General features: G+C 40.8%; 4 protein-coding genes across 7 annotated transcripts in view; 2 read left to right on the top strand and 2 right to left on the bottom strand.

The window, feature by feature from the left end:
* Positions 1–59,308: 59,308 nt before the first annotated feature.
* Positions 59,309–89,229, top strand: cdk18 (cyclin dependent kinase 18; the record flags this gene model as incomplete). Its single annotated transcript, XM_084543793.1, has 15 exons — positions 59,309–59,426; positions 67,219–67,355; positions 73,110–73,241; positions 73,618–73,674; positions 75,538–75,652; positions 76,429–76,523; positions 76,640–76,702; positions 77,421–77,544; positions 78,004–78,124; positions 80,714–80,811; positions 82,139–82,244; positions 84,605–84,647; positions 84,741–84,831; positions 87,135–87,212; positions 88,293–89,229. 15 exons carry the CDS (start codon positions 59,309–59,311, stop codon positions 88,325–88,327), a joined length of 1,413 nt encoding a protein of 470 aa, XP_084399919.1. The 3' UTR covers positions 88,328–89,229.
* Positions 89,230–94,375: 5,146 nt separating this feature from the next.
* Positions 94,376–111,458, top strand: mfsd4aa (major facilitator superfamily domain containing 4Aa; the record flags this gene model as incomplete). Of its 3 annotated transcripts, none has more annotated exons than XR_014699041.1 (10): positions 94,376–94,608; positions 97,804–98,002; positions 98,378–98,632; positions 102,053–102,167; positions 102,257–102,337; positions 102,829–103,002; positions 104,498–104,645; positions 105,230–105,300; positions 106,015–106,135; positions 111,178–111,191. XR_014699041.1 is itself a non-coding variant. In XM_084543949.1 (10 exons), 10 exons carry the CDS (start codon positions 94,376–94,378, stop codon positions 111,249–111,251), a joined length of 1,506 nt encoding a protein of 501 aa, XP_084400075.1. In that variant the 3' UTR covers positions 111,252–111,458. The 3 variants fall into 3 exon arrangements, 2 of the variants coding, with proteins under 2 accessions (XP_084400075.1, XP_084400074.1); XM_084543949.1 differs by having other exon boundaries at positions 102,257–102,372; positions 111,178–111,458; XM_084543948.1 differs by lacking the exon at positions 106,015–106,135 and having other exon boundaries at positions 102,257–102,372; positions 111,178–111,458.
* Positions 111,459–111,591: 133 nt separating this feature from the next.
* Positions 111,592–132,674, bottom strand: elk4 (ETS transcription factor ELK4). Its single transcript, XM_084543950.1, has 6 exons — positions 131,778–132,674; positions 125,792–126,006; positions 123,147–123,923; positions 122,413–122,652; positions 115,367–115,489; positions 111,592–115,275 (listed from the first exon to the last, which is right to left on the bottom strand). The coding sequence occupies exons 2-6, from the start codon at positions 125,996–125,998 to the stop codon at positions 115,177–115,179; spliced, it is 1,446 nt and encodes a 481-aa protein (XP_084400076.1). The 5' UTR covers positions 125,999–126,006; positions 131,778–132,674; the 3' UTR covers positions 111,592–115,176.
* Positions 132,675–139,295: 6,621 nt separating this feature from the next.
* LOC311487035 (Krueppel-like factor 15) overlaps positions 139,296–144,179 on the bottom strand; it is an 8,769-nt gene continuing 3,885 nt past the window's right edge. For both annotated transcript variants that reach the window (XM_084543129.1, XM_084543128.1), the window contains 2 exons: positions 143,954–144,179; positions 139,296–142,980 (listed from right to left, as the gene is read on the bottom strand). The exon at positions 143,954–144,179 is cut by the window's right edge. In XM_084543129.1, coding sequence (XP_084399255.1) covers positions 142,812–142,980; positions 143,954–144,179 — 395 coding nt within the window. In that variant the 3' untranslated portion in view covers positions 139,296–142,811. The remainder of the gene's footprint in view (positions 142,981–143,953) is intronic.

The following is a 144,179-nucleotide window of genomic DNA, read 5'->3' as shown; positions in this document are numbered from 1 at the left end:
GAGAAGCCGCAATAGGTTAATGTTCTTTTCCCAGCTTGATCCAAGTGATCTGTGTATTGCAAATTTGAAAGTATTAGATCACCAACATTCTCTTAGTGTAGGGAGCACAGATGTCTGTTCTTGGTAGTTCATCCAAAAGTTATCAGTCGTATGTAAAAGTGGCAGTGACAGACATGGCCAACATTGAAAACATTGCTCCAGAGCCATGTTATCCATGCAGCTAAAAAGTCTTGTGTTACTGGTATTGCGCTATAACAATATCCTTATCCATAACATTTATCGGCATTAAAAAACGATAGTTTTCAAAAAACTCTTGCTATTTGGCGTCTTTTTGTGGCAATGTCAATGTCACTGTGAAATGTGCTGTGAAATGAGTAATAAATCTTTTAGAGTGTAGCCGTGTTTACAACTCCCTGTAACTCTTTAGACTGTGCCAAAATGCTGCCAGTGGTGATAAGGGCTGAACGAAACTACATTAGGGCAGGCCCCTGTGTAGCTCCGCCATCTGTCTGTCTCTATCGCTCTTACACACATTTCTTTCTCCTCCTCTTTGCTGAACTGAGGTGCTGCTGTCTCTTCCTTCTTTTTTTTCCCCTTCGCTGAAAGGCAGATGCCCAAAATCAATTGCATTCACTCAATTTATATCAGCTCAAGTAAACATGGCTGAATGAAATGGGGGGCCGCTCACTGCTCCCACCAGTCTGAATACCTGCAGTGTTCTACTCATCAATAATGCCACTGATAGAAATCAAGTACAGTCAAAATGGCACAGAAAATACTGCTGATAACAGAACTGCATTCTCCTAAACAGCACTAAGCCAGTTCAGATCAGACTGTCATATATACTATCACGTCACTAGCAGCAGCTGCTAGCCCATAGGTTAACCCCAATGCAGTGACAGTATTATTTCAACCCGCTGGCCAAGAGGAAAGCTCTTACTTCTTTGGAGTTATTTTTACCCATCTTATCAAACTAACTTTAGGGTAAATTTTAATGAGGCTTCTGGGAGATCCTTAAATGAATATGTCTCTAATACATCATAGTTACATTCCATGAATAAACTTTTGTAGTGACTGATTGGCAGTAGTTATTCACTTCCTCTTTGAGCATAAAGAAAGGAAAAAGAAAAATATCTGTATCAGTATCACACACAACACAAAATGATGTGACAACTAAATAAGCGGTTTGGAATTAATTCAGAGGACCATCTCCAGCTCAAAATGACGAGTGATGTTACAGAACTCCATTTTCCCTTTAAAATATTCAAAGTCATAATGTATTGGCAAACACAAACAGCTGACGCACGTGTTTGCTCAGGGACATTGGGCTGGAAAGGAAGCAGCAGCTTCTACTCGCGGGAGGCAGAAATTCAATCGAAGGATTTGGAGAAAATCCTGTCGGGCAAACTGTGTCTGCTCCAGTTGCAAATGCAGTGTTCTCCAGCATCTTGCTGTTTCCTCTGGGCTGTGTGTGTGCGGGTGTGCGTGTGCATGTGCGCTTGTGTGTGTGTGTCTGTCTGTTTGTCAGAAACTGTGATGTGAGGGGGCGGGTTATGAAATCAAAGTTTTAAGTTCCCAAGACCCCAGAACTGAAAGTAACAATGTGTTCCAAACTAGTTCACACTTTCCTTTTCTCTAATGATGTACAGTAGTAGGTGAAGTGATGACCACTAGGGTGCTACATTTCTTTCAAACAATGAAAAGTATCAAGTTCTTTTGATTTGATTCTGATTAATGTCTCGTCTCGTCTCGTCTTCTCCCGCTTATCCGGGTCCGGGTCGCGGGGGCAGCAGCTTCAGCAGGGAAACCCAGACAGCCCTCTCCCCAGCCACTTCAGCCAGCTCCTCCGGAGGAACCCCCAGGCGTTCCCAGGCCAGACGAGAGATATAATCCCTCCATCGTGTCCTAGGTCGGCCCCGAGGTCTCCTTCCGGTGGGACATGCCCGAAACACCTCTCCAGGGAGGCGTCCGGGAGGCATCCTTACCAGATGCCCTAGCCATCTCAACTGGCTCCTCTCGACGTGGAGGAGCAGCGGCTCTACTCTGAGCTCCTCCCGTATGTCCGAGCTCCTTACCCTATCTCTAAGGCTGAGCCCGGCCACCCTGCGAAGGAAACTCATTTCGGCCGCTTGTATTCGCGATCTTATTCTTTCGGTCATTACCCAAAGTTCATGACCATAGGTGAGGATTGGGACGTAGATCGACCGGTAAATTGAGAGCTTCGCCTTTCGGCTTAGCTCTCTCTTCACCACGACAGACCGGTTAAGCATCCGCATCACTGCAGATGCCGCCCCGATCCGCCTGTCAATCTCCCGCTCCCTCCTACCCTCACTCGTGAACAAGACCCCGAGATACTTGAACTCCTCCACTTGAGGCAGGACCTCCTCCCCGACCCGGAGTAGGCAGTCCACCCTTTTCCGACTGAGGACCATGGCCTCAGACTTGGAGGTGCTGATCTTCATCCCAGCCGCTTCACACTCGGCTGCGAACTGCCCCAGCAAGAGCTGAAGGTCGCTGTTCGATGAAGCTAAGAGGACCACGTCATCTGCAAACAGCAGAGACGAGATTCTCCGCCCACCGAACCCGATACCCTCCCCCACCCGGCTACGCCTAGAAATTCTGTCCATAAAAACTATGAACAGAACCGGTGACAAAGGGCAGCCCTGGCGGAGTCCAACCCTCACTGGGAACAGGTCCGACTTACTACCGGCTACACGGACCAAACTCACACTCCTTTGGTACAGGGACTGAATGGCCCTTAGTAAGGAGCCATCCACCCCATACTCCCGGAGCACCCCCCACAGGATGCTCCTGGGGACACGGTCGTAAGCCTTCTCCAGATCCACAAAACACATGTGGACTGGTTGGGCAAACTCCCATCTCCCCTCCAGCACCCTAGTGAGGGTGAAGAGCTGGTCCATGGTTCCACGTCCGGGACGAAAACCGCATTGTTCCTCCTCGATCTGAGGTTCAACAATCGACCGGACCCTCTTTTCCAGCACCCTGGCGTAGACTTTGCCGGGGAGGCTGAGGAGTGTGATCCCCCTATAGTTGGAACACATCCTCTGGTCCCCCTTTTTAAAAATGGGGACCACCACCCCGGCCTGCCACTCCAGGGGTACTGCCCCCGATGTCCACGCAATGTTGCAGAGACGTGTCAGCCAAGACAGCCCTACAACATCCAGAGCCTTGAGGTACCCGGGGCGGATCTCATCCTCTCCCGGAGCTCCACCGCCGCGGAGTTGTTTCACTACCTCGGCGACTTCTGCCCCAGAAATTGGACCACCCAACCCCAGGCCCTCCGGCTCTGTTTCCTCTATGGAATACGTGTTGGTGGGATTGAGGAGCTCCTCAAAGTATTCCTTCCACCGCCGGACAATATCCCCAGTTGATGTCAGCAGCTCACCACCCACACTGAAAACAGTGTGGGCGTGTTGCCGCCTACCACCCCTGAGGCGCCGGACGGTTTGCCAGAACCTCTTTGGAGCCGATCGATAGTCTTCTTCCATAGCCTCACCGAACTCCTCCCACGCCCGAGTTTTTGCCTCAGCGACTGCCCTTGCCGCGGATCGCCTGGCCATCCGGTACCGGTCTGCTGCTTCAGGAGACCCACAGACCAACCATGCCCTGTAGGCCTCCTTCTTCAGCCTGACGGCTCCCTTCACCTCCGGTGTCCACCAGCAGGTTCGGGGGTTACCGCCGCGACCAGCACCAGCGACCCTGCGACCGCAACTTGAAACAGCCGCCTCAACAATGGCGGAGCGGAACATGGCCCATTCGGACTCAATGTCCCCCACCACCCCCGGGACGCGGTTGAAGCTCTGCCGGAGGTGGGAGTTGAAGACCATCCTGACAGGTTCCTCCACCAGGCGTTCCCAGCAGACCCTCACTACTCGTTTGGGCCTACCAGGTCTGCGAGGCGTCTTCCCCTGCCATCTGATCCAACTCACCACCAGGTGGTGATCAGTTGACAGCTCTGCTCCTCTCTTTACCCGAGTGTCCAGAACATACGGTCGCAGGTCAGATGATACGACTATAAAGTCAATCATCGACCTACGACCTAGGCCGTCATGGTGCCAAGAGCACCGATGAACAACCTTATGTTCGAACATGGTGTTAGTTATGGACAAACTGCGACTCGCGCAGAAGTCCAATAACTGAACACCGCTCGGGTTCAGATCAGGCAGGCCGTTCCTCCCAATCACGCCCCTCCAGGTCACGCTGTCGTTGCCCACATGAGCGTTGAAGTCTCCCAGCAGGACAATGGAGTCCCCAGTCGGGGCACCATCCAGTGTCCGTCCCAGGGCCTCCAAAAAGGGTGGGTACTCTGAACTGCTGTTCGGCGCATATACGCAGACAACAGTCAGGACCCGTTCCCCCACCCGAAGGCGTAGGGAAGCAACCCTTTCGTCCATCTGGGAGAACCCCAACGTACAGGCAGATAGTCCAGGGGCAAGCAAAATGCCCACCCCGGCCTTCCGCCTCTCACCCGGAGCAACTCCAGCAAAGAAGAGAGTCCAACCCCTCTCAAGGACTTGGGTTCCAGATCCGACGCTATGTGTCGAGGTGAGGCCGACTATATCTAGTCGATAGCGCTCCACCTCTTCCACAAGCTCCGGCTCCTTCCCCGCCAGAGAGGTGACATTCCATGTCCCAAAAGCCAGCTTCCGTAACCGAGGATCAGACCGCCAAGGCCCCCGCCTTGGTCTGCTGCCCAATCCACAAAGCACCGGACCCTTCATGATCCTCCTGCGGGTGGTGGGCCTACAGGGAGGCGAGTCCATGTCACCAGTTCGGGCTGGGCCCGGCCGGACCCCATGGATAAAGGCCCGGCCACCAGGCGCTCGCCCACGAGCCCCAACCCCAGGCCTGGCTCCAGGGTGGGGCCCCGGTAGCCCTCCGGGCCGGGTACACTTTCTCTTGCTCTTATTCTTCATCAAGGGTCTTCTGAACCGTTCTTAGTCTGGCCCTTCGCCTAAGACCAATCTGCCTTGGGAGACCCTACCAGGGGCAAATTGCCCCGGACAGCATAGCTCCTAGGGTCATTAGGACACTCAAACTCCTCCACCACGATAAGGTGACGGTTCAAGGAGGAGTGATTAATGTGTCTGATAATTTACTGTTTACTCTCTAAGGTGCCAATACCAGAGGAACAATAGTTCCTTATTCTGTAATTGGAGAGCGTGCACAGCAAGATGGTGGTTTCTTACCTTTTCTGTCATGTATAGTGGCAGACACACTCAGCTGCACACTATTTTCCCTGTAAGTGTCCAAAAAAACAAAATGCTTCCAGATATATATATATTTTTTTGAGAGTGCTAGGGGGCAAGTTTTGCTCAACTCTTTTCCATTTTTTTGAAAATGTTAACACTTTTTGTCAATTTATGTTCCCACTTTTGAATCAACACATTTGATACATACAGAATACAGCTTCATAACATTGTGTTTTGGTTCATTTTGTTATCCATCATGGTTTCCTTGTATTTCCTGTTTTATTTATTTATTTATATAATTGATGATCACTTTGAATTTAAGTTAGTTTTACTTCCTTTCTTTGTCTTTTTTCCACCTCTGAGATTACCTTCACCTTTTGTCTTGGTGGGTGCTACATGTCTAAGTAACATCCACATGAATGCCAGGTCCTAAAGTTTCCCAGCAGAATATTGAATTGTCACAAGATGGTCAATGTTATTTACTTCTCCTGTCAGTGGTTTTAATGTTATGCCTGATTGGTGTATAAAGTCCTGTCTTTCCCTTTTTTTTTCTTGTCAGTGTGTCTTTTCAGCTTTCCTGGATTCACCTGTTGTGCTGGACCTCGTGGTTTTGACCCCATTGTTGTCTTTCTGTGGAGTTTTTGTTGGTACTTCTGTTGTGTTACCGTTTTGCTTGGACTGTTTGTATTACCCCACCCACCTTATTGTAGGCATCTTGCTGTTATCTATCTTTGGTGTAATACAGCATTCATGAGGACTGTTTATTCTGATATTATGAAGGATGCACTTCTGAAATACAGTAAGATGGTTTAGGAAGTGAAATCACTTTACTTCTCTAATCTAAACTCAGCCTGTCATCATCACCCACATGTTTTATTTAAAACAGTTGATATGCTGGTAAACCCTAGTGCTCTAAGTGCCCCAGTGGAAAAGGATGCAACTTGTGAAATGTGCGAAATTCTATTTATTATTTAGAACTGTGTGTGTGATCCCATTGTATAAAAAAACAACAAAAGGGACTGGATCTCAAAACCTCAAAATTACAGTTATAATTTCCAAGTTGCCTTGCAAGAAAAAACTGAATTAAGTGCTAGAAACTAATAACATAATTGAAGTCTGGTTTCAGGAAGCACCACAGCACAGAGACTACTTTGCTTAAGGTTACAATGATGTTTTAATGGCAGCTAACAGTGGCGTGAGCTCAGTCCTGGTACTCCTGGTCCTGGCCCACAAAGCTTTCTGTAGTAGCAACAGGAATATTGGAAGACTCTGAAAAGCATATAGAAACTTGGATAAATAGCCAAATTTGAGTAGATCATTTCTCCAAAAGACATGAATGCCATTGATCAAAGTCTGCTTCAGGTGATATGTGGCACAAAGCAATTCAGAATATATTTATCCTTTTGTATGAGACACAAACAAGACTGTAAATCATACCCATTGTTTAGCAGCTAATTGTGTGTTTGTGTATGAAGTCATATTTTGGGGTTTTAATACTTATAATAAAAGCTTTCTCAAAAGTTTTATGTCAGTTAGTTTCTCGGTCTGCATCCATGGCAATTTTTGGTGTAACTCCAAACGATATTAAGCTGCAGAGCTGGAGTGGACATGTGCAAAACCCCCAAAAATATGTGTTGATAACAAATAACATGACTTGGTGTGTGACTCGTATGTCATCTCTCATGAGACCAGGTTGGTTAAACAATAAAAGAAACAAGTTCTTTCATGGGCCCTTTAATATCCAAAGAATTTCAGGTATTTTTCGCCGCAGTTAACATGTCAGTAGTCAGCCTGATTACTGCACTATAACATCTGTAGTCCCCTCTCAAAGGGGTTTTTGGTTATTCTGTTCAACTACCTTCTATGGGTGAAATCAACTTTAAAGAAAGAAAAGGAGAAATGATAATCTTGTCTTATAATTACTGCCTTCTATCTTCTAATTATAAGTAGAAGATCTTGTTATTACAAGAAACTAATCTCATAATTACCCGATACATTAGACTAATGGGGCAGGAGTTCAAATGCTTCACAACTTGGCTGAGAATCATTTGGTTAAGGTTTCTTCATTATGGAAGTAATTCAGTGCTAGTTGTCTGTACATCTACTGGTAAACAGCAGAAAGAAAATCTTCACAGTTCGTTTGGTGTAGTTCATTTTCTTAATGGTACACAATTTAGAATGCTGTTAATTGTAAAAGTTGTGAGCACACCAAGTGATGTCGTGTTGTTTTCCTAAGTGCTTTTGTGAAAAGACGCATATGTTGATGTTCAAGCTCATATTCATTACATTAAATCTCGTATCGCCATTGGCCGTCGTCTCAGGTATAGCGATGATCAATAACCATTGTTTTTGACGCTTTCAAATGATTTGACTTGCTCATATGATTAACACAAAAAGATGAAGAAGACTTTCTTTGCTGTGTTCCAGACGTTGAGTCACAAACAAATTACTACAACCAAGCCCTAACATAACCTCTTTCAAAAACTTACATTGTGATTCACTCTACTGGCCTACACAATAATGGATTGTACGTTCTTTCTTTAATATTCTTTTAATGAACAGCTGTTCCTCAATCACGGCCCCATTATCAGCCTTTTTAGAGCTGATAATGGACATAGGAGATGGAAAGTACAACTCATGAACCCAGACTAGATCCAACTTGGATAGCCCATCTCCTCGATAAATGCATGTACAAACTTCGTCTACGCTAATGTTGGAAATGATAAAGAAAACTAGGGAATATAGCGTACTTAGTTCCTGGAAGGTTATCAGTATGATAGGAGGTTACCAGAGAAGAAAGAGGGCAGAGATGAGGACGGTTTGTTTCAGATAAAGTTGAAGATGTGAGCGATCTTAAAGAGACAGAATCCCCTTGTGAACGTGGTAAGAAAAACTCAGTGTTTGATGTTGTTCGTGGAATAATTTAAGAGGCATTTACATGCTCTCCAGCTGTTTAACTCTTCAGAAAAACACAAAGTGCTTAGTCTGGACGTGTCAGCCTGAATGAGGAAGGAGGGCTAAGAAAGAACAGGAACATAAACTCTTTAGCCATTCATCTGCTCAATTAGAAATCAAGCACATCCCAAAACCACATCAGAACCTTTACCTCTCTGTGAAATGTGTGAAGGCAAGAAGGTAAGAAAACCCTCCCTACATAATATTATCACATACATGGAAGAAATACAAGAATGAATTCAGTGAAATACAAGAATGAAGGCTGCTCAGATATAGCTTCCACTGGTCCATCATCTATGTGATGCTTTGCGTTGTTGCCCTGAGGCTCATGTGAGTAAAGACTTGTGTTTGAGTTCTGCCTCCATATGAGAGAAATATCAGGTCAGTTTGCAGCTAGGTATACTGAACAATTCAGCACCTTAAGCGCTATGTGTAATGGCCAGTGGCCAGTGTTCAGTGCCAGTGAATGAATTAATGTGTGGAGCTGGTATGTTGTGCAGCCACTGCATGAAACTGGAGGAAACCTACCCATACCTTAGCAGGAGTTCAGAAAATGCTTGCATGGCATGTTAAAAAGTCATTGTAGAGAATCAAAGGTACACTGATCAGGTATAACATCAAGACCACTGACAGGAGAAGTAAATAACATTGACCATCTTGTGACAATTCAATGTTCTGCTGGGAAACTTTTGGACCTGGCATTCATGTGGATGTTACTTAGACATGTAGCACCCACCTAGACCAGACCAGGCACCCCCACCCCATAGCAATGACACTCCTTGATGGCAGTAGCCATCCCCAGCAGGATGCAGCCTGACACAGACACACACACACAAAAACGGTTTAGGAACAACTAAAAAAAAACATGAAGAACAGCACAAGGTGTTGACCTGGCCTCCAAATTCACTAGATCCCAAACTGATCAAGTATCTGTGAGATGATCCACAGAGGCCCCTCCCCTCAACCCATAGGACCCAAAGGCACCCACTAACTGTTGCCATACACCACAGGACACCCTCAGAAGGCCCATGTCCATTATCTGATGAGTCTCAACTGTTTTGGAGGCACAAGGGAGACTTACACAATATTAGGAAGGTGGTCATAATGTTATGGAATTGTCCACTGCTGGCATTCTTCATATGATAATTTGAATGTAACTAAATTAAACTATTTTTGTTATGCTGATTTGTCATTGCTTTTCAGTTATTATATAGGAGACAAACAGCTGTGTGACTGCATATTTTCTGAACAAGACAATATTGTTCCTTTTTCTAAACTCCATATATCTACTTTATTTACTTCTCAAATGAAGATTTATGTATGCAGATTATTTGGAAAGCTTATAAAATATGATGATGTGTAGCACTCAAACTATTTGATTTACAGAAAATGAATTCTAGTTTTTTTGTTTTTTTGTTTTTTTAATAAGCCAAATTAGATCAAATAGAACAGAAAAGAAACAGCCCATTCATATATATCCCACAAAGAAATCCATTGAAATTAGATGTAACTGTCATCTGAAATGAAACTCCAAAGTAAAATGCAGCATTTTATTTTGCATGTAATATTTTTACAGCGTGGTATGAACACATTTACTTCAGCAAAGGTTTTTAATACTTTCACCACTGACTTTTTATGACATGTTCCAGGAAAGCTATGGCGTTACTGTAACTATGTGCTGCCAGTGCTGCTATATCCAAAAAAGGTTCAAAAAAGGCAACTGGACTTGTGGAGTTTTTTGAGAAGACGTTTCACCACTCATCCGAGGAGCTTCTTCAGTTCTGCTGCTGAGAATATTAAAGGATCGGTTTGCATTTTTGGGAGTCTGTCTTAAAACAATGCCCACATGTATAGTAACATAGCTGAAACAGAATTGGATGCTTAGATTTTTTTCCTTCGAACACTCCCTAATGTGTCTCATATGTAAATAATGGGGGGCAATCCCACAGTCGTCCATCTATGTAAAAATGATGTTCTGAGGTTTACAATAACAGAGACAGTGTGGGTGGGTGAGAGCTTTGCACTAAAAAATTGTTACTTAAGAAGATACACATTTGATTTTTCTAACTCGGGCTGCTGGGACCTCATATTAGCTTCGGATAAATCTTGGAATGCATTTTTGCCCAGGCTATGGATTTGTTCCCCCCTTAAACTTTAAAATTGGATCTGTCACTACCCACACTGAACAGGGAATGATTACAGCAAGCAAAAAATAATTCTGATTTGTTTATTTTTTTGTTTTAACGTAGACTTAAGAATGATGAAACTATCCACAATTTTTATCCAGCATATGGCCTCAAAGGTTATTTGGCCCACCAATGCTCTTTCTAACTATGTGCTTTTAGAGAATGTAGAAAGGCAGATTTCTTCAGGTACTGGTGAAACATCGAAACACAGTCCTTGAAGTTAAGTGTGAGTAATGGACCCATGAGCTGGAAGGCTTATGAGAGGGCCAAACACTACACAAGATGACATGTCATGTTGTGGTAAATGCGGGGTAAACCCTGCCCACAAGTAAGTAAATCAACTAAGCACACATGTAATTAGCCACCCTTAGACTTGGCCAGTGGTGTTGTGCTCCATTGTGGAAAAAGTTGACAATATTAGTCCTCTTTGTTGGCAGCAGAGGTGTAAAACTATTAAGGTGGAGTTTATTAACACACATTGCTAATTACAGTGCTAATTACCATTACACAGTGCAGATAGACTCAAAAAGTGTTGCCTTGTTTCATCAGTGCCATTCCTCACATTTCTGGGTGTGCATGTAGGAGCAGTCCAGTCAACCCACAGTCTTCTGCTGCTGCTGCTGCCATTGAGAAGCTTCTGTTATTCTGGCTCTTACTTGTGCTTACAGAACACTTACTGGCTTTGAAGGGAGAGACAGAATGCCAAGAAATCCTCAAAAAACCCCCCCCTTCTCACCACACAGACAGCGAGGTGCCAACAAGAGCGTTTCGTGATCTGTTTTCTTCTCACACTTGTGTGTTCAAAGTAAGCTGCTTCACAGGAGCTCCAGAAATGCCCGCATACATGCTGTCATTCCATTTGAGATCAGGGAGAGGAACGCTGCAGCTCACGCAGGCAGAGCGCACACTCAGGTGTATCCTGGCTGCCATCCAGTGGCTTAGGTATGACATCACATCTGTGTCGAAGCACGTTAGGGGAGAAAAGCTGTAAATACTCTTTCACATTCAATGACCAGCATTTAAACACCGAATTCATGACAGCTGGGATAGGCTCCAGCTGACCCCGCGACCCTCAGCAGGAACAAGTGGTTACAGAAGATGAATGAATGAATTAATGTTCTCATAAGGAAACTTGAACCAGCAAATGCTCTAAATGAGACAATGAACTCACTATGCTGACCATCAACATAGCAAGATGAATTTTTATTTCCATAAACTGATGGATTAATAAACAATTCACTGCAGGACTAACAGGATAAAGCATAACTGCAGTGAAGGACTGATTTGGGTTTTGCAACAGAGTTACAGACAGAGACAGGATAGCAGACCATCATATTCAGCTTAGCTGACCAGTGCCTGGCCCTATCCTTGAAGTGATTGGTTGAGCTTGCACTATATTTCTTGGTGTTTCCTTTTCTCATACAAATAAGAGCATATTATTCCCAACCAGTGTTGGTCAAGTTACTTGGAAAAAGTAATTACTTACTGATTACTGATTACTTATCCAAGAAAGTAATCCAGTTACTTTACTGATTACTTGTTTTCAAAAGTAATTAGTTACTTTAATAATTACTGTACTTAGTTACTTTTCAAAAACACACTAGCCAGCGACAAGCTTCTTCAGTTCAGCGCCACTAAGTCCTGTCGCTCTTAAAGGGATAGTTCACCCTAGAATGATATTTCGCTCATTATCTACTCACCCTCATGTTGACTAAGGGCTGGAAGAAGTTTCAGAGTCCTCCGTCCCTTCTCTGAGTTACAGGGGGTCTTGGTGTAGCAGTGCATTTCAATGCAACGGTTGTAAAGGGACACCAGGGGGGTATTCCAGAAAGCAGGTTTACCGCTAACTCTGGGTATGTAAACCCAGAGTTAGCGGTAAACCTGGGATTTCGGTTCCAGAACGCTCAAATATGATCAGGCTATGTAAGTAACCATGGTAACATAGGCTCTGAACTTAACTGGGTATGTAAACCCAGAGTTAGCGGTAAACCTGGGATTTCGGTTCCAGAACGCTCAAAAATGATCAGGCTATGTAAGTAACTATAGTAACATAGGCTCTGAACTTAACCTGGTAGGGGTAGGTTTTGTTCAGGTTATGTTCGGGTATTTAAGTGCACGTTCAGCCAGACCGCTTTTTCCACACTTGTCACACAATGACGTTTCCTTTTGAGGAAGATCCAATTGACATTGAAGCACAAATCATTCGGGCTATTCACCGTGAGAGGGTATAAGACCACGACTTAATATCCTTTCTTTTCCTGATGAGTTTTTGCCAGAGCACTACTGTTTTTCTTCGGAATCTTTAATATATTTAAACAGCATTCTCCATCCCCACATTTCGAACGTTACGCATCGTGGATTCGCTCATCGTAATTGTTGCGCGTGCGATAGCCTATTGCACAACATTGCAACGTTGCGCAATGAATTAGTTCCTGCTATTGAGGAGCAGATAGGAACACATTCAGCAACTTGACATCAGAGATGGTCAAAGAATGCGTGATGAAATCTGTCACAATCACTTCAACCAAAAAAAATAAAATAAATGCACGTAAGACTGTTTCACACATTTATTTGCCCATTGCGTGTTTCATGGCCTGAAAAGAGAAAACACTTCATTATAGAGCAAATGTTCTGATCCAGTGTTCTCATGCACTGACAGAAAACATGAAGAAACTATGCTCTAGTCTCTGCACAGCATTTCTTTACCTCGATTCCTCCTTGACTGCTGATAATGTCTATTCATCCTCCTATTATTTATATGAACGGTAATATTGGCTATAAATTGGTCATTTTCGAACATGCAAGGCTACACAAATTAGACAAAAGTGATTTAGGCGTAGGCCTATTAGGGTAAATACATTGCACTAGTTCATGTTGCTCCTCCTGGGAGGTTGAGGGCTCCGATGACGTGCCCCCAGAAATCCCCTCCATCATCGGACGCCCTCGATTGATACTGATCGCCAACTCCTCCACAGGGGTGAGGGGGGACACCACTGGCCCAGAACCGGTCTTCCTCTCCTCTGCTTTCTTCCTATTGGCTTTGAAATGAACGTAACTTGTTGCAATATGGCAATTCAAGAATATAATACTGGATAAGTGATGTCTAAGATGATGCACCCAGATATATCTTACCAACTTGGACAATGTTTTTATATTTTGTTTTGACCTGCGGCCACGTTCTCTTGAGGGCGGTCGGGTTACATCTAATATATAATACAATATATGACAAGGTAGTCTATAGTATAAGAAAGTCTCATACAAAGAAGTTAATATGTAGCCTAATATCTACTGAATTATTGTGCTTCTGACACATTAGTGTGCTATATCCTACTAAACTTACGCATTTACGCGGTCGGCAATTCTCTGCCAAGCAAGATCTCGTTCCTTTTATTGCTTTTTTCGTTATTATCGCTCTTTCCTCCTCGTACGCCTCGAGCAGAACTTGCTGCTCCGCTTCAGAAAAATAGGCTGCTCTGCGCTTTGCCATTTTTAATCATGGTTTCGACTCTCAATAGATGATGCCTTTATAACTTCGCCGTGATCACGCACAACTCTAGGTTAAACAATCCGGGGTTGATTGAACTGATTGCAAACCGGTGTTTTGGAACCGACAGCTCGGGTTTAGTCGCCTCAGGTTCAGACAAGCCAGAGGTTAAGTTTTATCTCAGTGTTTGTTAAACCTGCTTTCTGGAATACCCCCCAGAGCTCTTCGTAAAAAAACACACACAAAAAAACATCCAAATACCTCCATGATGCTCGTATGTAATGTCCGTCTTGTGCTGAAGCCCCAAATTGCGTAATTGTCCCGAAAAAAATTAAATAAGTCCACATTCCAAGCATGTTTGTAGCATTAGCTCCGAGTGTTGTTGTCCCGGCTCTTCCGCTGCCAGCGCGCATGCGCAAGGTTCGCACTGAGACTCGCTTCCTTGTTTACCCCGGCGAATTGAGCCAGCCGGCGAAGGACCAGAACCGCCGTGCAACGAGAGAAGAAGAAGAAGAAGAAATTAAAAAAAATTAAAATTAAAATTGCACGAAAAAGTGTTGTCCCGGTGCAAGGCAGGCTATTACGGGCTGCTTCTAGTCCTTCGCCGGGGTAAACAAGGAAGCGAGTCTCAGTGCGAACCTTGCGCATGCGCGCTGGCAGCGGAAGAGCCGGGACAACAACACTCGGAGCTAATGCTACAAACATGCTTGGAATGTGGACTTATTTAATTTTTTTCGGGACAATTACGCAATTTGGGGCTTCAGCACAAGACGGACATTACATACGAGCATCATGGAGGTATTTGGATGTTTTTTTGTGTGTGTTTTTTTACGAAGAGCTCTGGTGTCCCTTTACAACCGTTGCATTGAAATGCACTGCTACACCAAGACCCCCTGTAACTCAGAGAAGGGACGGAGGACTCTGAAACTTCTTCCAGCCCTTAGTCAACATGAGGGTGAGTAGATAATGAGCGAAATATCATTCTAGGGTGAACTATCCCTTTAAGTCTATTTTCACCTGTTTAGCAGGAGAGGGGCCCTCTGTTGCTACAGGGTGATGTCGGGATCTGGGGGTGTCTCAATGAGTTTCACATTCCTGTGCCGGCTTGCTAGGTGCTTGCTCAGATTTGAGGTGGAATTTTTCGCTGTAGACAACATTTTTCTTCCCACGCAGAGTGTACATCGGACGCTAATGTTTTTGTCATCTTTTACCGAGTCAAACTCAAAGTAATGTCTGAACTTCCATGAATTAAATGCTCCATGTTCGCGCTCTCTCCCGCACTCCATGTCTTGCACACGTGTGTCTGTTGTTTACATCTACGTCGCGCCGCTATACGTCATTGTCACGAGACAGTCTCACAAAGCAAAATCCATACGGCAAAATCCCAAATTCTTTTATTGTCTATGGCAAAATCACGGTTTAGTAACGCAGTAACGAAAGCTGCTTGCAGGAAAGTAAAGGTAATCTAATTACTGTTTTTGCAATTGTAATCCCTTACTTTACTCGTTACTTGAAAAAAGTAATTGGATTACAGTAACGCCTTACTTATAACGCGTTACTGCCCATCACTGTTCCCAACTCAGCTGATTCATTATCTCTAGATTGTGTACAGTATATGACATGGTGTCTGATCAGATAAAGCCTACAGAAAGCCAGAGGCTAAACTGTGAAAAAATAATAAACATAAAAGAACAGAAGTATAAAATCTGTTTAGAATTTTTGTCTTCTTGGTACAGGTATAGTAATTAAGCCCTAAAATCATCAGAAAATGTTACTTGATGCAACCAGGTGGTAAATTCATTGTACACAAATAACTCTTGAATAACTCCTGAATAAGCCTTGTCAAGTCTCGTTCCCAGGAAAGCATGGAGTAGCATGTCATTTGTGCCGCTACTCACAGGCTACCAGCTGACCCACATTAACCACTGGCCCAACACTGGAGCAGTGGAGCACATCACTGCTGAGCATGCAACCTCTGATAAACAGCCCTGGTCCACTATAATAGCCCCATGGCACTGCAAGTAAAAACTCTGTCAACCATGCCTGGCTTTTGTTCAGATTTAGATTTTTACTCCGACTGAAGTGTGGACATACGCATTAATGAGTAAACTAGAGTTTTAAAAGTTCTTAAGGCTAGATTAAGACAGATTTTCAAAAATGGGGTTCCCTCCCTGTCTCCTTGATTCGGAGAATAAATACTGTCAAGATGAGTGTCCTGCCAAAATTTTTATTTCTTTTTCAATGTTTACCTATATTTTTGCCAAAAAGTTTTTTTAAAACGGTAGATTCGATCATTTGTCATTTTTTGTGGAATGGCAAAACGCCTAGAGTTAGACAAAAAATACTTCAGAATTGTAAGTTCTACGGCGGTCTCCCTTTGCCAAATTTTCAATTCTACTACTGGGCCGTGAACATAACTAAAATTATACTCTGGTCCAAGTCAACTGATGTACTCTGGTATCAGCTGGAAGCACAGTCATGCTCCCCAGTCTCTCTCTCTGCTTTATTGACCGACCCGATGGCAGCTAACCCCTCTGGCCTTACCTGCAACCCGGTGGTTAACGCCACGCTCAAGATATGGTTTCAGTTTAGGAAACAGTTTAAATTTATTGCTCCCACAGCTTTAACTCCATTGTTAAAAAATCCGGTGTTTAAACCTACGTTTACGGATCCCACTTTCTCCTTATGGCATGATAAGGGACTGAAATGTTTTGAGGATTTTTATAGGGTAGGGTTTTTTTGCTCTTTTGCAGATCTAGTTACTGAATTCAATCTTCCACCCTCCCATCTCTTTAGATATTTCCAGGTGAGGAACTGTGCAAAATCCTTATTCACCAACTTCCCTCACCTCCCGCCTAAGCAGCCATGGGGTGAACTCTTACAATTTAATCCCTCACAAAGGTCTTTAATCTCAAAGGTTTATAGTTCTATCCAATCGTATGATGATCATTTACCCATCAAAACAAGGGAGACTTGGGAGCGTGAGTTGGGGTTGGTCTTTGATGATGACTGGTGGGAATCTGCACTGAAGGTCATTCACAAAACCTCCATTTGTGCCCGTCTGACCTTGATACAGTTTAAAGTTGTATTTAGATGCCATTATTCGAAGACTAAGTTGGCACAGATTTTTCCAGATATGGTTGATGTCTGTGACAGATGTGGAGGCACATCCTGCAATCTTACGCATAAGTTTTTCTCTTGCCCAGCTCTGTCGAACTTTTGGCAAATTTACTTCAACACCATGTCTAAGGTATTTTCAAGACCTATTGACATCTCACCACACATTGGCATTTTTGGTTTTCCGGATGACTATACCCTATATTCCACTAAAGAATTGGAAGTAATAGCTTTTACCTCACTAATTGCTAAACGTCACCTCCTTCTGAATTGGAAATCCACAACTGCTCCCTCCAGTACACAATGGATTAAAGAGGTTATGTCCTTTTTGAAAGTCGAGACAATTAGATATTCAAGAAGGGGGAACTTGAGCAAATTCTATAACAAATGGCAACCGTTTATGGACTTTTTTGCAACGATGTAACCCCCTCCCACACACACACACCTCTTTCTTTCCTTTCCCCCCTTTTTATTTTATTTTCTTTTATTTTTTATTTATTTATTTATTTATTTATTTTTTATTTTTATTTTTATTTTTATTTTTATTTTTATTTTTATTTTTATTTATTTTTTATTTCTCTCCCTCTTCCCCTCTCTTTTTTATTATTATTTATGTATTTCTTCTGTCATGTCAGTTTAATCAGACATTGTATAGTTTATTCAGTTTTAATTTTTGTAACCGTTGTCTGTTCTTGAAAAACGCAATTTTAAATCCAAGGGTGTATGCAAACATGTTTAATGCTGACATCAATGTACCATGTAAGTGCCTTTGTTATTCTTGTATACACATTAATAAAAATATGAAACAGAGAAAAGTTCTTAAGGCTATCAAAGAGTCAGTTAATTTCATTTTTATTTATATATTGTCAATGACAATACCAATTGCCTCAAGACACTTTAAAACACACGGTCTGAAACCTCCAGAGCAAGCATGAAGACGACAGTGGCAAGAAAAAAAACTTCCTTTTAACAGGAAGAAACCTTGAGCAGAACCCAGCTCATGGTCTGTGCTTGAGGCCAGCCAGATTTAATTGTGATACAAATACAAGATGTAGCTGATGATGGTGCATAAGAAATTGAAAATGAATATAAAGCTTAAAGCATAAAACTGTTAGTGACAGTTCTATCACTGGTGAGTTAGTTGGTAGAGGTATCAAGGCAGGTTGGAGAAAGCATTCACGTTGGAGTGATAACTACAGGCCATGAAGAATGGGCAAGATCTATTTACAACTGCTTGCGAGGCTTCTGTCTATAGAGAAAACTTCCCAAGCATTTGTAAACAGAACAAATTCCTTTCCAGTTCATATGAAAATGAAGAACCAACCAACTCCAAACATAAAATGTGTTCATTGTTAAAGTTACAATGGAAGCATATGCATCAGAAACAGTTTGGCTGCAGCTTGGTTGCTAGTTTTCTGTACTTAGTATCTATTTTGCTCTCCTCTTTCTTGACAACAGGACTTGGAGAGGCTTGTATTCAGTGCGGCGTTCCAGAGCAGATCTTGTATGTTGTTGTTTTTTTCTGTAGTTCTTGTTCTACAGGGGTAGCACAGCTCAAGGCATGGAACCATAGTCAGTACTGTACAAGACAGCTGCACATCTCCAGTCAACATTTATTTTTGGCACATAGTCCCAAACCATAATCCCCTTTTGACTAAATAATTTGCTCTTATTAATAATACACTGGCTGGCCAAAAAAAGGTCGCTTGCAAAAAAAAAAAAGGTCAGACACTAATATTTCGTTGGACCACCTTTAGCTTTGATTACATCACACATTCTCTGTGGCACTGTTTCAAGCTTCTGCAGTGTCACCAGATTTATTTCCATCCAGTGTTGCATTAATGTTTCACCAAGATCTTGTATTGATGATGGGAGAGTCTGACCACTGCACAAAGCCTTCTCCAGCACATCCCAAAGATTCTCAATGGGGTTAAGGTCTGGACTCTGTGGTGGCCAATCCATGTGTGAAAACCTGAACCACTCTTTCACAATCTGAGCCCCATGAATCCTGGCATTGTCATCTTGGAATATGATCCATTGATGGAATAACCTGCTCATTCAGTATATTCAGGGAGTCAGCTGACCTCATTCTTTGGACACATAATGTTGCTCAACCTAGACCATGGGATATGTCTTTTGACATGGTTGTTTAAGAAATGAGAAGCTATTCATTGCATCAGTTGGGGTTAAATAACTTGTTGCCAGCTGAAAGATAATCACCCATGCAGTAATTATCCAATAGGAGGCTTGTACCTAGTATTTGCTTAGGTAATCCAGGTATTTTAGGACATACAGTGTATGTCCTAAAATGTAATATCAGCAGAGGAATGTGCCCAATAATGCACACACAAATAAAACTCAAGCAATTGCCCTACAGTAACAGACCCCTTCCAGTAACTTGTGTCACTCTGAATATATTATTTCCAGTATTTTCATATTGCATTAGTATGTAGACATATAGAGTCCGTACAGGCAGATATTTATTTCTTATTTGTGTCAGGGCTGTGCTTCCTTTTTTGTCCTTAGTGTGTTCCTTAGCTTTCCCCTCCCCAGTGGTTCTTGTTCATCTCCTGTTTGTTCTGTGTCAGTCCACTTATTCAGATACAGTAACTTTTCGCCAGCTCATTCAGTCACTGAAGCACCATTACACAATGGTAAGCTCTATGAAATTCTGTTTAATGTTGTTCGGTTTTAATAACTTCTTGTTCCCAGTGCTCCAGGATTCCACTAAAACTGGTTCAGTTAAGCAGCCAGCCACGCTCCATTGTGCCTGCATTAAAAAAATTGCTTGACCAACTCTCATTTTCTACCACCTGCACTCGTCTCCAACCTGCAACCTTACAAATCGTTCAGTCAAACTGCTCCATCTGCTTCAGTGTCCTGCTTTTTCAGGTCCTTGAGGCAAAAGCCAATATAAAAGGATCTTTCTGTCACTGTCTGTAAGATTAGAATTTCCATGCATGCTGCGTTTTTATCTGATCCTGCTTTTATGTTTCATATGCTTCATAATTTCTCCCAACTAACAAGCACTGTGGATGCTCCGGATGCGCTTCTGCATTTTAATTGTGTTTCTAGTGAGCGAGCTACAAACCACTGTATGCTATTAGTGCCACTCCAAATCATTTTCACACTCTGTGCTAGCACCTTCTTTTATTATTGTAAAAGGATGTTGACAAGATGTCTTTCAAATTGTTCATTTTCCAAGTTACCCAGGGTACATTTAAAACACATTTTGTCACTTCACTGGCAGGAGAATATTCATCTGTGTGTACCCATTACATTTTATTTTAAGGTGACTGTCAACACTCATCCAAGCAACAATTTTTCTTGGATGTCTAGTAACTTAAAGAATGTGCCAGTTTCACTGAATAAGCTCGAGTCTTATTAGTCACACACAGAATAAAAACTGTTGCCACACACAGTTGATCATTATTTCTAAGCCCAAGAAAGCAGAGCTCCAGTTTGATCTGACTGGGGCTTCTTCTAAACACTAACTGAACTGAACGCAACCAATGCTACTAAGCACTGACCACCACATATCAGTGTAAGGCAATAAATGACATTAAGAAATCCACTGCCATGATGTGAGGAATGTGCCCAAAGTGGCATGCTATCCAATTCCCAATTTTCAATCAGTGACACAGTTAATGGGAATGAGATTTATAGACGTTTAGTCACTGTCACCAAATGAGGTGACACCATGATGACTGAGCCTATGCCCCACTGATGGAAGTACTGCAAAGTTATGTTATTTACAGTATTTGCAAAGAAATGGTGTCTCAAGTGACTGCTGATATAATCACTTTATACAGATATCTCCATATGAATGCATGTTCACACGTCATCAGACATAAGCCCAGTGGCTGACAGCAGATCAATTGGAATTATTGCATGTAGTGATGGAACAAGAAGGAGCAGCCACAGTGAGCTGTTAGATGAAGAGCTGCAGGCAACTGACCGAATGCCTCCAACTTCTCAGAGAAGTTTGTTCACTGTGCCCTGCACTCACCACATTGCAGTATAATGAAGGATAAAGGTGCTGCCAAAGACATCTGTTCTAAAAGGCCACTTAAACTACATATATTTAACACTAACTAACAATGACAGTCCAATTATTCAGCAGTTAAAGTCATTTTCAACTACTTGTATTGAACCATCCAATAGCTGTGATTATGAATGGACTGAAAGGTAGACGCAGACATGTCTTCCAAGACAGAAGGAGTTTAGTGATCAATATTAATGAGTTTGGGACATGTTTCTTTTTTTTTTTTTTACTTCTCTGTTCTATTGTTACCTTAAAACATGCAGCAGTAATAGTCAACACCTGGATTTAACTAAGCAAATAGATATGAGCCTCCTATTGGATAATTACTGCATGGGTGATTATCTTTCAGCTGGCAACAAGTTATTTAACCCCAACTGATGCAATGAGTAGCTTCTCATTTCTTAAACAACCATATCGAAAGACACATCCTGTGGTCGTAAAAAAGATGTTAGTCTGTTTGAGAAGGGTCAAATCATTGGCATGCATCAAGCAGAGAAAACATCTAAGGAGATTGGAGAAACTACTAAAACTGGGTTAAGAACTGTCCAACACATTATTAAAAACTGGAAGGATAGTGGGGAACCATTGTCTATGAGGAAGAATGTGGTAGGAAAAAAATCCTGATTGATCGTGATCGGCGATCACTTAAAGGTTTGGTGAAATCAAATGTAAGAAAAACAACAATAGAACTCAGGGCTATGTTTAATAGTGAAAGTAAGAACATTTCCACATGACTGAACAGCTGTGTAGCCTTAAGAAAACCACTAATCAGTGAGGCTAACTGGAAAAAAAGGCTTCAATTTGCTAGGGAGCATAAAGATTGGACTCTGGAGCAATGGAAGAAGGTCATGTGGTCTGATGAGTCCAGATTTACCCTGTTCCAGAGTGATGGGGGCATCAGGGTAAGAAGAGAGGCAGATGAAGTGATGCACCCATCATGCCTAGTGTCTACTGTACAAGCCTGTGGGGGCAGTGCTATGATCTGGGGTTGCTGCAGTTGCTCAGGTCTAGGTTCAGCAACATCAGCTGACTACCTGAATATACTGAATGACCAGGTTATTCCATCAATGGATCATATTCCAAGATGACAATGCCAGAATTCATGGGGCTCAGATTGTGAAAGAGTGGTTCAGGGAGCATGAGACATCATTTTCACACATGGATTGGCCACCACAGAGTCCAGACCTTAACCCCATTGAGAATCATTGAGATGTGCTGGAGAAGGCTTTGTGCAGTGGTCAGAGTCTCCCTTCATCAATACAAGATCTTGGTGAAACATTAATGCAACACTGGATGGAAATAAATCTGGTGACATTGGAGAAGATTATTGAAACAATGTCAGAGAGAATGTGTGTTGTAACCAAAGCTAAAGGTGAAATATTAGAGTGTGTGACCTTTCCAGCAAGATCAACCTTGAATCTAGGAACTTTTCGTATGAAGCGCACAGCACACTTTGCAAAACTATTTAAAAACTGATCTAAGAACATTATGAACCAGCCGCATGACAAAGTAACAACAATTTATTCACTCCATGGCTACATTTCTAAAAAATAAACAAAGACCTACTGGGTTATGAAGTACTAAATAAAGTGCTTAATGCCATTCAGCAAAAATGTACCATATCTGTTTACAAGTGAAAGTATCAAAGGTAATGTACATAGAGACCTTTGCATCTTGGCCCACACTGAATTCTCTTCCCTGCTGGAGTGAAAAGCTTGAGTAAACACTGCCCTCCGCTGGAAACTTGGAGCATGTACACTGGTCTTTCAACTCTCACATCTGCTTCATACGAGACCGCAGGGCTCTCTGTACAGGTTTAGAAGAGTCTACATTCAAGCAGTCTTACTGTAAGCCTGAGGAAAGTCAGAAATACCTGGTAGTCGAATTAAAAGTAAATGCTCTTTGAAATGCTGATTATTTACTTTCATAGTGATAATATTAACCTTCCTAATTGGAGCTTTAGGTGTAATGATGCTGCCTCTAAACCAATAGTAACGTATGCTTTCATCACCAGAACAATGCCAGGACATTTCTGATCTTTAATCATCCAACTACAATGAAGAAAATACTCTGGATTTAAACTGAGACAGTTCCAGGAATCACACAACACAGCCTTTTAACCTTTTAAATACATCTTTATTTCCATGGTAGTTTTATCACATGGTGCTAGTTACAATTTGAGGACTATCAAATGATAATATCTAGTGTAGAGCACTTTTTTTAAATGTCTTAATTCATCTTAATGGACATTAGTTAGACGGTGACCTCGTTATTCGGTGTCAGTACAATGGTTGGGACATTACAAGATGTAATTTGATCATATGTTTATTGTTTAACTTAATTTATAATAATAATACATTGTGGCTGGATGGTTGCTTTTATTCCGATAGCAGAAGTGAGAATGATGGTAAGTTTCGAAAATAATAATAAATTGCTTAAATTGCATTGCTGCGAAGCTGGACTGGAAATTGGCATTTTTAGATACAACATGTCTCATGACAGATTCTACCACCTCCGGTCACCTGGATGTGCCCAACAGTTTGCAGACATGTTCTTCAAAGTCCGCCCACTGGCAGCACTCTGTTTATCAATATTAAGGGCAATCTATGACCATATGAACAAAAATATATTTACAGTATGGCAAAAGTGGACCATGATTGACCTTCTGCTCCACACGGTGCTTCAACCTGCCGTTTTCAGCATGTAGGTTACTATCTTTTAAATTGTTGTTTCCTGGGGATTTTGAAATGGTAACATGCAGAGAGCAGCAGGGGAGGAGAGTGCACACGAGATACATGCGGGGTAGGCTTGTAGAAGGCTTTCAGCTCTGTGCATCTGGTTATTCAGACGTTTAGAAAGAGAATACAGTTTGAACTAATATGAACTAATATGTGATGCCTCACAGCAAGAAGGTCACCGGTTCGAATCCATGGGCCGGCTGGCCTTTCTGTGTGGAGTTTGCATGTTCTCTCTGTGTCTGCGTGGGTTCTCTCCGGGTACTCCGGCTTCCTCCCACCGTCCAAAGACATGCTCATTAGGTTGATTGGTGATTCTAAATTGGCAGTAGGTGTGCATGTGAGTGTGAATGGTTGTCTGTCTCTGTGTTGGCCCTGCGATGGACTGGCGACCTGTCCAGGGTGTACCCCTGCCTCTCGCCCGATGACAGCTGGGATAGGCTCCAGCAGACCCCCGTGACCCTTAACAGGACTAAACGGGTATAGAAGATGAATGAATGAATGAATGAATGAATGAATGAACTAATATGCTTGTCAGGGCTTTGTTTCTGCTGTGTGGAAATGACATTTTCTGGAATATTTGGTCAAATAGCAAATTGTAAAACTACATCACCCGACCTCCTCCTTTGACCGTGTCATCATTACTACAACGTTTAGAGCTAACCTGGGCATTGTGAAGCCTGCAGGCCACATGTGGCACTCAAGCTGTCCCTGATGGTCAGATGTATAGTAATTAAAATACAGTCTACTGTATATTTAGGACCACACATTTTGACCATTGTGACAATTTCACCATTTTAGCTGTTTACCAAAGCATAGTCAAGTCAGATTATTTAACAAACATGGACTTAAATGTAGACTTTAATTTAAGGGCATTTGTGTCCAGACTGGAAGAAGAATTTAGGAATTGCAGCTTTTTGATATGTAGCCCCCACCAAAGGTAATTGGATAATTGACTCAGAGCTGTTTGTGGACGGGTGTGGGGTATTCCTTCATTATTTCCTAACCAATTATGCAGGCAAAAAGTTTGAAGTTGATTCCAAGTGTTCATAGGATCTCTCAATGTAAGTGAAGGTCAACTGTCCTTAGGCTGCAAACACTGCAAAACAAATTCATAATCGCGGAATCGTTTCCATGGCAATAAAGAAACCTCTTTGTACATTCAGACAAGTGAAGAACACTGTACAGGAGGTAGGAATATCAACATCCAAGTCTACCATAAATAGAAGTCTCCTTGATAGCAAAGACAGAGAGATCACCGTGAGGTGCAAACCATCCATAATCCACAAGAAAAGAAAGACCAGATTAGGCTTTGCCAAAATAAACATAAACATCTAAAGAAGTTAAAGCAGTTCAGGAACAGCATTCTTTGACCATACTGCACAGACTCTGGCGCGTATCCCCAGGAAAGTAGTGTCATATTGGCCAATGCAAGGGAGTGGGGATGCATTGTCCATATTTATATACAACCTATGCATCACCCATGGCATTTCTGAAGAGTTACTAGTTACCATATTGCCTGACTCTGCCACACTGTTCTTCTCTTCTTTTTGGGGGGAAATAGAGAGTAGGAATATGAGTAGAGCTGACATGGATGGTTGAGGCCTACACAGCTATCAACACCACCCACTTTCACTCAGAGTGACGGAGGTCTAAATACAATTTAAACAGGTGAGTAATGCAAACCTCCAATCTGTACAGATGCTATGAATGGTGAAATTATATATAGTATAGATATACCAAAACAGTTTTTGTAGAAAAGATGTAAAGGTTGTATTTATTTCTTCAGGATGTAACAGTTGTTAATATGGGACTTTTGCTGAAAAAACAGATGCCAGTGATCTTTTTGAAGGACAGTCTCATTATTTGCAAATCTATGGCTGTTAAACTGAAATAAAAAAAAGCTCTATTGAGTCCATTAAACATGAGGCATTTTAACAACCTATACCTCACAATACAATATGAATGTTCAGCTTGCCATTAGGACATAAATCTGAGAATGAGCTTATGTGTTCCTGGTACAAGTACAGGATCACACTGTGCAAGAACAATCTTTTTATTTTTTGAGATGAAAAAAGCAAATTGAATGTGACAAATATTGAAAGACTTAGTAAGTATGACTGACATCGTTACTAAGTAACACTATGGAAGTAGGGATGTGGGAGCCTTTAAACCCTTGCAAAAATAGACTTGGACACTTAACCAGTGACACACACATCGTACCATAAGACACACTCCAGTAAGTGCAAATACAAGACAAAGCGAGGGATGGAAAATGTAATTAGCTACTCATTAGAAAGTGTTTAAAGAATCAAACCTTTAATATGCTGAAACATTTAACATTCATCTCACTTTCCTCCCAATTACACTGCTTGAGTTCCAACTGTCATTTACCACAATATTTTGAAAAGCATCTGTCACACCCACAGATGGCAATTATAACAGCATATTGCCGTCATATTAGCGGTGCACTGCTGGTGAATTGATTAACCAAGCAGATATGTGAACCGAGGGATCAATACAGGTGCAGGCAGTGAGAATACAAAGAAGGAAAAATAGATTGAAATGGTCCTGACTGCCCTCACTAAAAGTCTCTGTCTTCATTACCACAGTCCTTAGTTTCACTGAGGACCCGGTGAGGATCACTGGCAATGAATATACATGTGATACCCCATCAAAATTAGCTGCTGTGTTTCTGTAGAACAGTTTCTGCTGGAACTGGTAAGCCTGTGGACGGTAAACAAAATCTGCTTATTTGAAGATTATACCTTAGAGATGTACATATGCGTCAATATACTGTAGTTAACTACCTGACTGTCTCTAAATCCTAGCAAAATTAACAAATGGGGTCTTGAAATCTTATTAGGAGTAAGTTAAGGTAAGAAACCTTGTCTTTTTCATAATATCTGGCTAAGGATTAAATGAAGTAGTTAGGAAAGAAAAAGTCTCCCATAGCTTTAAGTTAGCAGTTCCCCAACGTAAGGCTTCTTTGTCTAAGTGTTATGATGTGGCACATAGATCTAGCATTCTTAACTAACTGACTCTGCCTCCCTCACAACAGTCCTCTTTATCCAACTGCTTCACCCACGTTGGATTCTTTCAATCTGTTCTCCCTTCCACCCACAACTACAGCAGGGACCTGTCCTTAAATGGACTAAGTCCAAAGTAGCCCGCCAGATGTCAAGAGAACTTCCATTCTCCGATGGCGGAAGGTGGTAATTAGTGTCAGCTAGCCTAATTAATGTCAGATCTCCCTGACGAGGTAGAGCCCTGAGGATACCGCTCAGCCTGTTACTGCTGCATCAGCCGGCGCACAAACACTTCCAGCCGTCTACGAGAGGCTGGAGTTAATAAATATTCTTATGTGGCAAAAAGCAAATGCAAGCTGTCAACGCTATTCTTGTGAGCTGAACTTCTAAAACAGTTACGCAACAGCAACACAAACCCACCTCTTGTTTGCGTTGAAGGAAAATCTGTCTTCTTGCTGTCACATAGTCAACAGTCATCTCATCTGATGACTGACTTCCAGATATATCTATATATATGTGTGTATAATTTATGGATGCTTTGAAGTCTCCCTCTTAGATTTAACCTTAGGTGTGTGATCGGTACAGATGTTACCACCCGTAATAGCCTAAAATATCTAGAATTAAAAATTGTGTATTATCCAATACTTGCAATGAACGTTGCAGCCTGTAGGTGGTGCTAAGAGGACTTTTGCAGCACCTGTAGCAATACACAGGACAAGCAAGCATTATTTGAAGTGCTGTTTGACATCACGAATAGAAAAGTTCTATAATGAAGTTAATTCTTAGGCAGCTCCAATTACAGAAGTTGTACTGAGGGATACAACTCCTCTGTTGGCTGACTGGCCTCCTCCTTCTCTCCCCTCACATCACTCTGACTCTGTGCTTGACTTCTGTACCAGGACTCACCAGCTTGTTTTTCCTGCCGTCCGTCTGTCAGACTTTCCGCTTGGCTACCCATCAAGGAGTCTGTTTCTTTCCACCTCATGGAGCCAAATAACTGCTGTCAGATTAATACCCTTTCAGTGAAATGATTTTCTGTTTCCTTTTACTACCTTTCTGCTGCTTTCTAACTTCATGTTGTCTTGTTTTTCGAGAACTCATCAATCTACTGAAAAAAACAAGAAGGGGAAATACATAAGCAGTGTATTCAGTGAGGATAAATAATTCTTGCTTTCCGTGGCTGTCTGGATTCTTGTCTCTTGTATCTGTCTCTCTCTTTTTCAGCCTGTCTGTAATTCACGGGGACAAACAGCGTTGCAATCAAACAGCTTTGCTAGCTCATCTGCTCACAGACCAGATGTAATGAAACTGTTACCATATCAAAACACTGTACAACAGTGAATCCAAATCACAGAGGCCGTGTAACTGTTTATTCATCACTCTTTGTTCTTTCTCTTTTTGCAGCCATCTGTCTGCACCTCGACCCTCAGGATTCATTCTCCCTTTTATCTCTGTGTCTTGAAAGCCAGAGCTGCATTATTCATTAGGAAAATTGACTCGAAATCAATGACGTGGCAGTGCATGTGTCTGATGAAAAAAGCCTTTATCATTCCTTTTTAGGAGAAGGTAAAACAGCAAAATTAAAAAAAAATTATTTATAGAGTGACATTATAATCATTTATTAAACCAACTGTAAGATGACTGTGTGCCTCTGCAGCACCTGCTTTTGGTGAAGGACGACAACAAAGAGCATAGATAAGCAACAAACATGTCCATAAGAGCAAAAAAATAAATAAAAATAAAAAATCTTTAAAAGAATATCACTATACGTGGGTTTCAGCTGTCTCTGGATATCATATGTCCAATCCAATCACATGGACAGCCTTCAGATTGATTTCCATTCTCAAGTGGTGTGCATGGGATGGTAGTAAGAGCAATGTAGAAAATGAAATTCTTGCTTATTCATCACAAGAATCTTTTACATATTAATAAGCCTATACTTATTAATAATTTTTTATTTATATGAGTTTAACACCAGTGTTTTCCTTAAGTTACGACCAATTTCAAGTTAAATGAATACGACAATAAGACAAAGAACAAACAAACGCAATGACACACATAAACAGAAATGATATGAAGTCAGTTTGCAATGATTGCAATGCTATTGGAACATTTGATAATAATATATAAGGAAATATGGTAACTTAAGCCAACACAGCTTCAAGACAAGATTTCATGGCACATCCTAGATTAATGGAGCAGCGTATTGCTGAATATTGTAATCTAATTCCATGAATTTGAATGAAGGTATCCAATCCACAGGCCATGTCTGAAGCAGCAACCTGTGCGTCCACTTCCCATTCTTCCGAGAAGCAGATCTTTATCTGCAGGTTGCAACTTATCACGTAAGCTCTACACATTACTGTCTGTCAGAGGCATTTTAGCAAACAACCCTCAGCTTGATTAGATGAATTAGAGGGAGATGAGAATCACCTTGTGCTGAGGCAGAACAAAAGATTTTAGTAGTCCTGTACTGTAAATAACAGACAGAAATTTCTATATATATATATTAAAAAAAAAAATCTGCTAAAGAGTATGTAACCTGGAAGAGTCTCACAATTTAAGAAAATAAAAAACTTGTTTGTTGGAGTTAATTAAATACAGTGGTAAATGTATTAATTAACATTAAATTAAATTCCTAATTCTAAATTATCTTTGATATGGAGAACAACATCTAACAACAAATGACATTGTGTAAACTTGTTTAACTCCAGAGCAGCAAGGTGTCAAAAACTGACTCAGTTTCACAGTTCAATCATTTGTTACAATGTGGTTAAGTCTGGCCTAGACCTGACCTCCATCATGGCTGTTGGGATGTTTTTATTTTAGCAAAAGTGTGATCTGTCTGCTTACATCAAAAATATTTTTCTGTCATGTGAGAGTTTTTCATTTTCACACAGCGATATTGGCACTGGTGTCATTATCAGTGTGAAGCTGATGCTTCCTATAACTACACATAGAAAGTGAACTCTAACTACCAAAAAAAGGTAGTCTAGTAACAATGAACACACATGTCATGGTGGTACCATAGTTTGTCATTTTCAGTAGATCTGAAAATACACTGTCTAAATGCATCCAGGTCTCCACTACACTTAAACTGGTAGCTGAAAGATGCAGTAATTGGTACACCTGCCAAAAGGTTCTGGATGGAACTTGCACTCTAGAATTGTTGTTCCTGTTGTGACATAGACATAAACGGACTCTAAAAGGAACTGTTTGAATCACATGGTGAAGTGGAACCAAGAAGTCTCATATCACCCCTAACATTGCATGAATATTTCACTAATGCAGATAAATATACACACAAGAAAATTCAATAGTTGCTTCTGATCGTTAAGTGCTGCATTCTTTACCTAAGTGAGGTGAATGATGTGGCTCCTTTGGTGACAGTTCTCTGCCCACAGGCATCCTGTAGCGTTGTGTATGTTAAATGGCATGAAACACCAGAGCTCATGACCACAATTTGCGGTCTTAAAAATCTATTGCACAGAGGATGATTTGATTGGATTTGATTAAATTTGAGTGTGACTTCTCAGTGTTGGCACTTCCAGTGTTTCTTTTTTACAACAGCAGTAAATATAGAAAATGTTCAAAGAGTACACCTTTGCCAATTGAATTTTATCCAGAGCTACACCAAACAGCACTGCTGTGGAGCAGAGCCTATGCTACCGGAAATACCCCTGCTGTGTGTGTCTGAGGTGGTGCAGCTGTTGAGAGAGAATAGAGGTCTCAGCAGGGCAGGAGGAGGTGTCTTTATCCTCCAACTGAGAGGAGAGATGCAGCCAGTCATCTCTGGCTGCGCTGTTCAATCCAGAGGGGAAACTCCCCCATCTGTTTCCCCGCAGGGAAAATCTCATTTGGCTGAATGGGACGACGTCTGTGATCTAAGCAGCCTGTGAGCTTCGTGTGATTGTGGGTAGCATGTGTGTCTTCCCTTGTGTGTGCTTTCTCTGCAGTCGTATGGTTGTGTAATAGGCTGCACTGAAAATGGCAAAATGGCATAAAAGGCGCACGCTGTGCCTGTACAAAACAAAAAGGACATGGGGATACAGTTCTATATTGTTAATTATTGAAAGGCCTTCTGTCATCAGTTGTTGCCTCTGCTGTTTTCTGCATCACAGCATGCGTGTGTGTGTTTTAGGTGTGGTGGGTTCAGTGGCCAGTCTTGAGAGAATACAACCGGGGATATTCTACATTGCTCTTCTTATTAAAAGACCAAAAGCAACAACTGAACTGATTCTATATCAAAGTGCTCTTGTCTTACAGATTCAAGTGCAGGATGTAGTCAAAAACAGGCCCCATGCTGACAAAAGCACATGGCCTGAAACATTGCCTTGGCATGCATTATGTTATATACATTGGGGCAGCTGTGGCTTAGTAGGTAGAGCGGGTTGTCCACAAACCAGAGGGTTAGCGGTTCAACCCCAGAATGCCGAAGTGTCCTTGAGCAAGACACTGAACAGTTGCTCCCAGTGCTTGTGTGAGAGAATGGGTAGATGTGTCTGTGACTGTAAAGCGCTTTGAGTACCAAAAGGTAGAAAAGCGCTATATAAAAGCAAGGCCATTTACCATTAACATATTGTCATGAATGTTCACTGTGACTTAAAAGAGCTGAATGAACTGTCCGGTTGCTGTATGCAGTTAACCCAGGATTATTTGAGAGTTAGTACCACTAGGAAGATGCGTCAAATGAGTCAAACTGAAAGCTTTACGTTTTCATTCTTTGACTTATGAGTATAATGTGAGCACAGCTGAAACAATCTCAATTCAGTGTTTACAGGCACAGACAAGTGAGCCCTAGATATGATGCACACTTTTCTAGAAATGGTTAACATAACTACTCTGTTTCTAGCCACCTTTTACAGTGTCATGCATTTGAACCTCTGTTCCAAGCCATTGCAGTATAATACGGCCATCACCGACACTGCTGTTGTCAGCAAGAAGTTGGTTGCTCGAGAAGACACCCTTGGTTTGCAATATGCCTTGCCATGACTACAGAAAACAGGGTCCCAAACAGGGGTATTGGAAGATTGCTGGCCATTTCTGAGCCAGTCTTTCTTGACTTTTGGATACCAGCCTCCCACCTTCCCCACAGAGTAGGCTACAGTAGGTTGGGAGTATCTCCTCGCTTCTCAGCAGCTGGACCAAGCCCTGGTGAGCTGCTCTTCAGGGCTCACAATCTCCTACCTTGCTCATTACCTAAGGCTTTTGCAGCATGAATGAAATCACCACTATCAGGGATCGCTTGAGGGCCTCTAGTTATCCTCCCAGTAACCCCCAAGCCTGCGTCCAGTCAGTTTGCAGAGAACCTTATACAGCTTGTTACATCGCTGAGTTGCTGGTATCTCTAGGTTGCCAGGGACCGCAACACCACAACCAACAAATCAACAGAGTCAGAATGTTGTAACGAATACAGGCTTTTATTTGAACAATTGAAATTAACAGCTTTTCAAAACCTGTATGGAGAGATTGTAGGCTACCTACTATAACAAACAACCAAAGAAAAGTCTGATGCACTTTTTTCATCAAACAGTAAACAATACACTGATTTCACTGCAGACATTTTTAACGATGCTATGTGCCTCTAATGAGAGAAAAAAAGAAGGGGAAACATGCAGGAAGAAAACACTGTCATTTGTTTGTTACATAATCGATCATAGGAAAGCACTCTTCAGTATTACCTGCTGTGTCACATACTCAGGTCATATGGTGTTTTTTTGGATTTGTTGCAAAGTGGGAGAATGATTCCACTGTTCCTACATTCTGTTTTGATCTTGTAGAAATTGTTCCAAAAGTACATAATTTCCCATTTATGCTTGTGTGTCACGTAGTGATGTTATCAACTTATCAAGCTCCTCAGATGCTTTGTACAGTAATTTGTCTGAATACACAGGAGTGTATTGTTTTTATACCTCCTTGTCTGCGTCTGTGAGCATTCAAAGAAGCTTCGACACAAGGAAAGGAAAGAAAAGGTGAGAGAACTCCATATTTGCTCATCAAATATGAAACAGCGTCCTCTGTGCCAGCAACTCCCCAGGACAGATATTAATTTTCTGTAATGCTGTGTGCTTGTAGGCTACCTCCCTCTATGTTTGCGTGTGTGAATGAGAAAGAGAGAGAGGAACTTGCCCTGTACTTAAGGACAAGGGCAATCTAATCACACTGAGGAATGTTCCCGGCCAGGCTCCTGGCTGTACCCTGTTCTTTGTGGCAGTGTGTTTTTGCCACAGCCTTTTACACGCTTGTTGATGAGCCTAAAGCAATGTTATTTGTAATTTCTCATTTTTCTGTGCTTAATTTTATGAATGCTACCGCTGTGTTCTGCACACTGCTGAAACACTACGCTGATATATCAGGGCCATATCGAATGCAAAACCTACCAGCTATCACGTGGATATTGCACAACCAACTGCAATGGACCGCCTGCATGTGTACTCGGGACCAGTTTGTGTTGTCAGTTCAGCTTGGAGCGCGTGTAAGAGGGTGTGAAGTTTATATCAAACTATAAGTTAAAAGTCAGATTAACAACTGGATCTGATTTTTTTCTTGTGAGCGTGTGTGCTGGATGTGTGTGGGATAACGCAGAATGGTATAACACCAACATGGTCCAGTACATGGTTTACTGTACATGTCACCGGTCAGCAGAACATTGTATTGTCTCAAGATGGTCAGTGTTATTTATTTCTCCTGTCACGGTTTTCATGTTGCGGCTGATTGGTGGAAATAAAGGCTTACCTCTCCACCTTTCTGCTTTGTGCCATGGGGACAGCTAAACTTTTCTTGACCCTAAGTTGCCAATCTGTCACTCACTTCTCCCCTATCCAATCAGAATCTGGTGCTCCTTTGTTATCCTGCATTAATTCACTGTTTTCTGTACCTGCCTGGGTTCCTTCATCGACTCCCCAGTGAGTAAACCTGCTCCTGATGCTGGGTTCAGACAGCACGTTTTCTCTGATAAAATGGCCGCTGTGTCAGTGTTAGGGACCAGGCAGAAAGGCAGAGGACAGAGGTGTAAAGTTGCCAAAAAATGTTTTGATGAAGTTTCAAAAATATGAGAAACTCAAACTAAGGATTCTACTTAACCAAACCAAACGGACCTAGCTGACAAATGAGACACACAGGGGATATATACACTTAGGACTAGTCCAAACCAGACACAGGGGGGAACTTGACTAACAACAATTAACATAAAACATCTAACACACTTAAACTAACTAAACATAAGAGAAACAAAACGAGAAACTATATACAAAGAAAAGAATTCTTTCAACATAATAACAAATCCTCTTTAAAGGAAACTTCAAGATTGTTTCAGTCCAGTCCCCCTTTTTCCATCTTCTGAACCGTTTTATATATAAAGAAGTTCACTCCAGTTTAGAACTGATCTCTTGACAGCAACCAAGTGGAAAATTAGACTGTGGAGCAGGTCAGGCTGCCTGACCTGTCAGAAGTCCAACTGATTGTCCGAGAGCCAGATCGCTTATCCCTCATGTGATTAATCAGGCGTCGAGTTCACCCTCAGAGTGCATGTCCAAACACAACCGATCTGGCAAAAAATCTGGCGTAATTATAAAATTATTCAAGGGCAACCAGTCTTGGGACTGACTCCATGCAGTATCTGCCAGACATAATGACTTACTATGTCTGCTGTGATTCTCTGACCCATTGCTGGCGTATGTGCTTGCTTGTGCCCTTTTGGACTTACTGTAGCTGCATGCTGCTGACCTCTGCTATATTTGCAAGCAGGCCACACAGAGATCCAGAAATTAATCAGTAGTCCACAGAGCTATACGTATATAGTTGTACTTAGTTCTGTGGTTCAGTTAGTATAAAGAAATATGATTAACACATTTATTTATGAATTTGCACCATGTGACAGCAGTCTGAGAAATGGTGGGAACAGTCTGTTTCTTTTTCAAGGATCTGCTTTTCTCTTTTATTCTTGTGTCAGTGATGTAACAGTGATAGAGAACATATACAAAGTACAGCACATACTGTGTGTGAATTTATAGCAAATTGAAAGACTTAGCATAATGTCAAGGCAAAAAAAAAACAAACAAAAAAAAAACCTTGAAGGGAAAAGATACAAGAGAGAAAAAAGACAAGAGTGAAAACAGCAAGGAAGCGAAGAACTCAACAAGCAGCAAAGTACTCCGCTCATAGTTCTGTAACAAATCAATCAGTCTGTTGAAAGAAAGGTAGTGTTTTCTTTATTTCTTCTCCTTCTTGCTGTTTTCATACAAGTAAAAGCTAATGATCAGTGCCATTCATTCAATATTCCAGGATCTTCACCGATTTATTGGCAGGATTTCTTCAGCAAGGCCCTCCCCGGAAAACCTAAAGCAGCTTTTGAGCAAAGTTTTTAATGTTTGTCAGCTATTACAAACTGTATCCAAAAAAGCATTTAAGGAAGGCAACTGGACTTGCCTATATGTTCCTATTTAAACCTCAACTTCCCACCATTCCCTTAGAACTGAAGAAGCTACTGGGATGAGTGGAGAAATGTCTTCAAGAAACTCTACAAGTCCAGGTGACTTTCTTAAATGTTTTTTTGGCTATACCATGACCTGGATGACTGAGACTAGTATTACAACAACACTCACTGTGACAACACAGATTTGCTCCTTAGATGCTAAATAGATAAATATTGGAACTTGCTAAATCTAACATATGGTTGAACTTACTTTACTTCATTAAAAGTACAAAATTGTAAAATATTCCCCAATACAAGTACAAGGCCTGTATTCAAAACATTTAGAAGTATACAGCATCCAAAGTAAAAAGGATTATCTTATCTTGTGACCAGGGAAACACAATGTGTGTGCACTGTGTTTAACCACAAGAGGGCCTGAATCACTGTTGCTGCATAATGGGCTCTGTTTTCTTATGTTACCATTATCATTTAGTATAATTGCATTATGAACACACAGCAGAGGGACCCACTAATGCTGCTCTTCATATGACACTATCTACTTGAAATCTCTGCACACTGACTGTGATAACTGCTGAGTCACCACTGCCAGAATGACTTCTCATTGTTACCCGGAGGGTAGAGAGAATTTCTGAAATGTGTGCCTGTGACAGAAAATGAAAGGTCTTAAAAAGTGAGTAGAACGATTGCAGGGTTGAAGGTTAAATTCCCACAAAGCCCAGTATGGGAGGTGAGGAAATGTCCAGGTCTGACTCATTTTGATAGTGTCAAACTCAATTCAAAGTGTTTAAAAGGTTGAAATGTTTAACATACACAGCAGAACACTCCGGCTACTGCAAAGGACAAAAAGGGCAAAAGGACTAATCAATATTACTTCTTCTGAAACAGATCCTACCTGTCAGATGTGAGACGTTCTTATTGAAGCTGATTGATCAAAACATCAGTCGGCTGTGAGTGAGTCCACAGTCATACTAGCAGCTCTGTACTAACGCAAAATGCTAAAACCTGTACTTGAGTTAAATGATCAGATCAGCTGCTAACTGACATACTGCTAAAATACTCAGTGATAATGAAAGCATGACATTTACTGTTGTAGTTTGCAAAGAAATGAGTTGCATGAGTGGCAACAGGTTGATCTGGTGATAGCTGTGTTTTCCAGGTGGTAATAGATGAGGGTGAAAACAACAGGTTACAGAATATGCGTAATGCTGGGTGTTTTTCCATAATTTTGTGATGTGATTTTATGTGCATATGTGGTTAGAATTTGGAAATTATTCTGCAAATTACATAATAATTAACCACTTTCAACTTAAAAGTGGCTTTATCGGTCTGGTCCCTTTTCTATATGATCTTGATTATTTTAAAAGTGCAGTTCTCTTCTTTCTTTTCTGTTCTTTTCTTCTCTACCCGGCTGGCCTTAGGCAGATGGGTCCCTCCATATGAGCTGGGTTCTGCTCAAGGTGTCTTCCTGTTAAAAGGCAGTTTTTCCTTGCCAGGCCGGGTTTTGTAAAGTGTCTTGAGACAATTTGTACTGTTATTGACATTATATAAATAAAATTGAATTGAACTGAATTGAATTAAGGGTGGCACAGTGGCGAGGTGGTTAGCTCTGATGCCTCACAGCGAGAAGGTCCCGGGTTCGAATCCAATGGATCCTTTCTTTGTGGAGTTTGCATGTTCTCCCTGTGTCTGCGTGGGTTCTCTCCAGGTACTCCAGCTTCCTCCCACCATCCAAAGACATGCTGGTTAGGTTCATTGGTGATTCTAAATTGGCCGTAGGTGTGAGTGTGAATGGTTGTCTGTCTCTCTGTGTTAGCCCTGCGATAGACTGCCGACTTGTCCAGGATGTACCCCCGCCTCTCGCCCGATGACAGCTGGGATAGGCTCCACCAGACCCCCGCGACCCTTAACAGGAATAAGTGGGTACAGAAGAAGAAGAAGATGAATTGAATTAAGGGAAATCCTGTTGTTTGAAATCACTGTGATAGTTCTGCGTTAATCTGCAATCATTTTCTTCAGTTATGTGCAGTGGGGAGAAATAATTTCCCTTCCTATGCAGATACACTGTATATCTCGAAGAAAGGGAACAGATGGCCTTTTTTACATCAGCCGTATTTCCGGTACCTCCATAATATATACAGCATCTGGGATCTTTGAATCTTTTTTTTTTTATTTTATTTTTTAAATCCTAGTTATAGTGAACTTGCATCCTTCTAAAATGAAAATAAAGCACAATATCCAATATGATCAGGTGGATTTTTTGAGATATCATTGTCTTTTTTCACAGTTGTACATAACACACCTAGGCACAAAAGCTCGGAAGACACAGACATAGATAGATAGATAGATAGATAGATAGATAGATAGACCCCGTGACCCTTCATAGGAACAAGCGGTTACAGAAGACATTTAGATAATAGCCAGACAAGCAACTTCTCAAACAATCCACCTACATAGTCAAAAAGGCATTCAGGTTGTGACAATACGTCCCTAGAAATCAACATTAGAAAATTCAAACATGTTGCAAACTTTGGTGAGACAAGCAAGACCTTGATAAAATGAATATGTTGAGCATGTTTCTCAAATGCATTTGGCAGGGATTTGATCTATATCCTTTATACATTTAGATTCCTTATATTGGCAATAGGCCTAAAGCAGCACCCCTTAGGCCTCTATAGGCCCAGGCTGATGAGGGACCTCCCATGACGCACTGTACACCTCTCTTCTTTTATTCTCCATGCATTCATATGACACTATTACATGCCATTAATTTTATTCTGTGAGGATTCTTTCTGTTAAATGGTAGTTTATTTTTCCCAGGTGATGCTGGAGGGGAAACAATTTCTCTCTATATTGGTATTGGTAAGGTTTTGTCCTAACTTAACCTTAAATGACATATGATGTGATTTGGCACTAAATAAACACAACTGAACTGAATAGAACATACAAACACGTGGACACAGAGACATTCAGACACATGCTCGTAAACACTGAAGCACATTCTTTCACATACACGAACATACACACATGCTTTCATAGATGCGGTCAGTGTGTGTGACAATCCTGTCAACACCAGAGGCTGGCTCAGGAGGAGGAGGAGGAGGAGGAGGATGGAGAGGAGGAGGCTTGTGTTATGTCTTGTTGGTGATTGGCCGTTGCCATATCAACGGGGGAGGGCCGGAGTCAGAGATTGGTGGGGGAGGAGCTGCAGGCTGATTATAAAGCCCTCCTGAACAGCAGTTTCTCCTCTCCTGAGCTGTCCCCACTGTGTTTCTGCATCTTTATTTAGTCTTTCCTGTTATCTGGCCATCGAGGCAGTGCTCGCTGCTTTGTGTGGAGGACAGAGGGAGGGTGGAAGGGTGAGCTATCAGACGGACTTGTGAACAGGTCGGTCCGGTTTTTTTCCCTCCGTCTCAGCTGCTGAGCTATCTGTCCATCACTGTGAAAGAGCTGCCTGCATTTTGTGGATTTATCTCTGCTGCGTGTGTGTGACACCTGGGGAAGGCAAGGGAAACCTGAGCAGAGGGGCAGGAGGCTGCTCAACCCTACCTTCTCCCCAGCTCACCTACACCCCCTCCAGCCACGCAGTGTATTTAGATGACCTCTGCTCTTCTGTAAGTAAGTAGCTCTTCTCCAGCCATATCCACTCACAATTCTCATTAAGACACACCAACCTCACTCCAGGGATCAAAGGGTCAAGTTAGGCAAAGGTGGAGGAACATGTTGTTATTTGAGGGTAGCTACTTTTCTAATTAGAATGCCTTGTAAGCTCACTGGACATCTCTGGGAGCCTCCATGGCTTCACAAGGTTGATTCTTTATTTTTGTTTTTGTAGGATGAAATGTAAAGGTTGCATCTTTGTAAAAAATGATCAACCTGAGGTACATCAAACTGATCAAACCGATGCAAAGTGTGCTGCAAAATTGAGAATGCAGGTATACAAATGTGTGGTTGTTACTGGCCATACTGATAGTTGTGATAGTTCTGATGCCTTATGGAAATGACAAAAACAAGGTCACACATATATCCAGTTTATATGTGAGCCCTTACGTAATGTGCAAGAAGTACAACAGTTACTTCTATGAGACATATGAGGGAGTATTTTAAAGAACGTTTCAGCTGTCCGTACAGCAATTGTTGCTTCTACGATGAGAACATCTTAGGATGTATAAAACCTCCTTCCCCTGAATCCACCCACCCACAAACCCACTCACTCATCCACCTCTCTCCTCTCTGGTGAACCTCATGCATTAGTACTCACATGTAACCTGACACAGGGAGAGTAGTGATGTATTCACAGAAGTCTTTCTATATCCACCGTACACACAGCACTGTTTACCTATAAGGATTAGCGAGTGCAACTGGGGATTGTGTGCGTGTGTGTGTGCCCTTCCCGTTTCCATACCACTCTGTCATACTTTGTTGAATCACACAGAGTGCAGTCTGCAGCCTTGCTGTAGTGATATTCACTAAAAATAACATGTTACACTTCTGTTGAAAGTGTTATATGTTGAACACACCAGGATGAAATTAATTTTTAGAGTAGATTACAATTCTGTTTTTTGTTTTTGTTATTTATTTTTATTTTTTTATATTTCTTGTCATTAAGTTTTGCATTTTGATGAAGATATGACATTTCATAAAGACATTGACAAACATTTCAACCAAAATCTCCATAACCTCTGCTCTGAACAGAAATTGCCCAGTCATAGCATTAACTGCATTCATTTCTAATGTCAAACACAATATCAGAAGTATAAAAAACAGGAGCTTTATTCTTCTCTGATATAACCAGTTAGCATTAGCATGTCTGGATAACTAGATTATTGATTACGGGTAATACATAGTGCTAGGTCCAGTGTCATAGGCTTAAGTTTGGAGTAGTCTCTCAGTTGAGATGGTTAAGGTTTGGGTATACGAAGGAATGCATTATGTCAGAGAGGGTTCTCACAGCTGTAGAAAGATCAACATGAGTGGTTATTTGCAAATGTTACTACCGTTAATGGAAATTAGCTGCACCGGTTTCAGGTTGATAACACAACTAGCAAGTTCAAGTAGGAGTTCCTATTTAAACCTCAAACTTCCCACCAGTCCCCTAGAACTGAAGAAGCTACTTGGATGAGTGGTGAAACGTCTTCTCAAAAAACTGAGAAAATGACTGAGAACCTTCACAGACAAATGTTACTATATTTTGTGTTGTTGCAGGTTATCTATTCAGAGCTAATCTTTTACGTTTGTTTAGGAAGGCTTTATTTCTCTTAAGTGGTGGTAATTCTTCACCAAAAAGTGCTGCAAAGCAACATGTCCATTTTGTTTCCATTTTGTATCGTGCATCGTGGCAGCCTGAAAGGGACCAACACTTCTAAAAGTTTTGAGATGTGTAACACTTTTTCTCAAGGTTTCATATGTACAGTATGTAGTGATATGACATCTCAAAATAGTACATTATCAGTAAGTAGATCAACATCGCATTTTTTCCAATGGGAGCTCAGAGCTGGTGAACATCTTTCCACAGTTGTAAGTCAGGACAGACCTTTGTACAGACACCACCGTCATGCGCTTGCACAAGAAGGTTAGAGGTTATATATGTTGCCACAACAAGGTTATAATGTTTCCACAACGCAATGGCCATGCCAGATCCAGTGATGTTTTCAGAAACTTTCATTTTGAAACTTGGTGCAGTATCCATTACTGACATACAAACCAAAACACAACCAACTTTTGGAATCCAGTTTGCTAAATGACATCAGGAGCTCACTTTTAATTGTTATTTAGGCTTTAAAGTTTTGCTGCAATGTTATGGATAGCTTTACGTTTCTCTAGTTCCCTATTTCCTGACTCATCCTCTCATCTTTTTCATCTGTGAAACATCATTAAGTCTATAAATCACAACAAATCTAGTACAAACATTTTCAACTTGTGGTGCGACACAGCTTTAGCCACGTTCTCTTATCAAGATATATTGTGTGTATCCATCAACAATTCATGACGCTTTTGTGGGGGGTTCTTATTTTAAAACCTACCATTAGACAGGAGACACCAAAAAGTTGCCTTGCAGGCCAGTTAGACTATTCAGCAATTGCAATTTCAGCTAATAAAATGCATTATATTGTATATTGTAAACAACAACAGTCACAATCTGTGCAGACTTTAGCTTTACCCAAAAATATTCTAGATGCCACATATGTGCTTTTGTCAGCTATGTGTCTTTAGTTCAGTTTTCTGTTTGCAACATTATGACACTAAAAAGTGTGCTCTTTCTGTGAGAGAAAGGTTTATATTGTAATTTGGAGTTCATAATAGCAATCATTTTACCTTAACATGTTTCAGCTGAGGCACAACGGTAGTGTTTACAAAGACAGCTTATTACTGAGTCCCTGATTCATCACACGGCCCCAGGCCCACTCAGCCATGATAATGTGAAGATAGACCCTACCATATTCAACAATAGCACTGGCACCAGCACTAAACAAGTGCAAACATTTGGTCAAACAAACCTAATGGAAATCAGTTTGCGTTTCTCACAGCATCAAGCCACACGCACGACTACTGTGATGAAACACTGAAAGGGTAAATACTCCAGGAAAGCAAAAATCTTACTGTGTCTGCATACTACGAAGCCTGTGTTGTAGTTGTGTTACCTGTTTAACATTAAATAAGCACACAAGCCATGTCACCCATCATTACTCTTGTCATTGGTTACAGTTTTTTCCAATTGCTTAAACACAATTTTCCAAACGAGGTTGGTTGTATCAAAATACTAACACAATTTACCAAACCACACACCCAAACAGCGAAATACCTCATATATCCCGCAAAATGAAGCACTGCAACCAAAATCAAACTTTTGCACCAGATGGCACACACTTCATTCGTATTACAGATTTTTGTCGAACCAACTACACACTGTTGGGCATAATGAAAAGCACTCTCATCTTTAGTATGCTTTGCCATAATGCTAACATAGCTCAAACTGTAGAGAATTCTTCAGATTGTTCACATGCACAGAAATATTTGCAGATACACACACGTGCTATTGAAATATTTATTTTTTTATTTTTCACCCAACAAGTCAGTGCAACATATGCACAGCAGATATATTTACATTGGAGTGAACTAAAATATGCTCACAAAACAGTAAGCTAAAAAATACAATTGCAGAAAAAATAAAAAAAATAAATAAAGACGAAAGCAAAATAATTAGACAATTAGGTCTGGCCACAACGCCCCGTCAGCATCGCACTCTCAACCTCCCTCTTCCTCTTCCTCTCTCAGCAATGTCTTCCATCGTTGTTGTAAAAGAAAAAAAGATGCTCACCTGTGGTCTTTTATTGCTTACTTCCTGATTGAAGTGTTAACAATTACATAACACCTGTTTGGCCAGGTAGCACATATAGTGGCCAATGAGCTCATGTAGTGCGTAATTTTAAATGGCAGTGTTTTGAAATCGCAAACATGTGACTTTATGTCAGATTGTTGTGTCTTATGCAGAGAACCACGTTCAGTACACTTAAAAAGTGCCATTTCAAATTGCAAAATGTGTGTAAAGCAGAAAATGTGTTTAAAGTTTTGGAGATCTGAGATGAGATTTTGCTCCCTATGTGTCAGTTTAAATATTTGTGCTATCCATGTCATTTTAGTGTGTTAGCAACTGGAAAAAACTGTAATACTTCTCCACAGGTCAGTAGAATAAACTGGATAAACCTACCTACAGTAAAGAGAAAGCTAACACAGCTCAGATCACTCAAGTAGCCCAGAATGAGCTTTCCTGCAAACTTACAAAAGCTATGTTTACTTATTGTTCTCACAAAACATTTGCAGCTTGATGCCTTCTCCTTCCTCTGTGTTTTTGTTGGCGCCACGACCAAATGTAAATTAGCAGAGTGTCACGACACAAGACGCAGTCATAACAAATTTCAAGTGTCCTCATGAGCATGCAGGGGCCCGACAATCTTGATCCTACACGTTTCCATGATGTGTAAGAAAATCAGATAAAAAATATCCACTATACTACTGCAGTTTTCATTCTGGTCCGAACATCTTTCTCACTAGTCTTTGACCTGGTTTTCTAAAGCGAACATATCAGATAAAAAATAACTTCCTTTTGAGTTAAAGCACTGTAGAACTATATAAACCAAAAATAATCTAAACTCAAGGGTCCAATTATGGGCTTTCAACCAAATCCAGAGAAAGATCTTCCATGTTATAAGGATAGCAACAGAATGTCAAATAGACCAACCCTTTGCTGTATATTGATATGTGATGTGCTCAGGTCTCATCTGCATCACTACAATATTCTATCTTTACGTGCAGGAACAGCAGCTACTAATCCATCCTGTGTAGCCATTGCTGCCAATGTTGCATTATGAATTAAATAGCTAAAAACAGCTCTAAATTACCTGAAGGGCTACTAGGTATGCTTTCCTCGCTGGCAGAATGCTTCAAAACCTTTACACAGGTGGGCAGACTGAGCATTGCAGCTAATTTAAAATTAGTCAACCTACCTGGGGCAGCTTGTGTGTTATAAAGAATTACGTTGCTTTCACGGAAGACTGGACAAACACAGCTGTTGTGACAGGGACTGTCTATTGAAGAGAAGCTGTTTGACGATTGGCTTGGTACCCTGAGTTTCAGGATTGGCTTGTTTCTCTAAGCAGGAGGGTGACTAGTGCCTTTACTTTCAGCTGTTGTTGAGTGTCATGGCGCTTTGCATAATTACTGGCCTTTTTGTCACAAGTTGCTAGTCCAGTGCTGCAGCTGTGGCAGCTTATAAGACGGTGGCTCACACACTGACACAGGCAGAAGCCGCCATGGGAAATGTATCATGTGGTGTGTTTGAGTGGTGTGAGGTAAGCTGTGAGTCACAGAGGTGCTCCTGGCAGAAACACGACCATAAGAAAAAAACAAAGGTCAAAGTCCCAACACCCCAGAATAATCCCACACATAATGTGATGTAAAGCAACCTGACAGATGTAAAGATGTTAAACTCTGCTGCATGTTTCTTCCTGTAAACTGAAAAGGATTTTTACTGCAGTGTGTTAGGTCATGTGCCATGCTGTGGCAGTGGTATGTTTTGTCCGTATCAGCAAATAATAGAATGTAAACATATAGATGATCTAATAATATAATATTATATATTATATCTAATAATGTAATATACTGCCTGGCCAAAAAAAGTCGCCACCAAAAAAGAAGTTCAAACGCAAAACACATTTCGTTGGACCGCCTTTAGCTTTGGTTACAGCACACATTCTCTCTGACATTGTTTCAATAAGCTTCTCCAATGTCACCAGATTTATTTCCATCCAGTGTTGCATTCATTTTTCACCAAGATCTTGTATTGATGATGGGAGAGTCTGACCACTGCACAAAGCCTTCTCCAGCACATCCCAAAGATTCTCAATGGGGTTAAGGTCTGGACTCTGTGGTGGCCAATCCATGTGTGAAAATGATGTCTCAGGTTCAGGTTCAGGTTCAGGTTACTTTATTGGTACCCATAGGTAAACTAGGTTTACAGTCTAAGAGGCAGGACATCCTTTACACTTATAGACCACCACATGACATACACCACACAAACCATGAAACATACAGTATAGAACATGCTCCCTGAACCACTCTTTCACAATCTGAGCCCCATGAATCCTGACATTGTCATCTTGGAATATGCCCGTGAACATCAGGGAAGAAAAACTCCATTGATGGAATAACCTGGTCATTCAGTATATTCAGGTAGTCAGCTGACCTCATTCTTTGGGCAGATAATGTTGCTGAACCTAGACCTGAGCAACTGCAGCAACCCCAGATCACAGCACAGCCCCCACAGGCTTGTACAGTAGACACTAGGCATGATGGGTGCATCACTTCATCTGCTTCTCTTCTTACCCTGATGTGCTGGTTGCCCACTATCCTTCCAGTTTTTAATAATGCGTTGGACCGTTCTTAAACCAATTTTAGTAGTTTCTACAATCTCCTTAGATCTTTTCTCATGCCAATGATTTGACCCTTCTCAAATCAGACTAACATCTTTTCCACGACCACAGGATGTATCTTTAGACATGGTTGTTTAAGAAATGAGAAGCTACTCATTGCATCAGTTGGGGTTAAATAACTTGTCGCCAGCTGAAAGATAATTATCCAATAGGAGGCTTGTACCTATTTGCTTAGTGAAATCCAGGTGGCGACTTTTTTTTTTTGGCCAGGCAGTGTAATATAATATAAGATAAGATAAGATAAGATATTGGGGTAACTAGCTGAATAGATTGCCCGCCAAAGGTTTTTTAAAAAATACATTTACGTGGCTCTTTAAATGGGCCAAAAGGAGAACCACTGGGTATTTAGTAGGAAAAACATGCTTCAGTGAAGTCTGCAGCACCACATTTAATAAATCACAAATAGTCATCAGCTCTAAACTGCAGTGTTCTTCGTTTTTAATTTCTAATTTTAGATACGGAGGTTATTTTGTCCATGTCTAGACTAAACATAATTTATATAACTACAGAAGCTTTTAAAAAATAAAGTGTTTTGACTTTAGTAACAGTGAAAACAATATGTCCCGACAGCTGTGATGGAAATGACTAAACTATAAAATCATAAATCCGTGTGAGAGCTCACTTGTCTGAGGTGTAGAAAATGACAGATTATAATTTACCATTATCTGTTTCTATAATGAACCAGATAACGTTTCTATAATGAAACAGATAATGTGTGTCAGGAATAACTTATGGATAATCAGTAAGGTAAGTGCTGTTGCACCATTTGCATAAATGCTCACAATTTGGAGATGCTCGTTTGGGTCCTGTCTACTGAAGCGGAGGATATTTATTAAACTCAGAGCAAAACAAACAAACCTACAAGCACCTCCAGTTGCTTGCTAGTTTCATTGATTGTAAGTCTTCTTAATAACCTGTGACAGACAGGCATGTGTGTTCATTGGTCTAATGTTTATGTTTATGGTTAGTGCTGATTTGTTGAATAAGCCTGATGCCCAGCATTCAGACTTTATCCTCTGTGCCCTCTAGCAGAGTTGGAGGTTAACTCCATGTGACCTGGCCAATCGTGCCAGCTTCCTACTGAGGATCGTAAAGTACCTGCTGTGAAAACACTTCAAATAAAGCACTGTATATATGTCACCTTTGTCACTTGTGTGTCAAATGAACCAAAGAAGATGGCACACTCAAAAACAGATATGTCACACAAAGGTAGTATTTCTGCTTTACTGAAAATAAATCACTGATGTAGTAAGAACAAAATACCTTAAGGGTAATGGTCTGTTCTGGACAATGTATCCTTGTGCCAACAACTCCTTCAGTGATTTCTCTGAAAATTACTATAAGATGCATCCATTGTGGTTAATGCTGTATATGCATGCCAGTAAAGTGCTAACAAGGCTGCTGTTATATCAGTACGTATCAGTGCAGCAGGGAGTTAGAAAGGAGCATTAATCATCAAGAGTAAAACCAAATGTAAAGCATTGGTAAGTCCACAAACAATGCAGAATTCAGAGTGCTCAAGGTAAGTGGAAGTGGGAAAACTTGCAACCTTGTAAGCCATCATCCAGAAAGCTCTGACTGCCAGGAGGACAATCCCCAGTCTAACTTTACCCTGTGCCCTTTTGGCTTCACTTCAGTAATTTCATGTGTCACAACAAATGTCCTTCAGGCCGTGTTTGCTTGAGGATGATGATCCCTTTTTAGCAGCTAAATCAACAGCAGAGTTGTGTTTATTTTGTGCCATGCCTGGTAACACATATCGTCATCTGGATCATGATGTCTGATGGCAGTTTGAAGGTTTACCGGCGAGTTTTGCTTGGTTGGGTTCACATGTTGACCCCATCTGACTACAGTCAACAGCACATGGCAGACAGATTTAAGAGCACTTTTGTTTTCAGACAGAATCTGTAAGGTGTGGAGAGTGTCCTTTTGATACATATGAAAAACCTTATACATGACAGCAAGTGGTGACTATTAGCATATGAATGGATGTTTGCTTGCAGCAGAACACATTTCCATGTTACAATGGGAATTCAGGGTAAGATGTAATTTAATGGTCAATATGTGGACTGTTGTGGTTTTAATAGTAATGCAGAATTTACCCTGCCACTTGGTCATGGTAATGACGAGCCAGTACACTGCCAAACTTTGTGCCAAGATCGAAGCTTCTTAGCAGGGTGCCTGAACTCAATGAGATTGGGTTACATAGACTGAACTGCTGCTCCATCATGCCTAAAAAATACAGTCAAGGTGGTTTGTGTAATAATTAGGATGCCTCTCTGTGGTGAAATCTAAATGAGATGACTTAGACTTTAGATAAATAAATCATACATGGCAAAGCTGAGATAAAACAATTCACTGGTATCCTGTCATCATGGAGCAAAACTATTGCCCTTGCACTGAATCCGTTATAAAATTATGAATCCTCCATCAGAACAACCACTCTGACATCTGTGGCCCGCTACATAAATCATGGTGGCCCAGGACACAATAAGCTATAGGCTGATGTTGACCTCAGTACTTGTTGTTCACTCATGGCATCTGAGCACAGTAAGCCTACTGTTGACATGGGGGCAGGAGGTGACATGTAGACAGAAAACTGAGGACAACACAAAGAGATTTATTGTGACGCTCAAAACTGTTTTCATTCTTGCTGCCAGTGACACCTTCATTAATAGCACTTATTTTAAGCAGTCTGAGAAAAAAAGACCCAGTTCAGGTCTACCTTGAGATGTGAATGATGAGGAGTCAAGGATGATGAGATAAAAAAAAAAACACAATGTCAAGCAGAGCAAGAGAATGAGTTGAATGTGCAGCCTTATAAGAGAGAAATGAAGGCTGGGATTGTTGTCTGGAGAAGCCTTAGACCAGAAACAAAGAGGAGGCGAGGATGTGACATCATATTTCTGAAGTACACGTGCCACACCAGATGGAATGCTTGGTACACAGACTAAAGCCGACAATTGGTTCCTTCCCGTCTAGGCTTGACTTTTTTCTAGATAACGCTACACAGAGACATGTTTGGCAAGATTGATTATCACTATGAACACAGGAGGGGTAAAAAAAAAACCTGCTTGGTTGCTTGTATTTCTTAAGCCAATGACACTTGTCACTGTCTTTTCTTAAGCCACGTAACATCCCCATTTAGAAAGATTGTTCAGGACAAATCTGCTCTGTAAAGTAAAGAAGTAAAAAGGAGGAGCTCAGAAATGGCTTTCATTTGTCACAACTTCTTATTTAGTCACACGGTGTTCCATGTCAGGCAACAATCTAACTGCTGAGAAGAAAGTCTGGCGTTTTTTGGAATTTGGGTCAAATAATGTGGTGATCTCAGCTACTACAGCTCTTTGTCTTAAGAACTAAATACAGAAAGAGCCATCTACACATTGAGCTGACACTCAGGACTCAAGAAAAAGAAGTTAACAACTTGCTGGTAAACAAAATGGGACAATTAGCTTTAGATATTTTATTTTTTTCAGGAGTTGCTGGAGACCAAAACTGATCTCAAAGCAGACTGTGGAAAATCCCTCCTGAAGTGTAAAGTCTATTAGAAAAGATGATCATTTGTGAATGAAGGGTAAACTATAATCCAGTGGCATTTTCTCCACTAGGGCGACATTTCAGCAAAGGTAGGAAGACGGGCATTTTTTCTACCTCATTCAACCATAGTATATGGCTAGCTGCCAGTGACAGTCACTGTTGTAGACTACCCCGTCCCTTGGAGCAATTTTAATATGGCGACAAACTGCCCAGATTGTTCTGATATTGTCTCATATTAAGGCTTTTTCTTTTTTTTTCCCATTTATTTTCGATGGGTTTCAAGAGGGCCTGCACTGATGTGTTTTTGTCATATACTCTGGATTTCCTGCATCTAAAATGGAGTGTCATGAACTGAATCAGATGATTGTGAGGGGTCACTTCATTTTTCATTAATACTAAATTACATTACATGCTTTTACAATGCTGCTGAATTAATAAATGGGATTGGACAAATTTCCCTGTAATCTGCCACTGCTAATTTACAAGTTAAAGAAAGGGACAGTGTTTGTCTGTGGATTCTATTAATGCGGCACTTAAAGCAGCCAAGTATTACTGCGTAGCTATTTATTGGCTTATTGTTTCAACAGTTTGGGTCAAGCAAGCTTTTTTTTTCTCCCTGCTTCTATTATTTGTGCTAAATTCAGGCTCCTTATTTAGTGCACATAAGCGTGGAGTAAATTTCTCATCAAATTCTTCACAAAATAAGTGTCAGTCTCTAACTACACACCTAGTGTAGTTGCTATATAGGCTGCCTAGTTTAGTGACAGCCCATCTGCATCTCAGAGACCTGTGCCTGCACCAAGGGTACAGCAAAGTGGCAACTAAGTGGCTGTGTGATGCCACAGTGTTTGAAATGCATGTGACTGCCTGACAATTAGAAGTCTGGGTATGAGGAGACGCTTTTATCTTGGGAACATAGTTCGTTATTGCCCGGTCTGTGACAGAGATCACTTTGAAGAAAAGTTGGAGCAGGATGGGTTGAACGATAATGTGACCAGTTTTACTGCAATGGTTTCTGATCTGCTAGCATAACAGATTTCAGACTTGTTTATGTGCTTTCACAGTTATTGGTAGATTTCACCAATGACTTCACTGCCACAACAGAGATGTGTATCTCCATTATAGATGTGTATTGTTGCTGGCATGTGGCAGGATAATGGCAGCTGAAATTGGATTTGCAGCATTACAGACTATACACACCAGCTGCTTAATAGTGATTCTCCCTTACCACTCTGGTTTCTGCGAGGCAGCACCACCGTTCATCTCCTTTAGGGAAAATCTGTGTGTTTGTGTGTGTGTGCGTGCGTGTGAGGATTCAGGATACAAGCAGAATTGTTTTTTGAGTCTATATGAAGCACTGGAGCACACAGTAATGTCACCCCAGGCCCAAGGTCAGTTCTACATCATGTGACCCATCGCACACATGCATGCACGGATAACACAAGTAGAAGTGTTCATGTGTTTCTCTCTCTCACTCTCTCTCTCTCTCTTTCTCTCTCTCTCTCTCTCTCTCTCTCTCTCACACACACTCTGTCACTCACACCCACACACTGTTTAATAGTGTGAAATAATGTTTCATGAAAAGATAAAGAGAAGCACATGTGAGTATGATCTCCTCATATTATTTGTGTTGAATTCATGTCTGAGTGATTTAAAGTAGTAATCTCATTTAATGAAAAAAGCTACATCTATCTATCTCTCTGTCTATCTATTTATTGCTGAATGAAGTAACACAGCATACGGTCCACAGGTCCACTGGCCAAAGTATTGTTTATATGTTTGCATTATATATTTGCACACATTGTCTGTGGAGACTTTCGGGACCTTCTGTGTGAAGCTACATAAACATTCATTCATTCATCTTCTATGCCCGCTTTGGTCCTGTTGGGGGTCGCGGGGGGTCGCGGGGGTCTGCTGGAGCCTATCCCAGCTGTCATCGGGTGAGAGGCAGGGGTACACCCTGGACAGGTCGCCAGTCCATCGCAGGGCTAACACAGAGACAGACAACCATTCACACTCACACCTACGGCCAATTTAGAATCACCAATTAACCTAATGAGCATGTCTTTGGAGAGCTTTGGATGGTGGGGGGAGGCCGGGGTACCCGGAGGGAGCCCACAGAGGGGCCCAGCTGGCCCATGGATTCGAGCCGGTGAACTTCCCGTTGTGAGGCATCAGTGCTAACCACCTCCCCACTGTGCCGCCCTGCTACATAAACAGTTATCTGGAAATGAATGCAGAATGCTAAGCTATCAGACGATAGCTTTTGGGCTCAGAGATTACTGCTAGTGTAAATAGAACACTTCCTACGGCTACAACGTCACATTAAAAAGCATTTAACTGGTGAGAATTGAATTGACTTTAATTATGAGGTAGTCACAAAGGAATGCAAAGTGCTTTGTAAGAATTTTGTACCTTGTAGTATTAATCTGCATCTATTGTTACCATAACTTCATGTGTCTTCAGATAGACCGGGATTTCAAGTTAACCACTTGAATTTGAGCAGTGCAGTGTTTCATCTCATAGTTTGAAGATGCTGTTCTCCTTTCCTTACTATACAGATAGAAGCTGAACAGTAGGACCAACGTTTAAATTACCTTGACCTAGCTCCAACAGCATGAAAAAGTTCCAATAAAGATATGGTGTGTATGAATGTGGAAAGAGAATAGAACCAAGAATGTGGAAGTCCCGGCCACTGTACAAAACAGTTGATTTTTTGTGTACAGACACCAATGCAGTTTGTGCACTTGTAGTGTGGACGGTTGTTATAAGATAAAGGCGTAGTACCTAACCAGGAGCAGCATGCTAAAGATGGATGGAAATTGTCTGATAATGAGTGACTCGATTGTTGTGTTTATTTATTGTTTTTGCACAGAGAGAATGTAAGTGAGGTGTTTTATTTATGTTTTGTTCATTTAGAAGAGGCACTGTACAGCCCAGACATAAATGTCAACATTTGCTGCACCATAAATTACAGCTTTTAGATAGTTTGACTCTGGACCCTTGCTAGATCAGAGAGAAGAAACTAGGAATGTCCCGGGATCGATATCGGTAGCTCAGTATTGGGCCAATCCAGGCATTTTAAAATGTTTGGATCAGTATCTGGCTTCAGCCAAGCTCGTTTTTTTTGTAGTTTACTTAAGGTCTTCCATAAACCAAAGCTACATTCCTATAGTGACAAAATGTCTTCTTCCTCTTTTGTTTTAGTGGTGGGTTGGCTAGCGTCAACTAAAATCCTATGACTAAACATGCCTGCTGTGTGGAAGTGAATGACGTGGATGTTTTGTAGTGGATCCTTATTTGATAAAATTTGGTTTATTTAAGATTGGATAAGGACTCGGATTGGCCAATACTGAATATTAAAACATCAGCATTGGTTGGGGGCAAAAAAAATTGATTGGGACATACCAGACACAGTACCTAAAGGCTATTGGTCTTAATGGACTGTGAAGACAATATAGTAAATCAGCATCATACACAAAAGATAAGAAACCATTCTAGTCCTCCGTTTGCATCTCCAGATAGCACTGAGCACTTTCTTTCTTTTTCATTTACCAGCTTTCTACATCTTGGTCATTGCCCCTCTTCTCCATCTTGACTGTTCCACAGATCACAGATTGTGTTGGCAAGGGCTGAGAGGGGTTGTTCCTGATCAGTTTGCCCAGTCTATTTTTGTCTGCCACACCAGCAGACCACAGCGTAGAAGGTTGCTGATGCAACCACAGTGTAATGTGTCCTACACACCCCACAGGACCTCAGTCTCCTCAACAGGTGGAGGCGACTTTGGCCCTTCTTGTATAGGACACAGGTGTTGTCCGACCAGTCCAGTTTATTGTTCAGGTGAACACCCAGTTAGTTGTATCCATCCATGATGTCCTTTGGAAGTCAATCACCATCTCCTTTGTCTTGGTGGCATTGATGTGAAGGTGACTGCGTTCACACCAGTCGACAAAGTCCACCACCACCTTCCTGTATTCCAGGTCGTTCCCGTCCGATACCTGTCAAACGATGGCTGTATTGTTCAAGAACTTCTGGATATGCCAGCTGCCTGTGTTACCGGAAGTCCGAAGTGTAGATGGTGAAGAGGAATGGAGAGAGTACTGTCCCTTGTGGAACACCTGTGCTCCACAAGTGTTCCACAAGGGACACTTGTGGAGCACAGGTGCGCTGCAAAGCACCTCATCAGACACACAGTCGTGAAGCCTCTCATACTGTGGTCTGTTTGTGAGGTAGTCGATGGTCCATGCAGTCAGCTGGCTGTTTACCCCTGTTCCCTCTAGCTTCCCCTTGAGCAGTGAGGGTTGTATCGTGTTAAAGACACTGGAGATGTCAAAAAACATGACTCTCACAGTGCCTCTGGGCTTCTGAAGGTGCGAGAGGGATCTGTGCAGCAGGTAGATGACAGTGTCAACCACCCCAATGCTCGGTTTATAGGCAAACTGCATGGGATCCAGTTTCAGACTGACCAGGGGTCGGAGGTGGTTCAGAATCAGCCTCTCTATGGTCTTCATCAGGTGAGATGTTAAAGCCACACGACTAAAGTAGTTGGGCTCCCTGGGGTGTGTGATCTTTGGTACTAGAATCACACCGGAAGTCTTCCACAGAACAGGAACTTTCTCCAGACTAAGGGTCAGGTCTAAGATGTACATGCCCACCTGACTGAGCTGGTTTGTGCAGTCCCTGAGCAATCTGGAGCAGATGCCATCTGGACCTGTAGCTTTCCTTGCCCTGATCCTTCTCAATTCTTTTCTCACCTGATGCTTTGTTATGCAGAGGCTGGGAGGAAGGGTGGGGGTTGGAGAAGTATCAGCGGGTGGAGTAGGGATGTGTGAGGGTGGTCCAGGAGATGTTGTGAGTGTGTGGGGGAGGAGGGAGATGGTAGTGGTTTCACTAGACAAACACAGTGGTGGGGTGAAGCTGTGTCCTCAGAGTTAATGGTTTGCTCTGACTCTGCGCCAGAGCTGCTTTACACTTGCCCCTCAGTCATTCATTAATTTCATTCATTCCAAATAAATTGGATGAAAGACAAAAGAAAATATTTGCCCGAGGCTTTATATCTGAGTGAAGCTTCATGGCTGTTTCCTATGCCTTTTATGCAGATGGACTGCTCAATGTGTGTCATATTTTTTTGATGACTGTGCCCACTGACCTGCATGAAAACATGAAGCCCATCCAAACATCTTTTCCATCAGCTGGCCCCATTCTAAACAAGCACATCTGAAGGTAGCTTTCTGTATTAATTTAGACAGAACACACATGGGTCACTGGATCACTGACATGTGCTTTTGACTGAATTAAACATAGTCCTCTTTATACCCCTTGGGGCAAGAGCCACTGAACAGCTCCAGTGGATTAGATTACTGAACAATAGCAAAATATTTGTGTTAGCACTGACCACTTCATGTTTTGGATTTAAATAATTATGTTATCAGCCTTCTACAACAATGTGATTTCTTCAGTATCATGCAGACAAGACACATAGTTTCTATTTTCAAAGTAGGGAAAGAGAAAGACCTGTTTTCTTTTTCTCCCAGAGAAGGCTAGTTCCTGGCCATTTGCAGTATATGCATAAGTCAGTAACTTTTAATAGATGACAAACACATAAGACAGGGAAATATGGCTGACAAAATCATTTTCTTCACTAATCAATGGTGATCTTGGGCTATAAATACTAAACGGCCTGACCCTTTAGGGCCTGACCCTTTAGTATTTATAGCCCAAGCTCACCATAGCGCATTTGCCGGGTTGTCATTGTGCCTTGTGACATCGGTTATCAGTGTTCTGTGTCTCTGTTTGTGGTTCACCTTCCTGCTTTTGCAACCTTGTGCATGCAGTGAAAACACACATGATGTGGTCATGTTGATGTGTAAGGAGCTACATGGATTTAAGTGTAATGCCGGTGTATATTTACATACAGAGCGTGAAACTGAGATCAGATCTGAAGGGCTGACTGGAGACGTATTTTAATGTGAACACAGCAACTAAAAACTGGTCATTTGCAATCAGATTGCCCTGGACTGATGTTAATGAAAGGTCTGAACAGAGCCTCTGATGCCTCAGTGGAACATACACCTTAATAGTTGCAAATAATTGTATTAACTAACAGGTTTCAAAGGAAAGGGTGGAGATTATAAATGAGGTTTGAGAGACTGAGAGTGGGAACTCACCTTGGGAAGATTAGGCTCCTAGTCTTCCTTGTAAGTAAAGAGGGGTGCAGTAGATCTCCTTGTCAGTTAAAGATGACAGTACTTGAAGCTTTTGAACAAACAACAATGCTGTGCTGTTGTGCCACAAAGTCGTTTTGCTGTCGCTGTTTATGTTTTTTTGTCTCTTCCTGCAATCATTGAGTTTGTTCAGTTCTATTAAACACGTTGAATGAACCCATCTGTAATGTTACAGGAGCTTGCTAATGCATACACGTCTCACTGCACTGCAGAGGTCGAAAAAATTTACAACCCAGAAATTATGAAGAAATGGTACAACATCAAGATGCAACAGAGGGGTGGGGATGGGAAGATAGAAAGACAGAGATCAAAGAATAATAGGAATTCTAAAAGAGGGAGAGGGAGAGGGAGAGCGAGGGCACCGTGGCAACATGAAGTGTGTTTGTGTCCACGGCCACTGGGACCTTGCTTTGAGCAGATGCACTTGTGTGAGTGTGTATGCGCGAGCACTCAGACAGTGTCACACAACCAAAACCACAAAGACCAGCTTCCTTCCTTTGATAGATTGGCTCTGACAACAGTGCCAAATACCTCTGGCTGCAAGGCTCCAGACCCTAAAACTGTTCAGTTTTCCAAACAGCGTCACTCATGACCCTTGCAATTAAATTGTTCAAGAGACTTTTCGTTGTCCTGTTTGATACAGAACAGACACAGAGGAGATGAACAGAAACGATTTGACATGGACAACGCAACTACTCTCCCAGTAATAACTTGGGTCCGAATTGTAAACAGGAAGAAATGTCTGCACTCAGAGTTGTCTGACAAATATTTGGAAGTGATGGAAAGCTTTTGAACTAATTTCTCATTCAGAGAAATTTAAATGTGAGTGAAGAGTGAGACAGTTTAAAGATCAGATGATGTTAACTTCCTCATTGCAGTGTGGTTTCTTAAGTATCACCCGAGTGTGCCATGCAGTGATGAACAATAAATTTAGCAATTATATAATAATACATGTTATTCAATTTACTATTAGTCACATATATTTAAATGTTGAAAGACATTCCTAGCCTGTTGTGTTTTATACAAATGTTCTGATCACTAGCTAACTGGTTGCCTCAACAGTTGGACAGGAACCGGTTATGTATGACAACACATCTCAGCTATTACTGGATTTAAAATACCAACCATGTTTATTAAAGCTTAGTTTGATAACCAAATACATGCCAAAGTAGTAAAATTCTATGTAAGCCTAATGTGTACTTGTTGTTTTGTGAAAATTAAATTATCCCCCGGGGACAAATAAAGTTTTCTGAATCTGAAAAGAAGCGAATATTAACATGCTACCATGCTGCAGGTGACAAGTGTAAACATTATCTGCTAAACGGCCACATATTACAATAACACTGGGAGATCTGTATGCAAATGAAGCATTCTTAAAACTCAATTTAGCAGTTGGCAGGCAACCATAGATTGATTTTCTTGATAAAAAAGGTTCCATCAGGATTTTTTCCAATGTACTCAGCTGGCATAACTGTAGATTAAATTATTACTGTAGTCTGTTAAAAACAAACATTGGACATCAGATGTTTTCACACCATGCTTTAGGCAGTTTGGCTTGATAGCTGCATGGACATGTATGCACAGCAGTGGTAACAGTCAAAAGATGTCCCTCTATATACAATCAGAAACCCAAACTACCAGTTACAGCCAGGCACAGCTGCTCAGCTTGTTGCACAAAGAAGTCTTTGTGCTGTTGTTTGTCACAACAAAATACTGTTACCTTTCTACTGTATGTGGTATGCTGGATCATTTCTTTAGTGCACATTACAGTTCAATATATCCTGCTGAGACACTGGGAAAGTCTGCCTTTACAAAGGCTGCCTCGCAAATTCTCACAGGGGAAAAACATCAGTCCCCCAAACACACCAGCACTTTGGTCAACATAGTGATATTGATTTCTTTCTGCCCACTAAGCTGCTTTCCTCTATTCTTAACCCCTTAATCTGCTTTATATCTGATGCATTTTATTATACCAGCTTCCCAAACTTTGATCCTGTTGTGGATTCTGTTTGACAGTTAACAATATACTGTATATACTGATTATCATCTAGGGAATGTTATGATCACTAGTGAACTGAATCCACCATGTTGCAGTAAGTATGTATGTACTGTACATGCACTTATGTTTAAATGAGATTAAATCAAACACATCTGATCTGAAAGCTTTTTTCCAGCTCTCAAAGCATAACTGTCTGAGGTCTCTCATGCTGCTTCAGCAGCCACTGGACTTGGACATTATTATGGGTTATTTGCAGCACAAAAGATTGGCCTTGCTGCTTTCAGTGGTGCTGTGGCAGTGACTTTGCTTTTTTTGTGGTACAAAGAATGTGTTCCCCCCCGCAGAGAAGAGTCACATGAAGGCTTCCCCCTTTCTGGAATTAGAAATCCTCCCTTTCTCTGCACTGATCTGGGGATTATTTTCTTCCGTCGTTGCCTTTTGAGCAGCTTCTGCTCCCTGACTCGTTGTTCAATTTATGGCTGCCACCTACACTTCTCTGCTTCTGAGAATGTCTTCATTATCTTCGCTTAACTCCCCGGCCTGTATGCGTATCTTACACCTTTATATTTAGATTTGCATTTCATCTCTACAAATGAGAATGTGTGGTGAGTTTGGCGCCTTAATCTGACTCCATTATTTAAGTTTTCCACTTGCTCCTGCATTTGTGACTAAACAAGATTATGAACAGTGCTGCCAAAAGCAGAAATTCTTCAGGTCTTCTGGCAATTTTCATTTTAAGGTTCTAAGTAAGCTTAAGAAAACCTTATGAAATACAAGATTATGAAAAATGGAAACCAGTAGAAATTAAAAAAGTCCTGTCGAACACCTAGACAAATATATTCTGCTGGGTTGATACAGTAGGAGCTGAGCGATTTGGTGAGGTTTCTCAGGCAGCCAGTTGCAGTAGTCTTCATGACACCCAGATAACTAAAACAGAATCGCAAACAAGGAGGTTCCCTTCTTGAGAAACAGAACACTTTCCCCCTTTACAGTTGATTAGTGTTTAAAAAAAAAAAAAAAATGAATTAAAAAAAAAAATACTTCCATGTGTGCATCACACAATGATGTTGGTAAAACGCATTTTTATGTTTCAAGCCATCAGCCAGTGCAGATAGACTGTACTGTATATTTGAATCCCATTATATGGAGTTATCCTGACTTAGGTTCAGGAACAAGATTACACCTCATGTCATTCTATTTCCTGCACTTACCCATAAAGGTGTGTCTTAACCCGCTCCGTTTCTGTTTGTCTCAGTTCTCAACCCCCACCCTCCTCATCCCTCTCTTTTCTTTTCTTCCTCTTCCATTTTTCATTACAGGAAACAGGTGGACAAGAGGCAGAAGCTTCCTGAGTCTTCTCCCTGGGTTCCTCCACTATCATTCATCTACACATTCCTCCGATTTATCCCTTCCCTTCAACCTCTCTCATCCCTCTATCCATTTCCCTCACATCCTGTCTACCACTAACCTTCTTTGCATCAAATAAGCTGTGGTCTTTGATAGTGAATCAACTTTTATTGTATGGGCCGGAAGGTTATATCTTATACTAAGACAGTCGATATATCATTTATATTGGGATGGACCCAGTCACTGTGTGTATTCTGTACTGCGTATGTGTTCATGGCATGTTCTTGACTATACAGTCTAACCTGAACTGTACTGCAGCAGACATTTTAATCTGATGATGAGCAAAGATTTCTCTAAGACGGTGATCCTGATGAGATGCTGCCTAAAAATAACAGTAGGGAATATGGAGCCTTGCTGTAATTGAACCCACCACACACATCTCTTAGCTGTTCGCAATAATGAGCTGAAACGCACACACGCACACACATATGCACTCATCCCATGACGGCAAAGAAATCGTGAAGACCCAATGATACCAGTCTCTGCTGCACACAGACCAGAGAAAAAGAGGAGGCTAAGAAGTGGTGCAAAGAACCGCAGACTGATACTAACTAGTAGGGCTGGCTGTGGTTGTGAAACCTTCCGAGGAAGAAAGTGTATTGATCAGCTGCTTTCCTGCTGCTTTCTGCCTCATTATCAGATGACACAGACGACTGTCTTTGAGTATGATGCAGTTAAAGGTTCATCAAAGCTTTACAACACGTACTGTAACTCATGTCATGTAGACAGTGTAGCAGGGAGTCTTCACAGTTCTTTCTTTTATTTATGCTTCACATAGCATCCACAGTATTTTTCTCAATGTGTCGCATTTAGAAAGTGTTCATTTAAATATAAAAAAAATGTTGCACCTTTAAACTTCTCTCTGAATGACATTAAAGAATGAACTGATAGTAAGTTTAGGTAAAAGTCCTCCTCTTTCTGACTTTCTTCTCCCAGAGTCCACTCCTCAGCACCATGAACAAGATGAAGAACTTTAAGAGGCGTTTCTCTCTGTCTGTCCCTCGCACTGAGACCATCGAGGAGAATGAGTTCACTGAGCAGATCAACCAGCTCAACATACGGCACACTCAGGGTAAGATCATGGATTTTTCAATCTCCATTTTTCCATTCGTGTGGATGTTACTTAGACATGTAGCACCCACCTAGACCAGACCAGGCACCCCCACCCCATAGCAATGACACTCCTTGATGGCAGCAGCCATCCCCAGCAGGATGCAGCCTGACACAGACACACACACAAAAAGACTTTAGGAACAACTAAAAAAAAAACATGAAGAACAGCACAAGGTGTTGACCTGGCCTCCAAATTCACTAGATCCCAAACTGATCAAGTATCTGTGGAATGATCCACAGAGGCCCCTCCCCTCAACCCATAGGACCCAAAGGCCCCCCATTAACGACATTCTGTTGCCAGACACCACAGGACACCCTCAGAAGACCCATGTCCATTCTCTGATGAGTCACAACTGTTTTGGAGGCACAAGGGAGACCTACACAATTTTAGGAAGGTGGTCATAATGTTATGCCTATTGGTATATGATGTATGATGAATCCAGAGATTTTTTTTTATTGTTGGTGGAGACCAAACCAAAACTACAGAATTGTGAGAGGATTCCAAATAAATGTTAGCATTACTCTGTGTCTGCTAGATGTGCCCACAGGTTGCCAAATCCGCTTTACAAGGTGATAACATCTCAGTGATTTGTTTTGAGCTTATGCCCCCATGCAACAAAAAACACCCATTAAAGTCTGCTCTAAGCATCTGTGCTAAAGGTAGGGAAAGACAAGGTCATGACCAAACTCATTTGTTAATCAAAAAAGAAAAATGTGGTCACTTTTAGTAATCATGTCAACTGTCACTTGAATCAGCAACTCCCCATGTTTTACAGTTCCTGGTCATTGTTGCTGATGGACTTGCAACTTTCCTGTTTAGGTTCACTCTCAACACCTTCATCTATCTCTTTCAGCTACAACAGGAAGCTGTTTTCAGCCCATATAAACACTCTAAAAGCAGTCTCTTAAAGTAGAGAGCAATATATTTCCTTCTGGTGGAGAAAAAAAAAAAAAAAAACCGAGCTAAAAGACGGCCGATATTGAATTACATCCATCATGCGGACACATTCGAATGAAAGGTAATGTACGTTAAATGTGTGAATGTGGGTCAAAGTTGTGTTCTCAACTAAAAATCTCTCATCCTCACTCCAAGGAATTAACAGAGCAAACTTTAAGCATTCACATCACATTTTTACAGTGTTAATTTCAAATCAGTTCAGTTCAGTGACAAAGTTAATTATATAGCAATAACAATCACAATTGCCTCTAGATGCTTTATAGAGCTATTGCATAACAAATAAAGGATTGGTTAACTAAGCATATTCAATTCACTGAACCCTGAGTTTTTGTACTGCAGTTCTGCAATCTGACCCAAATTTCAAATAGAAAATACAAAAAGCCTTCCTTCCGTGTCTGTAGCAGGCTCTCACAGATTAACCAGGGCTTTTCCGGCTATGACCGGTACTACCACTGAGCCACAGAAGATCAGCAGGCTTCAAAAGGGAAATGAGTTTCATGGTGGGATAAGTTGGGGTGGCAAATGCAAAGGAACTGAATACATTCAGAATTCGTTCATTGGGAGTCTCTTTGTTTGGTGGTGTTTTACCGTCCATAAATGCATCTGACTGATATATTTAGTACAAGAAAAGCCAATAAACACAACAACTATGAAGAAAAGGGGTTCATGCAAGGGATGCAAGCAAGGTCGCATTAGGTGAAGTGAAACTGATTCACTGTTAAGTGCACCAGCATTATAACGTAAGAATGAGGCGCAATCATCAGCTGCATCTGACTTGCTTGGATGTTACCACTCCAGTAATCAAAATCAGGCAACTAAAGCTCCTGCTGCTTATGTGAACATGCAGGTAGGTGAGGCTCTTATTCAGCTGCCTGGCGGTGAGAAGCAGCTGGCTGGCAGAGTCCATCAGTCTGCATCAGTGTCAGCTCATTAAGGTCAGCAAAGGTAACCGGTCAGGGACAGACAGAGAGAGAGAGACAGAAAGAGGACACAGAAGTAGAGATAAAGAAATGAGTGAAGAAGAAAGAGGACCGACTGTTTGACCCAAACCAAATAGCAGTCTGATGTTTACAGTCCTCTTAAAGCTTTACCGTTCCCTTCCTAGTACATGAGGGGTAATGGCATAGCTCATGGTATATACTGCGCTGTTTGTAAGGTGGCAAACATCATCTGGCATTTTTGCTACGATTCAGTCTTCACATGCTCAAAACATTTTGTAAATTTACATTTTTTAATTCTGTTCAGAGTCACTCATCAGAGGCAGTGGTGCTAAAGGAAGGGTTTGACATTTTGGGAAATATGCCAGAGCCAAGAGATGTAGTAATATGGATTATTATACACTGTATGAAGCTCATGCTAGGGGGACTAAGCTTAAAACTGGAAATAGGGGGACACCTAGTATGGCTATGTCTAGCATGCCCTTAGTTCAAAAAGCAGTGCAGCTCACTAATAAACCACAGACTATAATAAAGGATTTGTTTTTGTTATGTGCTTTACCTATTTCAGCTGGATATCAGCAGGAAGACGTGGATGGCTGATTTTTGGCTCTGAGTTTAGAATTTATGGTTCGTTGGAGATTGAAATGTATGCCAGCTAGACTGCCCCCACCCAAAATGTTTTTTGCAGGTAAAAAGTTGGTCTTGACTCTGCCCGCTGACAACTGATTATGCTCTGGCAAATATCTACTGGACCAGTCAAATGGTTTGGGTGGGCTTTATGTGGTGCTAAGTAACAGTGATGCAGTTATATACATCATCTGAGCGCCGTGGAGTTGAATTTGTTTACAACAAAATAGCTCTGATTGGTTGGAGGACTATCAAATTGCATGGAGAGGTTGAAACAGGCCCCATAATGAAATCCAAATAGAGTGTTGGCAGACTCATATTCTGAGAAGCATTCAGTCTGGCTCCACCGGGCTACAGAGACACCACAGGGACATAAATATCTATTTAAATTGATAACTTTCTGGCTGTATATACAGGACCCGCATACTTAATTCACAGATAAGAGAGTGTCATAATTTTTTTCCCATTGCAATAGGTGTCCCCAGTATGACCTTCCAATTAGTCTGAGCAAAGCTTCCTTCATCTGGTAGACATACGTAGCTTAATGATGTCATTACATCTTTCAAATGACCAGCATAAGGCTTTTACATTTAATGATTATCAATCATTTCAGAATTTATTAGCAATCGTGATGTCAGAAATGTATTTACTTTGAATTTAACACTCACAGAACACTTTATTAGAATACCAATCCATTGCAATCCAATACTACAGCAGATTAAGCTTTTACATTTACTTTTACAGCTTTTACAAAGCTTATACATTTTCAGATTTTGTTGGCACTAGTAACAGAAAAGTCCTATTTTTAGTTTTTGTCTGTTGTTAAGGTCATAGTGTGTGGTGCCCTGGCTTGGTAGGTGAGTTTTAAGCTTATGTTAAGGAGAGTTCTTCATAATGGTGTATCATTAATACTGGAGTGTATTGACATTTGACGTCATTGACATACCATGAATACAAAGGTAATATCTCTGATTGTAGGTTATTGATTCTTTTATTCTGTAGCAACAACACTTAGGTATTTGTCATATTGGTGCAAAAACACATATTGCTGAAAAGGTCACAGTATAAACAATAATTTATGAAGAGGCCCTGAGGAGTTTAACTGCTTCCTGTCTATCAAAGGATAACGCTCTATGATATAATTTATCTAATTTAAAATCAAGAATAATGAGATCAAAGTGACAGACACAAAGACGGAAACTCCTTCAGTGTCAGACCGCAGAGAACAGTCAACTCATTAGTATCATCTAACGATGCAAACACACAACAATACAAAAATATACACACATTTTCATCACGGCAAGCCTAGTTCATACTAACAAATCTTGATGTAGGCTAAATATATCTGTGTAAATGACTGTGTGAGGACACATTAGTGTGAGTTAGTGTCCTAAACGACAACTTTCCTGACTAATCACCAATATTTCACTTTAGGTTTGATCCTCTTGTTCACTGTAGTCCATATAAAGCTGTTCTGTCGAGCTCCTGTATGAATGTGCTAATGTTGTGTTGAGAGTAATCACATAAGCCACCATGACACATGGTAGGTCTGAGGAGAGCTACTCGGCAGGGAATAATGACTAATGATTCATGTCAGTCAATTTAAATCACTTCTATGTGACAGCGAGGTTGGTCTTTACATTATTACTCACCCACACACACTAAGCAAGCAAGTGATTTTCTTATCTTGGTTATGTACACTGGCTGCTGTCCAAAGCACACTACCAATTGCTTTTATAGTAATGGTCCTATTAGCCACGGTTCCCATCAACCTACCTCATGTAACTTAGCTAAAGTTAGCCTTTTCACGTGATGGAAAACATCGCCCACATGTTAACATGATCATTGTTAATGTGCTGGCTCATTTATAATCGTTCCCTTTTAGCTTTTTGTTATACAGCATCATTCAAAACAATGACCTATTTCCAACGTGTGTGGCCTAAAATCCTAAGCAACCAGTTGAAAGAATTTATTCAGTCATTCAGTCATTTTCTATAACCGCTTGTCCTCTGGAGGGCCTTGGGGGCTGGAGCCTGTCCCAGCAGTCATTGGGCGAGAGGCGGCGTACACCCTGGACAGGTCACCAGTCTATCGCAACTTACAATAGACAGACAACCATTCGGCCGATGGAGTCGAACCCAGAACCTTCTCGCTGTGAAGCATCAGTGCTAACCACCACACCACTGTGCCGCCCTGAACATATTTAAAGCGCATGTATATACAACAAGACAACCAAACACTGCTAATTCAAGTGAAGCTTGCAAATGAAATAATAACTTTTGAAAAGAAGAAGCATATGTATTGTTTTTCTTTCTCATTTGATGCCGTGGATCTGTTGAAGCGAATGTTACTTACTATGGGATAAGCGATCAAGAAGTGGACTAGTTACTAATTGTCTATCTAGGCAGTGCGTGAAAAATAAAAGGTAATGGGCTCACTTCAGACTGACTTAATGTTAAGGTTATGTGCTTGGTCCAAATGTATTCTTTCTCTGTGCCAATGATAAAGCAATATGCTATTTATAAGTACAGTATGTAAAAGTCTGTTTGGACTGATGTTGGTCATTCTCCTTCATTGCAAGCGTATTATTCAAAGCACATCTTCTAACCGTAATCTCAAATAAAACACAAGAAAAAAATGGATTTCAGTGGAAAAATAAAGTTTAACCCCATAGGCCCTATGCTGTTTCACAAACTTTAGCAACAAGCTCTATGAATAACGTGCACTAGGGAGAATACTGTCCCCTATACCAGGCCAGGTGAGATTTGAAAACTTCTCTTTTGAAAAACAGTGTAGTAAAGTTCTTAACTTCAGCTCTACCAAATTTGATACAACAAAACTAAGCAAAGCACATTTTAGTGATACTCCCACTACATGGACTGCCAAAGTAGAGGTGTTTGAGTAAAAGAAGGAATTTCAGACACCATTTTTCACCACGTTTTACAGCAGTGAAAATGCACTTAAGCCACTTGCTGATTGTATTGAACTGTGATTATGAATAAACATACCCTGGACATGAATTCTGCAAATATTTGTTAAGATTCTATGGGTATTTCTTCCCACATTCGTCTTGGCCTCTTTCTTCCTCTCACTGTAAGTATGGTTTCAGATGGAAATGCTGCAAAAACATCATGTGGTGCACCATATTGGATTGTCCTTTTCCTAACAAGATGTCTAGCAGGCATCCATCCATATCTCACGGCAATCAGGCACTATGTGTGAGAGTGAGGATGTGCATGTGTGTGCTCAAATCAGTGTCGCCGTTACTGACCCTAATTAGCATCAGGAGATCAAAGGAGTGCTGTAGCTGTGATATTCAAATGACTAGCAAACAGGTTGTCATTCCTTCCCCCCAGCTGGTTTAGACTGTCAATCAATATGACACACAGCGCGGCTTGTTAAAGGCCTCTTTATAGTGCAGTAAAAACTTGTTATTTAGATCCATGCAGACTTTTTCAAATCTGAGAGCTGCCCTGGCCTCTACCTGGTGCTTTAACTTGTCACTGTCACTGATACATCTGCAGCTTGTTGTATGATACTGTGTGAGTGCAGCATCATACAACAAGCTGTACTCTAAATATCAATGTTTGTGTGCGTACATGCAGTATAAATATGTGTGTGCTAAGTGGGAAACTGTAAAGAAACATACTGTATGAGACCTCCCCCTTAACACTGAGACCTGCTTCCCGTTGTTAGCTCCCATTGTCCCCATGGAAACAGAGCCCGCTTTTGTGTGGTAGCGCACACACAGGGCTGGAGGCTCTCAATGAATTGGAGACACATGTTCACCAAAACAGTGAGGTGGCCAATGCCCACCATTGAAACAGTAGATCAAACCACAGCGGAAATCTCACAGCCAGTAGCATTGAAAAGATGCCGGCCTGGCATCAAACACACATCGCTTACAGTTTACGGTGTTGTATGATGAGGATCAAAGTCCATTCTTCCCACCATCCTGGTATATAGTACGCCCATGCTGGTGTGCTCGAAATTTAATTGTTGGAAACGTTTGTTTCAATAGCTTTACCTGTGTATATATATATATCACAGATCGCAACAATTGCTGTAGCCTCCATGTGATTAACTTTTGCCAGTTTTCTATTTTATTTGATATGCATCATAGATAGACAGGAAGTGCACGAGGATAAGAGTAATATGGCATTCAACAAGGTCCAGCCAACCTGGGATGTCGAACCCGGAAGACCTGATGCCATTAGGCTTGTGTGGCACACACTTTTTTCCTCTGGCATTCCTGGTTTTATTTTGTAGTTTTAGTGCAGATAGACAAGAAATGTGGCGAGTAAAAGGGGACATGTCATAAAACAAAGGGAGCTACTAAAGCAGCAGTGGTTTTACCATAACTTCTTAAAGCAGAATTAATGTATAAATCTTGTTAATGTTTGATGTAATTTAGACTGCTTGTTTGTTTGTTTGCTAGAGACCAATGGCCATTCAGCTTTAAAATGTCTACATTATATCTACTATGTTAATAATACTAATTTGATGTAGTAATCACCAAACTGTTCTCTGTTTTGATCCTCACCAAAGACCTGAACTCCAACTCCTAAGCTTCTAAATGCTCTCTTGCCTTGATGAAGTCATAGCCAGAAAGTTATCGGTGTTGCCTTGACATAAAGACTGAAAACGGAGAAACATCCAGTTTGGTTCTAATCAGACTGGTGGAAAATATTCACCTGTCATTATGTTTAGCTCTTACAAAACACCAAATTGTCAATTAACAGAAGACAATTTGCAGTCAAGTATACGTTTTTGAAAAAAATCATAGCACCACTCTCTTCCTCTAACTTCCTGTCTGTGCCTCCACTCCTGTCTGATGCAAATGCCCAAACCGTTTTTAATAGATAGGAAAGAAGGGATTTAACTGATTACATGTACATTACACACTTAGTCACATCAGTATCAGGGTCAGATATACAGCTTTGAAGATGGATTTAATGGTTTGCATGGACCAGGATGCTGCCCTTGATGTGAAATCAGCTCTAGTTCTATGATTAAAGAACCATCTCTGTTGCAACTAACCATGGGGAGATCAAACCAAATGAGCTCAGAAACGTAACGAATGCAGAAACTTCCATCCAGAGGGTCACTGAATGGTCTGATGAGTATACAAATAGTGTGACTCACATACTGTGTTTTCACAATCACTAGATTTAAACCCATGTGAATGAATGCTCGTCCCTCCAGTGATTATTTTTCTTCTCTGTAAGGCCTGACTCCAGACAGACTGGGTCCTCAGTCTCACGATGCCAGCCCAGTGAGCCCTGAACCAACCACACCAGGAGCTCAGTCTCCTTCCCACCTCCACTACCACAGCAAGGCCCAACACAGACGTTTCTCCATGGAGGTAAGTAGCAGAGTGCCAAAGAGCACCTGTGGTAGGTCACAGGTTAATATGAAGGGAGGTTAACATGCTGTAGTCATATACACCAAGCTTTTATTACACTGTAATTCACATGTTGTCATTTCCGCGCTGATAACAAACTGTTATGGTTCAAGTGCACATTAAAAGAAAGAAAAGTCTGACTTACAGTAGTGGCACAAGTAGTTTGTCCTTCTGTTTAAACTCTTCCCCAGGAGTCAGTTCTCCATTTCCACCTCTGCAAGCTCAAACAGATGAGTCACCTCAGACGGTTTTAACCCACCCCACAGCACCAGACATTTTTTTTATTGGAAATGTGAGAGAGTTCACTGTTCCACCTTTTCAGAAAAATTCCCCATGGAGCAAGTGATTCACTCCAACACTTCCTCTGACTCCACTTGTACCAGACAGTCAAGTGAAGCTATGCCATGAGGGAAGTAAGCCCTCAGGAAGGTGCAGTGAAGACAGGAATAATGTTGTGACAGTGAGAAAGGCTGGGAGCTAAGACAGATCGCAGGAGCGTTTTTAAAGATGTACTTCTTTCTAATAAAAGGGTTCATAAGTTGTAACTAATTATTTTTTTTTTACAGATCTGTGAGGCATTAGTACAGACAATTTCATGGTTGCTGGAAGGTGAAAAATCTCTTTCTGGTTTCTAATGATGTCTCTTTAGTTTGCTCTTTCTTTCATCACAGCAACCTTTCCAAGGGACAGTCCAAACATTTACGTTGCCAAACAGAGCTGCAAAGCATTAAGACCAGAATGTATTCATTAACAGACGGTTAGCATTAACAACCCATTTGACATACTTGTCTTATTATTGTAGTAAAATAGTTCTTCATTAATTAATGACTTCTTACTCACCTACAGTGGAGATTTCACTGTTGACTGACCAGCCTTACATTCTAGAAAGCTCAACACACTACAACTTGAGAAAACACATGCAAATAGACAAAACACAAGCAAATTAAGAAAACTTTTTTTATCCATCGGCAGTTCATCACTTCACAGGGGCCTGGGAGCAATTCCATTGTGCGCTTCTTGCAGTGCGATTTTATGTTTGCTGGAGTTGTGAGTGTTTGCTAGTGTTGTGTATTTTTGCGTTTCTGTTGCATTGTGAGTATTTGCAGTGGACCTGTTTGATGCACCCTCGCCCTCGCCCGGGCATATGAAGTTGTATTAAGTTCTATAGTAATTATTACTGTGAGGATATTTTTTATATATATATATTTGACTTTCAGCAATGCAAAATTAAATTTTACCCTTAAGTTCATAGGTTGTCTTTCTGACACTTATGTAGCCTGGTTACCAACCAGCCTGGCACTTAAAAAAGAGAGATCAAGTCATATATTGAAATCTGATTGCTTGTGATTTTTCTGGCTTCAGAAGTTTTGCCTTAGAAAACTATTTGGGCATTTATAGCAGTATAGTTTATAGCAGTGCAAGCAAGCTAACTATGTGGCATGAACAAGTCAGTTTCAACTTATCTTATTAATTAGACATATGCTGATTGCTTCATAGTTCTTGGAGCCTATGATCTCATATGCTCTGTGGCTTCATCTGATATGCATGGTGACACCAGTGTTGCCAGATATACGATAACTGATGTGATAATTATCGTATACGATATACGATAAATACTTAGTACGATAGTACGTGAACACCCACAGCGCAGCTCATACCTGCATTGCTCCTCCTCACTGCCAATCACAGGAGCGTTCAGATCATGTTTGCCTGCGCCGCTGCACTGGCACTGCAATTGACTCAAAAAATAAGTAAACATGAGTTTGGTATGGAATCCGGCAGAACAGGATTCACACACATCCCTATGTTTAAGGGATTACTTCAACTTGTTGCTGGGGACGAGGATAAAGCCTTTTGCTGCTGCATTCAATTGCTGTCGGACATTAGAGTTCTCAAAAATCACGCCAAAGGAAATAAACCACACACAAAACGTAAAATGTCTGACTCCAAATCAAGTCTCCATTACCCAGTGTTTGCAACAAACGAATGAAAAAGCAAAACTGTAAAACACGGTCAAACTAGACATAATTAAGCTAGCAGGATTTCTGGCTGAACACAATATTGTCATGCGATCAGCTGATCATTTGGTGGAAGTAATAAAGGACATTTTCAGAGACTCTAAAAAAGCCCAGTTTGTATCTTGGACACATTAAGGCCACCGCAATTGCCAAGCATGTCATTGGAGATTGTTACTTTTAAAGATTTGTCAGAGATTATTAAAAAGAAGAAATTCAGTGTGTTGGTTAGTGAGTCAGCAGACATTGGAACAGTAACAACACTTTGCATCGTTGTTAGTGTTTTTGATGATGTTTCCAAATCTGTCCAAACCCATTTTTGGAAATTGGTTCAGCTATCATCTGATGAGAACAGAGAGTTTGTGACAGACTGAGCCTCAGTGGAAAGGCTATATAGAGAAATTATCAAGTCTTTCAGAGACGCCAACGTCCCACTGGAGAACATCGTGGGATACACATCAGATGGGTGCAACACCATGATGGAGAAAACAACTCGGTGTCAAGTTGACACTGAGCATGTCAAAAGATGACCTGCAAAACATGACAGTGAAAAAATGCATTTGTCACACATTGCATCTTTGTGCAAATGTGGCCTGCAAACAGCTTCCCCATATGTGTGAGGATTTACCCAGAGATGTATATGGCTATTTCAAAAAACAGCGGCAAGCAAGTGGCACAGCTCAAAGAATTTCAGGACTACTGTCATGTTGAGCCTCATAAAAAATGCTGAAACCATCTCAGACGTGCTGGCTCTCTCCACACCAAGTTGTCAAGCAGATGTGTACACAGTGGGATGCTCTGCAGCTTTTTTTTCTGGCCAGGAGCTGGTAGTGATGTGTCATTTGTCAATGAGCTGGTTCTAAGAGCTGACTGTAGTGAACGAGAAGAGCCGATTCCCGTCGGACAGAGACAAAGCTTCAACCGCTACTGAGAATTCATGCAGGCAGGCGTCATAATGTTAAGGCTTTGGCTTTTATTTATTTGATTTGTTTGCTGTGGTTGTTGTGGTTCTTTGTTCAGTTGTTCATTTAAAGAGTTGATTAAAATAGTAACTGTATTTTATTGAAACTAAATTAAGAGCCGATTGAGAGCCCTAAAAGCCTCCCATCACTAGTGGCTGGATGACAGATTGAATGCAGCAGAAAATGTATACAAAGCTCTGAATAATGAATCTCTGCGACTGTATTTTCACTTGTTGTTCTGGGTTCTGCCTAAGTTCACAGGCATTAATGAGCATTTTCAAAACGAGAAGGTTAAAATAACAGAGAAAAAAAATTTCATCTTTCATGGACAAGGACTATGTTCTCCAGCAAGACATCATGCAGATTGACCCAACAGATGTTGCAAAAACTCTACCACTTAACGCAATGTACCTGGGCGTAGGTGTGATGCAGCTCCTCTGTCACAGACTTTCATATGCAAGAGTAAGAAATGCAAGTTTCTTGTGAGGAAATTAAGAAACATTTCAACTTTAACCCCTTCACACCTAGTGTCGTGAATTCGCGACGCATTATTTCCGCTCAGACTGCAGCCGAAATAATGCATGTAATACTCCAATGTCGGTTTGTGCACATTCAAAAAATTCCTAGGAACCTTTTGCAAGCACTACTTTCTCGTAGGACCGGTCGGAGTGGTAAGCAAAAACACAAATAATTAATTTCTTTCTATAATTAAAAAATCAATTCAGGTGTTAAGGGGTTAATGACCCAGCCCTAACCCAAACTGAGTGCCTCTCTCCTGTCATCGTGATTCCATCTAGGTTCCATCTCATGCAAGCTGTGTCTCGCATTCTGGACATAGCCGACACAGTGTTTAAAAAAGTAAATAAAGAACTGATTCCAAATCATGGGCCAACTAGAATAAATATTCATTTAAAATGAGACACAATTCGTATTTTTAGATGTATTAGAATCAGAAATCATTCATACAGAAATTTTTTCCAAGCTATAATAAAGAATTTAGGATAAAACCAAGCTCACCGATTAAACAAGTAATGAGAACAAATTTCAAATAATAGACACATCTGTGGCCTTTCTTGTGTGTTACTTTCTATTGGGAGATTTCCAGTGACTTACTTATCAATTTAAAATGTTTTTTTTTTTTTTTTTCTCACAAATTGAACAGATTTAAAGAGGAGATGAAGGGGGACAAAGGGGATGAAAATCTAATAAAAAGCTGATAAAACGCCATGAGAGTGAAAATGTGCCATTCAGCAAGCCTTTTCAAATTTGACACATTTGTGACGTAACTAGCTGGCTCTGTCCGGATACACATCAACAATGAAGCGGTCCTGGCATGCAAGCTGGTCTGTGCTCGGCTGTAAAGTCTCACAAGCAAAAACTTGCAGGTGTGTTCCAACCACGGAGCTGACCACGGGCTAAGTTAGCATGCTAAGGCCGTGTTAAAACATGCAGCTGTTATTTGGCTAACAGACACTTTCAGTGTGTCTGTATGTTAGTACGTATGTTAACCGACTGGTGTTTAGCTGTAGTAATGTTGTCATTTATATTTTAGCCATGTGTGTGCTACTGTGGAACATCAATTTAGCCCGTTGTCTACTAACTGGTACAGCATTACTATGTCTTTGTGTAAGAATCTCCATTAACATAGTGTAGCATTTAGTGCCCTAGTCTTTTATATACAGTCTATGGCTCTAGTGCTTTCGGCTTGAGCCTTTGGGGTCAACCGTATGGTCTGATAGAGCTTCGGAAGCTGCCGTACCACACTCTGAACAGTTGCCCAAGCAACCATGAGACTCTGATGAGTTTGGCAATAAAGTTGGGAGGGGAGCTGATTGACGTACCCAGGACGTACCTGCCTGACGCCGAATGTTCAGGTATTGCGATGCTGTCTGGGGTTTGTAGTATCACTGGTGCGCACGCAAAATACCTGCGGGCCAATTCTGATAGATATAAAATATTATATCTTGCAGGCCAGATACAGTTGTCCCGCAGGCCGGATGTGAACAACTTGAGTTTGGCATGTGTACCTGCTATTGTAGTTTTTAAATGTACTGTTATAGCATGTTATTTTTCAAATTTTAGTACATACTATAGTTTGGGTCAAAATACTATAACTTCAAAGCAACAGTACGATATTTCCCACATTTTTTAAACAACACAACTCCCCTGTGAGTGCAATAGTCTCAGCCATATAATGTCTATGATCATAGTGTAGATAACAGTCTGAGCACAGAAAGCCCTTTGATAATTTTGCATTTGCTGAATTTCCTCATTTTTCCCTCCATTTCTGTTTTTAAATGATCTGATTTATGAATAACTCAAAAAGCACGTAGGAAACAGAAACATTTCTTTATCACTTTGTCTGACTTTAAGAATTGCAACAGAGAGAGAACACTGTTACCACGAGATCAAGCTGCAAACCTGAGTGCTTAATTGAATATAATGAATGAATTACGCAGCCAAGGCATGCATTTGAGGATGAGCTTATGCCAAACTGTAATTACAAGCAGCCAGAAAACAGTTTGCCTCAGAGTTTGAGGCTATCTCCCACTTGCCCTCAGATATAACAGAACAGCCGAATCAAATTTTATTTTAGAAAATATTAATGGAATAAAAACAGAGACAAAAACACTGACCAAAAACTATATTAAAATGAATTGAAATTGAAGGAACCCATGACTGAATGTAATTGCTCTTTGTCTTGTTGTAAACCCATCATGTCCGCTTACATCTTTCAGGACGTCAGTAAGCGCATGTCTCTGCCCATGGACATCCGCCTGCCTCCAGAGTTTCTCAAGAAGCTGCAGATGGAGAGTGAAAACTCACCACTCTGCAAACCTCTCAGTCGCATGTCACGGCGTGCTTCACTGGTTAGTGTTCTATCTATCTATCTATCTATCTATCTATCTATGCCTGCCTGCCTGCCTGCCTACTGTCTGAGGTAATTAAGCAGGCGTCCTGACTGTGAGGCTTTTTGCCTATTGAACTTTCATATAAATTTAATTTGTAATCTTATTGGCTTAATATAATTAATATTTACTATAATTAATATAATGAGTCATAGAAGTCAGCTATTTGTATTATTTCTGTTCTCAGTTCTCATGTATTTATTTCTTGCCTGCTTGACAGGATAAACCAGGGATTTGTGTTCAAATAACCAGTGAAAACATTAATAAATGCATGGGTTGGAGCAACTGACACTATGTGATTAATTAGTCCTTGTTTTTGTTTGTCTTTTTGTTCTAGTCTGACATAGGATTTGGGAAACTGGAGACGTATGTGAAGCTTGGCAAACTGGGTGAGGTAGGTCACCACCACTTGCTCACACCTTGCTTCAGTGATTTGGAGATGGTCAAAAAAAAAAACACTGACACACAGTCCAGTGAGGGATGAGTGCACAACAACTACACCCACTGCTGTGGCCACAGAGCAATAACTTCAAGCTATAGTGGGGTTAATTAAACTAGAATAGAGCATCTCCCTAGTGGATAATGTTAACGTCTGCTCACCCACACCCGCACCCATGGTCACATCACTCCTGTCCTCCAGAAACTCCGCTGGCTCCCAGTTCCACAGCGTATTCAGTTCAAAATCCTCCTCCTCACACACAAAGCCCTCAATAACCAGGCCCCTTCCTATCTCACTGACCTGCTCCATCGCCACAATTCATCCCGCAGCCTCCTTTCATCTGACGCAAACCTCCTTACTCCACCACTCAGGACCAAGCACCGAACCTGGGGCGACAGAGCCTTCTCTGCAGCTGCTTCTCCCTCTGGAACTCTCTCCCCAAACACATCCGCGACTGTACCTACCTTCAAATCTCTGACAAAAACACACCCTTTTTAAAATTGCTTTTAATGTTTAGCTCAGTCTATTGTGTTTTTAGTTTTCTATTTGACATTGTTTTACTGATTTGATGTTCTTTTTATTTAAAGTGTCTTTGAGTATCTTGAAAAGCGCTTTTTTAAATAAAATGTATTATTATTATTATTTGACCACGTTAACCACAGCTTATCTGCAAGTCTTCCGTAGCTTTATCAGCATGACTGTGAGTAGTTTCCTCAGGGGATACAAAAGCCTGTCAAAATCAGTACAGTCAAGTACAGCAAATATACTTTGTACATATGCCAAAATACCAAGCAAACTACAGTGTACCCATTGGCTTGGCTAAAGAAAAAATTCTCAGCAAACTGCTTTAGATAAGGAGGGTTCACGGGCCAATACACTTTAATCCCACACCATTTATCTGAGAACAGTTATTCCCTCAAGGGGTGAGGCATGATTAGTGAAGGAAGCTGTCTGCATTAGTTGCCGTCACAAGGCTCAGTAGCAGAAAACAGTGGTGGCGAGAGATCAAAATGAGCTGCTGTTGTTGTCAATTATCCTGACATGTGTTTCACAAAGGCATGTCCTTTTATGGCATGTGGCAGGCAGTGATTCACGCACGTTACTGCCACAGTACCTCATTTCTGCATTTTGTTTGCTCAATAGACAAAAAGACTGGCTCCTCTTTTCAGCCTGCAGTAGCTGATTAGAGCACCATTGACCAAATATAATCGTGGAAGAATAGCATCGCATAACTATTATAGATGAAGGATTACAAAATGTCAGTGATCCTAAAGAAGTAATGTATTTGAGTCATGGATTAAACCAAAGTCTGTAATCTTGATGTGAGGTTTTGATACAGCTTGTAGTTGATGAGTTCTTACTTCTATCCTCATCCAGTCAGTCAGAACTAATTATGATTATGTACTGTACAGTAGACAATGACGAAAATGTAAACAGACAGCAAAAGTAAACACATTCCAATCAAATTAATTTAATTATTTTCTTCCTATTATTAAAAAAATATGTTGGCGCAAGGGTAACATTGGTATATCCCTCCATCTTCTGCTGCTGAATTGGAGTCGGGTTTTCAACAAGCCAAACAAAGGCATCACATTCTCATGCAGTGTCCTCCTAAAGTCAGGCCAGTTGAGACCTGTATAATCTTTTGACAGTGTTCTGGGTCTACACCAGGGTTCTTCAAAAGCTGGATGTGTCCGGAAAATGGCATCTTAAAAAGATATTTGCTACTCCAAACTACTGAAACTAAAACAAACCGATGAAGCAAACAGAATCACAAAAGAATTATCAGAATATCTATTTGATTATGTGTGTTTGCAGGGAACATATGCCACAGTGTTCAAAGGGCGGAGCAAACTAACAGAGAACCTGGTGGCGCTGAAGGAGATTCGGCTGGAGCACGAGGAGGGGGCACCTTGCACTGCTATCAGAGAAGGTACACACATGGATACACACACTGACACACATGTATAAAGACATGGTTCCTGCGTTTGTCTATTGCTTTTGTAGTCCACATTTGTGATTTTAACTATCACAACAACAAAATGATCAGTCTATAGATGCAGCATAAATGCTCCGAATATTACAGTGACCTCCCACAATAATAACATTGTGTCCTACAACCTACGGTGTCAGTAATCTGTCAAAGCTTGAATTAAAATTAAGACTGGCCTAATGACCACCAACCTGAGGGCTCCTACACTTCGTTAAGACCCAACTGCCTATGTTACTGATGCTAGTTTGGACAAACAAGAGCCATGCGGAGGTCCATTCTCATAGAAACTATGTTGAAAACCTGGGAAAGGATTTAAATTCGTAATTGACATGCTTCAAAAACATGATAAACATGGACACCTGCATTGCTATTGTTTGTCTGATTGTAGTATGTGGACGACCCGTCACCACTTCCTCCCATTGGGCACAATGAGGGAAGGACACACAGCAGTAAACATTCTATACAGTAATAGCACAGAATTGCATGACTAGTAGTAGATAGGAAATTAGAGGGCAAGTGACTTCGTAGTTTGCAGAAGTGGTTTAGATTAAAGCACTAAATTATAATTAAAGCTGCAGGTTTTATCGGTTTAACTGTGAGAGACAAGATTTTGTTCCACAGCACAAGCTTAAACACCTCTTGAATAAGATTATTGTTGTCGTGTTGTCGGAGGCACCCGGTGAAAACATTTTTGTTTCCGTCATCTGTTTAACCAGTGTCTTTACTGAAGAACCTGAAGCATGCCAACATTGTCACGCTGCACGACATCATCCACACTGACCGCTGCCTCACTCTGGTGTTTGAGTATCTTGTGAGTATAGCAGCTCATGATTAGCATGTTTTCTAAAGCCGTTGACTTCAATGAATGCAAATAAAAAGAACACGTAACGATTTGTGTGTGAACTCTGCAGTTGTTCTGTTTTTCAGGACAGTGACCTTAAACAGTACTTGGACAACTGTGGAAATCTCATGAGCATGCATAATGTCAAGGTAAGCTACATGCATGGGAACCAAGCATCCAGTGTTCTGAGAAAAAATCCAAGAAGAGCCATTTAACACTTACTGTTCTTGTAAAGGTTATATGCTACACCATATGCAAATGAAAAAGACAAAAAGCAATCACTTTATTTTACAGGTCCTGCATTTTTCAACTAATTTCTTGGAAATGTTCCTCACAATTAGAAAGAAATACACTTGTAAAAATCAAGTTAGACGTTTGCTATTGTGTAGGTAAGGCTTTATTTAACCAATCCTTGACTTTTCATCTAACTCTGCATACGTTTCTCATAATTTCCTAGAAATGTGCTGTTGTTTAAATGTATTACGGTAAAGCACTTACAGTTTTGGAGCAACTAATATATAATCAGTAAATTGGATGAATGAAAAAAATGAGAAATACCTCTGAACATAAATTAAAAATTAAAATGAAATTCTAATCAAGAATGTAACAAAGCAAAATTAACAACAAAAACATCTCTAACTGAGTCAAGTACAACACTTTAACACAACCTCATTATTTAACATACGGCTAATTTGCACATTTCTGCCAATGTAATCAAACACTAATCATGATGAGCGTAGATGCTAGTGCAGAGCTGTTGTGTTGATATATTCAGTCAGAGGATTAGTACCAACACTGGTTTTATAGTCTGCATTGCTTTATATTCATGTGCACAGTTCTTCATTATTTTCATGTCTTCCCCTGCAGATCTTTATGTTCCAGCTGCTGCGTGGTCTCTCCTACTGTCACAAGAGGAAAATCCTCCACAGAGACCTAAAGCCTCAGAACCTGCTCATCAACGACAAGGGCGAGCTCAAACTGGCAGACTTTGGTAAGAAGGAAAACACACGGGCAGCATGTACAGACATCAGATGCAAATGTGGCCATAAAGACACAGACACTTGGGAATAAGAAAGCACGTTTCCTGCCACAGTTGCTTTCCAATTTTATTTTACAGCCACTCTGAGATCTTCTATCCTGATTACTTTAGCACCCTTACTTCCTGTATCCTAGCAACTGTGCCCCTCACTCTGAGTTTTCATAGTTTTGTGTTGGACGTGGGTAAACACACCAATATTCTCCGATTATTTTTCAAAAATTTTAAATAAACACAGGCAATAAGCCAATACGGACACTATTTTGACATTTGTTTGATTTGCTGGGTTGAGATTTTGGGGCGAAGACACCATATATTATAAAGTGTTACTGATGCACAAAATACAGGCTTTAATTAAAATAGCAGTCACTCCTGTAATTGAGATGTCACAACCTTAAGCATTGTGTTGTACAGGTCTTGCAAGGGCCAAGTCAGTTCCCACTAAGACCTATTCCAATGAGGTGGTAACTCTCTGGTATCGGCCCCCCGATGTGTTGCTGGGCTCCACAGAATACTCCACACCCATTGACATGTGGTAAGTAATACATTCATTCATTCATTCATCTTCTGCACCCGCTTATTCCTATTAAGTAATACAATACACTGTAAATGAGGAAGATTCTTCTCTTTTCATGTCAACCCAATCGGGATTTGAATGGATATAGTCATTCATTCATTTTCTGTAGCCACTTGTCCTCTGGAGGGTTGAGGGGGGACTGGAGCCTATCCCCGCTGACATTGGGTGGGGTACACCCTGGACAGGTCTCCAGTCTATGGCAGGGCTAACACAGAGAGACAGAAAACCATTCACACTCACACCTACGGCCAATTTAGAATCACCAATTAACCTAACCAGCATGTGTTTGGACAGAGGGAGGAAGCCGGAGTACCCGGAGAGAACCCATGCAGACACAGGGAGAACATGCAAACTCCACACAGAAAGGAACCTATCTACAGTACTTCATGTAGATAGATTTATTGGTCAAATAGCTCAGTAGTTTGGTGAATATGGAACAAATTATAGAAGAGTAAGTGACAGTTAACTGATAAGATAAACTGTGAAAATGGAATAATGGTCATAAACAGTTTGTTAGCCAAAAGCAAGGGGTAAGTAATTTATAAATAGTTAATCCAGTTAGTTAAAAGCTGGGCTGCCTACTCTCACATGCTAATCACAGCTGACACTTTTTAGTTGCTGTTTTTCCTGCACAGTGAAAGACAAACTAACTAATAAGACACTGACACCACACAGCGAGTTATTCAGACGAATCAAAGGGGAACTGCTCCTTCAGTATATCTCCTTCTTGCCATTTCCAATAATAGGACTGTAGATCAAGCTTAATTTATGGTCGTGCATCACTTCTAAGCTCCAGATAGGGTGACATAAGCTACATCTCATTGCCATTGACACTGTTTCTGTTAAAATGCAATTCAAGTGCTTAGTGACATTATCAACAGGGGATGGACATTGATGGTACACTGCCTGGCCATAAGTCAAAAATCGCCACCTGCATTAAACTAAGCAAATAGGCAGGAGCCTCCTATGGGGGCATCAGGGTAAGAAGAGAGGCAGATGAAGTGATGCACCCATCATGCCTAGTGTCTACTGTACAAGCCTGTGGGGCCAGTGCTATGATCTGGGGTTGCTGCAGTTGCTCAGGTCTAGGTTCAGCAACATTATGTGTCCAAAGAATGAGGTCAGCTGACTACCTGAATATACTGAATGACCAGGATATTCCATCAATGGATCATATTCCAAGATGATAATGCCAGGATTCATGGGGCTCAGATTGTGAAAGAGTGGTTCAGGGAGCATGAGACATCATTTTCACACATGGATTGGCCACCACAGAGTCCAGACCTTAACCCCATTGAGAATCTTTGGGATGTGCTGGAGAAGGCTTTGTGCAGTGGTCAGACTCTCCCATCATCAATACAAGATCTTGGTGAAAAATGAATGCAACACTGGATGGAAATAAATCTGGTGACATTGCAGAAGCTTATCGAAACAATGACACAGCAAATACGTGCTGTGATCAAAGCTAAAGTCGGTCCAACAAAATATTAGAGTGTGGCAGGTTTTTTTTTGACCAGGCAGTGTATATTGAACTAAATGCACATGATTGGTTGAAGATTCACCACGACTCAGTTCCACTCAACCTGCCATTTTGTGAAGTACAGAGTGAAAAACACAATTTACAAAAACTGATCGGAACAATCAATAATTACAGAACAATTTAGACACACCAGTACATAGGTATAAATGCTTTCACTGACATAGACATAGCCCTATGGCTTAGGCTCCATGTAGACTGGTTTCAGGAGTATAAACCAAGCTTTAGTATGTCTAAGCAAAATTATGACTGTAAATAAGCTACAGCAATGCTGAAATCAAGCAATATATTGTTACTGAGCAAATTAAAAAAAGTAAATTCTTTTGTAAAAGCGAGGTGAAACTCAGTGGATGAACAGGAGGAATTAAGAACAGGAAAATAGCTCAAATGTGTGTGTGAGGTACTTGCAACAGCTAATGAGATCCCAAACACAATAATGGAGTGGTTTTACTTCCTCTACATCGCCCCATACCACCAAAACACACGTCAGTTTCACAAATAGCACACCTGGGCACACTTGTGTTAGTATGTTGTCACTTGGTGAGTCAGATACATATCAATGTTTTCCATGAATCATTCCTGTCTATTAAAATCTCCCAGGTTGTTAGCAGAAAGGTGAGTCACTAGTCATACAAAAGAGTCTAATTCATTTGCATTCACTTTCTGTATGTGTTTTTTGCTCATTAGCAGCTTGCTATGGTGAGAACACCACCACAGCTCTGGTAAACCAGAGGATTAAATGTGGCCCTCCAGCAACACAAGTCTTTTCATGAGCTCATATAGCGACATATCCTCTCATCAGACCACAGGGCGCCTCTTCACCACACCATCCTTCGTAGAACAAAAGGCTGCACTGTGCCCACTCACACCATGCTTATTTGCACTTATGATCAGCACTCTTTGAAGTGTGTGTGTGTTTGCTGAACACGATCTCGCCTAGAGTTCTAATAAGGACAGTTCCTATTAGAACCCCTCCTCCCTGTGTTTTCATCTCCTCACTCTTCTTCCAGGGGCGTTGGTTGTATCCTGTATGAGATGGCAACAGGTCGGCCCATGTTTCCTGGTGCCACTGTCAAGGAGGAACTACATCTGATTTTTAGGCTCATGGGTAAGAAAGCAGCACGATGTAGTGTGCAGAGTAAAATGAACAGTGGCAAGAAAAAGTAAGTGACCATCTTGGAATTAGCTGCATCCCAGAGTAACAGTATCAACAAATAGTTGAACAGGTTTAGTGTCCATAGCAGGACACCATGGAGAAAGACTGTAAATAAAGATGGATGAGGGAACAGTGCCTCAAAAGTGAAGCCAAAGCAAGTAGAGCTCCCTCAAATGGAGGGGTACGCCGCCTGTATCCCGGGAAACAACTGGCTGCAGTAAAGGTCATAAGCTCCACCCCCTCCATGTTAGTGGCTGGGACTAAACCACTATAGTACACATCAAATACATTTTTTTCAAGGATGGTTTCTCTCATTTTATGTGCTTAATATAATGTTGATGCATGTTCAAGTGTCATTTTTTCTGATAAGTTTCCTTTTAGTTAGGTAGTTGACGCTATAGAGATAGGACGTGACATCAGGATGACTAGAAGTTGCCATGCCAACTGCTCCGTGAAGGATCACGTAGGATTGTGAGAGTTTGAAAAAAATAATAAATAAATCAGCACAGTGTATAATCCAACATTTCTTTATAATTGGTGGACATAGAGCAGAGCCCAGTAATAATTAAATGAAAACACGGGTGAGTCTGACAGAACTGTGCATGGGTCATCGATAACGTGGCGCTGCCTGTATCCCGGGAAACAAACGTCAATTTGGCTAATGCAGTGCGGAAGTCGGGCCGTTTTGTCCATATTTATATACAGTCTATATGAATATGAAATATGAATATGAAAACAAGAGCCTATCACCCCTGGTATTCCAGGAGAGGCAACATCACAATTTGGCACTGTTTGACATCCTCTTGGCCAGGATAACCCACCACCACTGAGAGGATTATCAAGCTTTCCAGGTTTCTTACAGCATAGGTGTATCCAGGTGGCTAAAAGTCAGTAGGAGTTACATCCAAACATAATGTTTTCAAACAAAGAAAATTCGCTTTTCAACCATTCAAGAATGATCTCAAGAGAGGCTGTCACAACAGACTTCCTAGGAATCTGGCTGATCTGAAGCAGTTCTGTCACAAAGAACGGTCAAAGACTCCTCCTGAACATTGCGCAGGTCTAAGCCACAGCTACCTGAACCTCCTGTTTGAGGTTATTACTACCAAAGAAGTGTTCAGGTACTTATGTAAACCAGGGGTTCACATACTTTTTTCCACCACCTCTTTTAATATTCAATGTGTCTGTTTGACAAGGACACAGACTTATATTACATTGTGTGTTATTAGCTCAACCACACTATGTTCATCCTAGTCTCCTATGTTTCCTTGTCTTCTAGGCACTCCAACAGAAGACACTTGGCCTGCTATCAGCACTAATGAGGAGTTTAGGTCCTACCTCTTTCCTCAATACAGACCTCAAGCTCTCATCAACCATGTGCCGCGGTAAAGTCAACACATTTTTGTTCACTGTTCGGCTGAGTGGTGACTGAAAAACAAAAATAAACACCAAGCATGCTAACATTGTAATGTATCCACTAATTAGCACTACATGCAAACTACCACTGGTGGTAATGGTGATGAACCTTGTCAGAAAGCAAAGTAATGGACAAAAGAAATTTTGACATGGCAATGGCACCAGGTGAAACATTACATTATCACCAGTGTTGTGCAGGAACGTGTTCAATGACGCGATTTATTGCACACAGCATGGCTGGTGCAGCTGAAAGAGAAGCTGCCTCCGGCGTCGCAGAAGCAACTTATTCACACAAACAGTTGAGTTATTTCCTAGTATATACAGTCAATGGTTAATCAAAAAAGCAGCACAGATCCTGACGGAAAATATAATAGCTCGAAGCTGCTCATTTAAAAGAAAAAAAAACGAAAAAACCTAAATGTGCAAACTGAACTTTGAACTAGTTCTTGTTTAGTGTGAACTTGCGCAACACTGGTTATCACTATTCAGCATGGTTACATTAATGTATAAATCAAATGTGGTGGCAATCCATCCAAAACTTGAGATATTCGATATTGCATTCTAATATATTATATCACACTGAAAACCAAAAATGTGAAACTAGTGTTGATGCTAGGCTTATTCATTTGAGAACCGTGAATACTGGTGTAATAGGAGTAGAAATAGTTCAGCCATGACCAAAGTCATCAACTGAAATTGCCAAGATACATATCAGTAGCATGGCTACAAACCAGTTTTTAATGTGTTTGGTATCATTATGAACACCACCACCCTGGACGTCGCTACAAACTTCCTGCACACACAAAATACTCTGCTGGGAACTAAGTATGTCTTGTCAGGCCAATCGAATAATTTTAGCAGGCAATATGGTGATGAACAGAAGAGTAACTGCAATACTCATACACGTCATCTGACCACTGTGGAGTTGATTTTGTTTATGACAAAATGGCTCTGATTAGTTGTAGGACTATCCCATTGCATGCAAAGACTTTTTATTTCTCTGTACCATCTGAAACGCCCCATAATGAAATAAGAATGGCATGTTACCAGACACATCAATGGTAATCTGTGTTAATCCTCTGGATTGATTGCTTTCCTTTTCTGCCTGCAATCCTTTCTCTGAACGTTGTTTTTTATCTGGAACATCATAAACTTTTCTTAGACACTTCCCACATATGATTTCATTCTTGCTACTGTTGATCACCTCTTCAGGTTTGACAAAAAAAAATATTGTTGGTTGACATAAAACGCACCAGTACTGGTGCTCCAAGGCAGGAGTATTGACACCACAAACAAATTAAAAACTCTGGTACACTGTAAAACCCAGACTTACCTGGTGCTGACTTACCAGACGTTCATTTAAATGTAAAAGTCCAACACTATAGCTTTAAAAGTAATGATAGCAATCTGACTGAAACTGGGAAAATCCTGTGTTTGGATGACAAATCTGTCCATCCTGACCTCTTACCTCTTATCTTATGCATTTGGTAGTTTTGCCCAGTTGTAGCCTTAAATCCTTTTTAAAAACAGCTGGTCCAAGCCATAGTCATTTTAAAAAACTGGAACGTTGTCAAGTAGGACAGCTGTAATCTGCTTTGGTTACAGTGTATAGAAGATTGACAGACAGATTGCTGTTGCTTTTAATAAGCTTTTTAATAACACTGACAATTTGACAATAAATCATAGTCCCTTTCTCCTTCATGGTGTTGCTGTAACCACCTTTTATTTAGTGTTTTTATTATTTCTGTTCATTCTCTGCTGAGCAAGACACTGTAAATCAATTTGACAGTGTCCTTCAGGGCACGCATGAGAGACAAGTTCCTCATTGTGGCAGTAGTGAATAATAATAACACTTGAAGTCTGAAAATAAACCATTCTGAATAAATATTTCATAGATTCTTGCTTTGGTTTATAAAACAAGTGAATAAGTACATAAATAAATAGTAATTCTATTTAATGCCTCTTCAGTAGAGACATGTCATTTTCTTTTTTTTTACGGCACTTTGTAAGCAAGTCAATTCATTTGGCTCTTTAAAGGTGTATGATTGACTAAGAATGCCACCTTCAGTCAAAAATGTAAGAGGCGCACGGCTCTGCTGATGTTGAACAAGCAATTAGCTTTCACTTCTTATGAATTCAAGTTCTTTGCAAAAAAAAAGTCCTTTATTTTGAGTGTGCTTACTATTATATAATGTCAAGTGCCTTATGTGTTAAGTATTTTATTTGTTAGTTGATAACAAATAGTTATTTATATTATATATTTATACATATCAACTTAAAATCTACAATAGTAATTGTACAATCTGAACTTTTGCTTTGTCTCCATTAGGTTGGACACAGAAGGAATTGACCTACTGTCTGCTCTGTTGATGGTATGAGATAAAATACCACTCTGGGAACTGAGACCGATCGGAACTGGGATTTCAGAAGGATTTTAATCAGCTGTTATTGTGCTGTTCTTGCAGTACGACACAAGGAGCAGAATCTCCTCTGAAGCCGCTCTACGACACCCCTACTTCCTGAGCCTTGGGGATAACATACACAACTTGGCAGACAGTAAGATCTACACACACAAACCACACTGCACACGCACTTAGATATTTTCAGGTGTATTGGAGGTTCACAGCTCTAGCTGTGAACAGCAGGTTGCACTTCCACTGCAAATGTGCCACCGACAAGTACAGACTGCCACACAGGAACAAGTTTTGACAAAATACATTGTTGGCTCACTGAATTAAACCGCAAACCTCACCGATGCTCTTATTAACTATTATATCACTGATTCTTTTTGACCTTGTTTTATCATTCTGCAAATACTGACAAGAGGCAGAGCAGTCTTCCTCTTATGACAGACTTGGCAGCAAGAGTTCAGGTGAACTCTATAATTGCACTGTATAAACTGCATGTCATAACTCTTTTATGACATGTCAAGACGGATGAATAAATAAATACATAAATCATAATAATTCATTAAATGTCTGAATCAGGCATATCAGTGGCCTGCATCTTTTAAGTCAAAACTGCATAGATGACTGAATTTCAGGTATTAGGAAAAGCTTTTTGTTTTTTAAATGCATGTAACAGTTCCTCACTTGGAGACTGGACAAAATCTTCAATGGCAGCCATTTCACAAATTCAGGAGTACTTTCCTCAGCACTAACTACCTGGTTTTGCCGCCACACCATAGACAGGCCAAAACTACAAACTTACAAACTTATCCACCAGCACCAGTTGTGGCACCAGACTGCTTTAAATATGGAACCTCATCCCACTGGATAACTGCCTAACCAATACTAGCTGGCTTACTCAACCCCTAGTCTTCATGCAGGTCGATGGCAGGATAATTTAAGCACAAAACCCAGCAACCCGGTTAACTCTCAGCACGCTGAAAATCACCTGTCAGTCATGGAAGTTAACCCAAGCAAATGCTCTAACCACTTGCTGCACAAAAATAAAAAACTAAAACAAAAAAAGGTCAATGGAGACAGCTAGTGCCTCTCAGTGCTTATGCCTAACAGGAATAAAGGTTCCATATGACTCATCAGCCCTCACCACTCACTGATACCTGAAGAAAATATAAGTTAGATTTACCTGGCCAAAATCTATGGAGCAATACATTTACCAGACTACAGAGAGTCCTGGTAACATCAAGCCAACAGATCAATCCACAAGAAAAACTGAGCCAACCAAAATGTGTGTGAGGCACTAACTAACTAACTAAAGGGAAATTGGTCCCAGACGAGCCCCTATTTGTTACTGCTAGGCTCACTGGCGGCAACAAAGAGGGAGGGCACGCACAGAAGTGACTGCCAAATTAGTTTATTTAATTCAGCTCAAATGATAATACTCAGAAAATTAGTATGATGTTGGAGGGTACAACAAACCAAACAAAAGGATCAGGATGACGAGGATGCAGCAGGCCTGGCTGAGAGGGCCGTCTTTTATGCCCTTCTAAGAAACCGAGCCCACATGGGCAGGTACTTACAGCAGACCAAGGAAAAACTCCCTTTTAACAGGAAGAAACCTTGAGCAGAACCCAGCTCATATGGAGGGACCCATCTGCCTAAGGCCAACCGGGTACAGACAGAAAAAATAAATGGTCTCGAGTATGTACAGAAAACAGAATAAAAGAGATATTTCTTTTTTTCCCCATTTATATATATATATATATATATATATATATATATATATATATATATAATACTGATAAGTGCAAATCATGCAGTACTGGATTATACCAAGTTATGAATGACAGATCATCCTGACAGATGATCAGCAGTGACACACACTCTGTTCTCATCATTATCCTTTTCTCCGTTTAGAATAAATCAGTAAATTCTCTCTGACAATTTATTACAGGTCCTGCATCACTTGTTCAACTTATTCCTCTTGAACAACTGTATTGTGTACTGTGTAATTTCACAGTAAAACCTGCAGTTTAATCTTAATTTAGGTTTCAGTTTGCCAGTTAATCTTGAACCACGGAGGGATGTCCTGAGCCTGAGTCAGGTTACATTTTGATTTGATGTCCCTGACCAGTTGATGAAGTTTGTCTGTGTGTGTTTCATTTGTTTTCCTTCACTGTCATCAAGTGCGGCGTAAAGGGAAAATTGTTGCCTTTTTTTTTTCTATAAGGCCTTGACCATACTGTGTAAACTACCCGACATGATTGTGTTATGATTTGGTGCTGAATTGAATTGAATCAAATCCATTTGCATTCAGAATTTTGTCAAATTCAGGGTACGCAACATGATTGCTGTATTACGATGAGGTGTAAATGTTCTTATCAAAAAACTACACACAAAGTTGTATTTTTCTTCTGTGATCCTAAATCATCCTATCCAACATATTTGTTTCAGCTGCGTCTGTGTTTTCCCTGAGAGAGTTGCAGCTCCAGAAGGACCCCGGCCACCGCAGCTCCGTGTTCCAGCCTTTAAGTAAGGGAACAAGATGTGACCTACCAAAAAGCTTTGGTCAGATCAGCCACTCATGTTTTCACAGAAGGGGCAGCAGCACTGACTCAGCATGTGAACTATGCTCTGCACATAATATGCATCCTACCTTACCTGACAAATTAAACAGGAAGATTTGAGCCTTTAATGATCACTAAACATAATTAACTGCAGTTCTCTTTTGTTCCTGACGACTGCTGTGAATTTTGAAGTGTCTGCAGATGTGCTTTGTTAATGAGCAAAACAAAGCCAGGTAGCATGCTGACTTTGTTTACTCTGACACAAATACGTTTGCCACAGACAAGAGCCTCAGAGGAACTGAAGAGAAAAAGAAATAAAGAGTTGTATCCTTATTTAAACATATTACTGTCAAAAAAAAAACCTCACTCTGGCTTTAGTTTCACCTTTGTAGGCTCAGAAAATGCTTTAAGATCTGTAAGAACTCCACGAAAGTTTTCTGCCATCCTTGCATCAAACTCTTTACATGAAGAATGCACACTGCACACAGGCAAAGCATTATGACACTAGAAGTAAATAACATTGACCATCTTGTGACAATACAATGTTCTGCTGGGAAACTTTGGGACCTGGCATTCATGTGGCTGTTACTTAGACATGTACCACCCACGTAAACCAGACCAGGCACCCCCATCCCATAGCAATGACACTCCTTGATGGCAGCAGCCATCCCCAGCAGGATGCAGCCTGACTCTGACACACACACAAAAATGGTTTAGGAACAACTAAAAAAAAACATGGAGAACAGCAGAAGGTGTTGACCTGGCCTCCATATTCACTAGATCCCAAACTGATCAAGCATCTGGGATGATCCACAGAGGCCCCTCCCCTCAACCTATAGGACCCAAAGGCCCCCCACTAACAACATTCTGTTGCCAGACACCACAGGACACCCTCAGAAGGCCCATGTCCATTCTCTGATGAGTCACAACTCTTTTGGAGACACAAGGGATAATGTTAAGCCTGATCAGTGTAATTTAAATGAAAAGCATGAGTCATTGCTTCTTTGAACCTTGTTCACAGTGATAACGCCGGCCTCCTTTTCAGGTCGAGGAAAGAACAGAAGACAGAGCATCTTCTAGAGGTCTCAGAGTGGAAGAAGAAAGACGACGAGACAGAGGAGCGGCCTTTTCAGACGAGAGCAGCAAGGCCAACACAGCTCAGCACATTCACGAGCACACTCACCTCCTATACGCACACAAACGCACACACCTGCATGTACACACACAACTCATGTGCGCTCACTCATTTCCGTGGCAGCTTACCATGGAGGCACAGGGGGTTACTGGAGATGAACTTGCACTTGAAATGCCTGAGCTGAAACACACTCTCCCTCCACACACGTACACACACACACACACACATATTTGCACACATTTGCACAATCAGTGACACTGATCATGCTGCCATTACTTAGTTGCACACACCATATTCTCTTGACCTACATATGTATTTCATCCCAAGAAGAAATAGGCATCTACAAAAATTGTGCTTCTCTTCCATTCTGCACACATATACCACATTATGTCCTCGGTATACTGTGGTATTAAAATTCTATTCCAAAAAGGTAATCTGAGATAGCTGCAAAGACATCTGGAACCATCATACAGTTTCAAGTAAATAGAGGTGTTGCCTGAATACTGTTGGGACGAACAGAAATAGGATGTAGCTTAAAGATGCACTTCCTGATTTTGTTGTAGTGCCTAATCACATCCCCTATCCCCACAGTTTCCTCGCAGTTTATTGTGGATTCTCTATCATTGAGTTGTGGGTGACTTCTGGGCGACAGGCAAGGTTAAAAAATGAGGTCAGAGGCCCCCAGTGCACCATGTTTTTAACCAAGAACCGAAGAAAAAAAAATAAAAAGTAATATTGGGATTGCTCATGCTCATTAAATTAACTAAACACTAAAAAAAAACACACCCTTGCTAACTAACAAACTTAGTGTGTGTATCTTAAAAGAGTGTTAGCACCTTTATATAGCTAATATAGTTAATTATTCCAGATGTATAAAAAAACTATTTCAAAGTAATAGTAACTGCGCTAATGATGAAGCTAGTCTTTTTCCACACAGTGGACAGTAGGTTTTTGAAAAAACAACCTGATATTGTTGTTTATTCAGTATTTATTGTGTTACCAGCCATTAACAGACACCATTTCCCATAAGCTATGGACATTTGTCTCTGCATGGATGTCTTTAGGAGAACTGACGCCAAACTCAACCATGGAACCCACTCAATTGGATTAAACCTGCTCACCTGGCACATGAGTCAAACAAAAAAAATAAAAAGTTTGTTGCTTCCAGTTCTGAATACAAATTTCTTCAGGAAATGAATGAAAAAGTGTCAACTTTTAAAGGTTGTCTGTTGAGAAAATCATTTTTAGGCTGTAGGGGAATTTTAGATGCAACCACGGCTGCTGGACCCAGCTGTGTTAATTCAGTTCTTGAGTGTGTTTGGGTAGCATGGTTCGTACATGTCTATAGCGGCAGCAGAATGGAATGAGGCAAATACTGCAGAGGTTTGTTGACTTCAGAAAGTGCAATGAAAGGTGGAAAATGTCAAAATGAGATTTTATTAGTTCCAGGTGAAAATAATCCCCAGTAAGCTGTGGGTGTGAAGTTACATATACAAACACAGTCTGAACATCACGATAGTAGCACACCTCTGTTCATTTACAGTACCTCCACTCATATGGAACGAATACTGAACCTAGCATAAAATCAGAAACATTGTGAATATAAACCTCTGTGGTGGATTCATGTAGACAAACATGCCTTGCTACAGCACCCCATTGTTTCAGCTCAGTGTGGGGGTTTAGTTCCATTCAGTGTTAAGGACTGACTTTCTCTCCAGTTTTTTGAAGTTGCCTTAGTAATATTTGCATGATATCTTGGCTTGTGAAGAATCTATATTTGATCTAGTGTAGCCAGTGTGTTAGGAGGCGTTTGCTTTGTGTCTGTAAATAACTCACTGAGTGTATGTATTTCTTAGTCTCCTATTTGCACAAACCAGAAGTGTCCTCTGAGGCCTGCTCCCTTACCTTTGTGTCTTTCCTTACATGGTTCCAATATATGAAAGCCCCTTATTCCCAGTACACTGGGAAAGTATGTCCTCCTACGGGTACTTTCTAGTAGCAGTTTGCTCTCAGTTGGAGTCACCACTACCCCTTATGTTTTGCACAGCTATGGCCTATCGCTAAGGAGCAGCTTTTGGCTGTTGATCTACAAAAGTATGGAAGTATGTGCAATGAAAAGTACACTTTTCTGTTAATAGATTAGTTTTCCATCTTCCTTTGTGTTGCACGCGCTTATGACTGGGTTTGTGCCCATAGATTAAGCTTCTGCCCTGATAAAAATGATCCACCAGATACAGAAGTGATTAAGTCTTGTGACTAAGCAACATTCTCTCTCCTTTATCTGCTCTGATGCTTAATCCGTCCGTCCTCTCCCTCCTTCTGTAGTGCTGCTTAGATCCAGCAGAAAAGGAAAGCAGAGGGATCCTGACTGAGGGGTCTTAGTCGAATACAATAGTGGCTTCTTTTAGCCACAGTCTTCTTCCAGTCATTAAAACCGTGCTGTACTTTAATATCAGCAGAAACAACAGTGAGCATGGTGTGACAGCATTTTTCATCTACTTGTTTCTACATATTGCGTTATATGTTGAGAAGATAAAAGGTTGCCCAAACATCTGCTCATCATGTGGTTCACAGTCTGTCAGTATTCATAGTATGTGAAGAGTCTAGAGTGCCAAGCCAAATTCAACTTGACTTCCTGTATATGCCTCCCAGTTCTGACTGGCTGGTGACGACAATCCCAAGCGTTTTGCCTTTGTGTGTTTGTTCACTCATTGAGAGTCTTTAGGATCACATGTGGAAGGCCATCTTCCAAGGGTCAAGATATAGCAGTTATACGTAAAGGGTGCAACCACTTTGCAGGCAGCAAGGTGCACATATTGGAAAGACATTTTCACCACTGGAACATTCATGAGGGAACAGGAACTTTCTAAGGAAATCAGTTCCCCTAACTATGAGTCCACATGACAAAGCAGGGCTGATTGAGCAGGTACGCTAACGATTTCTGAAGCAACGTCATATAGTTGTAGCTGTAAACATGTTGCTCTGCTTGGAGCTTGGAGCTGGCAATTATCAGGATAGAGCAACCCAAAAGGGTACATGAGTACAGGCTGAAGAAGAAGGTGACATACAGCTGGAGTTTGTATATCAGCAGAGGTCCAATTAGAGAACAAACACGACATCTATTTGGGAATGTATATGGTACTGATTACTGCACTGAAGGGAGAAAAAAAACCAGCATATGTTATATGTGACTTCAGAATCACCCAGAGAAGTCTAATTGGTGTGAAAGGGCAGACAACCCAAATAAAGAAGTCCCAGCTTCCTCATGTCTGTGCACACTTCTGCCAAATGACATTTTCAGAAAGACTTAGTGCGAGTGAACATAGGCTGTTCATTAATTTAACAGCCCACTATGTTGACATGACCAGGAACCAGTGCAACACACTGTGGATTAAAGTGGAACCTGACTGAATTTTTGCCACATGAAAGTGTAGCAGTATCAGGCAATGTGCAGCCTTAACCAAATCACACATGCTATTTGCACACAAAATAACACACCCCTACCAAACCAGGCCCTTGCATTTTTTAACACAATGTTGTTGTTGTTTTTATGTGAACATGACCAATGCTCCACATGGGACCAGAACAACCTTGAAAAACTGAGTGAACTGCACTACAGAAGTAGCAAAACCTGGGATTTCACATGTGTCAGTCAGGGCTGAAGAAGCATTTCGGATGAATCTGGGATGTCTTCAAGACATCTACAGCCAGTCTGGTTTCTGTTTATGTAGCTTGAATGGGTGGGTTGATCCACAGATTGACAGGCCATGTTGCCATTTTGAGACTGTTCAATGAAGACAGAGGTAGAGAAGCTAACCAGTAATCAGAGAACTGGGTGCGTTCAAGTGCCCTTAAAGCCAAGCACTGAACTCCTAAAGCACTGGTCTGGTGCGTGCCGAGCGCCGTCAGGGGGGTTTGTGTTCATCTGTGAGTGAAGAGACAGAGTTATATAGCTGAAGAGTCGGTGAAAGTTTTTCTACCTCTACAAGTTGATAAAGAAAATAATATTGTGACCATCCAAACCTCTTTTCACCTGTCAGTGAGTGAGAGCAAAGATGAAGGCAATGAAGGGAGAAATTCTGCAGGGACTTCAGAGGGATGTATAGTTGTGGATGTTACAGTTTCTACCTTTCCCTCCCCTTCCCTTAATGGCAGAAGTATTACCGTGTGTGTAGTTGTGGTAAATTAAGCTATTTTAAATACTGTAATGAAAAGGAAATAATATATACGTATTTTAACAGATGTTTCATCTTTCTCAGTGAGTTTTATGCTGTTAAAAAGACAACAAACAATAGAGCACTGTATTTAAAAGAAAAAAAATGAAGAAAAAACTGCAGATGATGTCTAAATGTTTTATAAAAGATGAGTTTAGATTTTGTATAAGATGTGATATTTTGTGTGATTTGTCTACACTGTAATACCATGAGAAATTGAATGTACTGTGACTGCCATCAGGCATTAAATTGATTGAATAATTGATCAAGTAATAAATAAATAAATCATTGAAATTTTAAAAATTCTGAAAATGTGCGTCTTTTTTTCTTAGACGTGTATTTACACCAGTTTGAGCTGACGTATTGGAATTCTTAATACCATATAAAGGAAAGATACAATAACACAGATGAACAGAAGATGGTGCTGCTGGACAATGACATGTCAAAGATGTTCTTTACTGAACACTGATATGAACTGTGAATTGTAGCTCCAACAATCTCAACAACCCCAGAGATTTAACTGAATTTATTTTCATTCTATTCAAGCTAAGGTACTGAAGGATCACAGACAGGAAGAGAAAACCAGAATCTATTTGACAACCATAGCACCATCTAGAAAACGCAGTAGTAAAATTAAATCGCAGACTTTAAGGGGGTCTTAGAGGGGCTCTCGCTATCATTGGCTGAGAAACAGGGACTAGTCTATCACAGGACAACCATAGAGAGACAGACAATGATTTACGCTCATGCATATCTACGGCCAATTTAGAATCACCTGAATGAGAGAGGAAGCCAGAGTACTTGGAGAAAACCAACACAGACACAGGGAGAACATGCAAACTGCACAGAAGTGAGTGAACTGCACCAGTGAGTGCACCACTGTGCCGCCCTCAAAAGCTTCGTTGCAGAAAAAAAAAATTAAAAATACAAACAAGGCTGAGAGTGTGGAGACAGAAAAATAAAACACAGCAGAGGTCAAACATACATACTCACAAGATGGAACCGCCCACATCCCTGGAATACTAGCGTCGACGTGCCCAGTGTTTAGATGCGTCGTCCATTTTTTCTACAGTCCATGGTCAAACTGAATCCCACATTGCTTTTAGTTATCTGTGGCGTTGGTAAGCTTGCCTGCTGTTTGTCTTTTTGATAATATTTTATGTTCAAAGGTGCATTTAGATGCAACAAATGAAGTAATTAGAACTTCAAGAACAAGACCACACTCCTGCACGTACCCCTGAGATGTCTTAACCCTCTCCCTCTATGTTTGTCCCAGTTCTCAATCACCTTCCTCCACATCCAACGCTTTTCTTCCACCTTTCACTACAGGAACCAGAGGGGCAAGGAGCTCCCAGAGACATACCCCCAGCCTGAGTCTCACTCCCTGGGTTCCTCTGCTTCTGAAGACTATCACAGATCTATGCATTCCGCCCCTCTCATCACTTCCCTTCTACCCCTTTAATCCATCCCCTCAACTCATTTTCATCTCTCATGAATGGACAGTCAGGTCCTGTCTCATTAGATCCACCTCAAGAAGAGATTTTTTTCAACTGGAGGTGAATGAATGGAATGACCAGTCAAAAAGAGGGTGGTGCTTTTGGGATAACAGCCAATCAGCGTCACGTTCTTCAATAAAACAACTGGAACTCAAGTGGAAACTTCCCAGGCTGCAAGACTCTGTTTACTCTGCAACATTGTGTTCAGTTCTGGGTGACAGAGCTCCGCAGTGGGAATGAGCAGCTGTCAGCAGTGAGTCGAGTCTCCTGTGAAAGGAGCGCCATGAAGCTGCTGGACGATGGCGTCTGGTCGCTGTTCAAGAGAAACTGGCAGCAGACTCTCACCTACTGGAGCGTGTTCTTCAGCTTCGGCCTGTGCATCGCTTTCCTGGGACCCACCATCCTGGACCTGCGGTGTCAGACCCAGTCCACCCTGTCGCAGATCACCTGGGTCTTCTTCTCCCAGCAGTTCTTTCTGCTGCTGGGGAGTGTCGTGGGAGGACGCTTCAAGAAAACGTAAGTCGGGTTAGTTGACACTGCGAGGAACCGGTTCATGTGATTGAAAGTGTCTCTAGACTATTTGTATTGTCATTGACGCTAAGTAAATAAAATACAACAGAACTTAATTGAACATCATCCCAGCTAAAGGAATTCATATAATATTTAGAATGTTTTGTCGAGGCCTACTAAAAGGAATATAGTCCCAGTATCTTACCAAGGAATGTTTCTGAATGTCATTATTTATTTAATACATATAAAAAGAACGAATGGTTAACGTATATGCTGTTTTCTGGTCCTGGAGACCCTGGGACATTGTTATTCTAAGTTTAACATATTCATACTTTACTTTTACACTATTTGGTACCAGACCCCAGCAGTAAGTTGTGGTTAAATGGTTGTGAATTTGTACTTGCCCTGTATTTATTATAATCCATTATACCTCAACACACTCACAAATCCCAGCCAGTCAATTAGTTTGTAAGTCAGCCCTAATTAATGCTGTTATCTAGGATAACATTCTGTATATTACTTTATGAATTACTTTTTTATCAAACGAAGTATCAGTATCAGAAGTATCAGTTATACTTGTCCATGCAAAGCCCATACAGCACATTAGACGTGAATTATTTATCGGTTTGGTGTGATAGCAGTTCTTTATGCTCATCTCTATTTTGTCATTTTCAAATGTGCAAGCCTAGTTGTTGGCAAAAAATAGTTTTAATGTAGTGTTATGTTGTTGGATGGTGATGACAAAGCAAACATCAGCAAAGCACATGCGCTAAAGTATAGAGTCACACTATGTTATTATCTTACATACAGCTATATTCCTGTATACAGTTTGTACAGTATATATTCCCAGAGCCGCAGTTGTGACTGAACAAATGGATCTGAAATAATTTACTAACTGCAGCTAGACTTTCTCCTCCGACAGTTAGACTGAACGCTAGATTTGAATGTCAAATGTACCACATTCAAATGACGGAACACTGTTCCAGGTCTGACTCTGAAACAAACAGCCACTGAGGTGGAAGTTAGTTCAAAATAAGACGGAAGTTTGCATGATGTGCTGTATGTCTTAGCTGTTCCCTCCTTTGTAACACAATGGTTTGTTTGCAGTTAAGTTTATAAGGATCTACACAGTTTCATAGTTTGATAAAAGTGAACAAACAGTATAAGGATTTCCCATCATTCTCCATCTGTTCATAAACATATTAGTGAGCACACTTGGTGCAGGGAGCCATAGTTTCTGGTGTTTAGGTGCTTGCTCAAGGCGCCTAAGCTGTGGACGTAGAAAGGATTCAAACCAGTGATCATACAAACCTAAATTTACATCTCTAACCATTAGACCACAGACCCTTCTTGGAAACTGTCTGACAGTATAACGTGAACACTCATATCTGCATGATTCTTCTACACTCTACAATCAAAATGATTCAACCCCCTTTAACCTGAAACTCTCTCTCGACATGATTAAAATTTAATGAGTACATGTTAACATAGCCTTGATAAACAGTCAAGGACAGTATGGTGATCATTTGCCCTTTACGACCTCTACATGTCTCTGGTTTCTCACAAGCTTCTAACAACGCGTAATTAGAGCTTTAGTCTGTTCATCATGTGCACAATGTTCCAGCGCGGCCAACATTTTCAATAGGACTGAGATGGCCGCTCGAGAACGTTCCAGGAACAATTCCTGACACACAGTGCTGGCTTGGAGGCAGTGTGTGATTAAGATCATAATGTAGCTAGGATGCCCAGTGATAATCAGGCTTAAATTAAAGAACTGACAGGGTGGCATTCTTCTTCAGAAGCCAGTCACACGGTCACATTTATCAGTTCTTGCTGCAGCAAAACACATCTACAATAGAACAGAGCCACCTCCGTGCTGGACTGTTTAGACTGGGTGGTCTTGGTGCTCTTCTCACCAGGTGACTAATCAGAAATATTTCAGTTTAGTCTCATCCCCCCATAATGCAGGTCCCCGAATTCATTTTGTGTTTTTTGGAGTCTAATACGGTTTCCATTCTGGATAGCCTTGTCTGTCTTCTTCTTATTCTCTTCGTATTGATATTTTGGTTTCTTCCCCACATTGGGTTCTACGGCAGGTCTTTTCCAGCAATACAGTGGTTTTCAAATATTTGATATTTGATATAACCTCTGTATAAGATGTGTGCATTGTTGTTTAATGCCCAGGAATGTTTCCTGCTGTGCAAGGAGTGTTATGGTGCTACCAACTGTGTCTGTTGGATCACCAGGTGCCTTGGAAGTCTCTCTCTTTTGCTGTGGGGATTTATATCTATATCACTGTCCAGTGCTCTTCCAAACAGCTTAAAGGCATTCTGAAACCATTTGGTACCCTCACATATTAGTGATTAGAAAATTGTAGATTTGATTCTGTCACTCAGCTGCAACACAGTTTAAAAAAGTTCTACTGTAGATGATTAGAAACTGTAAGTGTATTAACAGTCTTTTTTTGCCCTACATTTATTGCTGGTATGTGGCATGTCATTGTAGTTAACTATGCTGATATTATTCCTGGGGACAAGGTTAAGAGGAGGGAAAAAAGTTGTGTGGAAAAAGGGAGAATGCAAGGTGAAAATAACGCAAAGGTGTACCAAGGCTGTGATAAAGCTAGTAAATAAACATTAGTGGAGCAGCAGACCATCAGGGTGACTTTACTGCAAGAAAAACAAGCTGGAAATCCCCTGTTCAAGTTCACCTTTGTGGACTTAAAATACTGCCAGTATTATTAGCCGTATTAAGTGGCAACTATGCTGTACAGCTCACATTACCTATGTAAAAGTATAAAGTTTAAGAAGATTATTCAAACTGAAAATGCGGCATGGTCCTACATAAACTTCTCACAACATTTTTTATATTGATAAAGGCCCAGTGCGTATTATTTGGTGGCATCTAGCTGTGAGGTTCCAACTTGCTATGAACTGAATACCACTCTCTCACCCCTTACTTTCCAAGCGCTTCTAAAAGCCTCCTGCAGTGGTAGATATGAAAGGCTCATTCAAAGCCAACCCAGTGATTCATAGTCACATGTGATCACACAGAAATGAAAACATCTGTAGTAAAAATACCAATAAATCAGCTTAAATCCTACACACAGGTGGGTTTTGTCATAAACAACCTGTTTACATGATGCTGCAGGTGATGCGTCTTTCCCTTCTTCTTCTTCTTCTTCTTCTTCTCCTTCTTCAGCCTCACGTCCTCCCTGGTAGCGCTCCTCTCCTGCACTCTCATCATCTCAGCTGTGTTTGCCATCATACCACTATGTCACCACTTGATACTGCTGTCCCTTGCCATGGCGCTCGCAGGCAAAGCCATGGGGGTAATTGACACCATTGCCAACGTGCAGCTGGTGAAGCTGTACCAGAAGGACTCAGCCATCTTCCTGCAGGTCAGGGACATGTGAATATGTCTTTTTTGGTCTACTGTGTATCAAAGCAGCTAGAGATGTCATGCATGTGTGCTAGTGACATTTTAGATTTTATTCTGTTTTATTGTGGGAGTGGAGCAGATTGCCAATAACATGTGCTTTAAGAACATAACATTAGAACATAACTTGTTCAGTATCATTGTTGAATTTTATATCCAGTAAAGGTGACTTGAGTAAAGTGATTCATCGTACATCTACAATGCTGCATCTCAGAAATACTCAAATGCACAGTGCTTGTCTTTCAAAGAACAGAAACACTATTAGAAAAAAAAAGGGAGGAAGAAAGAAAGCAAGCACATGGACCAGCGGGCGTTCAGTGTTCATGTCTCTCCCTAGGCCTTGCATTTCTTCATAGGCCTGGGAGCACTGGTCAGTCCTCTGGTGGCAGATCCATTCCTGGCAGATGACAACTGTGTCCTGGGAGCCAACTGGACCGTTAACTCCTCCTCTTCCTCAGACCTGGAGCACCTCCGCAGCAGCCTGGCTGGCCACGGAGTGACGCCCAACAACATCTCCCAGTATCCTCTGCACACTGAGGGTGTTGTTGTCACCAGGGTGTCATACGCTTTCTGGATCATGGCTATTATTAATGTGAGTTTATGTCAGTGCTATTGTAATAATGTTTACACACCCGGTATTTACACAGTGGTGGAAGGATACACAAAGGCTCAAATGTCAGACATTGATTCCAACTCTTGTGGTGGGTTAGATATAAGGTGGTGATACCTCATGACCATCAAGCCAAACCCCTTTACTAGCAGTACTGTGACATTATGCTAGATGCTAACAACAGGATGTTAACATGTGTACAACATAGACTGTATATAAATATGGACAATGTGTCCCCACGTCCTTGCATTGGACAAACTGACAGTACTTTCCCAGGGATACGCCAGCTTGCGAGTTTGGAACCAGAGTTTGTGCAGTATGGTCCAAGATTGGAGCCACATGGAGTCGCGCTATCAGTGACCCACTCCCTTTCGTTTAATTACAGCACTCTGCTCTGCCTCAACCAGTTGCAAGGGAATAGTGGATTATATACTGTATTTATTAATTTTTTTTCCCTATTCTCATGGTCTTATGGGACCACTTCTCAGTGCGGTTGAAATGCCAACTTTTAATCATCATGATGTCACATCCTGTTTCTATAGCATCAAATAACTAACTGAAACTAAACATGGACGCTTGAGTATGCATCGGTATTGTATTAACTACCTAAAACAACAGAAACCATCTTTTAAAAAAACTTATCTGACATGTACTTTTAGTGTTTTAGTTTGACCCATGCCCCATCCACTAACATGGAGGGGGTGGAGCTAATTACCTATACTACAGCCAGTCACCAGGGGGAGCTCTACTTGCTTTGGCTTCACTTTTGAGGAGCTTTTCTTTTTAAACTTGAATTTAATTTAAAGTTGACCTGGTGGCAGCATAAGACAACAATTTTAGTCTTGCACTTCATCTTGAACAAAACATTATGAATGGAGTGCATGGAGGGGGTGGAGCTTATGACCTGTACTACAGCCAGCCACCAGGGGGAGCTCTACTTGCTTTGGCTTCACTTTTGAGGAGCTTTTCTTTTAAACAAATTTATTCAGCTTTAACAATATGATTACAATTCTACAATATTACAGTATAAAGAGGTCCGTCAACAAAATTCATATTTTAACATTTACATACATGTATACAAATACATATAAACACCCCAGATCTAAAAAATGTAAACACAGATATCATTTTCATACATTTACAATTCAACCAAGTTAAAGGGTTAAAATACAGCGAAGAACAAGCACATCAACATTTACAACATTATTGTCAGTGAATACATTTGTTTTATATATTTAAAAGGTTACAGGGCAGAGGGCTGTTGGTCTTAGAGTCTATTGTCTTCCTCCTCCTGAGCACTGCTAAAATGTTCCTGAAGACAACATCGCTGTTGATCATCTTCTGTTCAGTCACAATTTTAGCTCTTGTTTTCCAGATGTAACAGCTGATGATGACCATCACCAGCTAGAACAGACGTCTCTTAGAATCAATAAAACTGTCTTTAAAAAGGCCGTATAACTCTAACTGGGAGTCTATTCACTGATATCAGCTAGATGGTGTCTCTGAGGTTATTGGATATAATTTTGTCGTTGATGTTTTTAATTATTTGTTGGTGTTCAACCTGTGTTACATATTTATAATCAGTTCATTTTTCGTTTTTATTGTCGTTGATTATTTTATAAATGTCCTTGGTGGCAGAGCCAGTCCAGTTTATGTTCATAAAGTCTCTAAAAAAAGGATTTTATAATACGGAACACTGGTTCCAGCTCTGCCTCTTAGTTCGTTCCAGTGGGCTTCATTAACATTTGTCCAATGAACACTTCTGCTTTGAGCCACAGCAGCATTCTTTACAAAAGGAATTTTTAGTTTGATTTCACAGTCTGGTGCTCTTAGACCACCAGGGTTCTTACTTTGGTACATGATGTATCTCTATGCCACCCAGATTAGTTTAGTGCAAAGCTTCTTTAGTTTCATTGTGACTTTTGGTGGAGGAGGAAACACCGTACATAGAAAGAGGAGTTTAGACATGATATGAGTTTTAACACTGTTAACTCGAGCTTTATAGTTTGTTGTTTTATTTTCCCACTTTAGTACCGTTCTTTTATTTGATGTTCTTTTTTGGACCAGTTCGAGTGGCAGCAGTCGTTTCCACTGAACCAGACACGAGGACTGTAATTTGGTCTTTTACTTGGATGTTAATTTTAGGTTTATTCAGTTCATTTCCATTCCGTACTCCTTCTCTTTTGTCCTGGTTCAGTTTAGCTCCAGATGCCTGCTTATACTGACGTAGATGTTGTTTGGTCCATCTTATAGAGTCTATGGCATACACTGCAACAAAACACAAAGTCAGTTTGATGCTAGCTGTGAGTTTGATTGATTTCACAGGCTTGGTCATGAACCAAAGTATTGTACAAATTACAAATTTGACCTGATGGCAGCATAAGACGACAAGTTTAGTGTTGCATTTTCATCTTGAATGAAGCATTATGAACCAGTTTTTATCCATTCAGTAGGAACATTTCCGTCCAGACTGAAGCACTAGTCATAACTCAGTGTCAAGGCTCGGGGGTTACTGATCCTAATGTAGCTTGTCCCTTGAGCAAGGCCCTTAACTGTGCCACGGCTGTCTCTGAGCTCTGACTCCACCTTCCTTAACAAGCTGGTATATGGGGAAAACAGAAATGTCCTTAAAAACTGTATACAAATTGAATTTTAAATCATGTGTTATATTGTTGCTGTTGTTATTACAATTGGACTGTGTGTTAATGCAAAAAAGCTAAAGCTTAGCAGCGTAGCCTCCAATTCTGGTGTGTTTCATGATCGTCGTATGAGGTTCATCTTAAGCATTTTAATTAGTTTGACCCATACTGCATTCATTTAACAGCTCTTTCGTAGAAATGATCAAGAGAATTGAAGAAGTAAGAACACATTTAGTTTCCTCTACTCCTAATTACTCCTCTCTGGCTATGCAAGGCAGGGCAGTTCTAGATTTAAGACTAATTATAACACTGTTAGGCAATTGTAATTGCAAAGTGTATAATTAAATGCAACACTGGACCTGCAAGCCAACAAGAAAAAAACACACTTAACACACTTAGCAACACAGTCACCTAACTCTGGTGAATCTTTGTTCAATAGAACATTACACAAAAACTTTCCGGCTCAAAATGATATCATTCATTAATCCCATCGCTGCCGTTTAACTACCCCACATGAAATGAATGAATGCCATATGGATGTAATGCCAGTTCTAAATAGGGCTGCTCCAGATGGCTACAAGCTGTGATAGAGCCTCTCAGCTAAAGCTATAGCAGAACGTTCATTTACACTGTCTTCTGTTACAACTGGATCCGTTTTAAGAAGAGGACAAATAACATAAGACCTGATGAACAATGCGGCCTTTGTGTGTCACTGACTGTATATCTATGGTGTGTGTGCATGTGTTTGTTTGCTCTCTGGCAGCTTCCTGTTCCAGCAGCAGTGCTTGCGTTGATGTACCATGAGAGACTGCTGCCTTGCTCCAGCAAAAGTCCCAAACTGCTCGACAGCAACTCCCCCGCCGGCGACAGTGACCAAGGTGAAGCGTCCGTGTGTGCGTTTGTCCGTGTGCGCGTTTGTCTGCGTTCTAATGGCATGTCAGATCTCTGAGTGTCCCTGTCTCTTCAGGACACGGGAGTGTGTTTGATTGCTGTGATCTCGCCAAACTCCGGGGTCGCCCTGCTACATTCTTCATCCTCCATGCTCTAGGTGGAGCTATCCTCTTCATCACTGATGGGATTATAGTGAGAATTCCTCCTAATGCTTCACATGTGCCGTCAATCATATTACACTGTATTCTATGCCTCGGAGGTTAGGCAAAGGCAGAGTCATGAGGCAAATATACTGCTTGAAGGAAGAGGGGCAGGGGCCTAGCAGCTTTGTAAAAACAAGGAGACAAATTTAACTGTAGCCATCAAATGATTTAAAACAGAAACTTGCATCAAACTATTTTTACACACACACGACACATCTTTTTTCAAAATTCACTGACTTACTCTTTCTGACAATATTGTGTCTGGGATGTCCATAAGTCCCAGACCAAATAAAATGGTTTACATTGTTGCCCACAGCAACAAAGAATTATGGGAACTGATTTGTGATTATCTGCCAAATAGAAGCAGGGCAACAAACAAAAACAGGAATGGCATTAGTCAGCGTCTTGCTCGAGCTAACCTCCTGCTGGGGTTCTTGTCCTGCAGGGCTCTTACGCTGGCTTTGTCTACACCTACGCCGTGTCCCCTCCTCTGCTGATGGGACACAAGGCAGCCGGCTGTCTGGACAGCGTATTCTGGGCCGCGATCACAGCAGGAAGACTGGCTTTCATCTACTTGTCCTACAGATACACGGCACCCAGACTTCTCACCTTCTGTCTGGTAGGAACGTTAAGAGGACGTCTCCACCGTCAAGCGAATCCAGTAGTAAATACATAAAACTGCAGAGACCTCGTGATTGTTTGACCACTGCTCGAATGAAATGACAGAGGTCAGACTTTACGTGAGCAAGTGTGAGCTAGTGCAAGCAATAGCAGCTGCAGAATGATAGCTCAAACAAATATTTGATCTGGGTGGGAATGCAAATGACGGGGTTAGGTGGCAACATTGAAAGGATGTCTGAATGAATACACAGATGTGGGTGTTGAGCTAAACTATTTTGACGAAGGCACTTGAGGAACCCACAATAGACTACCTACTGTATTTCTGCTGTCTTGTCCTCTTTCTCTCTCCACCTCTCTCTGTTATTTTAGTCCGATTTATTTTAGATTATGTGGACAGTATTATTGACAAAACTACATTTAGGAAAATAAATAAAAAGTCAATATTTTACAAACAAGGAGCAATTGAGTTAGAATTATGAATTATTATTATTATTGAATTATTTCTCATTCACATTTAATCCGTTGATTGTATTTAATACATTGTTTAGTTTATAAAATGTCAAAATGAGCACATTGATGTTCAGAACATATAGACCCATAGGACCCAAAGGCCCCCACTAACGACATTCTGTTGTCGGACACCACAGGACACCCTCAGAAGGCCCATGTCCATTCTCTGATGAGTCAGAACCGACCTACACAATATTAGGAAGGTGGTCATAATGTTATGGCAGATCGGTTAAACACTAGATGCATTATGGAAAGGATTTTCTTTTTAATTACATATTATCGTTTTTATATGTATGAGGGACCTTAGAGTTCAGCTTTCTTTTGGGGGCGGCTGAAGTGTCCTTGAGCAAGACACTTAACCCCCAGTTGCTCCCAGTTTGTGGCACTGGTGTGTGAATGTGAGCGAATGGGTAGATGCGTCTGTGACTGTAAAGAGCTTCGAGTACCAATAGGTAGAAAAGTTCTATATAAAAACATTTACCATTTTGAAATATCTTTCAGACGTTGCTCTACTTTGCGCATGTTGGCCCTGTAATTCTGAGCTTAATATAGTTCAGGAACACTAGACGTAAACCATAAGGTCCCTGGTTTTGTCACATACCCTATCTCAGATCCATTGGAGTCACATGACTTGCACTCATTTCAGACTGAAATCACAAATCTGACTTTAGACTGAACTTGAATCATACCACAAATAACTCTAGATACACAACTGATATGGCAGTTAGTCATATTCTTGTTGCAGTCAGACAATCAAGGCAACAGGCACCAGAAGCCTAACATGCAATAAAGATTCAGGGTTTCAGACACCGTGGGCCTTCATAACTTGTGTCAGTACGTCGAACACTCTGTGGCCATTTTAAAGTAGATCAGTGCTGTTGTGGTAGTTAGCCGACTGTGTTCCGCACTCTTTTTTGACGTGGTTTCCCTTGACAAAATGAATGAAGTCATTCTCTTGCTCTGCGTGTGTGTGTTTCTCTCAGGTGGGGGTCATAGTGGTTCAGTGCCTGTTGTTGATCTTCTACACCAGTTGTGTGTTTCTCTTCATTGGCACCTGTGTGTTAGGACTGTGCATCAGCAGTGTGTTCCCTTCAATGCTGGCCTTCACAGAGGACATATTGGACTACAAAGGTAAATTAACCCACACACTGTCAGTACCAGTTCACACGGGAGCACATTCACTGAAAATGAATGAAAAAGTAAATTAAAAACAATAAAAATATCTGAAAATATAACTCTGTAAGTGTTCATATACAATGAAAGCAATTAGATAAAATATAAAGAAATGTTGACAATGAATTAGAAAATGAAAATGCCCTTTTCTATTACTACTTTTCTACTTGTGTATTTATTTGTATGTTTTGAGCATTAGAGTGATGTTAGTGCCAGCTACTAACAAGCAGTTACACATAAATAAGGTAAAAGAACAAAAGTCTGGCAAGGTTTCAGCTAAATACAGGATTGGACCATGAGATCTTTAGTTTACTGCACTCCCATATGAGCTATTTCAGGCTCAAGAAGTATGTTGGGTGAAGAAACAAAACAGTTTAAAAAATATATCTCATGTATTTATTTAGCTGTTAATTGTCTTACTTTGATTACTAACTAATTTATTAAGGATTTATTTGTGTTAATTCTCAGTTTTGATTTCATTACTGATTAGTTTTATTATTTCTAACACGCACACATCCCTACTGTCCCATTGTGTCTTCAAGGTTGTGCCACAACAGTCCTGGTGACAAGTGCCAGCACAGGAGAGATGCTGCTGCAGCTGCTTGTTGGATCAGTAAGAATTATTTCATGAACACATTGCTTCCACAATGTTTTTCAGTGTTAGTACTCCATTTTCTTTCTTTTTTGAAACATTTATCTTTGCTTCCAAGTAATGTCCTACATGTAAAACTGGTTTATTCTGATCAGTCTCCAATCTGTAGTCGTGATATTCCAGACGTCACTCTCCCTAGCAACTTATTCTAGTTCCTCTTTAGGAATTCTAAGGCTAGTTGAGATATACAACCTCTGCAGTGAATTCTGGGTCTACCCCGAGGTTTCCTCCCATTTGGCTGTGCTCAGTAAACCTCCAAAGGGAGACGCCTCAGAAACATCCTCATGCCCAAACCAGAGGGCATCCGGACAGCAACCGCTGTGCAATTCTTTTGGTCTGGTTGGTACCATCACAGTGCGTGTTAAAGGTCACGGTTTGCTGACACCAACAGGACCACATCATCTGCAAAAAGCAGATTCCAGACAACTTTATCACCCTGGCTACACTTTATCCTGATCCTGTCCACACAGTTGTAAGCAGCAGGTGGTCACTTGAGATAGATGTGGACATGAATGTTAATTCTAGGTGTGAACAGGGACAAAGAGACCCATGTCCAGAGTGGGTGATGATCTTACCTGTACGGAGCTGAAGTGGAAATGGTGCCCTTTGCAAAACTGCTTCAGATTACAAACCCATACTGTGTGTGTGTGTGTGTGTGTGTTTCACTACCTGCAGGTGATTCATAGCCATGGCAGTTACTCCTTCCTGTTGTGCTGCACAATAGCGTCCTTCATCGGTCTCTGCCTGTTCCTGCTGCTCCTTTATGTCCAGAGTATCCACAGAAACGAGCAACCAGGTAAACACACACCAGGTAGACGCATTCAGAGACAGAGAATTGTATTTCAGAACCCTCTGGACATCATTCAGGAAGCTAAAATGGAAAAAGGCTGTGCAAATGTTGGTGCTAGAAACGCTGACGTCTAACTTTGGCACCAGAAAACTTCCAGCCACTCTCACTAGACAACTGCAGGAGGCTAAATCTTTCAAAGTTAGCCTGGTATTATGTCAGGTTAACTGAGTGGACTGCTACCTATTTAAGCCCATCCTTGTAGCTCATTAAATGTTTGCAGTGTCTTGTAGTGTCAACACAGCAATGTTGGTGTGCAAACAATGCCTTTATCTACACATATTGGTGAGCATGGATTATTCCTCCTTCAAAGTCAGCTGACTTGTACTTTGTACACAGAAACAGATGTAACATGGTGTCATCAAGGTGAGTCAGATGTAATGTGCAGAATGGGAAGACACTGACATGATAGAAAATGGAAGGTTACATTTGTAACCCAGGCTCTCAGAGTGGACTCAAGGCCACTAAGAAACATGGTCGAATCGTTAGTGGTCTCGTCAGACCATTGTAGTAATTTGCAGCCTGATTTTTATGGCCACATACCATGCACAGCTATCATCCTGTCACAGGCTTGGATAATCTGGTATGCCAACAAGAGTAAAACATAACTAAAGGTAGTTTACTTCAGCAATCGGTAGCTACGCGTATTTATTCTTTGATACCAGAGCGAGCTAAGCAGGGCTGGAATTTGCATGTAATTCTTAATTAGTGCAGTTCTCCCACATAAATGTCATTTAGTGGTAATTTCCAAGAGAATTAATTTGGTCAGAAACATTTTTCATAGTCAGCTCATCATTTATACCCTCTCATAAAGGGCCATTTTTTGACTATCACTCCCACAGTCCTAAGTCTTACAAAGTTAAATTTCCCAGTTCCATTGTTTTTTTTTTTTTAAGGAGCTATTAAACTATGATTCCCTAATTTTTCACAAATTGTCCTTTTTATATGCCCCCCCCCCCCCCCCATAGTTTTATAGTTGAAAAGAAAAGTACGTCAATTTACCGTATATTGTTGTACTTTAATATATTTTGAGAAGTATTTTTTTATCAGGTATATTACCCCTGCACTAATAGATTATTTTGTCGATGGCACTGCAGCATCGCTTAGTTCAACTTTAAACTTAGTTGCTCCTCTGAAAAAGAAGGTCATAAATAGGAGGAGGCTAGCTCCATGGTATAATTCACAGTTGCGCTGTTTAAAACAGGCAGCCCGAAAGCTAGAAAGAATTTGGCATTCCACTAATTCTGAAGAAGCTCGCATAGCCTGGAAAGATAGTTTAACAACTTAGAAAAAAGCTCTCAGTAGTATTAGAACAGCATATTATTCATCATTAATAGAAGAAAACAAGAACAACCCCAGATTTCTTTTCAGCACTGTAGCCAGGCTGACAAAGAGCCACAGCTCTGTTGAGCCATCTATTCCTTTAGCCCTCAGTAGTAATGACTTCGTGAGCTTCTTTACTAATAAAATTGTCGGCATTAGAGAAAATATTCAAGGCATCCTTCCAACAGCTGTTAAAGATGCAAGTACAGCGACATTAGAAACTTTTGTAAGACCTTATCAATATCTGGAATCCTTCTCCCCAGTAGATCTTCTTGAGCTCTCTTCAACAATTACAGCATCTAAACCATCAACCTGTCTTCTAGATCCAATCCCAACTAAATTGCTCAAAGAAGTTTTTCCATTAATTAACACCTCCATATTGAACCAGATAAATTTATCTTTATTAACAGGATATGTGCCTCAGTCTTTTAAGGTTGCTGTAATTAAGCCCTTACTCAAGAAAGCCACTCTAGATCCAGATGTTTTAGCCAACTATAGACCAATCTCCAACCTTCCTTTTATTTCCAAAATTCTAGAAAAATTTGTTGCTAATCAGTTGTGTGACCATTTAAACAGGAATGGTCTGTTTGAAGAGTTTCAGTCAGGTTTTAGAGTTCATCATAGTACAGAAACAGCTTTGGTTAAAGTTACCAATGATCTCCTCATGGCTTCAGACAGTGGACTTGTCTCTATACTTGTTCTGCTAGATCTTAGTGCTGCATTTGACACTATTGATCATAATATTTTACTACAGAGACTTGAAAGTGAGGTCAAGATTAAAGGAACTGCATTAGACTGGTTTGAATCCTATCTATCTGACAGATTCCAGTTTGTTCATGTCAATAATGATTCCTCTACTTATACAAAAGTAAGTTATGGAGTTCCTCAGGGTTCTGTGCTAGGACCAATACTCTTCACGTTATACATGTTGCCATTAGGCAAGATTATTAGAAAACATGGCATAAACTTTCATTGCTATGCAGACGACACCCAGCTATATTTATCTATGAAACCAGATGAAACTAATCAGTTGGTTAAACTCCAAGCATGCCTTAAAGACATAAAGGCTTGGATGACCTGTAATTTCCTACTCTTAAACTCAGACAAAACAGAAGTTATTGTATTTGGTCCTAAGCATCTCAGAGATTCATTATCTAATCACATGGTGTCTTTGGATGGCATTACCTTGGCCTCCAGTACTACTGTAAAAAACCTTGGTGTTATATTTGATGAGGATATGTCCTTTAAATGTCACATAAAGCAAGTGACCAGGACTGCCTTCTTTCACCTGCGTAATATCGTCAAAATTAGGAACATCCTGTCTCAGAGTGATGCTGAAAAACTAGTTCATGCATTTGTGTCGTCCAGACTGGATTATTGTAATTCATTACTGTCTGGCTGTCCAAATAGCTCTTTAAAAAGCCTCCAGTTGATTCAAAATGCCGCAGCAAGAGCATTGACAGGAATTAGCAAGAGAGATCATATTACTCCAGTTTTAGCTTCTCTTCACTGGCTCCCTTTAAAGTCTAGAATAGAATTTAAAAACCTCCTCCTTACATACAAGGCCCTTAAAGGCCTAGCTCCATCGTATCTTAAAGACCTTATTGTACCATATCATCCCAGCAGATCACTTCGGTCTGAAAGTGCAGGCCTACTTGTGGTTCCTAGAATTTCAAAAAGTAGAATGGGAGGTAGAGCTTTCAGCTATCAGGCTCCTCTCCTGTGGAACCAGCTCCCAGTTTGGGTTCGGGAGGCAGACACTCTCTCTATTTTTAAGGTCAGGCTTAAGACTTTCCTTTTTGATCAGGCTTATAGTTAGGGCTGGACTAAACCATCCCTTAGTTATGCTGCTATAGGCCTAGGCTGCTGGGGGACGATGCACCAAACACATGTCCTCCTCCTTTCTTCTCTCTCCTCTCTCGCATCCTCCACTTTCTTTTCTCTGGCACAGAGCTCTTGCCCTCTAATTTCCTATATACTACTAGTCATACAATTCTGTGCTATTACTATGTAGAATGTTTACTGCTGTGTGTGTCCCACCCCCCTTCCCCCCCTTCCCCCCCTTCCCCCCTCTTCCCCCCTCTTCTTGTGAGTATCTCTGGCCTGGAGTGGTGTGTTTCCCGTGGAGCTCTATACTACATCTGTTGTCGTGGTCTCATCAGCCTGCCCAGTCTTCATGGAATCCTGCAGTTATCCACTCCTACCTGAATGAACAATTCTCCAACCTGCCTATGATTCCTCTTACATTTTCAAACTGTCATGTAACATCATCAGTTTGTATCATAAGATTCCTCATGTACACTTTAGTCAGATATGTGTATCTATGACAGATGTATGTTTATCTTGCTGTTCTCTTCTCTTCTCTCTTTGCTGTTCTCTTCTCTCTTTCTTCTGTCTGTACCCGGCTGGCCTTAGGCAGATGGGTCCCTCCATATGAGCTGGGTTCTGCTCGAGGTTTCTTCCTGTTAAAAGGGAGTTTTTCCTTGCCACCGTTGCCTTCAGGCTTGCTCTGGGGGTTTCAGGCCGGGTTTTTGTAAAGCGTCTTGAGACGATTTGTGTTGTTATTGACGCTATATAAATAAAATTGAATTGAATTAAATTGAATATTATATCAGGTGCGTTAGCAATTATAACGTTAGTGTTCGAGGGTTAAAGAGTATCCGCACATCCACTGGGTACACACTGTCTGGATGCAAGGTGGAGAGTCTGTACTTTGATTGGTATGATGTGGGTTATAGATATGACTTTATGTTTTTTCGTTCTGCTTCTTTGCCAAGTAGCTACAATAATGCACTCCCTCATGCTGAAATAGGTTATTTGGCAGAGTGTTATCGCGAAGACTTAAGGTCTCTGGTTCAATCCCGGGTCTCGACACACTTTTGGGCCAAGTTTGCCTCAGTTTAGATTATCATGTGTCTGCAGAAAAATCGATGTTGCAGTTTGGAATGGAAATGTGGTTAACATTATCAAAATACACATCATTTATTGAATTCCATTTTCCCATTTTAAAGTACAAAACTGGAGTTGTGTGCTTAAGTGATTTACAACATTTACTAATTTCAATAACTTTATTGTCCCATGGAAAGCTGATGATAGGGCTTAAATTGCCCAAGATTTCACTACAGCATTTATAGACTGTACTACAGTTTTTATCATGGCTGCAACATTCCTAATATTTTGGCTAACAGTGTTGTCACATTCCCTGCAAACACGTTGCAGGGGCAGCGGCTAATGCTAGAAAGATAACTTAGCTTAGAGATCAGTGAAAGGGATCGATGTTGAGGTGATCAGTGATGTCTTTGAAGGCAATCATTTGCAGAATACAGCAACAGTTAAGTGAACACATAAATATTCATCGAAATGTTTTTTCAAGTGTGGCACACATTTGGGGCCTAATTCAGATATTCTGCTTGATTTTACAGCTGACTACACAGGAAGCACACTTCAGTCTATTCATAATGCTTCCCAAGCCCTAACAGCTGCTCATAAAAACTGTATGTTGATGCTGAGTCAATGTCAAGTTAAAAGTCACAACACAGCAGCACACTGCTTTGTGAGACCAGGATGCAGCGTGTTTGCTTTGCTTTGCTTTGCTTGTTGCATGTCAACACTGTAAATGTCAATCCTGTTGTGTTTGTCTTTATTAATGAGCACTATTTAACTTTCAGATTCATCTAAAAGTATGGACATGCAAGAAAAGCCGAAGACAGAGGAGGCTTATGATCTACAGATCCCACGGTGACTCAGCTAAAACAGAAAACTCTCAGGGAAGACGGGACATTCCTACACGTTTCCTCAATGTGGTCGACTCAGCACAGAATGTAACCTACTTTCAAGCCTACGATCAACAATCAGCTGTATTAATGACCAGTACTTTTAAACACAACAATCTTTCAGCACTTTAAGCCCTGATGGACTGTAATCATTAAAGTGTGTTCTGAATCAAGTATTTTCAATATGAAGGTGAATGGACTTTTCAAAATCTGACTTGTGTGTGTGTGCGCACAGGTTTCCTGGTGGACATAAAGGCGAGTAAGTAAGACATGATTAGAGATCTTTTATTATTGGTCTCACCCCTCACGTGTCAATACGCCACTTAAGACAAGTAGCTTGTAAACATTTGAAAAAAGCATCAAACTTAGAACTGGACAGAACAAAGCAAGAAATGTGTCATTTCTTTAAAAACAAGATTTTACATTTTAAAGTGGAGGGAAAAACATCATCAGAAGATACAAATGAAGAAATATGTAAAAGACAGTTAAGGAGGACTCATGGTAGGAATCTTTTAAATGGGCTCTGGGGTATTTTTTTTTTTATTTATTTTTTTTAATAAAAGTTACTGCAAAAATGCAATATAGGCTTCCAATTTTATTGGGCTCTACAATAAATTCTCATAAATAAATATTGTGTGGTAGTGCCTAATTACAAATTTGTGTAGATTATTTGATAAACACTGTAAAAGATTAGAATTAAAGGACCAGTGTGTAGGTGTTAGAGTCGCTGTAGCAGTGGGGTGATTATCACACCAATGAAAACAATTTCTGCAAATGGATTCTAAGTCCTACACCCTGAATCTTTAGCTCTGATTTGTCGTATAAAATACGAAGTGCACACTTGCATCCTCCCTTTGGGAAAAATATATATTTCTCAATAAGTAATAACATTTCAAAGAGAAAGTGTGAGTCATAGAAAAGTGACAGAATCCAATACAACAGGAACCCCAAAAAATTTAAGTGCAAACGTTTCATCACCACATCTGCATTTACAATATCAACATGACAGTATATCAAAACACTCAACATATAAAACATAGATTTATATTTTCCCCCATAAGGCTTTGATTCCCAAAAAGAAGCCGACATTGCCTCCCAAATACACGAGAGGAAAACGACGTGAGGAAAAACATGCACAAAGAAAACATTAAATCAGAGAACCAAAAATAGCGGACATCTAACTATTTGGCTGTTACAAAAATAGAAATTAATCTTAAAATTCTATTGGCAGTACAGGAAAATAAAAAGAGATTACACAAAAATACTAAACAGGTTTTCTATATACTGTATATTTAGATACTTTCTGAGTAGATCTATTACCACAAACATTTAAAAGCAGGTCAGAAAGGGACATGGCCGCCAACTCTAAAACATGGCCTGATAGAATTTGACATGCTGTGCATATAAACCCATCTTGTAGTCTGTATGTACAATGATGCATCCAGAAAAAAAAACAAAAAAAAAAACACTGCGGTATATCTGACCACAGTGTAAACGTGCACAAGAAATCCCCGTGTTTCTGGGGATTGGTCTACGCAAAGAAATGGCATAAAAAGCATACAGACGCGCTGTTATATACCGTTACACCTCTCTTTGTCACCTTTTCAATGTCAGAACTGCTTCCACATTTAACAGAGGAAACTTGGGCTTGGCTGTGGTAAGGCACCTTGTATCACTGTGACGGACTGCAGGCTGAGGGGGCAGATGTCTGGTAGTTGAGTAGAAACGAGCATTAAGTCTTCCCCCTGCAAGATTCACTGGTCATCCATCCCTGGGTTAGAAAGTGACACTTTGGTAAACACACACACTTCAGTGGGTTCTATCCAAGTATCATGTAAACATGTGTGATATACAATTTTTTATATTTAACAGCATAGCAAAGTGGGATCTACCTCTTTAGTCTGTGTCTCAGACTTATGGCTTTAAAATCAGTTAGGCGCAATGGCTGATAATCTATAGGAGAAGGTGCTTAAGGTTTCTGCAGCCCTCAGTAAAAATGTTGGTGTACACACATGAGCCAAAACATTATGATCTGGTTGGATGTGGGGAAAAAAATGGTCAACTAAGCAACTCTTATATGGCCAGACAATGGAGTGAGCCCCGTTGATGAGGGCTGGGGGATGTGCTGGATCTTACAGGAGTTAAAGGACCTGGTGTCTAGGTGGCAGACAGTCTAGAGCACCTTCAGAGGACTAACAGAACCCATGCCACAGCATGTTGGAGCCATTTTAGAGGTACACAAATGATCAATAGCCTATTACGCAGTGGTGGGTCACAATGGCTGGCTCATCAGTGTGTTTCAGATGGCTAGGACCATGCAGATGTCCAGACTAGAGTAAGGACGTAGGCACCAACGTCTGGAGGTTACATCGGAGGTTAACTAACTGCACTGAAACAATGCCGCCTGGTTTCAGTTACAGTTGAACTCAGGAATAGTTTGAGATTTATTTGCTTTCTTGCCAAAAGTCATGTGAGTATCGTGGATTTGTAGCTGGGGATTTGACAGACAAACAAAAAGCATCTTTCATCAACTAACATGTTACAACGTGTATCTCATTTTGTAAATGTTTTCACTTTGTTTTGTTTTTTTTGTAGACACTGAACTGTTAACTGCTTCTCACTAAGAAATAGTCCAGCGTATTGCCCCATCATAAACCAGTAAACAGATGGAACATGTTAATCAGCGAGCTTTATCAGTGTTGGGAGACTTCTGTTATGTTTGGACAGAGCCAGTTTCCCTCCAGCTACATTACTATCCACAAACAAGAGGAGTCTCCATCTCCTCATGTAGATTACGTTTACGGGAAGAAAGCAAATAAACGTCTCTCTTAAATGGTTCCTAGATAGATTTTACTAAAACATTTAGTATGAAACTCTTCCAAAGTCTGGGTGTTTAACATTGAAGAGTTTAGTTAGAAAAGACAACATGAGGGCAGTACATAGTACAGGATTTGGGTATTGTTCCTTGCAGAACCCACGCACAGAGACGGTTATGGCTTCACTTTCTTTCATTCCCACGTGAAAGTTTACCAACTGGAGGCAGACCAGGCCACACTGGCTTTGAGGCCTATTCTACAGTTAATATACTGTACATTAAAACTGATACACAGAAGCATGATTCAAAGTTCAGCTTGGATTATGGCCACATGTCATGATAAGACAAGTAAGATAAAAATTCTGTGTATATGGCCTACATTTGGGAGGCAAAGCTTGACATTTAAGTTCAGATTAAGAGCTGCAGGTAAACATGCAGATTATAAGGTTAAAGCGTTACCAATTAACTAAAGTAATAGTTAAGGACGGAGCACAAAAAGGATCGTTATGAGCAGAGGAGAAAACAGGTCAGGAACTGATAGCATAAAACTGTCTTGTTAGGCAATAACACTTGCACAAAATAAGACAGAAATTTTATAAAAGGAAAGATTCAGATATCTAACACACTGCTCTGTGTCCAAGCATGAAGCAGAATGAGGATGCTGAGGGTTCAATCCGCATGCACGCATTGTTGCCATGACAATTCTTCCCTCCTTTGGATTGTTTTGACTGAGGAGTCCAGAAAAGCCAGACAAAATAAGTCGCATCAGGGTAATGGTGATGATGGCGTCAGCTTGTACGAATACAGAGAAACATCCTGAGGGCGTAGATGCCACGGCACAAACTGAATGCGTTACCCTCATCCAGCCAACCTGGACTGCCAACACTCCTCCGCACCCTCCCCTCACACACTTGAATGAAGTATGAACTCTCTGGCAGTGAAACTCAAAGCTCCAGAGTGATGGAGAATTGCGACGACTCAGCTCCCAAATCATTGTCCTGGATGTGAGAACGGGAGATGAAGCAGAAGTGATGGGAGGGGTTGTCTGTGATGCTTTGTGTGGGAGGAACGGGTTGATCCTATGTTTTCTGAGGGTCAGGTGAGATAGGCCCAGGTGTGTTGGTCCCATCCATGCTGTGTACTGGAATCTGGAACTGAGGGGTGAGGACTGATGGAAACTGGAACAGAATATAAAGGAGAGCATTAGGTGGCGTTATACTAATACACAGAAATAGAATGGGGAAAATACGTTTACTCTCATGCACTGACTTGGAACAGGTGACCCCCCGCCTGGCGTCGTGTGGCTGGGCTGAGTGGAGCAACTGGACTAAGCGTGCTCCAGAAGTGGATGTTGGACAGCAGGGGACTGGGAGTCAGCAATAGAGTAGGAGTCTGAAGAGGAAGAAGAACATATAGTGCTTTAAGTCACTCACAGGCAGAGGACACAGAAAAGAAGAATTTGTTTGAGAGCTGGCAACCTGAGGTGGGTCTCATGACCAAGCTGACATGACCTACTCTGATCCAGCAAATCTAATAGACTCTAAATTATTTGCAGTACCAAACAATGTCATGTGATCTGCAAACCACATCACCACTACAACTGAACACAAGGCCAAAGAGTCATGGGTCACTCATTACTGAAGCACTACCGCCACCTGCTGGTCAGGATCGGTGCACGCTAGAGGGTTTCTTCATAATTTATTTTAGACAGATTGATTACAGAGCTTCACGGCCCATCTTTATTTCATATTCTTTGATGTCTATATACCCTTCACAGGACAAGCGGTTACAGAAGATAGATGAATGAATTAATGAATGATGTCTATATATTTCACAGACACTACCTTAATTGTAATTTAATTTCAGAGAGAAACAGTAACTGTTATACCACCTATACAAAGACATTTCCAGGACAAACACAACTAATGATAATTTGCTTGTAAGGAATTAAGACAAAGCAGTATGCTGCCGAATTTCCAATGACTGAATGATTACCAATGACTGTATGAAATACAGTATTATAAATGATATGGATTTGATATGGATTAGTTTATGGAACACTGAATGTCTGGCGGACCCATTTTTTGGAGTTGTGGGAGTTGAAATCTCACCTCTACTTCACAATGAAGAATAAACATTTTCACACCTACATTTGCTAAATTTTTCTGCTTCACTTCAAGTACTGCAAAATTACAGTGAGTTGTTGTTTTTCTTTTTCTTCATCTTGTGGTTTGATTGGTGGCTGGCAAACCAGCTTGCAGGTGCATTATCTCCAACTGCTGTTGTTGTGTGGGTCAGCTAATGTACAGCTTTATTTACCAGATTCAGTACTCCTTGATCTGGCATACACAACAAGCTGGAGTAAATACACTGATATGGAAGTGGTTAGGTTTTGCAATGTCTGACAAGAAACACACCTTTGTGCTGTGCAATGATTGTAAAAAAAAAAATAGTGTTAAAACTAAACATCGAAGCATGACAAACCTGTGGTAGCAGTTAACAAAGCATGCAGTAAATGGAGCAATGTGTGCTTGTTACCGACTCAGCTACAAAACCACAACTCAAAAGCAGCAGACTTCAGCTGCATTGTTCTCCAGTGTCTCCAGTATTACAAGACAGGGCAAAGATGGAAGGAAATGAGGAAATTACAGAAGTGTTAGCATTTTAGATCAAAAAATATGGTACCAATTTATATGGTTCAAAACCTGAGTTGTTAAAGATGTTTAAAAGAAGTGATCACAAGTATGAACCATGTAGGAACAAATATTTTTAGGAAGTAGTTTAGTCCCTGTTTTATATTTTTATTTTTTGGACTCAGTTTCATTCAAAATCATACATACAGAATCATATCAGAACATATCTGCTGTTTTTCATCAGATATCAGATTAATAATATAGCTTGGATTCATAGTGTATGGATTCCTCACTATAGCAGTATACCCATGGCAGGGCTCTGCCTTCTAGTAAATATATCTTTTTGTCTCAGGGAGTATGTTATTTGTTCCATTTGATATATTTCCTTCATTTTTTCAGTTCACATATTGTATGTTGGAGGCTCAGGCTTCAGCCACCTTCCTCTAATGCTGTTAATTGCTGTTGCTAGTAGTATCTGCAAAAGTTTTTTGGCTCTTCTTAAGTGTTTCAAACTCTTCTTCCCAAATTTAGCTGTAATTTCAGGTGTCCGAAAGAACCTCATGATTACATTCCATTTAAATTCCCTTCATACATACGAATTAGTTACTACACAATGTACTTCAGTACAAATTTCTTTCCACATATCATGTGATATGTTGCAATTAATTTCATTTTCCCATCTCTCTTTAATCTGTGCAGTATTATTCAAAGTCACGCCTAAAAATATTTGGTAGCAATAGCTTATTCATTTCTTATCGCACTTTCTTGTTTGTACTTTTATCAATAATTCTTCAATTAGAGTTGGTTTAGCAACTTAACTGCAAGTACCTGAAGAATATGAATGCCCAGATATTTAATGCCATCTACTGGCCATTTAAACCCGCTCCGCGATTTAGTTGTATCTGAGATGTTACCACCTACATACCCTGTCATTTAATTGTTTTTCTTTATTTTCATGACTATTTACATTGTAGATTCTCACTGAAGACATCAAAACTATGAATGAACACATATGGAATTATGTAGTAAACAAAAAAGTATGAAATATGATTCATATTTTAGAGTCCTCAAAGTAGCCACCTGTTGCTTTGTTGATGAGCTTCATGATGTAGTCACCTGAAATGGTTTTCACTTCACAGGTGTGCCTTGTCAGGGTTCATTTGTGGAATTTCTTGCCTTCTTAATGGGGTTGGGACCGTCAGTTGTGTTGTGCAGAAGTCAGGTTGGTACACAGCTGACAGCCCTATTTGACAACTGTTCATATTATGGCAAGAACCAATCAGCTAAGTAAAGAGAAACAACAGTCCATCATTACTTTAAGAACTGAAGGTCAGTCAGTCCTGAAAATTGCAAAAACTTTGAATGTGTAGTTGCAAAAACCATCAAGCGCTACAACGAAACTGGCTCACACGAGGACGGCCCCAGGAAAGGAAGACCAAGAGTCACCTCTGCTGCTGAGGATAAGTTCATCTGAGTCACCAGCCTCAGAAAGTTAACAGCACCTCAGATTAGAGCCCAGATCAATGCCACACAGAGTTCTAGTAGCAGACACATCTCTACATCAACTGTTCAGAGGAGACTGCACCAATCAGGCCTTTATGGTCAAATAGCTGCAAGAAAACCAGTACTAAGGAAAAGCAACAAACATAGGAGATTTGTTTGGGCCAAGAAACGCAAAGAATGGACATTAGACCAGTGGAAATCTGTGCTTTGGTCTGATGAGTCCAAATTTGAGATCTTTGCTTCCAACCACCGTGTCTTTGTGCGACGCAGAAAAAGTGAATGGATGGTCTCTACATGAATGGTTCCAACCGTGAAGCATGGACGAGGAGGTGGCATGATGGGGTGGGGGTGCTTTGCTGGTGACACTGTTGGGGATTTATTCAAAACTGAAGGCACACTGAACCAGCATGGCTACCACAGCATCCTGCAGCGACATGCAATCCCATTCGGTTTGCATTTAGTTGGACCATCATTTATTTTCCAACAGGACAATGACCATAAAGACACCTCCAGGCTGTGTAAGGGCTATTTCACCAAGAAGGAGAGTGATGGAGTGCTGTCCTGGCCCTCACAGTGACCTGACCTAAACCCAATCGAGATGGTTTGGGATGAAATGGACCGCAGAGTGAAGGCAAAAGGGCCAACAAGTGCTCAGCATCTCTGGGAACTCCTTTATAGACTGTTGGAAAACCATTTCAGGTGACTACCTCATGAAGTCAATCGAGAGAATGCCAAGAGTGTGCAAAGCAGTGATCAAAGCAAAGGGTGGCTACTAAAGGACTCTAAAATATGAATCATATTTAGAGTTATTTCACACTTTTTTGTTTACTACATAATTTCATATGTGTTCATTCATAGTTTTGATGCCTTCAGTGAGAATCTACAATGTGAATAATCATGAAAATAAAGAAAAACCATTAAATGAGAGGGTGTGTGCACACTTTTGACTGATAGTAAATCTATGGCCATTGTTTTGTCCACGTTCATCTTGTAGCCCGAGAAGTATCCATACGTGAAAATGAGGTCCTTTAAGTATGGTATTGTTATTATAGGTTTTGTGAGATACAGCAGTACGTCATCTGCATACACAGAAATTTTATGCTGTTCTCCATTTATCGTAACCGCCTTTATATTATCATCCTCCCTAATCAGCTCTGTTAGTGGTTTGATACTGATATCAAATAAGAAAGGAGATAGTGAGCAACCTTGTCTACAACCACGCTCTAGGGTGAAGCGGTCTGAGAGAAACCCGTTCACCTTAACTGCGGATTGTGGACCTGAATATAAGGTTTGCATCAATTTGATGAAGTTTGGGTTTCGTCCCTGTTTATACATTAAAACATGACAATAGACTGTGGTGCAGATAAAGAAGGCGTTGGTTTACTTAACAATAGATCTGTCAACCAGCAGAACCATGCAAGCCTGACTGTTCATTTTACTGACGAGGACTAGAAGTAACGCTGTTCTTATATTATTCTTCTGCTCAGCATCATCCCTTTATTACAGAAGTATGTTCATTTTAACCCATTTAGGCCTAAATACTCTTCTGTAAACCCCCTCTCAAAACCTGAGGTTTTTCAAAATATGTCAACGCTTACTAAAACCTTAATTTCTCAGGTTCTGTAGCAGATAAAAACATGAGATAAAAAGCATTTGACAGCTTACTTCTTTGGCTTTCAACTTGACTGACTTGCTAGGCATAATCTTCAAATGCATTTTTTTTAAAAAATCAATAAACACCAAACATTTTTAAAATTTTGAAAATCAGTAAAGATCTATTTTTTCAATTACTTCGTCAATATCACTTCCTTCACTTGAGTCAGCCATGACGGATCGCTAGCACGGTGTTTAAAATTTTCGACCAAAACATACTCCACGTGTAGGCTTATTTCGACCAATCACAAAGCGTTTTATTAGTCACATGAGTTTAAAAAAAATCCCTAAGCATCTCTGTCACTCACCCCAAGAATATTTCAGCCAATCACAGTGCATATAATTGGCCATGTGCCTCGAAAAAGACGACAACGCTCAAAATGACACAGACGCGTTTGCCGGCCTTAATGGTAACTACGCATAGATGCGTGATCCGGTCTTAAAGGGGAACTCCGGCGCAAAATGAGCCTGGGGTTAATAACACATGTGTACCGAGTTCGACCTTTCTCTGGTATTTGTTTTCATGCATTTGTTTTGTTTGTCAAATGTGACCAGTTTTCTTGCAAACCGCTAATTAGCGTATAACGCTAGCCTTCGGGGCACACGTACAAATGAAAAGAAATCGCTATTTCTATACCACTAACAAGGCTCACAATATCACCACACTTACACGGTAGCATAACTAGGGTCTCTACATGTAAACCGAAGCATTGAGAACTTTGCAAGTATACAGGCAGTTTATTAAAAAAGGAATACAGTACCGTTCGCGTCGGGCTCGCATATCCAGGCGGGCGCCATCTTGGGGAAACTGAACTGTCTGTTGCCGGAAGAAAGCACTGAGAGCATAGGAAAGAGAGTTCAGTTTCCCCAAGATGGCGCCCGCCTGGATATGCGAGCCCGACGCGAACGGTACTGTATTCCTTTTTTAATAAACTGCCTGTATACTTGCAAAGTTCTCAATGCTTCGGTTTACATGTAGAGACCCTAGTTATGCTACCGTGTAAGTGTGGTGATATTGTGAGCCTTGTTAGTGGTATAGAAATAGCGATTTCTTTTCATGTGTCGGTGTGCCCCGAAGGCTAGCGTTATACGCTAAATAGCGGTTTGCAAGAAAACTGGTCACATTTGACTAACAAAACAAATGCATGAAAACAAATACTAGAGAACGGTCGAACTCGGTACACATGTGTTATTAACCCCAGGTTCATTTTGCGCCGGAGTTCCCCTTCAATGCCTGGATTATGCTTCCGCGTAGTGATCACGCAATGGTCACGCAATGGCCACGCAGTTGCTTGGACGCAGTCGTGAGACCGTGATGGTTCTGCGTGGGGTTTTCGTGTCGAAATGCAATTCAATGCCACACCGGTAGAGGGCGCTATGATTTTTTGTGACCGACCGACCGAGACTCTTGTGACGTATCTCGCCTCGTATAGTTATTTACCTTCCGGCTTTTGTCGTAGTCACAGTGAACGATGGACACCGAGACAGAGAGACTGTTGTCCATTCTCAAAGACCAACCAAACTGAAGACTTTTTAAAAATGGCGGTGTTTGAGTGGAAACCGGAAAAGCGGTCTCCAGCGGATGTAGTTAGCGGACCAATCACAGCCAATGCCGCTGCGTTGCTGCTGCGTTGCTGCTGCGTTGCTGCTGCGTTGCCGTTGCGTCGCCTCGACGCGCGTCGAGGATTTTTGGGAGGTGCACGTCTGGCCCTTGCGTAGGACGTACGGGGGTCCGCAAGGACGTAATAGGTCCGTACGCCCCCTCGCGCTGTGTCAACGCGGAAGCATAACTTGGGCTTAAAGGTAAACACGCGCACAGATGCGTGATCCGGTCTGAATGGGTTAAGAGGTACACTGCTACATATCCACACATTATGGTGAAATAGAGCATACTGGAGCCCCTTTTTGATGAACAGAAATTCAGAATTCAACCTGTTTGTTGTAATTAATTGTGAATGTTTATCCACTCTTTTATCTTAACAAATAATGCACATTGATACCCTTGTAGGTGAATCCTTTTGCTATTATTTTTGTACATTTGCCATGCCAGAAACATTTTTGAATCGTGTTTTGTCATGAGTTCATGTGAATCACTTATAAAACTGAAAAGAATCCGCATTTAATTTTTGGGCCATACGCCCAGTCCTACTAGTGGGACTTTAAAATTTTGTAGCTGGAGCCAAGCTTTAGTTATTTAATTTGTATTAGTTTACCGGCCTAACTAGATTTGAGCTATGAATTAACTGAATATGAGCATTACAGTTAGGTGCATGTAAGACAATGTGACCATGACATTTACTGTAATGAAACACTATCAAGAATTGACAGGTCAGTTTTCATTATTAAAATCATCATCAGTGTTTAAAAAAATGTCTGTTTTTTCTGGTGAGAGCAGTGACCTGACCACAAATTAGTTTTAGGCTCAATTTTGCAGATGTGATAGTTCCACATTGAATAGTCTTTAAACGGAAGCCTCTAAAAAAAACTGACACTACAAGCAAATAAAAATAAAAATCACACTCTCACCTGTAGCATTGCTGGTGTTAGAGAGGCAGTAGGTAGTGAGGGGCTGCAGAGGTTCATGGGGGAGAAGTCAGAGGCAGTGACCAGCAGAGTTGGTGGGCTGATCTGCAGGACTTTCGGTGGCTTGCGTATCTTTCCTGAGCTCTGGGTGCTGACTGTGGTGCTGCTGCTTACTGAGGATGAACTGGTTTCAGCATCCACCAAACTGGTCTCATCTCCAGATAGACCCATGCCACTGTCCACCTGATTTACACAATCAGATTTTTTTCACGTGTCAAATTCAAGAATACATGAGCCAATACATTTGATAAGCATGTTCTTCAGATCGCATACTTGTTTCACATCACCAAAAACAAATAAAAAGCGGTGGTGACTTTTTTGTGAACATAATAATTATGAGTCTAAGGTGTTTCTAGATAATATATCAACACAACTTTTAGAAATAAATTAAATTTACTCCTATTAAATTAACTAACTGGCCTTGTTCCATCATCAGTTATTTCCTGCTCAGATGGATTTTCTTTGGTGTAACTAATAACTGCAAAGCAGATTTCATTTAATTCATCAATAATGAATATCTAAAACAAAAGTGAATCATTGAATGTTTGTGTAATGAACTCATTGGTAATTATTACTCATGTCACCCACTCAACATTTTAGCATAACCTTAATATTTCCAGTTTTCTATTCTATAACTAGCCATGTGTGACATATGTACAGTATGTATGTATACTAGCCTTCTCCTGTGCCTGAGCATCTGTTGGCTCTGGTGCCTGAGCATCTGCGGGCTGAGAAGATCTGGACTCTATGTCACTGTCGATCACCAGCTCCTGAGAGGAGTCGGGCGCGAGGCTTGGTGACGGGCTGGCTGAGGTCAGGTCTGGTAGGCTGAACGTTGGTTCTGATGGGCGCATATGTTCAAAGGAGTAGATGGACTGAGGGGGCAAGGAGGAGTGTGTGCTGATGTCTTCGGCCCTCTGCAGTGTAGCCTGAAGAGGATCCAAATGGTTGGGTATCAGGGTTGGCTCTATGGCAACCTGAAGAGGTGGTGCTGGTGCTGGTTTTGAAGGGGTGTTTCCAAACTTGATGACCGATGGTAAAGCAGTTAATTGTTGTGTCTGAAGCAGGGCCTCCTGGCTCTGTGAGGTGGCAGTGAGACCCCTCTTGTCAGCCATTTTCTCACCTGGATTTTCTATTTTGATGGACTTGAAGAGCTGGCGTCCATTTTGCAGAGAGTTGAGGGTAAAGGAGGTGTACAGGCCAGAGTGTATATAGTCATTACGATTTGACTGCTTGGTACTGGAGGTTAGAGCTGCTGTGCTGCCCCCTACCTTGGCTCTGTCACCAGACTCACCCTCCTGTAGAGTGCTGTCTCCCCTCTTTAAAAGTGAAGGGATGCCCCCAGCAGTCACATCCCCGCCCTCAGTTCGGGTAGCAACATCTCCTTTCAGGATGTCAGGATAGGACACAAAACGGTACACAAACTTCTGACCATTCACCTTCTTTATGATGTTCTGGAAGACACAGAAAAGCAACATCACAGTCATTAAGGCAGGAAACACACAGGGACAGGAAAAACAAGCCTTTGCCTGATGTAGTGTACCAAAGAAGGAGTAAAAAATAGAAGAGTCAGACCACAGAAAAGCTTTGTGCGTGGGACAGCTCTGTCCTTCCTGTCTGTACCAAAACTAGTAGCCACAAACGCTGCAGCCAAACATACCAGAGCAGCCCTGCCCTGCCCTAAACACCCACAGGATCATGCTGTGCATTTGCCAAACCACAAGCAGAGTGAGAGACAGGAGGCACTGTCCTCTTCTTCTACATGTCACTGAGAAGTGAAGTCTCCCTTCACTCAAAAAAGAATAGTTTGTACTCATTTGGACGTTTGACCTTTACTACGTAGAATGATGTATGGGCAGGGTCTGGCACTAGAAAGAAGTACTCACCATCACTCTTAGCTTATGGAGATCATCATGGTGTGTGTGTGTTCACACAGCACATATGACAATAGACTTTACAGTGAAGTAGTGGACATCACACCAGTTTGATAAATAATAATATACTGTATAATATTACTTCATCCCTATTTAAGGGGGTAAGTTATATCAAACACAAAGAGATTATTAAAAGCAAAACTTTTCTATACATTTTTTAAAAAAGTCTGAAAGTGATCTTGCATTGTGAGGTCTTCGTTGCAGCTGCTTGGAGGAAACAGTGTTCTTTGAGGCTCCAGCTGTTGCTTTGAAACACATTCAACTATGCAGTTCACAACATCATGTAGTTGCTTTAATTACGATTCATAGTTTGACATCTGATTTCACACATATGAGCTTATTGCACCATTTGCACCATGATCCAATTCATATTAATTTGTTTTTAATTTGTTGTTTTGGAATCCAAACTTAGAGAACTCACAAAATAATGTTGACAGAGTGTATAATATATAACACTGAAAAGCCTGCAAACTGGATTTAATAATAATAATAATAATAATAATAATAATAATAATACATTTTATTTATAGGCGCCTTTCACAACACTCAAGGTCACTGTACAAATTGTTTAAAATAAAACACAATTCAATACACGAAATAGTTAATAGTTTAGCCCCGCATTGATGAACATGTTGGATCGGTGTGCTCTGGTGCAAACCCTCAAAATTCTTTATCCTATTATAAAATTATATCAGTGAAGTCATTAGATGCAAATACACGTAAAGAATTCTAATTAAGTCTAATTATGTCACATCTTACTTCAGTTGCGCCACTTTAAAGAGCTGACATTACATAAGCAACATGTTGTTTTGATTTGAAACTGTGAATCACCAGCGCTGCTACATCTGTAAGACAGTCCTGACCGAGCAAACTAATAAGTGCAGTGAATACCACATTATCCTCTGCTGAAGACACCCAGCTATGGCTATGGATGACAGATGGAATCAGAACAAAAGACTCAAATTAAGGCTGACAGCAGAGCTGCAACCTATCAATCACACTGTGGCCAATCTGCCAGCCACACATCTTTCCAAACTACATTCTTGCCAGCGTCTTTCTTGCTCATACATATACTAACACCAGATGTTTGAACTGAAAAAGGTTGCAACTGGTCAAATGTCTGAAGAAACGGGGAGACCAACAAATGTTTTTGGATCCCAGTGTTCAACCAGGTTCCTTGTATGAATGACAATGTTGTGCACAGGCAACAAATGGCAGATGGCTGGATAACTAGCTGTCTTGCTATACTGAAAGTAACTGTTATCTATAACAAGTGAAACCTGAAGACCAAAATACTGCTTACACATCAAATTCATGTCAGCTACTTTAAATCAAGTACAACCCACTGCTGTCAGTCCTGAGGTAGATAATAGTGTATATGAGTTTACCTTGTCATAGTAGTATCTGAGTGCCCTACTGAGTTTGTCGTAGTTCATATTGGGCTTATTCTTGCGGGCTCCCCAGAGCCGGGCCACCTCCTCCGCCTGCAGCAGTTTGAACTCCCCTTCTTCATTGGTCCAGCAGATGAGCTGCTCATTACTGGAATCCAACAGGAGCTGGAGAAGGAACTGCCACAGGGTGACAGAGTTGTCCATGTCTTTCACTGAAAAAAAACAGATAGGTGGAAAAAATTAGGCTCATCAACCACAGAAAGAACTGCCCCTCATGGCTTAACAATTGCAGTGACGGATCCATACAAATACCAGTCTTAGACACACTGCTGGAGGTCAATTTAACAAGATGTGCTGTGTCGTGATGAAAAGTTGTAATTTGCTTCTTGATCTGACTTTCTTCCTTCAATCGGTCAACTAAAGATGTAAATGCATGAATACCAGCAAACTGTAATAGCTTTCTGCAAATTATGATAAAATACTAGACTTTAACCTGATGAGTATTTGATTTCACTGATCTGTTTCAATCTTGGCCATCCTCACCTATTCATAGGGAACCACTGAAATCCCTAATGTTTAATGGCTGTTTCATAAAGGCAAGGAATAAGAGGTGGTTTTATAGAACCACATCCACCATCTGCCGCAAGCACCATTCCCTCATGTGGCTTCCACATTCCAGGACGTTAATGCCACCATACACCCTGCTGAACAAACAGAAGAGTGGTTTCTTTAACAGCTGGACTAAGTCAAACACATTCATCCCTTGGTGATCTGGACTGTGCATCAAAAACCTATTAAAGAACAGTCATCCTCTGCACAAAGTATGTATGACAGCTTTCAAAGGACAGGGGCTGTTTAGGTTTAGGACCATGATACTGAAATACTTACACACATCTAGATGTGATTTCACGTTGTTCAAATTAATGATGTCGTCAATGCAGAACTGTGACATAGCCGTTTACTAGCCCAGCTCAAGGATAAACATCTTCAGGTGTTTTAAAGGCAGCACAACTCCATGGCATTACAACAAACAATTCAAAAAAAGACAAACCAATATTGTGTTATTTCTAACTATAAAAACTGAAAATAGCTGTATGAGATCCTGGCTGCCCTTGACTCATGGTGAAAAACATCACCAACCAAACTGAACTGATACACATCACTTACACTACTGTAACAAAGCATTTTGCTTTCTGGTAGCTTGTAGACAGTAAACAAACTGCCTAAAAGAAAAGTAATAATGCTGACTTTTGATTATCCTGGACTTTTTCTTGGGTTCAGAAGCAGAGGTTCAGCCCACCTTTGAGATTTTCTTTCGGACTGGTTTTACTGATATCGCACTATGCTTTCATCACAGGCCATAAACAGCAGTGGTACATTAACACAGGTGTTTTCATTTTAGCTAGTTAGACTTCCTCTTAGGACTGTGGCCGTGTGTAGAATGTTCTTGACAAATATCTCCCTCGTATTTTCGTGTGTGACAAGTTAAAACCCTAACCTCAACCACCAGTCTTACATTTTGACTAATGAACCCCAATAGCAATCCACACCTAGAACTGGTATATCAACAGCATAGCCAACTGGTGCATCTGCTTCAAACAAACCAAGTCAACCTAACCTGATTTAAATATAGTCCTTCTTGTCCGTCACCTCAATTCTCAAAATTCACCTAATTACATGTTGTCGGCAGAAAAATGACAGGTTCTTCTTTTCACTAGGGGAAAGGCTTCTCTACGGACAATACCAGAAGATAAATGGGTGCACTCCTTCTGTGAGTGACACTGAAAGTGAGCCCAAAGGTGAGGACACTGGAGGTATAACTGTAGTGTGTTATAAGGTGTGGTTGGATACAACACATAACCCTAAATACTGCATGAGAGTATGACCATCTCCATCTCCTGACAGCCTGAAGTTGTTTGAGACATGAAAGAGGAGGAAACCTACTTCCTATGATAGTTCAGTGGTTTTAAGATCTGGTGGTTGGGCTGGCCACTGTCAGAATCTGTCAACATCCTGCTTTTCATGAAACCTCTCTGTCCATTCAGCAGTGTGGAAACATTAGACTGGACTAGACCTCAGTGCTATGCTATGGCAACAATTCTGCTGCATTTGGTTCACCAGAGGAATGTGTTGTCTAAAATACAGTGCTTCTAGTTCTTAGTAATAATAATAATAATAATGGTTTGTATACATTTTATTATAATTACATTATAATCACAAAGCATGTGACAGCTCAATGTCCTTGCACCAACTGACCCGTTTATGTGTCACATGTCATTTCCTTAATCATAAAATGTGTGATTCCCATACAGTATTTTAAGATGATGTTTAATTTGACACTAATATATTGATCCTACTAATACCACATACACCAGCAAACATGAAAACTATTGTGAAAAAAATATTGTTTTCATACAATTGTTTTCACAATGCATCTACGATCACTTGTCACTCCCTTAGGTTCAATTGTAAAAATAAATGCATTCTAATATATAAATTCAGTAGGGATGCTCGATATTGGCTTTTCTGCCGATATCCGATATTCCGATATTGTCCAACTCTTAATTTCCGATACCACCCGATACCGATATATGCAGTCTTTTTACACCAAAATTGTTAGGTAATAACATAACATATCACCTATTATGGAATTAACACATTATGCCTAATTTTATTGTGATGCCCCACTGGATGCATACATGAATGCAACATGGCTTTTCAAATGTAAACACTGTCTGTGCAAAATAAGTTATTGAAAAAAGTGCCAAAAAAGTACCATTCATTTATTTTTTTTGTGTTTTTAGAGAGAAAATTTTGCCTCAAACACTACAGACAATATCAAAACAAGGAAGACGCATATCTTCAGTCCAGAGTAGTAAACAAACATAGTCCTCTTTTTCCAGGTTCAATGTTCTCTGACAAAAACACACCTTTTTAAAATTGCTTTTAATGTTTAGCTCAGTTTATTGTGTTTTTAATGTTATATTTCACATTGTTTTGCTGATTTGATGTTCTTTTTATGTAAAGTGTCTTTGAGTACCTTGAAAAGCGCTTTTAAATAAAATGTATTATTATTATTAATGACTGAGTCTGAGTCATTGCAAATCACAAATTTAGTTAGTAGGTGACACTTGGAAATACTTCCAAAACCACGGACATCTCATGCACCGGGCGAGCAAGCTTGTTAGCCACGGTTAGCAACCTACGAGTCTAGCGTGTTGTTGTTGTTGTTGTTATACGTCATCAAGCACGCGCCTGTAAACGTCCCATGCTGCGTTCATGCAGACTCGGAAATGCTGAAGCCTACAGAACAAACATCGGTTATAAAAACCCGATACCGATAATTCCCGATATTACATTTTTAACTCAATATCAGCGGGCCGATATTATCAGACATCCCTAGTATTCAGCATTAGTTTCAAATAACAGAGAGCTGTTGATTCAACTGTGTTTTCAATTCGGAGGCTGTGGTTTTTAGTACCACTGAAATGTGTTGAAATGACAGGTTTCTATTATGCGTAATTCAGTACGGTTCAACAGCACCACAAACTACACCTTCCAAAATGATCATCCAGTTAAATTACCACCTTTGTGTTGCCGATTCAACATAAACTGATCATTAGAACAGTCATGAAGGGACATTTAGTGCAGGACTGTTATATTAGAATGCATTTATTTTCAAGTGAATGTAGGTTGATCATGAAAACAATTGTTAGTTTTGATTAGTGTACCCTTAAACTGGCAAGGGAGTGCATTTGGTAATATAATTTATTTAAAGTCAAAAATAGTGTAATCTTCTGCATCCAAAAGTAAAGTCTTCACATGGATGTGCTCTCTCCAAGTACAGCTACATAATTTACTTTAATGTAAGGCAAAGAACAGTAATCATTTTTTTTGTTGTTAAAACCCCCACTATCATTTAAATCATTTAAAACAGTTGCTGCCGAATTTTCTGACACTCAACTAAGTGATAAAGCGTAGCAGGTATAAAGATGCTTTACGAGAACTAAAATAACAACTGAATAAACTATTGTATAAAATTAACAAGACACGAATATAAAAACAAGATACATCCAACTAAAGAATACACAAACCAGACTAAGAAATACCAGACATTCAATTCCACCTTTAAGCATTAACATTTTATGATGCTCAACACAATTGACAGGAACTACTGTTACCTAATCAACACACCTGTCACTAAAAACAAACAGACCTTTTACAAACACCTTGATTTTGAATATACTTTAGAACTGTTCCACAACCCATGCTGAGACCATTTATCAAGTAGGCTAAACAACAAGATGTGCTGCAGGGTTTTCTCCAGAGTTGGTAAGGTGGTATTAATGGATCAGTCTACAGGTATTATGCTGAGTGTATGCTAGCTAAAGAAACCCCCGACAATTAAACTCCCCCAGACGCCTGTGCTTTTATTCCCATGAATTAAACGGTAAATGGCCTTGCTTTTATATAGCGCTTTTCTACCTATTGGTACTCACAGCGCTTTACAGTCACAGACACATCTACCCATTCGCTCACACATTCACACACCACGCACTGGGAGCAACTGGTGCCTTGCTCAAGGACGCTTCGGCATGTGGCACATTCCGGGGATCGAACCGCTAACCCTGTGGTTCGTGGACAAACCGCTCTACTGAGCCACACCAGCCTTCATGACACGTTTCACTGTTCCATCAAAGGGAATACTGTAAGTTAACCAGATAAACATTAACAGACAACTTAAAATGATTTTTAAGCAACCGTGTGCAAAAGCATAGCACACATACTGCAGCTTGAATATCACTTGCTACGGCCAAAGACACTGACCGTCACCCGTGTTCATCTAAGAAGGGCAACGTCCCATATAGCAGATGTTCTGATGAAGTGTCTTGTGTTTGATGCAGCTGTTAAACACACTTGATTACCAACATCGAAAAGGAATTGCGGCTCCACTTGTCACCCTGACAAAAAAATAAATAAAAAACTACTGTGGTATGCAATCATTGTTTCACTGAAAACCCTATTATTAGACAGTGCTTAGAGCCCACTCCCAGTAATCCGCTCACGTGCAATGCAATTGTGAGCTGGAGTTGAACAGACACGTTAGATTCTTCTGCTAGGCAAGGACCTCTGTTTTCTCATGTTTTGGTTTTGGATTTTGGGTCCCTGCAATTCACACCCAAGCTACCCAAGCTGGCATGAAGAGCCACACTAGAAGTTACCACCACACTGACACATGCTGCTGTGACATTCGTCCTAATTTGACTGGTATGTGTTGGAGCTTTTTTCAAGTGGTATTCCTGCTATTTTGTTCACTCAGTGTTACAGACTGAATATGACTAGAGCTCTGGCTGTCAGAATCTGTCAACGTATGTGTGTGTGTGTGTGTGTGTGTGTGGGTGTGTGTGTGTAAGCTTCTTATGTGGACGAATAAATCTGCCCTGACTCATCCAGACCTGCTGGGATGGAGACACCCCAACCCACACAAACACACACTCACACAATCTGTCCCAAACAGTCATGTTTAAACCGGTGGTATCGGGGCAAAAAATAGGACAGTGTCAAAACTGCTGCCAGAGGAAAAGATTACCAATGAACGTTATATAACGCTTGACATTAGCAGCACACACACTATCTGCGGAGATAACAGCAGCTTGTTTCAATCCGTCGTATGAAAATGGTTATTCATGCGCAATAAACTGGTTTCTGCTGTCAGACCGTCAAGCAAAGCACCCACACACTGCAAAATAAAAGACCACTTGTTGATGCACAGCGTTAGGTTAGTTTCGTTACGGTCGGTGTGGGTTACAGTTCTTCCCCGGCTCGCTGAACTACCAAAGTACACCGCCGAAGCTTAAAGACGCATTTAAGCATGTATTCAAACACCGAAGGGGGGCAAACAAATCAAGGCACAGGCGTTATAGTTTGCTAACTGAAGTTAGCCGTTAGCTAGCTTCGCGTTAGCCTGGCTTGCAAATATTACCTCGCTCGTCGAGCCCGCGGGATTTCCGAGTCGTCGAGCCGCGGCGAAATGTTCCCAAAACATTTCCGAAAAGCTTCCTATGCGGCCATAGCTCTGAGAAGAAGTGTCAAACTGAGCGCCAAGCGAATACCTGAACATAAAATACATTAAACTGTATTTCGCTTCCACTGACGATATATCCTTTGAACAGGAAATAATGTTGCGTTCACTGACCCTCGTACACTTCCAGGTTTAGAACTGTCCGCCTCCAGCAGCGTTTGTGTCATTTTCTGTTTTGGCGGCTTCTTGTGCTGCAAATAATTTGGCCTGTGAAGATAAGGCGAGTAAAAACACTTTACTCTGACGCTTCAGGGCTATGGTCATAACGGTTGTTTGCCATACACACAAATGCCTAAAGAGTAGCAGTTTACGCAATCTCCGCTGCTTCACTCGTCTGTCCTTGATTATGTTTGCCCTTACCAATATTCCCACGCCTCGAAAAGCACATAAATGTGTCACTAAACTCACGCTGAGATCACTTCCTTTCTCGTTGTGTTTTTATTATTTTATTGCTGCTCGCGGTTAAGAAAATCTACTAAACTCAAATAGCAGTGTGGGATACATGTAACGTGCTCCACTGTTCATTTATCCAATGTTGGCTTTACAGTTCACAGTGTGCTGAAAGCCTGTGCTGTGTAGATACAACAGGAAATCATTGCAGAACTTTTATACTTAGGTTTTAGTATCTCAGAAAACTGGGAGCATGTTTTAATAGTAGTTGCCAGGAACTCATGCTGCTATTTATACGTAAAAGTATATATAATATTTTTAATAAAGTTTGTTTTTACCAGATCTGACAGTAGTAAGAATCTCATATAGGCCTACCAGTTCATGGTTCCTTCTCTGACACCTATTCATTCACAGTGAAGCCAAATTTTCTGATAAAATGGGCAGCAGGTCTGCAGGGATGGACATTTTTAAATTTTATTTTATTTTATTTTATTGCTGCTACTTTATTATATTTAGCTTTTCACTGCAACCAAAAATCACTAGTTCGGGGCTCTAAACTAAACTAACCTCACTAATTAGAGGATGTTTTTGTAACTCTGCCAAATGTATTAATCCACAATCATAATCAGTAAATTGATCCCTAAAAAAATGCTATCAGTCTTTAAATTTGAATTTTGAATTTACTGAGGGATAGCCCCTTGAGATGTAGCATCTCATTTTCGAGGGGGTCCTGAATACACAAGTAACACAGAAAAACATAGATACAAACATATATTACATGAAACAATAGTACAAACAGACAGTACAAAAATAAGAAAGAAAAATAAATTAATTAATTAAGTAATTAAAAAAAAAAAAAACTTGGCTTGGCTATCAGGAACAAACTAGGCGGCCTCAGTATGTCACCATTATATTCTCATTCATAGACCGTATACAGTACACACATACAGTCTGTACTTTCAGTCAGAGACTGCCTGTGTCTGTGGTTTACGTTTGTGCGGTGGAGATTTTTTATTCTGACTGAGTGTTATTGAACACATTAGGCCTACTTAATAAAAATGTAGGCCCTGCGATGGACTGGCGACCTGTCCAGGGTGTACCCCGCCTCTCGCCCGACGACAGCTGGGATAGGCTCCAGCAGACCCCCGCGACCCTTAACAGGAATAAGCGGGTACAGAAGATGGATGAATGAATGAATAAAAATGTAAAAAAAAAAAAAAAAAGAAAAAAAAAAGCCATGTCACATTCTACAAACTTTAGAAACAGTCTTCCATACTTTCCTTGTAAACAGGAATAGGATATTCTATATTATAGTCCTTGTAACAAGTACAGACACATTTGAAATAACACAGTGTGATAAAACCCATTGTGATAATTTCCAAATCATATAGTCATTACCAACATAATATAATAACATTTGTAGAGATCTAGAGACAGTAGAAGCTGTGTGTTTTCAGATTAACCACCAAGGGGCAGCACATCACTCAAGCCCGTTCTCCCTTTAGCAAAACCTGTAGTTTGTGCAGTTCCCTCACCTGAACGGTGATATTTCAGAACACAGCTACAACGGGTAGGGATTGAAATATTGAAATATTTTACCATGGAAATCAATATCACTCATATCTAAAACAAAGACCACTGGTCTTGTCTGAATTTTATTTTAACATTTCACAACTGATCCAAGTTCCTTCTTCAGTCCAGAACTGAAGTCCAGTTGCGGTTGCTTTAACTTTGTTTTAGACATACCATGACCTGGATGACTTCACATCATGAGACTTCACATCATGGTTAAGAGAATTAACAGATATTTACACAGCACAGTGGCGAACAAATACAACAGGTCAGATCACTTAGTCCCACAGCATATTTCCTCCTCATCATTTGTTTTTTCTTGTACTGTTATAACAGTGACAATTAATTAGAGCATCACAGTCAATAAATTCTTGTTTAAGGCATGTTGTGTGCTACCATTATCTACCAAATCTGAAAAAACTATTTATATTGGGTATTTCCATGTAGTCAAACTAAAATAAATGTTTGCCTTTGGTAATGAGTAATATAATGAGTTCCCAGCAGAGGGGGAACCAGACAGAGCAACTTCCCCAGGTTGCCAAGGTACACAAGATACTGACATAACTTTACTGTCAATCATCAGTCTACTGACATTGTGGTGTTGCTGTTTTTTTGTTTGTTTGTTTTTTACAGGAATACTTGTTAGAACAATTGATGTACATATATATTTGTATCTACATTAAAGAACATATTTGAAGATTTAAAGACCTAAATGATTAATACGCCTTGATCTTCGAAAGATACAGGACACCCTACCTTACACGGCAGCCAACTAAACAAAAGGGTGGTGCCAAAGGAGGTGTAAGTGATCGAGCCAGCAGAGGAAATGGAACTGGGCCTTAGCCTAACTCATTGCACATGTTCATTGGTTGTTATCTGGTGTGACCACAGAGTAAACATATTGCATTTTAAGTTTAATTAAACAACATTTTTAACGACATGGGTTAATTAACAAACCAATTTGGATAATTGTTAAGTATAAGTAGGTACAAAATATGAAATACGAAGCTTAATAAGCACATTTAAACTGAGAAGCATTTAAGTGTGACTTAGTGTCTGCAGCTGCTAGAAAAGCTGATCAGTATATACCCCTATATAACAAAAAAGAAACCTATAAGCAACAAGTAGCTCCAAATACTTTAGGCTACAGTTAATTGCAGCCATTCAGAGCACAGTACATGTCCTAATAGGATTCTGCCATCCTGCCAACAAAGCATTAAGCCTGAATAGCTCTAATGTTTGTTATAGAGTATTTATAGTGGTGATACTAGACTGACCTGTTAGTTGAGTGACTGCTCACAGCTGAAGGAAAAATGTGCTCTATAATGATTCCTCTGATCATTATCTTCTGCGGGTTGTATTTATGTGTTTATCGTGGAAGCTAGCACACAAGATCTGTGTGTCTGGCTCAGTCTTTCATATCCTTTTAATTTGATGTAAAGCTAAACAAGAAAAAAAAAAATCCAGCAGTTTTATAGAAAATCTAACAGTTTTCATTTTTTTCCAGTTGAAGAAGAAGAGGAATAAGCCATAGACACTAGACTGATGACATTTAACCAGCCAACCCTGCAAAGTTGTTAATGGCAAACGTGTAAACAAATACTCATTTCTTTTTCACACATCCAGCCAGCACATAGCAACATTAATATTTATTTAGAGTCATCTGTCTGGCCACTCAACACCTTATGTAGGGGTTTGGTCTCTACCAGCTACTGAGAAAAACCTGGACATTTAGCTGCTAAATGTTACCTATGCTCACCAACTAGATGCAAACTTTGTGTTTTGTTGTTAGAGTTAACAACACAGCCAAAACAGTAAGCTTAAAGATACTTACCTTCCAGGGAACTACAGTCAGGTGATAACTTGTTTCACTGTTAAGTAAAAAGTTATTTTTAACTGACCTCCACCCACCCAGAATTCTACTGAAAACCATTTTATTTTTTTAATACACAGAGACATATGATGCACTGTTGATATTAAAAATACTGTCTAGAACGGATTTGAACTTTTCTCAGGATGTCTTTATGATTCAGTTTAGTTTCCAGCCAGGCCAGGGTGACAAAAGAAAAAGGCTAAGAAGGGATAAAAGAAGAATCCTTTCAACAAAAGTTTCTTTTTAATTGTCAAGAAATACATTTAAGCTATCCAGTGAACCAGATGAATAACTTGTCTCTTGTCTTCAGCTTTAAATGTTGTCACATTTACATAGTAATACACTATTACATAGCTTTTTAAAGGTGGTGCTGTTCCTCTTTAAAAGACAGTACAGTGCTCTGTCCTATAGTAACCTCTGGCCACGACTATTGTCAAGTGCTCCTGTTACATTACAGCCTGTGGCAGCATTTCATTTCTAAGAGGAAACTCCCTGCACTCTTCTCTCCTGTGCAGTCTCACTTTCTTCTCAAACACATAATGAAATGCTTATGAATCAAATCAGAAAAACAGGAATCAGATGAGCTGCTTTTTCTGACTCCACCACGCCAGATAAGCGACAGCGTGAAAGACCAAGGGCAGAAAAGGAAGCAACTCGGATTTTTTGCTTTGAAGCTGGTCCCGGCTTCCTCTGACAGCTCTCTCCTTGCCAGACACAACTGGAAAGTACCAAGAGCCAGAAATTCCAACACGATACGCGTACAGACAGAGCTGCAGCTTCCTTGTTGCTTCCTAGATTGCTGAATTAAGAGATACCCTGGCCTGCTGCTGCAGGTCCAACCAGAACTTGAAAGCAATTACAGGATTTAAATCTATGCAGCATTTTTGTTAACCGTGGCCTTGATCTGGTTATCCTGCCACCCACTCTGTGCTGTAATCCCCGCTGTCTTTCAGCACTGCACGAAATTCTGATCGGTGTCCTTTCAGTGAGAAAATCTGTGGTATTAGGAGAGAGCAGGTCAAAAGAGAAACAATGAAAGAAGAGCAGGTTGGCAACGTTCCTGTTACACCATACCAAAGCTTGGCAATATTTGGAAATTCACAATCTCCTTTAAAATATGTTGCTTTATACGTTACATTTATACATACATATGTTACTATATAATATAAGTATATACTATATCAGAATCAGAATCAGAATACTTTATTAATCCTTCAAGGAAATTGAAATTGTTTTGTCGCTGTTGCTCCCCTAAAGTGACAGTTGCAAGGTGACAGAGCAAATACAATAGAATATAAAAGTAATACAAAAATATATAAAAATAAAGTAAGATGCATTTAAAGTAAAAGAAACAGTATTGCACAAGTATTCACAATATACAGAGGTAAGAGGTTGCAAATAAATTAACAGCGTCTGAAGTGTTGAGAGTGATAAGAGTGACTAACACTCACCGGGAGGAGTTATAAAGTTTGATGGCCACAGGCAGGAATGAGCTCCTGTGGCGTTCTGTTGTGCATTTGGGTAGAATGAGTCTGTTACTGGCCACCACACACTCATAGAACATCCTCAACATTGTCCAACAGATGTTGAAGGAGTCGACTCTGGCCCTTCTTGTAGAGTGCCTCAGTGTTCTTTGACCGGTCTAGTTAATATAATATAATCAGCATTTTAATGTTGTTGTTGCTGTAATGTACTGAATATTATTTTATAGATTTATTATATTTTTTAAATCTCATAATGACTAGTGCAATATCATTAGTTTCTGTTTAACATTGTCAAATAAATATGTGTAATTTGCAAGAGGATGGTAGGTTCATGTGACAATTACTTAGTTACTGAAACACTTCCAAGGAGCAAGAGGCAGCTACTATATGCAAAAATTGGAAAACTGGGTTACACAAGGAGCATGGCTATTGGGATCCTGTGTTGCTCTGTGTTTGTTTAATATCATCATATGGCAGTGTGCCAACCAATCAGGGCCACTTTGTTGTAAACAAATTCAATTCCACAGCGATCAGAGGACATGTATGACTATGTCACTGCTACTCTTCTGTCCATAAAGCCGACCAAAAAGATTTGATTGGTCCGGCAGATCTTTACTAGAGTATAGTAACTTTCCATCACATACACCTTTCATGCTACAACTGGCCCTTCATAGAGCCAGGTTTTGGTCTGTCTGCTACCTGCATTTAGCATTCAGATATTTCTCTCAGAAGTTGGTTGAGACTAGCCTGACGAGCCAGACCCACATTAAATGTAGGGTCTGGGCACTCTCCATAGACAGGGCTCAACCGGAGGGGTGGGATAAACGGTTGTCTTTCAAACTCCCTCTCCACGCAATAGGATAGCGCTACAACCAATCAGAGCAACGAAGAAGGTGACGTAGTCAGAGCGACGGAAAAGAGAGTTCCTTGCATGTGTTGTGGAAAAAACTTATCCTAATAGATATTAAATAGTTCTTGTTGCATCCTGTTTTTGTTTTTTTTTATGAGTTCGCCTACAGGTTGTGTTTCTCCTGCATTAATCATTTTTAAGCTGTGGATCAAACTTTTGCCGTATCCGGTTGGCAAAACTCCAAATACATCCTTCTTTTGTAAGAACGACCTCAGTGCAGTTTCTTGTTCTTTTCTCAGAGAAAAGCTTAACTTCAAGTCTTTCAGAGTGGCGGCCAAAGCCGATTCGAAAGAAAGTTGTTCGCTAGCTGCAGCCATCGCTCTGGTAGTTCTAGCAGGATGGGGAATTCACGCGTAATTCACGGAATTTATGGTCGCAGGTCAGTCGTCATCATGTTAAGCCCGCCCACCGACTCGTGATTGGCCCGGTCCATTTTGGATTTTTCGAAATCTCAAGTCAACGGAGAGTAACTACACTGCCCCTGGAAGCAAATGTAATTTGCTGCCGCTAGGGGCGCGTCTAGATTCTAGGCTAGGTTGAGACCACATAAGAGCTAAAACTAAGTGAAAACCACCATGTAGGAACTGTAATGCAGTCACAACCACAACTCCAAATAACTGCTGATGATTGTCATCTTCTGCTGGTCATGAGTAGAAACAGTAAAAACATGGGTACGTTATCGCTGCATATTTTAGAATATCATTAGTTGTGTGATCATTTGTAACATGCAGATCTTTGCTGGCCCATAATCAGTTCCCAGCGGTGATGGTCCATTAGCAGCGGGGAAAGTCGGTCTTGGTTCCAGGCTAGCAATGGCTAGCTTGTGTCATGGTTACTGTATGTTTCCAAGTGGGCAAAAACTGATAAAGCATAATACATGTACCATTATCCTTCCTATGAATATAGTGTATGTTTTCTCCTATTTCTATTTCTTCTCTTCTCTCAATCTCTACTTTTTTTATTTCTATTTTTTTTTAATCATCATTTGGGTTGGGTTAAAAAATATTTACAATATTTCTGTAATTGTATCCTTTATCACATACGTGTATAAGCCCAAATATTAATTTCATTCATTCATTCATCTTCTGTAGCTGCTTGTTCAAATATTAATTTAAATCTGCTCATTTCCATGACTACATCACTGTTCTTTTCAACAGACACACCTTGTGTAACAAGCAAAAAGCAAAATATTCAATTTTTCATTTCTTTATTTTTTGCAAATAGGAAAATAGCATTTCTGGTATTTAAAAAAACAAACAAACAAAAACAAGTACTGACTGTGCTCAACCAGATACACAGGCATGAATGAGAGAGAAAGAGAGAGAGAATTTGATGATGATTAGGGAATACAGGTCTGGATCTAGGTCAGTAGAAGCAGCCTGGGGAGGCTCAGACACAAAGACAGCAGTGGTTCAGACAGATAAACACGTCTGCCCGTCTGTCTGCTTTGAACGGGTCTCTATGTTACAGAGCATGATTGTTTTTAAAGAATGAATCTAGTGTGTTCAAAATGCTAGGATATGAGGATGATTGCTGTGTAAATGGCTGTGCGCTGCTACATGCAGAAGTGCTCTATGTTTTGAGCTCATTCAAAAGCACCAATGTTGCTTGAGCTAAAGTTAAGATTGCCTGTATCTTACGGTTTGCGGTAGTAAGTGCCTGCTGGTTCGACAGAGACAATCCAGTTATGTGAAGTTTTATGCTTTGAGTTACACAGTCTCTTCACGTTAAGCACTGGTAGGTTATAGAGCACCAAAGTTTTGAGATTAAAGAACAAATAGCGACTGCGCTGCATGGTGTAGTTTAACCTTCCTTAGAAAATGTCCCTATTTCTTCTTTTTGCATTTTGCAGTTCCAATACATTTTATGGAACTGCCATTAAGAGCACGATGACTGTTTCTCACTTTCCACTAACACAAGTGCACTTGATACCAGCAGACTCAGTTTAATGCTAAATGGTTTGTAAATGGGCAGAGTGGGACTCCAAATCCCAGACTATAATCAGTCTGACATTCCACGGATTGATCACGCTACAATCAAAACTCATAACAGACTAAAAACCTCTCCAGAAACACGACTGAATAGCTTAATGCGCTGATTGAAAAATTCTCTTTGATTAAAAAAAAACATCTATATAAAGGCTACAAGCTGTACACATTATCTTTGTCCTTTAAATTCCGTACACATCATAATGAATATGCTAATACAGATGATTGAATAGATGTTAGCTGCCTTTCCAGCTATTTAAACTATTAGCTTTTCTTGCTGCAATAACCAACAGAAACATGTTTACAGTAACTGCTACTGTAAAAAGGAAAGAGCAGTATTTCACATCACTGTTGCAACATTGAACCAAAGTGCCATGTATAGGCCGAGTAGTTTTCTAGGCCACGATGATATTCAGAGAACAAGAGGCTTATAAACCACCACTACACCAAGGGTGTAGTTTCCATTCTCTTACTGGGCAGAACAGGGATTTCTGGTTTGGCAACCCTCTTTTTCAGAATCACAGTTAATAAAAGCAGTCATATGATGACAGTAGGATCACAAGAGGTTTTGGGATATGGACAAAGGCATCGATAAAGACATTAGGACAGAAGAAAAGGCATAGGGGTCCAAACATCATGATTGAATGAATGCAATAAAGGCTAGGGTTGGGAAGCATAAAACACTGAGTCAAGAGTTTTTCTCAGGCCAAACTGTGAATAGAACCAAGCTTGGTATGACTAATTAACGTCTCTGATATGAACAGTCACGTCCTTCCTTCAGAGTTGGCTCTAACTCTGAAAATCAGACATTTAAGGAGACTTCATCATACAGAAATGGCTGCCACACTCCATCGCGTGAGTCGTGTCCATCCAAGCCTCGTGATAAGAACACATGACATAAACAGGGACGCTGTTTGGAAGCTTCATGTGTATGTGAACCCTGAAGTTTGGCTTTGAGGAAGAGACAGCTGCAAAGGTAAAATCCATTCATTTTTTTAGATTGATATCTTGCAGTCTCATTAGAAAAAGACCATATTCATTTTCCCCATCAATCCACACTCAACATTAACAGAGCAACAACAGATTTTTAAACTTTTTTTCAGTTTTTATAGATTATATAGCCAGACCCTTTCCTCTGCACTTACTGAAGCAGCAGCTATTTGGCAGCGATTACAGCCTTCACTCTTCTTGTATGATACGACAAAAACAAAAGTTGCAAAACTGAACTTTGGAATTTTCTGCCATTCTCGGCAAATGTTTCCAAGCTACGTCAAGCAAGATGAGGACCGTCATTAGACATTGTCCCTAAAGGGCATTCACAGATGTGCCTCTCAGTCACAGCAGAGTCCTCTTGGCTGTGTGCTTAGGCTCACCGTCCTGTTGGAAGGTGAACCTTCACCTGAGTGATCTAAAGCAGGTGTTCACTGAGGAAGTGATACTATCGTACTCTGCACTGTTCAGGTTTCCCTCAAGCCTGACCGGTGCCCCTATCCCTGCCACTTAAGAACAATGCCATGCTATTGGGCAGGTGATTGTGTCTCTTATGTAGGCCACTGTGCTCTTGAGAATGCAGATGAATTTTTTTCGTAGCCTTACTTCTTTGCCTCGACACTCTCCTGTCTCTCCGGCTTTGCAGTCAGTTTATCCAAACTTCTGAACTCACAGAAGTCACAAGCCTGACTCTGACACACACACAAAAACGCTTTAGGAACAACTCAAAAAACATGAAGAACAGCACAAGGTGTTGACCTGGCCTCCAAATTCACTAGATCCCAAAGTGAGCAAGTATCTGTGGGATGATCCACAGAGGCCCCTCCCCTCAAAGGCCCCCCCACTAACAACATTCTGTTGCCAGACACCACAGGACACCCTCAGAAGGCCCATGTCCATTCTCTGATGAGTCACAACTGTTTTGGAGGCACAAGGGAGACCTATACAATACTAGGAAGGCGGTCATAATTTTGTGGCTGATCTGTGTATATACATATACCATTGTGTGTCATTCTTAATTATGTCTGAGCAACTGAATTGACCACAGATGTCCACAACTGAGACATAGAAACATTTTAAAGATAATCAAGCAAAAATGGGAAGCACCTGAAAATTAATATTCCAGGTGTCAAAGCTAAGGTTATTGTTAACTGGATATTTACGTCTTTCCTTCTAAATAAATTTGCACAAATGTCCAATATTCTGTTTTTACTTTGTCATGTTATGGGGCTCTGAGGGAAAAATAGTTTACACAATTGTGGAATGAGGCTCCAACATAACAAAATGTATAAAAACTAAAATTAAGTCCAAGTGAAATACAAAGAACACTCTGTATGCACTGTAACTACTGGTTAACCCCTACTTGCAAAAACGGATGCAAGCAAAGGTTACAGGATGGCCTCTGTAACTGACTCCTGTTACGCATTTTGCCGTATTTGTGTATGTGTATGTATGAAAGCCAGCCACTTTCAGATGAGTCTTTCCTGAGGTGGCCATTAGCTCAGTAGAAGATGAGCTGCTCAGAAGGAACACTGAATGGTAAATAGCGGAGTGGAAGGGAAATGAAGGACATCACACAGCAGCCAGCTCTCAAGAATCTTTTGAAAGTTCCACCAAAAGTCCTGAGGGAAACATGGACCCTCATGCCCGCCGTCCAAGACAAAGCCAGGCTGGAGAGGCATGGGAAGGTGTGTGGGTGCAGGGCAGGGTTTAGGCCGGCTGAAGGTGTCACACTGTGGCTCTGATGATCCTGCTGGGCCTGGAGCTACGGTGGACCTTGGTGTGTTTGGACAGGTGGTCACTGCGGGCAAACTTCTTCTCACACAGTGAGCACTCATATGGCTTGATGCCCGAATGAGAGCGGCGGTGACGAGAGAGCTCATCGGATCGGGAGAACCTGGGGACACAAGAGGAAATTGGTGTGGTTAGAGAAGTACTATAAAGAATATGAACCACACCAAGGTTTCCAGATTAGCACACAAGCTACTTTGGAAAAAAAGATGATATATCATGCACATTTCCAGGTCTGACTTTCCAGTTCCATATTTTTTTATTCTGTGACTCCACTGGCACGTCTTTGTATAACTTCAAAAAACTACAAACTAAAGTAGTTGAACTTATTCATCATCTCTATAACAAGATGTTGTGATTAGGAATACAGCTTGGTACTGGATGTTAAATCTCTGTTCATAGCTGCTAGTCAATGTCAGCTGCTAATACAAAAAGGACAATGTTAATTCTTTAACTCCCAAAGAAGATCTGAAAGAATGGTCCTTTGGAGGCATAAAGAGAGTCTGGACCAGATGTATTAGATAAAACAGAATACCTAAAAGCACATGTGGCAAAGCTGAACAGTCCAACCAGTATGATTAGCTATCCAAGAAATATGTTTTGAATATGTATAGCTTCAATCAGTGCTGCTCTTGTAGCAAGAGAGGATCAGGACAAGAAAAACTGTAGCTAGCGAAGCTTTGGGAGAGAAGGACAGCAGTAAGCAGGTGTGCCCCCTCAACCCAGATCGCTGTCAAAAAATAAAAAGAAGAAAAAACAAAAGCGCCCAACGTGACGTAGTCCAAGAAGCTCTTGACCACACAAATATGTACCAGCTGCATTCCAGATAGATGACAGTCATTGTGATAAAGGTTAAAAGGATGTCTCTAAGATATCTTTACATACTGTTTTCCTTGTGTTATAAACCACTATAAATAATGTTTTACAGTTGACAGGCGTTTGAAATGAAACTGCTGCTACTCTGGTCTTCTCAGATCTGGCCGATTGTGTTGGCAAGTAAGAAAATCTCCCAAAACTTGCGTATTGCTGGGATCTTAATCTTAAACATGTTGTTAAAGCTTATATAGTACGTTACATACCTCCAGCCACACTCAGGCCAGCTACATGTGTAGGGTTTCTCTCCCGTATGCCGGCGGAAGTGAGCTTTTAGATGGCTGCTTTTCGTGTACATCTTCCCACAGCCTGGGTGGGAGCACTTGTGGACCCTCTCTGTTGGCGGCACTCTGGTGACCCGAGGAGGCACGGTCTTTAAGAGACAATTGCCCTGCCCAGCAAGCCCTGTCACACCCGTAATCTCTAGAGTCC

This window comes from Chelon labrosus (assembly GCF_963514085.1).
Source record: "Chelon labrosus genome assembly, chromosome: 4".
NCBI lineage: Eukaryota > Metazoa > Chordata > Actinopteri > Mugiliformes > Mugilidae > Chelon > Chelon labrosus.
The sequence above is the reverse complement of the archived record's forward strand: the minus strand, read 5'-3'. Positions and strand labels throughout refer to the sequence as shown.

Excerpts from the sequence above, each read along its gene's own strand:
- elk4 (XM_084543950.1), bottom strand. The coding sequence starts at position 125,998 with ATGGACAACTCTGTCACCCTGTGGCAGTTCCTTCTCCAGCTCCTGTTG. Across the intron at positions 123,924-125,791 it reads TCAGATACTACTATGACAAG|AACATCATAAAGAAGGTGAA; the intron begins GTAAACTCATAT and ends TGTGTCTTCCAG. Across the intron at positions 115,276-115,366 it reads CGGGGGGTCACCTGTTCCAA|TTTCCATCAGTCCTCACCCC; the intron begins GTCAGTGCATGA and ends ATTCTGTTCCAG.